The following is a 142,665-nucleotide window of genomic DNA, read 5'->3' on the forward strand; positions in this document are numbered from 1 at the left end:
CGGTCGAACAGCTGGGACCCAATGCAGTGCTAATTGCCTTTATGCTATATTTTGGTCAAATTTTCGCAGAGTCTCTATTTGGAAGACTACAGACCTAGATAAAATTTTGATTGAAGGAGACAGTCTATACAAACTACTTGATACTAGAAGCTATTTATCTGTTGACGAAATGCCACGATTCATTGAGACAAATGGTATTATAACTGAAATAAATTTTTTGAATAATGAAAATGGTGAAGCCAAATTAATTGATGATTACCCTTTTCTGCAAATTCCTCTGAGTACTTCTCAAAATCAAGAATTTGACGCCTTAATGATAATTAATGGTTTCACTATTGTTATAATGAAGAGGTTTCAAGGCTTTTATGTTTTTGACTCGCATAGCCGTAATAAACTTGGGTTGCTTGATCCTACTGGAATGTCATGTCTGTTAAAGTTTGAAAATATTTTTGAACTTGAGAAATATATCCAGCATTTTTATTTAGTAAAAATGGAAAAAGAGAACGCGCATTTTGAAATCCAATTTGTTGAAGTTCTTGAACTAAAAGATGAACTTAAAAAGGCACTCCAACAGGACTTTTCAGCATTTTTAAAACAATCAAAAAAGCGGAAAAATGATTGCAGTGATAGAAAAGATACTTCCAAGCGTAAAAAAAAACAGAAAGCAATATGAAATACTATGAACAAAACAAAGAAAAAATAAAGGAAAAAAGAAAAGAGTATCGCGCCCAAAACAAAGAAAAAATAATAATAAAAAAAAAAAACTTATCGCACCCAAAACAAAGAAAAAATAAATGAAAAAAATAAAACATATCGTACTGAAAATAAAGAAAAAAGGAATGAAAAGAGTCGAGACTATCATCAAAATAATAAAAATAAGTTATCAGAAAGAAAAAAGACTTATTATGAGAAAAATAAAACCCAAATTGACAATCTAATATCAAAGTTTAAAAAGCTTGTATATGAAGGTCCTTTTTATATCTGTGTTTGTTGCAACAGATGTCTCTACCGAAAAACTGTTATAAAATATTCAGCTGAAAGGTATAATATGCCTCAAGAAAATTTTTTTTTTCCTATTACTTCTTTTGACGGTCAATTATACATCTGCAAAACATGCCATAGCAAACTCCTAAAAGATGCTCTACCATGCCAATCTGTCAGAAACAAACTGAAGCTTGACGAACTACCAGCTGAATTTTGTAGTCTTCGCAGACTTGAAAAAATTTTGATTTCACGTAGAATTCTGTTTAAAAAGATAGCAATCATGCCAAAAGGCCAGTTTCCTAAAATTAAAGGTTCAATTTGTAATGTACCCATTGATGTTGAAGATATTGCAAATACCTTGCCTAGAAGAACAAGTGATAATGGTTTGGTCATTGTGAAACTAAAAAGAAAATTAGAATATAAAGGGCATGTTATTTTTGAGCCAATCAGACCTGATTTTATGCAACGTTTATTGAATTACTTCAAAGCTCAAAGCTAACAATCCTCTCTATGAGGACATAAGGATTGACGTGAATGATATTTCTAATGATGGGAATATGATAGAAAATGATACAACTATTGAAAGTTTCAATTCTGAAGAGACGATTGAACATGAAGAAGAGGAAAACTCTGATGCCAATGAAACACAAAGTAATGGTACAGTTTTAGAGGAACTTGAAACTTCAGCAAACCCTCTTGATGCATTTCGCTCAAGCGCAAATGAAACAACCCTCATGTCACACACCCCAACAGATGCTGAATTAGACAATGAAATTTTGACATTAGCACCTGGTCAAGGGAAAAAGCCTGTTTCAATCTTGCATGATGAAAATTGTGAAATGCTTGCCCATCCTCATTTATTTCCTAAAGGTCAATTTGGATACAAAGTCGAACGGGATGTTAAGCTAAGTCCTTCAAAGTATTTCAATCAACGCTTGTTAAACTATACTCAAAAATTTGCTTCAGACCCAGACTACATTTTTTTTGCTAATTCTGTCATTCAACAAGTTTCGTTAACTAATCAAATAAATGTTGCGATGAGAAAAGTCGCAGCCTCAAATTTGAATGCAGGTATGTTGAGTCAAAACTTTAAAGAAACAGTGAGGCAATTCATTGCAAATGATAAAGCTTTTGCGTTTATGAGTACTGTCAAAGGAACCCCGGCTTATTGGAAAAAATTTCAGCTTGAAGTTTTAGCAATGGTCAAGCAATTGGGACCACCAACTTTCTTTTTCACATTGAGTTGCGCGGATCTTCGTTGGAACGAAATGATTTCCATAATTTACAAACTCAAGGGTGAAGATGTTACCAATGAATTTATTGAAAATCTTTCATATCACGAAAGGTGTGATTTGCTAAACAGTAATCCAGTACTTGTTGCTCGTCATTTTCAATATAGAGTTGAAGTATTCTTTAAAACTATTGTCTTGGACGGTCCACTTGGTAAAACAACCTATTATGCTATTAGAGTTGAATTTCAAGTACGAGGAAGCCCTCATATCCATTCTTTTCTCTGGATTTTAAATGCACCAAAATTGACTCTAGAGACTAAAACTGAATACATTGAATTTATTGATAAAATTATCAAGGTTTATCTTCCTTCCAAGGAAGAAGACCCTGATTTATTCCACCTTGTTACAACATATCAGTTACATCGACATTCAAAGACATGTCGTAAATATAAAAATACACCTTGCAGATTCCATTTTGGAAAATTCTTTTGTGAGCAAACAATAGTTTCTGTGCCCTTACCTCAAGGATTATCTCAAGAAGAAAAGCAAGCTATTTTGACATTGCAAAAAGAAACACTAGCTAAAGTAAAGAGTTACATCAATGAAAACCTCAATCCAAGCAAGCGAAACTTTTTTGACACTGAAGCCGAAAACTATAGTCCAGTTCCATCTATCGACGAAGTTCTTCTTGCACTTAATATTTCAAAATATGATTATGAGTATGCTCTCTCAGTGTCTGAGGATGATGATTTTCATATACATCTGAAGCGTGATACAAATGCATGTTTTTGTGAATAATTATTTCACTGAAGGTTTAAAAGCTTGGGAAGCAAATTTAGATATTCAACCTGTGTTCAATTATTACAAGGCTGTCACTTACATGTGTGCATACCTGTCCAAAACAGAAGATGAAGTTTCACATGCTATGACCCAAGCTGTTCAAGATGCATTCGAAAATGGTGGTGACAAGTATGAACAAATGAAATCTGTTGCACATGCCTATGTTTCAAAGCGGGAAGTATCAGTCCAAGAAGCAGTCTATCTAAGCATGCCACAGTTATGGCTTAGAAAACTTTACCCAGGTGTAACCTTTGCAAACACCAATTTACCAGAAAAAAGGTTTAAAATGTGCCTGAGTGAAAATGAAATTAATGAGCTTCCTGAGGATAGTACTTCAATTTTCAAGAAAAATATGCTAGATAGGTATTGTGATAGGCCAATTGATGCAAATGGAATTTACAGTTCTGTATCGAAAATGTGTTATGCAGAATTCTTAAGGTTTTATAGTATTGTGTATGAAGAAACTGATGAAAATGATTGTCAACCGAATGAACTTGAAGATAATTTGATTGAATCAAATCATCAAACAACAAACAACTACCCAAAGACTGTTCCACTTCGGTCAATGAAAGGGAAATTAAAATGTCGGAAAGTTCCACTAGTTCTTCGACTTCATGAACCTAACCGTAATAAAAGGCCAGAAGATTATGCGCATCATCTTTTGATGCTGTATCTCCCATTCTATGATGAAAATGAATTACTATCCCAAGAGCACAACTCTTACACAGCCAAGCTATTAGAACCTGGTATTATTGAAACTGTTGAGACCAATAGAGCCTTGATTCAACCATATGCCGGTTTAGTAGATGATGCCTTACAAAGGTTTAGAACTGACATGGTACTCAATATGAATGACTATGAACAACAGGAAAATGATGAAACCAATGCTGAGGTAGAAAATGCTCCTTCCAACGATAATGAATCAGATGATGATACCAATGAAGGTACCCAACTCAGAGCAGCGATACCAATGGAATCAATTTTATTCCCTGACAATGAAATAAATGCTCGCATTAGATCTCTCAATCAGCAACAAAGAGAAGTCTTTAATGTAATTCACAAATGGGGAAGGGACTTTGTAAAAAACCTTTCTTCTAAGACACCTAAAAGTGTAGAACCATTTCACATTTTTTTAACTGGTGGCGGAGGCGTGGGAAAAAGCCATTTACTAACTACTATATATCACTCATTGTCAAAACTTTTGATGTACAGAGGTGGTGAACCTACAAAGGAAAGAATTCTTGTACTTGCACCAACAGCTGTTGCTGCAATCAACGTCTCGGGAACCACCATACACACTGGTCTGATCATCCCTACCAAAAAGCTATTTCCATTGAATGCATCTTCCAAAGATAAATTGCAAAAGAAACTAGCTTGTGTTGAAATAATTATGATTGATGAAATTTCTATGGTTTCTAGTCGTTTGTTCAGACGGGAGGTCGTCAGTAGTCCGACACTTTCTAGTCCGACAGTAAAAATATCCGACGTTGGATTTGACGAATGCGTCAGTATTCCGACAACAATTTTGTCCGACAACATAAAAAAAAAACATAAAAAACGAAATATGAATCGTGTAGAGGAGGCACATCTTTTATTTAAAAATCCAAAGTCCCGATTTTGAGGTTAGGCCCCTAAACCCGACTTTTCTTAAATTTTGGGAAGCTTGTTAGGATTAGGCTTTTAAGAGAAATTGGATTTGGCTGTTTTTACGACCCTTCTTTAGTGATTTACAACCCTGTTTGGTCCTTTATTTCTAATTATGTCAAAATGCCTCCAAAAAGAAATTTTATTAAAATATTTTCTCAGTGAAAAACTCTTATTCAACATTCGACACTCTAAAATCTTTCGTTTTCGGACAAAAGTGACGTCGGAAAAAAAGACTTCCAAATTGTAAATTTATTTTATAGATTCGAACTGTTTTACTGTCGGACTAGAAAGTGTCGGACTAGTGACATGCACCCGTATAAAATAGGGACTGTTTGGAGCTTTTTACAAAGTCTTATTTCATTTGGTTGGTCGTTAAGCTGTAATTAAAACAACTTTGCTCCTTTTTCTAAAGAACGTGTCAATAGACCTTTTCATAAATTACTTTACGAACGTCACTTGCCTCGTTTTGAAAATATTGCCATTGTGATTAAGTCCCAGCGGATTTTAATGAAACTACTTTCTATTTATAAGAAAATCATTTAATCTCTCAAGGGACATAATGACCATGATGATTGTTTGAATACGAGGCAAGTGATGTTCGTGACGTAATTTATGAAAAGGTCTATTTGTTATGTATCTTGTAAGAACCTCAGCTCATTAAATAAAATAATGGTANCTGGAAAGTCAGTCTTATTGTGTGGTGATTTATATCAACTTCCACCAATTTACAGGGACCCTGTATACAAAGCTGATTGTTCATCCATGCAAAATATTATTGCATTTGAATTATGGCGTACTTTCCAAATGGCAGAATTAACAACTGTCATGAGGCAGCGTGATGATATAGATTTCATTGATCTCTTAAACCAGATTCGTTTAGGTGAACTTGACAAAGAAAAAGAAGAGAGCTTTTGAAATCTAGATTTATTTCAACAGACAGTCCAGATTACCCTGCTAATACGACCCATATTTTCGCAGAAAATAAACCAGCAGACTTGTACAATTTACAAATGTTGGATAAGCTACCAACTGAAAAGTATTCCATCGTTGCACAAGATGAGGTGCCAAAACATTTGACAAATAATGATTTGAAATTCATTGAAAATGCTAGACCAGGGGAAACAGGTGGCCTTGCCCGCATAATTCATTTAAAAGTAGGTGCTCGTGTATTTATCACAAAAAACATTGACATTGCAGATAGATTGGTTAATGGCCAAGTTGGAACAGTTATGAGGTTCAAATTTAATAGCAACAACATAATATCAGGTATTTATGTCAAGCTTGATGATGCTGCTGCCGGTAAACAAGCATCCAATTTAGACCATGTGTGCAGAGAAAATAATTGGACTATAATTGAAAGAGCAGAATCTACTTTCGACACAAGAAAGAACAAAAGAAAACATGAAAATACTTTAATGGTACGAAGAACACAATTCCCTCTGACTTTATCATACGCATGCACTAGTCACAAAGTACAAGGATTGACTCTCACATCAGCAGTTGTTAGTTTTGAATTACTTAATCAAAGATATTTTAATGAAGGTCAAATGTATGTTAGTTTGTCTAGAGTTACTGACATTAATGGACTGTTCTTAATTGGCGAATACAATAAAAACGCGATTCGGGTAAACAATGAAGCTGGTCTTGAATATGAGCGATTAAGAAACGACTGTTCTTTGCAAAATAATCTTTCTTTCTCATCAGTTACAGAACTCTCTGCTAAATATTTGCATGTCTCCCTTCTTAACGTACGCTCTCTGAAAAAACATGCTGATGACATAAAAAAGACAAAAGATCTCATTAGCAGTGACTTGTTGTGCCTCACTGAAACCCAGCTTTCTTTGTCAAGTGATACAAGTGACATTGATCAAAAATTGGACACTTTCAATATTGAGTATAACAATATGTCAGTCAATCGCTTTCAAAACAGTGCATGCTGTTCAAATACATCGACTCAAGTTTTAGATTGTGATAAAGTAGCTGGCTATACAATGATTAAATTTCTGAAAAAAACATTTAGTAATAAGGCTATTAAGCTTTTGCTTTTGTACAAGCCACCTAATTACTCGACAGATGATTTTTGTGAAGAATTAAGACAAGTGACAGCTTATGATGACATTGATATAATAGTCGGAGATTTCAACATTGACGCTCTAGATCCAGCAAACAACTTCTTGAAAAATATTCTTTCTTCATATGAAATGGTAGTGAATGAACCAACTCATCTAGCAGGTGGTCTTCTTGACCATGTTTATTTAAAGAAAAGCTTTAAAGATAAAAAAGAAGTTAAATGTTTTGTAAAGGACGTGTATTTTTCTGATCACGATGGAGTTTGTTTTGCCATATCAAACAACAATTAGTTCTTCAAACCTGTTTAACCTACTTAGCCTACTTGATCCACTTGACCGACTTGACCGACTTGGTTGACTAGACTTTTATATGGGGAATAGGGGAGGGTGGGGTCGAAGGAGTTGCAAAACTCTAGAGCAGTTTAAAATGATTTTCGATGAACTGTAGCATTCAATGAAACATGCCCTTTGCTGCTGAGATTTGCAACTCCTTCTTACACAGCCATGTACATCTAAATCTTTCATTCGTTAAAATGTAGAGAAAGCTCCAAGGCAGCTCATTGATTTTCATTCAAACTTTAAATTTATATCAACGCTGAAATGCTACATGCACATGGTGGTATTGCTTTGGGATCTAATTTAATATGGCTAGTGGGAGAAGAATGTCACAAGTCTGTTATTGATTTTTTAGAAAGAACTTTTTCAGGTCACTCTATTTAAATAAACTGAGTTTAACCAGTCAAGTACCGTTATGCTAGCAATTTTATCTTCCTGTGATGCTTTGAGAGTGTTGATCTTGTCACAAAAAACTCTGAATGTCTGTGATCAAAATTACAAAGTAATACCTTAAAGGGAACTAATTTTTGCGGGTTTTGAGGATTTGGCCCAAACCGCAAAATTAAGTTAGCGCAGAATTTTTCAAATGTGAAAAACGTGGAGGTGGAGTAATTTACAGAACGGCTCAAATTTTCTTTGAAGTCAAAAATCTGCAAAATTAAGTTCCGCAAAAATTACATTAGTTCCCGCAAAAAATAGTTCCCTTAAGGTATCATTCAAAAAAGAGACTTTCCTCACTAACCATACCTTTTCTGATTATTTTACATAGAACTTTAAATTATTATATACTTTTTTGTACTTTACATTTGTTTTTTTTTTGTTTTACACAAAAAATTCAAATTACTTTTATACAAAAATTGGAATTGTTTTTTATACAGAATTTTGAATTATTTTTTGTAATTTTCATTTATAAAATCATCTTTTGCAATTATTTTTTCAGTAACATGTTTTTCTTATACATATCTTAATAGTTTAAATTTTCAATTTTTTGCATATAAACCTCTATTTTATAAATCAAAATTTTACAAAATTTACAAAAAATGAACATTCAAATCTATTATCTATTGACAAAAATAATGGACAAAATGTATATAATGAATGAGTTTTGGTGTTGAAATGAAAATGTTGGTAATTTATTGATTGTTTATTGTTGTTTTAGTATCTGGTGTTACATGTTTGTAGTGTCGAAAAACTCCATGGCTTTGCATCGTTTGAGCTTGACATAGCGTCACGTTCCTGTATTTGATGTTGTTTGGTACAATATACTCGATTATTTCACTCATCATGGCTTGGTACTTTTAAACCATCGGTTCGTTTCTGGACACCTGAATATTGTAAAGAGTTCATAAAAATGATAGGTAAGCTAAAGGTCTCTTTTTGATCAATTTACGATAGAAAAATGTTGACACTTGACGTTCATTTCTAGGTCTTTTTTACAAAGCAATCATTTTGCAATTGCAGTACGCGACCGTGAATAATCTAAGATTGAAAATGTGAAATGACTTTGTTCATATTATTTATTATTTACCTGTGTATTTGACTTTGATATCTTCATTGTTTGTTGTAGATATGCTGTCCAGAGATCAATCAGTAACCGTATATCATGATTCATTATCAGCGAAAATATTGCTTCCCTCTAACACCATCCAATAATTTGAATGCCGACACTACAAAAATCGAAATAAGGTACTATAAGTCTCCAAAATGACCTACATTAAGTGTTTGCATAGTGGCCAATTGGTCAATTGATATTTTGATGAATGAGTATTATGTCGAAAAAGTGCGAGTCTACTGAAATGATTACTTTATAGATTATACCTATCCATGAATTGACCTCTTTTTTTAATTTGGAGAAAATAACTTGTAATTTTTTTTTCTACAGAAATTCAATCATCCACAATCAATTTCCAAAGTTTCTTCGCCACTGTTATGCAGATATGATTGAAAATACACACATTAACGTATCCTATGCTTGACCGATGTATTTTTCAAAGCTTTTACGTCATTACAGTTCGTTTTTGGAGTATTATGCTGTAATGTCTTATGGTACTTATACCTATCCTGTTTCTAATTCAATTTGTCTCGTTATTCGAAATACTGCTGGGCCTGGAAATAATGAAATTGGAATTGAACAATAATGGTAGACTTAAATTCAACTGGACAGTATTTGTCAATTTTGCAAAGGATCTTGTACAATAGTAATTTTGTTTATATTTAAAAACAACTACATGATTATCTAAAACAACATTATTCATTTTATTTGTAAATTGAAAATTATAAAATTGAAGTTGTTTCAAAGTTCGTTAATCGACCCTATTGTGACAAAATTTGATTTTTGAACCCACTTTTCCTAAGCCAAGAGTAGTTGAAATCTTTATCCTGTGATCACATGCTTTTTGCTACTCTCGATAATCTTTTAATCTATCTTATCCTTTGATCTATCTCATCCTTTCGGGCTGACCTTCCAGCGCACGGTTAATTTATTCTTATTAATTTTTTTTTAATTTTTAAAATTCAATTGTGTTTTTGATAATTCTTTCTAGTTTTCTCAATTTTCAGTAAGTAAAAAAAAAAATTTTTGATTGTATCTTGATTTTGATAATTTGAGATTTAAATTGTATTTGTTCAGGGTAGTGTCCTCGCCTCGCTTAAATCTTCCAAATAGAGTTGGTCTGGTCAATAGTTTCAAAATCTTAACTAAAAAGCAGTTACTACAGATTGTAGTAACTGTAGAGAGGTGTTGGTATAAAATGGTTAGTTTCAAAAAGTTACTTGCTATTGATGGTGTCTTGTAGTAATGCATGACCCCCTGCCCCTCTTGATCAATTTTCTATCAAAGTTTCATCTAATTTTGTTTCCACTGCAGATTATTTTGTGACAGACTTTAGTTTGATTTTCAACCTTACCACAACAATGTATTTTCTCCTCGTAGATTACAACAAATCCAACAGTTGTTTTGTCCTGACAATAACAGAAATCTCACTGCACCTGATCCAGCTACATATTAACTTCTTTTTCACCAACGTGAGGTTTTTATTAAAATGATAAATCAGCACAATGGAGGTGTCACATCAATTCATTGTGAATAGTTGTGTTAAAGCATTCAATGTGAATTGCTATGAATTCTCTAAATTTATTTCAAATTAAGAGAAAAATATACTTTATCATTGTGATGAGTATTTACCCTTCGCTGCTGCTTTGTCATTTTGACTATTACAGTCAGCCCTTATCAATATTTTTTTTCTTTTTTAGGGCAGAATACGAAAAACTGAGGGGTAGATCACAAAAAACTATAAAATAACTTTTAAGGGAGCGGTCATAAAGTATCTACTAGAGTGGGGTGGAGAATTTTAGGGTGGTTTTTTTGCTGTTTGTTTACATTTTTTACTCTTTTTATCTTGGCGTTTACCATAGATTTTCGGTTGAATTTATAATATAAATAAATTGATAATTTGATAGCATTAGCAATTCTTCATTGCAATTTCTCGTGTATTGTGGGGTACCGTCAAAGAGGGTTGGTTCGAAAATTTTTTTGTGATTTTAGAAAAATCCTCCACCCCCCTCTAGTAGATACTTTATGGCCAATCCCTAAAATTACTCTCTTTTTTGAATAAACTTTTCAATTTTTCACAATTCTTGTGATCTACCCCTTCCTATGGCTTACCTTCACGTGGTGTACTCAGTTAAATACTTTCATCATAATCAGATTTTATCTACAAATGTTGCAAGTATGAACTAAAAGCCAAGGTTTACTCCCGGGTCTCTAATGTTTCCAAATCACAGAATTGCCTAGTCATTCATTTATAATTGGTTTATAATTTAGCTTGTTTGTTTTGTTTTTGACTTCTTGACCTGGTCAATTTATAAATGAAGACCAGACAGTTTTGTGATTTGGAGGTGATGAAAGTGACATACTATGCAAGTTAACCTTTTTCAAATTTGCATTGTTTTTTCTCTTCAGTAAAAAAAACAATTAAAAATAATAAAAAAAATGGCTGATCTAAGCGCTGCAGCTTTCTATTTATATAGAAAAAAGAACCCTGGCAGCAAGAGTGTAAAGGCGTTTGAAGTTTGGAAGGAAGAAGGTGGGAAAGATAAAGATGGGTATGTATTGGTGCCGAAGGATAAGAAGAAATAAGACAAAAAACAAGAACAAAAATAAAAAAAAAAAAACACAAAAAAAAACATTCAATTTATATTTCAGAAGGGCTCAAAACCCATTTTTAATTATAATTAATTTTAGTATTATTTAATTTGATTATTTTGTACATTTTTCTCCAAATAATTTATTTTCAAATAGCATCTCTCGTACAATTCAACTTGTGTTATTTTTGATTAATTCTTTCTAGTTTTTTCTCAATTCTTTTCAAGTATAAAGTAAAAAAACCCTTTTGTTAAACACTTTTTGATAATTGTATCTCTGATTTTGGATAATTTGAGATTTAAACTGGTATGTTGTTCAAGGGTAGTGTCCTCGCCTTCGCTTAAAATCTTCCAAATAGAGTTGTCTGATCAATAGTTCAAAATCTTAACTGAAAAGCAGTTACTACAGATTGTAGTAACTGTAGAAGAGGTGTTGGTATATAAAATGGTTGGTTTTTCAAAAAGTTACTTGCTATTGATGGTGTCTTGTAGTAATGCATGACCCCCTGCCCCTCTTGATCAATTTTCTATCAAAGTTCCATCTAATTTTGTTTCCACTGCAGATTATTTTGTGGCAGACTTTAGTTTGATTTTCAACCTTACCACAACAATGTATTTTCTCCTCGTAGATTACAACAAATCCAACAGTTGTTTTGTACTGACAATAACGAAAATCTCACTGCACCTGATCCAGCTACATATTAACTTCTTTTTCACAAACATGAGGTTTTTATTAAAATGATAAATCAGCACAACGGAGGTGTCACATCAATTCATTGTGAATAGTTGTGTTAAAGCATTCAATGTGAATTGCTATGAATTCTCTAAATTTATTTCAAATTAAGAGAAAAATATACTTTATCATTGTGATGAGTATTTACCCTTCGCTGCTGCTTTGTCATTTTGACTATTACAGTCAGCCCTTATCAATATTTTTTTTCTTTTTTAGGGCAGAATACGAAAAACTGAGGGGTAGATCACAAAAAACTATAAAATAACTTTTAAGGGAGCGGTCATAAAGTATCTACTAGAGTGGGGTGGAGAATTTTAGAGTGTTTTTTTTGCTGTTTGTTTACATTTTTTACTCTTTTTATCTTGGCGTTTACCATAAATTTTCGGTTGAATTTATTATATAAATAAATTGCTAATTTGATAGCATTAGCAATTCTTCATTGCAATTTCTCGTGTATTGTGGGGTACCGTCAAAGAGGGTTGGTTCGAAAATTTTTTTGTGATTTTAGAAAAATCCTCCACCCCCCTCTAGTAGATACTTTATGGCCAATCCCTAAAATTACTCTCTTTTTTGAATAAACTTTTCAAATTTTCACAATTCTTGTGATCTACCCCTTCCTATGGCTTACCTTCACGTGGTGTATTCAGTTAAATACTTTCATCATAATCAGATTTTATCTACAAATGTTGCAAGTATGAACTAAAAGCCAAGGTTTACTCCCGGGTCTCTAATGTTTCCAAATCACAGAAATGCCTAGTCATTCATTTATAATTGGTTTATAATTTAGCTTGTTTGTTTTGTTTTTGACTTCTTGACCTGGTCAATTTATAAATGAAGACCAGACAGTTTTGTGATTTGGAGGTGATGAAAGTGACATACTATGCAAGTTAACCTTTTTCAAATTTGCATTGTTTTTTCTCTTCAGTAAAAAAAACAATTAAAAATAATAAAAAAAATGGCTGATCTAAGCGCTGCAGCTTTCTATTTATATAGAAAAAAGAACCCTGGCAGCAAGAGTGCAAAGGCGTTTGAAGTTTGGAAGGAAGAAGGTGGGAAAGATTAAGATGGGTATGTATTGGTGCCGAAGGATAAGAAGACAAAAACAAGAACAAAAATATAAAAAAAACACAAAAAAACATTCAATTTATATTTCAGAAGGGCTCAAAACCCATTTTTAATTATAATTAATTTTACTATTATTTAATTTGATTAATTTTGTACATTTTCTCCAATAATTTATTTTCAAATAGCATCTCTCGTACAATTGAACTTGTGTTATTTTTGATTAATTCTTTCTAGTTTTTTCTCAATTCTTTTCAAGTATAAAGTAAAAAAAAACCCTTTTGTTAAACACTTTTTGATAATTGCATCTCTGATTTTGGATAATTTGAGATTTAAACTTGTATGTTGTTCAAGGGTAGTGTCCTCGCCTTCGCTTAAAATCTTCCAAGTAGAGTTGTCTGGTCAATAGTTCAAAGTCTTAACTGAAAAGCAGTTACTACAGATTGTAGTAACTGTAGAGAGGTGTTGGTATAAAATGGTTGGTTTCAAAAAGTTACTTGCTATTGATGGTGTCTTGTAGTAATGCATGACCCCCTGCCCCTCTTGATCAATTTTCTATCAAAGTTTCATCTAATTTTGTTTCCACTGCAGATTATTTTGTGACAGACTTTAGTTTGATTTTCAACCTTACCACAACAATGTATTTTCTCCTCGTAGATTACAACAAATCCAACAGTTGTTTTGTACTGACAATAACAAAAATCTCACTGCACCTGATCCAGCTACATATTAACTTCTTTTTCACGAACATGAGGTTTTTATTAAAATGATAAATCATCACAACGGAGGTGTCACATCAATTCATTGTGAATAGTTGTGTTAAAGCATTCAATGTGAATTGCTATGAATTCTCTAAATTTATTTCAAATTAAGAGAAAAATATACTTTATCATTGTGATGAGTATTTACCCTTCGCTGCTGCATTGTCATTTTGACTATTACAGTCAGCCCTAATCAATATTTTTTTTCTTTTTTAGGGCAGAGTACGAAAAACTGAGGGTTAGATCACAAAAAACTATAAAATAACTTAAGGGAGCGGTGATAAAGTATCTACTAGAGTGGGGTGGAGAATTTTAGGGTGGTTTTTTTGCTGTTTGTTTACATTTTACATTTTTTACTCTTTTTATCTTGGCGTTTACCATAAATTTTCGGTTGAATTTATAATATAAATAAAATTGCTAATTTTTGATAGCATTAGCAATTCTTCATTGCAATTTCTCGTGTATTGTGGGGTACCGTCAAAGAGGGTTGGTTCGAAAATTTTTTTGTGATTTTAGAAAAATCCTCCACCCCCCTCTAGTAGATACTTTATGGCCAATCCCTAAAATTACTCTCTTTTTTGAATAAACTTTTCAAATTTTCACAATTCTTGTGATCTACCCCTTCCTATGGCTTACCTTCACGTGGTGTACTCTGTTAGATACTTTCACCATTAATCAGATTTTATCTACAAATGTTGGAAGTATGAACTAAAAGCCAAGGTTTACTCCCGGGTCTCTAATGTTTCCAAATCACAGAAATGCCTAGTCATTCATTTATAATTGGTTTATAATTTAGCTTGTTTGTTTTGTTTTTGACTTCTTGACCTGGTCAATTTATAAATGAAGACCAGACAGTTTTGTGATTTGGAGGTGATGAAAGTGACATACTATGCAAGTTAACCTTTTTCAAATTTGCATTGTTTTTACTCTTCAGTAAAAAAAAATAGCTGATCTAAGCGCTGCAGCTTTCTATTTATATAGAAAAAAGAACCCTGGCAGCAAGAGTGCAAAGGCGTTTGAAGTTTGGAAGGAAGAAGGTGGGAAAGATAAAGATGGGTATGTATTGGTGCCGAAGGATAAGAAGAAATAAGACAAAAACAAGAACAAAAATAAAAAAAAAACACAAAAAAACATTCAATTTATATTTCAGAAGGGCTCAAAACCCATTTTTAATTATAATTAATTTTAGTATTATTTAATTTGATTAATTTTGTACATTTTCTCCAATAATTTATTTTCAAATAGCATCTCTCGTACAATTCAACTTGTGTTATTTTTGATTAATTCTTTCTAGTTTTTTCTCAATTCTTTTCAAGTATAAAGTAAAAAAAACCCTTTTGTTAAACACTTTTTGATAATTGTATCTCTGATTTTGGATAATTTGAGATTTAAACTTGTATGTTGTTCAAGGGTAGTGTCCTCGCCTTCGCTTAAAATCTTCCAAATAGAGTTGTCTGGTCAATAGTTCAAAATCTTAACTAAAAAGCAGTTACTACAGATTGTAGTAACTGTAGAGAGGTGTTGGTATAAAATGGTTAGTTTCAAAAAGTTACTTGCTATTGATGGTGTCTTGTAGTAATGCATGACCCCCTGCCCCTCTTGATCAATTTTCTATCAAAGTTTCATCTAATTTTGTTTCCACTGCAGATTATTTTGTGACAGACTTTAGTTTGATTTTCAACCTTACCACAACAATGTATTTTCTCCTCGTAGATTACAACAAATCCAACAGTTGTTTTGTACTGACTATAACAAAAATCTCACTGCACCTGATCCAGCTACATATTAACTTCTTTTTCACCAACGTGAGGTTTTTATTAAAATGATAAATCAGCACAATGGAGGTGTCACATCAATTCATTGTGAATAGTTGTGTTAAAGCATTCAATGTGAATTGCTATGAATTCTCTAAATTTATTTCAAATTAAGAGAAAAATATACTTTATCATTGTGATGAGTATTTACCCTTCGCTGCTGCTTTGTCATTTTGACTATTACAGTCAGCCCTTATCAATATTTTTTTTCTTTTTTAGGGCAGAAACACGAATACGAAAAACTGAGGGGTAGATCACAAAAAACTATAAAATAACTTTTAAGGGAGCGGTCATAAAGTATCTACTAGAATGGGGTGGAGAATTTTAGGGTGGTTTTTTTGCTGTTTGTTTACATTTTTTACTCTTTTTATCTTGGCGTTTACCATAGATTTTCGGTTGAATTTATAATATAAATAAATTGCTAATTTGATAGCATTAGCAATTCTTCATTGCAATTTCTCGTTGTATTGTGGGGTGGGTACCGTCAAAGAGGGTTGGTTTCGAAAATTTTTTGTGATTTTAGAAAAATCCTCCACCCCCTCTAGTAGATACTTTATGGCCAATCCCTAAAATTACTCTCTTTTTTGAATAAACTTTTCAAATTTTCACAATTCTTGTGATCTACCCCTTCCTATGGCTTACCTTCACGTGGTGTACTCAGTTAAATACTTTCATCATAATCAGATTTTATCTACAAATGTTGCAAGTATGAACTAAAAGCCAAGGTTTACTCCCGGGTCTCTAATGTTTCCAAATCACAGAAATGCCTAGTCATTCATTTATAATTGGTTTATAATTTAGCTTGTTTGTTTTGTTTTTGACTTCTTGACCTGGTCAATTTATAAATGAAGACCAGACAGTTTTGTGATTTGGAGGTGATGAAATTGACATACTATGCAAGTTAACCTTTCTCAAATTTGCATTGTTTTTTCTCTTCAGTAAAAAAAACAATTAAAAATAATAATAAAAAATGGCTGATCTAAGCGCTGCAGCTTTCTATTTATATAGAAAAAAGAACCCTGGCAGCAAGAGTGCAAAGGCGTTTGAAGTTTGGAAGGAAGAAGGTGGGAAAGATAAAGATGGGTATGTATTGGTGCCGAAGGATAAGAAGAAATAAGACAAAAACAAGAACAAAAATAAAAAAAAAAACACAAAAAAACATTCAATTTATATTTCAGAAGGGCTCAAAACCCATTTTTAATTATAATTAATTTTAGTATTATTTAATTTGATTAATTTTGTACATTTTCTCCAATAATATATTTTCAAATAGCATCTCTCGTACAATTCAACTTGTGTTATTTTTGATTAATTCTTTCTAGTTTTTTCTCAATTCTTTTCAAGTATAAAGTAAAAAAACCCTTTTGTTAAACACTTTTTGATAATTGTATCTCTGATTTTGGATAATTTGAGATTTAAACTTGTATGTTGTTCAAGGGTAGTGTCCTCGCCTTCGCTTAAAATCTTCCAAATAGAGTTGTCTGATCAATAGTTCAAAATCTTAACTGAAAAGCAGTTACTACAGATTGTAGTAACTGTAGAGAGGTGTTGGTATAAAATGGTTGGTTTCAAAAAGTTACTTGCTATTGATGGTGTCTTGTAGTAATGCATGACCCCCTGCCCCTCTTGATCAATTTTCTATCAAAGTTCCATCTAATTTTGTTTCCACTGCAGATTATTTTGTGGCAGACTTTAGTTTGATTTTCAACCTTACCACAACAATGTATTTTCTCCTCGTAGATTACAACAAATCCAACAGTTGTTTTGTACTGACTATAACAAAAATCTCACTGCACCTGATCCAGCTACATATTAACTTCTTTTTCACCAACGTGAGGTTTTTATCAAAATGATAAATCAGCACAATGGAGGTGTCACATCAAATCATTGTGAATAGTTGTGTTAAAGCATTCAATGTGAATTGCTATGAATTCTCTAAATTTATTTCAAATTAAGAGAAAAATATACTTTATCATTGTGATGAGTATTTACCCTTCGCTGCTGCTTTGTCATTTTGACTATTACAGTCAGCCCTTATCAATATTTTTTTTCTTTTTTAGGGCAGAATACGAAAAACTGAGGGGTAGATCACAAAAAACTATAAAATAACTTTTAAGGGAGCGGTCATAAAGTATCTACTAGAGTGGGGTGGAGAATTTTAGGGTGGTTTTTTTTGCTGTTTGTTTACATTTTTTACTCTTTTTATCTTGGCGTTTACCATAAATTTTCGGTTGAATTTATAATATAAATAAATTGCTAATTTGATAGCATTAGCAATTCTTCATTGCAATTTCTCGTGTATTGTGGGGTACCGTCAAAGAGGGTTGGTTCGAAAATTTTTTTGTGATTTTAGAAAAATCCTCCACCCCCCTCTAGTAGATACTTTATGGCCAATCCCTAAAATTACTCTCTTTTTTGAATAAACTTTTCAATATTTCACAATTCTTGTGATGTACCCCTTCCTATGGCTTACCTTCACGTGGTGTACTCAGTTAAATACTTTCATCATAATCAGATTTTATCTACAAATGTTGCAAGTATGAACTAAAAGCCGAGGTTTACTCCCGGGTCTCTAATGTTTCCAAATCACAGAAATGCCTAGTCATTCATTTATAATTGGTTTATAATTTAGCTTGTTTGTTTTGTTTTTGACTTCTTGACCTGGTCAATTTATAAATGAAGACCAGACAGTTTTGTGATTTGGAGGTGATGAAAGTGACATACTATGCAAGTTAACCTTTTTCAAATTTGCATTGTTTTTTCTCTTCAGTAAAAAAAAACAATTAAAAATAATAAAAAAAAATGGCTGATCTAAGCGCTGCAGCTTTCTATTTATATAGAAAAAAGAACCCTGGCAGCAAGAGTGCAAAGGCGTTTGAAGTTTGGAAGGAAGAAGGTAGGAAAGATAAAGATGGGTATGTATTGGTGCCGAAGGATAAGAAGAAATAAGACAAAAACAAGAACAAAAATAAAAAAAAAACACAAAAAAACATTCAATTTATATTTCAGAAGGGCTCAAAACCCATTTTTAATTATAATTAATTTTAGTATTATTTAATTTGATTAATTTTGTACATTTTCTCCAATAATTTATTTTCAAATAGCATCTCTCGTACAATTCAACTTGTGTTATTTTTGATTAATTCTTTCTAGTTTTTTCTCAATTCTTTTCAAGTATAAAGTAAAAAAACCCCTTTTGTTAAACACTTTTTGATAATTGTATCTCTGATTTTGGATAATTTGAGATTTAAACTTGTATGTTGTTAAAGGGTAGTGTCCTCGCCTTCGCTTAAAATCTTCCAAATAGAGTTGTCTGATCAATAGTTCAAAATCTTAACTGAAAAGCAGTTACTACAGATTGTAGTAACTGTAGAGAGGTGTTGGTATAAAATGGTTGGTTTCAAAAAGTTACTTGCTATTGATGGTGTCTTGTAGTAATGCATGACCCCCTGCCCCTCTTGATCAATTTTCTATCAAAGTTTCATCTAATTTTGTTTCCACTGCAGATTATTTTGTGGCAGACTTTAGTTTGATTTTCAACCTTACCACAACAATGTATTTTCTCCTCGTAGATTACAACAAATCCAATAGTTGTTTTGCAATAGACATCCCATTCATCAGCCTGATGAATATTAGAAAAGTTTAAATCAGTGGAGGCCAAGAAAACTTTTCTGAGTCAGCCCCAACATTTTTTTCTGTATAAGAAGATCCATTAACGACAAATTACTGATTTCCAAGTCTAGCGATTGTCAATTTTCAGATGCGGATTTAAAACTTGATTGCAGTAGATTGAATTCCGAGGTTTAGGAATGTAAGGCAATTAAGAAATGCAATTTACCTTCTTGAAAGCCAAATACCTAAGTGTTAGTTATAACTGATGCGTATAATGTGGAAATCTTTAATTTTGTAGCCAGTATATTTTAGGGTTGCATAGAAAAAGTAGAGAATTCCACACACTCTAGCCTTGGCCCGACCACATTTTTTCAAAGCAAAAAGGAACTTTACTAATTCAGCTAAATTCTACGTAAAAACCTTGAAAAATACCTGTTTTACGCAGTCTAGAAGGGCTAATTTTCAAAAGTTTCTCCCGTCGGCGCCTACCATGGTGGCATCTCCTTAGACACTAAACCACGGCCCTACTACTTTAAAAGTGAAGCTGCGGTCCCTGAGTGATCGAGTTTAATCTCTCTTAAAAGAAAGTTTTAACATTCAAAAAGCTTCAAAACTTTTTGGCTGGTTATTAAAGTTTTACCAAAACTTGGGTGTGCAGGCCATTTTCGGGTTTCAAAATCTTGATGAGCTTCTGGCCTCAACAATGAACTAAATTTCTTAAAGCCTCACCCGTCCAAACTTGACCTGAACAAAGTTCAGTAAATGTGTGTGTGTGAAATGAATGATGCTGCTGGAACCTTTAATCTTTTTATTGCCCAAAACATGATCAAAACACAAGTTTCCTTAAGATTCCAAAAATTCCATATACACTAAAGTGTGTTACTTTCTACGTAATTGATATCTACTTGAGTGTGACCGTTAAAACAATCATTTGAAACCCAAATAGTGGCGATTTTATTAAAATTTGTTGTTTGTTTTCATCATTGATTGTCCCCCGTGCCCATTGGGGTGGTTTTAAGGAAGGAGATTGAAATGAAAAGAATATCTATCCCCAGTGAAAATTCCAAGCACTTTTCTGTGGCCGTTATACGGCCAGAAAACTCAATTTTAAATTGAGTTTTGAAACTCAATATTTGAAGAAAAAAAAATTTTTGAGTCATAAAAAGTCGGAAAAATATAGACAGTAAACCTTAGTAAACAATAGTCAAAGTTATTTACTCTATAATCAAAGGTAAGCTCAATTTCCTTCATTCTTTATATCTTTCAACAATATAATATTTTTTCTTCTCTCTTTGTGTGTTTTTCTCTCTTGCCGTTCTTTTGACGAAATCAAAACATCAAAACATTCGAATCGAAGGCTCATTAGAAAAATATCAAAACATTTGTTTTTTTAGGGCCATTCTTTTTATTGTTACCTACAGTTTTATTTTTTTTTATTATATTGTAGAGTAGAATTATTAACCGTTTTATTGATTTACTAAGAAGGCCGCTAGAAATATGTCCCATTTTCTGATCAATTTTTCCTTTATATTCACTTTTAAAACTCCAGATTTGTTAGAATAATATCGAGTGGAAAGTACATTCCACAATGTTTGCTCCTTTTTTATTTTGAAATCTTACTTTAATAAATAAAGCTTTGTTTCTTTTGTTCTTGAAGCATTTCTTTTGTTCTTCAAGCATTTCTTTCCATCAGGGGCCGTAAACTTTAAAAAAGACCTTTTTTAACCAGTCTAGAAGGGCTAATTTTCAAAAATATTCTCCCGTCGGCGCCAACCATCGTGGCGCCTCCTTAGACACTAATTAAGGGACACTAAACTACGGCCCTGTCACCCTAATACCTACCACTTTCAAAGTGGAGCCGCGGCCCCTATCCATGCATGTTTAAAGTGTATTCTATTATAGTTACTAGTAAACGATAATTTTGTTTATGTTACAAATTTTTGTTGCATTTTAATTCTTGATATCATTAATAAACTCTTAACTAGGAGTCCGTTAGGGGGGGGGGTCTCAGATAATAGCAATGGCATAGTTTGGCAAAGTCTCCTTCTCCTTCTCCTTCTCCAAGTCTAACGCTCGGTTTTGGTCAATTTTGTGAGTTTGTACACGAGTCTCTTTTTAAATCAAGCTCTGGCGGTAAAAACAGTAGGATGTTCTTTTTTCGAGGCGGAAGACGTCATTTCTTCGAGAAACGTCTGTGGTAAATATCCGTACGGCGCTCTATTCTCCTTTTGTCGATCGGGCATAATGCATAACGTCGGCCGTTTCAGAAGCGTATTGTTGATCGGATCATACTGCTTGCTTTGGTTTTTACGCTTTGATGAGTCGAATTGGATCATGATTTTTGTATGATTGTCACAAGGAAACTCAATTTCTAGATAAAAAAACGGCCAGTGGGAAAAGTGCTTGGAATTTTGCCTGATTCCATCAAAGAATTGAGTAATCTGGATAAGAACATTGATTCAGGCTTACAAATAGTGATTTTTATAGATAAAGATTCAATTTTTGAGACGAAAAATTGTTTTTGTGAAAATCTGCTTGAACCATCTCTAACCCTACTTTCATGCAAAAGATCAGGAGAAATTTAATGATAAAAAATTTCAAATATCCAAAAAACACTTTTTTTAGCCGTTTTTTGGCTGAAATTTACCCAAAAATTTTTATGTTACGTTTTTGACCTCAGATCTGGTAAACATAATTAAGATGGGAAAAATAGAGCATAGTAAATCTGAAGTAGCAGTGTAGATAGAGAAGCAACATGTCTGAGCTTAAAATCTTGTCCTGAAAGGACCAGAATGGAGTGGTCTCTGTCAAAATGGCCCCACTAATCTTGGTATATGGGTACTGAAATACCACTTCTCTGGTGATATGCATAAGATTTTCGAAAACCCTCTAGTATATCATATACAGGGTGTCCAGAAAAAAATGTCAATCCACTTCTACAAGTAGCAAAGATTCTGTGTATTAGACAAATTTTCTTTTTTAAATGCAAACAGTAATTAAAACTTGATTATTTACAGATCACTCAAAAAATGTCGGAAAGTCATATGTTTAGGAGACTTTAATGCAACCACCTCTGCGGCATGGTTAAATTCCTCACTGAGAGAAAACGTAGTAATTGATAATCTCGAAGTTAACGACAACGGTCAAAGATTTCACACCTTCTTCATCGAAACAAATCAATCAGTACTTAATACATGGTTTACCCACAAGAAATGTAGAAGGGTAACCTGGCACTCACCAGACGGAAAAACTCAAATTCATGTGATCCAAATAAACTTCTTGAACATTTCAAATCTCATTTTAACCCCCCCCCCCCCGCAACGACCAGATGAAACAATGCCAAACGAATTGCGCGGCGATCATGATAATCTCCCTCGTTTTATTCAAGAACTTTGCCAAATATCATCAAACACAGATATTGAAGACAGCCCACCCACTATTGAAGAAATCCAAAAACAAATCGCCAGCTTAAAAAACAATAAGGCTAATAATGACGTAGATCCTGAACTATGTGATGATCCCGTCTTATCACAAATAATCCACCATATTACAACAAACCTATGGATGAATAATGATATCCCAGGAGCATGGAGCAACTCGCGCCTTAAAACTCTTTGGAAAAATAAAGGTTCCAAACAAGACCCCTCAAAATATAGAGGGATCAGCATAGGGTCAACAATATGCAAACTTGTGACTAACATTATCTTATCTAATCGCCTGCAACCATGGTATGAAGCTCAACTTGCGATGAGCAAAACGGTTTCAGGAAAAATAGAGGGACGACGGACGGCATTTTTGAACTGAAACGTGTACAGCAAATCACTAACCGAAAGAAGCAGCCCCTCTTCCTACTCTTTGTAGATTTATCTGCAGCATTTGATCACATTCCGAAACATTGGTTATTCGAATCAATCAAAATGCGATTTCCCGATAACAATCTACCACCACTGTTCACCATACTCAAACAACTCTACAAACAGACAACTCTCACTTTCCAGGAATCAAATACCTTTCAAACTACATCTGGAGTCCGCCAAGGAGGACCAGAGAGCCCGTTCCTCTTTAATCTCTACATCGATTTTGTCATGCGTATCTTTATGGGCGAAGCCAATGCAGAAAGTATCAACTTCTATAAACATTCATGCCGTTTGAATCCAAGAAGTATATCTAGAGCAAATAGAATATCTATGAGAGAGAACAATTTACACAATTGGGAGACATCGACATTACCGTGGTGCGGATATGCGGACGATCTCATCCTTTTTCTCATCAGTCGACTAGATTTGCAAAGTTCTATCAACCTTCTAGATCAAACGTTTACTCGATCTGGACTATCAATAAACGCTTTGAAAACCGAATCTATGATACTTAACTGTACCGAACAGGATTACCCAGAATCCATCATCAAATTGAGTAACATTGATATCAAAAACGTCAAAACGTTTAAATATCTCGGTGCTTTTATTCACTTTAAGGAACCGAATACCGGTGACATCGAGATTAATTACCGTATTCAACAGGCGACTAACAAATTTGAAAACTCGTATCATCTTCTTAAATAGTTGTGTACGTAGTCGCTTAATCTACTCATGCCAAAATTGGAATTTATATTCGAGCCAACTTGAGCGACTAAACGTCACATATTATAAAAATCAAGACCCTTTGTAATATGAAAAGCTGACACACTTTGTAACAAAGGGAAATTTCCATTCAAAACAAAACTTAGAGATTTTTCTAAGATTTCAAAACTGTTTAAACAGAAGTTTAATTAGAAAAGTTAGATGTTTAGTTAGAAAAATGTAGGCGAAGTTGTCTGACGTGCCTGGAAAATCAGTTAGGGAAGACGCTCAAATCTTTTTTTGGGGCAATGGGCTTTTAATTTTCCTTCTTATACAACCCCTCCTTACAAACCCAGCAGGATTTTTTCAGCCAGTAGGGGGGGGGGTAAAAATAATGGATTGAAACTCGATGGGGATTGTTATCACCATATTTTTTATGGATGGAGATTTAAAATCTATGGTTTTCAAGTCAGAAAATTCAGTGGATGTGGGAAAAATAAAGTAATATTTTGCGTTGAGGATTGGTTTGTAAAAACTCCAGCTTGTCCCATATCAACGCCGTATTCACCTAACAGTTCAAAAGCCCCCTAACAATTCAAAATCCTACAAATTTGAAAGCTGCTGCGGTAAAACGTTACAAATGTCATTTTCCCCTTTTTTCTGGCTTCTTTGTTTGATTTGAAATGCCTGAAAATGGTAACCTGAGATCAGATTGTGGTTGTTTTCTGCCCACCACGCTGAAGCTCTAAAGGGATGGGTTAAAACAGGACCGCGTTCGTCTAAAAGGATTGGGGATGACAACAAAGTTGCGTGATTGTGTTTATGAATAGGGCGCCGTATCAGTTTTTAAATTTCTGGCGCACAACAAGATTCTTGTTGTAAAATTTTTCGCGGGAGGACTATTTTCCTCAGATGTATAATTTTCAAGTGCCTTCAGAGGTTTAACGTGCATGTAAGAAAATTATGAACAGCTGTTATCAGGTTAGAAAATGGGGACTCCTTCTCTCAAATTGACATTTCAAGTACCAATATCCAAGCGTCATTAGGCATTTGGCAAATCCCGGGAAACCGAACAATAGAACAGAAGAATTTAACTCTAAGGGATGCTGCATTCAAGCGCTCCTGTTGTTCACCCTCTTTCCATCATTAAATAATTTTTCGTAGTATTTAAGGGTGGATTTACATATGTAGGGGAGAATCGATTGACAATCCCTTTGTCGATAACAATTCAGAAAAAAAACGAAACAAAAGCTCAAAATCACTTTTACGAATTCTTTTATAAACAATTTTTCCAATTCATTTTAAATGAGTAAAAAATTGGAAAATGATTTCGATGACGATGATGACAACTACGCAAATAACTTTTTTGATCAAGCCATAGTTGAATATAGAAAAAACATATTCGCATTCTTTAATAAAATTTGAACCCTACAGAAATTTTAGTGAAAATCCATTATGACTTACAAAGGAATCGTGATGGAATTAAAAGAAATCGTGCTAATGTCATTGTATTCCTTCATCGATTCTCCCCTAGAAAAATATCAAAGTAGTGCGGCGTGGGACTGTGGGAGTCGCATCATATATTCTGTAGGTGATAAACCTTAATTTCAGGAAAAGAAACAAAGTACAGAACAGCAAACAATATTGTGAAACGATTGATACTACTCCACTAGGGTATGTCATCTTCTTTACCAATCTGCTTCGATTCAAGAAAGTTGGAAACAAGAAGATACCTAAGAGCACTATATATATGAATGCCGTCAATATGATTTTAAAGGAGGGATAAAATTTATTTTTAGCCTTATTGTGGCTAATTTGACTAATTGGATCCTTTAATAAGTAAAAAGTTGAAATCTTCCTATTTTCCCAATCCTTGCAGAGACTTTCAGATACCAAAATGGCACCCTTAAGGGCGGTTCATACCCATACACTTGCCTAGCTATCTCCCGGGCTTTAAAAAGGGATTCAAGCATCACTGGTGGGCCTGGTGTGTTATGTTGTGGCTTTTAAAGATTTAAATTGTTAATAGTATTTAATATTTATTCTGAATATTTTACTTGCAAATAAAAATCATACAACGCTTTTTTAAATGAGAATAGTGTCAANTTTGAACCTCATCCAAGATCTTGGATGGTCGTCATGGTTACTTTTCTCTGCGTTGATTGCGCGCTGAATAGAGTCTGGATTGGTCGGAACAGCGTCGATATATGATTTCAACCTGTGCTTTTCACGGTAGCCAAATCACCTGTAAGCGTCAGAAATGTTCGGTAAAATGCACTGTAATAATGTAAGAGTACCTTTTCACTGTCGAAGGACTGCACTGTAGGTTATATTTTGAAAGTCATTTTTGGAGGGTGTGGCGACACATACCGTCGTTTAGAAATCGAGTTTATAAGAATCAAATCAATAACTCTTGATAGACGGTGATATACCTTTCGGTAATTAGTTCTTACAAAGTGAACAAGGGATGGGGCACAATTTGAACATATTTATTTTTCTTATAAGCATTTACTTTATAAGAATCAAATCAATAACTCTTGATAGACGGTGATCTACCTTCCGGTAATAAGTTCTTACAAAGTAAAAAAGGGTTGGTGTACAATATGAGCATTTTTATTTTTCTTATAAGCATATACCTTATAAGAATCAAATCAATAACGCTTGATATACGGTGACAGACCTTTCAGTAATTAGTTTTTACAAAGTAAACAAGGGACGGCGCACAATATGAGCATATTTATTTTTCTTATAAGCATTTACTTTATGAGAATCAAATCAATAACTCTTGATAGACGGTGATATACCTTTCGGTGATTAGTGGTGATATACCTTTCGGTAATTAGTTCTTACAAAGTAAACAAGGGATGGCGTGTAATAAGAGCATATCTATTTTTTACAAGCATATACTTTATGAGAGTTTTTAAAAATTAAACAACAATTGTTCTTTGTTAAATTGGTCTTATTTTTTAGCGATTTTAAGCCTCGTTGTTCTTGTTGTAAAATTGTTTCATCAAGGCTCGATGTGAAGTAGATTTCCGATTAGCTTCATCTACTTCTTGTTTTTCCCATATAGTTCAAATTCTAGGCGAAATTTTCGACTTCAAGTCGTCTTGTTAGTTTTACTATATGTTATCATTTACAATCAACGTCATAATATTTGAGAAAAAAGGGAAATTCCTAAGAAAAACGATTCCAAAACAAAGCTCAGTATATAGCCTGGAAGTCTATAAACCCCTCAAATTTGAAATATTTGATTACATTTAACAATAGTGACTTTCTCGCCCAAACTTCAAATTTCCAAAACTCTCAACATATTTTGACGTAGATTGTAGGGCGAAACTTCCTATGCATTTACGGCCCTGGTCGTATTTGGAACATTTCAAAACATTTCATTTGAAAAAGCAATGGAATCTTGCCAGGGCCAGGTTAAACTCACATTGAGTATTTCTTGCTATTCATTCAAAAGAAGATAACTCTTGTCTCACTTTCTGTATTCAAATGATTCGAACTTTCGAATTCTCATGGAATTTTCAAGCCGCAATATATTTATTATAGTGGCCCATTTTTTAAGCTAATTTTTGACTGGTTGACCCTGGGGTCATTGTTATGTTGAACACGTTTTTACTGTACAGTAATTAAGATTCAGCATTTACATTTTGAGCTCCAATTCGTTTGTTTTTCTTTCAGGAAAAATCACACTGGAAAAGAATGCACGAGGACGTTTACAAGGCTGATTGAGATTCTGGAGAAAAAATGAAACAATCCAGTTTGGTACTGTTTCTGTGTATTATACTGAATTTATTAAGTTTTTCAAATGGAAGACTGGGTCCAGAAAAGAGACAATTCATTACAAATGTGGAGATCAGTGATTCATATCTTCGAGATCATCGTATGCCAGTTATGCCTCTATTAGAAGAAGAATCTCAAAAACGAACAAGACTGAAAGAAAAGGAGCTGACTTTTTATGGACATTTAAAAAATGATGACAGCCTGTCGGAGAGTAGGTTTTCGAAGCACTCGAATGTGAAATCGAACGAAAAGAATGGCAAAAAGAAAGATGGTAGCACTAAACCAGAGTATGGAAGGTGATTATATCCTACTTTATCGGGGATAAAGTCAAAAAATAAGTTTCAGATGAATAGAGCATTTAACAGTTGGCACTGAAATATCACAACCCCCACTAACTCATTTGCGTTCATGAGAGTAACGTAAATAAATATGCAAGGGGACAAGGTCGCCATCATCTCTCACCACAGTAAGCCCTCGATTCTTAATATTTTATCGAACGTTGATTCTCTATACACTTTCTCAAAAGTTAATTTTTCTTTCTAGCGAGGAGAATCCAGCGAAAAGTTGCAAAGATATTTTCTCAAAGAATTCGGATGCAAAGTCGGGGAATTACACGATTCGTACAAGTGATGATGAAATATTAATGGTGAGTTTTCTCGATGTGTATTGTAAATTTGAAAGGTCAAACTATAGAACCAGTTGACGATGTTTTCACAAACGAGCATCTTCTCCTTAGAAGGACTCAGAATAAGTTTGTTTTATTCTCTAAAAGAATACCTTCAGACCACATGAGTGAATTATAAAAAGAAAAAAACAAGTATTACTTGTTTAGGCACATTTTATTTTTTTAATTTTTAGGTATTTTGCAACAAGTCCAATTTCAGTTCGAATAGTACGCATTCGAATGAGACCACTCATTCAGCAGGTAAGAAAGATCCTATTTGATAATTATTGTAACTTATTATGGAAGACTCATCAACAAATTATTTATCTATAAAAAGGTACATGATCAAACATATAATTCTACTAAGTCTTTCATGGGAGTATACGAACCCATACCCATCCATTCATTCATTTTCTCCATTTGTTTCATCAGAACCAGACGAGATCAAAGATTTGAGTACCAAAAACAAAACAAAGGAGGAACCTTCAGAAGAAGAAAAAGAAAAATTCAGTAAAGAAGTTTCCAAGGAAGAGCATGCCAAGGTTATCCCTGGTAATCCAGAGCCTCCAAATACAACACCAGGGCCTACATCTTCTGAACACCATACAACAGGACATTCAACACCAACAACTAAACCCTTACCAACTTCACCAACACCTAGCGCCACTACCAAACCACTTGGAGGTGGTAAGCCACAATCAATCGAGCCTTCGAAACAGCAACAGCCGGAACCAACTGTACCAACAAACTCTCAGCTACCGACAACTACAATAAACCCGAAACTCGCTGGAAGAGTAACAAAAGAACAATACAACAACTTTGAGCAAGAAAAACTTGACAATCCATATTTTCCAGACTTTCCAGCAGCAAACCCAAATTCACATCCACCTCCTCCTCATTACAGTGACCGACCACCTGCAGATCAAAAAGAAGGGCCACGCCCCTTGGAAAGACCACCCTACCCGCCTCAACCTCCAAGAAGGCCAACCCCTTACGACAATGATCAACGTCGACCTCCACCACCTGTCTTGGGATACGGATCAAGACCCCAACGCCCACCCTTTCCATCACAAAGCAGGGCGCCGTACGATCGGGAAAGATACCGCCCTCCAGAAGATGGATATAAAGATTCAAGCTATCGTCAACACCCTTCACCATCAGAGGGGCGTTATCCACGCCCGCCACCCTCTAGATACGATGATCGATATAGGGGACATTTGAATGAAGAGCATTTGGATTTCGATCACGATAAAGCTGAGGGTGGTCAGACATCAGCAGCCAATCAAAAAGGGAAAGCTGGCGATTTAGGTGACACTCCAGTAGACCAAGATAAAATGAAGACTAGTTCTAACGCAGTGCCTGACACACTGTACGGAAGACGCAACACACGACCAAAACTATCAACAAACAAAGTAGCCAATGATACTGTAGATAAACCAGTAGCTCGTAGTGTGACATGGGCCTTCCATGAAAAAGTGATGGAAGAGGAACATAAGTTTAAGCAACAGTATGACGATTTTGAAACCATGGATGAAGCAATCAACCTAAAACGTCGAAATAAGACTTTATTTCACGGGCCTAGTAAAGCGGTCCAGGTGAAAGCGAACGTACGAAGTTGGAGTAATAATCAGAAAGAAATCATGCAAAAAGTAGCTAAGGAGCAATATGAGGATTTTGAGAAAACTAACATGCAGATTGCGCAAGATATGGCCAGTAAGCAGTACCGTGAACAATATGATGGCTTTGAAGCTTTCAAAAATGCTACAACCCAACAAAATGAAACTGAATCAAACAATCAGACAGACTCCACCAACAACCCTGGTGAACAATTCACAAACGAACCTCAAAAAGTAGAAAATCCTACAAACCCCTTAGAAGCAACAAATACAAGACAACCTGAAAATAATCAGCAACCTGCATTGACTCCTACTACAACAAACGAACAACCATCTCTAGTAGCAACCCAACAACAAAACAATGCAGTAAATAATACGGTACCGAACCAAAATACAACTAAACCTACGGAAACCGACGAATACAAACAATATGTGATTGACAGCATGCCTGAAGATGCTTTTCCCGAATTCCCGAATGCAACTTCACAAAAATCGATTCTGGCGAATGATACAAATGCATTGATAAAGGAACCTATAGAACCATCGATAGTTTCAAACGCTTCATACGGCTTTAAATCAGAAAATTCTTCAACACTGAATTCTTCTATAACTGCCATACCAATACAGATCCTAAACAAAACGTTTCCGATAGTAAATAATATGACGCTCCCAAATGGCACTACACCTTTAGTAAACTCAGTGAGCAATCAAACAAATAATGTGACAACGACACGAAACGATCTTGCGAAGCCGGTTCCCACCCTTTCAATAGATACGATGGCGATGAAAAGAGGTGAAACAGTTTATCCTGAGGATGATTTGATATCAAAATTGTTGGCGATCAAAGATGAGCTGGTGAAAGAGAAGGAAGCAGGTCATCGAAGACACTCTCTAGGGTTACATCATCACGAAAGGAGTCATAAACTTCGTCAACTGTCAGGTCCTCCGAATTATGCTCTACAAAAAAGGATTTCATCGCTCCCGACTCAAGCAATGCAAAGGGCACTTGTTAGTTATCATCATTTGACCGGCGTCAAAAAACATTTGGAGTTGAAGAATTTGACAGGGAAAGTGGATTTGGAAGACGAAGGGTCACCACATTCGAAGATAGTGGACGAAGATGAGGCGCCACAAGAGGTGGGAGCTGAGGATCACGAAGATGGAAACAACGCAATTATTGAGATGGTCAAAAATGGTGCAATTTCACTGGAAGAAAAAGATTCCAAAGATTTTTTGGAGTATTTGACGAAAGCTTTGAAGAATAACAAAAAGAGTGAAGACTCCGGCATGACACGAACACAACGACATAAAACCATCGCTAATCCCTATAATTTTGTTGTTCCTGAAACCAAAAAATTCACGTTGGAAGGAGGGGAGTTAAATGAGGAACGCTTAATGGAAATTCTGGGGGAGAGAGCAATATCTGCCAAACATAAACAACGGGAGCTGGAACAACGTAAGCGAATCAGTCAAATCAAGAACCAAGCATTAAGTAAAAGGATCCCTCTCATTGGACACTTCTCTACTTCACAATTGAAAGAATTTTCTTTCAAAACTCAAGAAGACGAAGATGCAGAATCAGAGTTCTTAAAGAGTCTGGAACCCATTGCTAAGATGATCAGTAAAAATGGCACCTCTTTGTTTGAGAAGATGGAGCATGGTTTCTTGTCTAAGAAAGGCGAACGAGTGACTCAGTTGAGAGACGCATTGAGTAATTTCGTGAAAAAGAATCACATGTTGAATGAACGTGGACACAAAAGACAAAGTTTGAAACATATTAATCGCCCTTTGTTTACAGCTCAACAAAACATGGCTGATTTGATCAAGATTTGGCAGAACACAATGGATGATGTACCTGGTTTGACAGATGAGAATCGAAAAATTGACGAGAAATCTGGTACTGCTAATGAGACGATACAAAAGATTAAGGAAGAACAGAAAGGAGTGAAGGAGAAAGTCAAAGAGATTGTCGATAAGGAAGAAAAGGAGCAAAAACAAAAGACGAACCAAGTTGTCCAGGATAACCAACCAGGGCGAAGACGTGATAGCGTGGACGACGATCACGTACACCAAGTCTTTTCAACCGTCAAAACAGGGATCGATAAATTACGACATAAATTAAAGACGAAATTATGGAATAAATTATGGGACGAGAAACACATGCATGATGATGATTGGGACTTTAAAGGGAATATACCAAAATATCCGAAACAAGGGGTGGAGATCAAAGACATGTTGAATGAGGAGATGGAAAGTGTGGTGCAAGGTCAACAAAATATTTCCAAGAAGATGGACAGAGTTTGGGAGAACACAATCAGTCAATTCCCAAAGAATTCATCTGTTTTGGTCAAAGAGAACAAGGATTCAGATTCGGACAGTGAGAAAAAATCCTCAACTCCTGCTTTAGAAGAAGTTGGAGAATCATTTGTCTCTAGATTGGTGAGAGGTAAAGATGTCGATGACGAAGTCAGTGGAAGTGGATCTGGTGGTTCTGGATGGAAGAAAGACTTGGTATCAGATACCCAACAAAAGATTCTCAAAGAGCAAGAGAGAATCCAAAAGATGGCAGACCGAGTTGTTCACAAAGCACAGAAAGATCATAAGGATTATGTAGATCGTGTTTTGAAACAACCATCACCACAACCTCAACAATATGTGGAGCATTTAAATGCAGAATCTCTACCTGGCATGGATAAACGTTCCAACATTACTACACCTACACATAAACCATTCAAATTCCAACAGAAAATGAAGAAAACTTTACAAGCGCTCAAAACTAGCCTACGTTTGTTTGAGGAGGAGAGAAGAAGGCATCCAACCTATACAATGACTTTCCTGAAGGAGCGTATCAAAGAAGCATTGCGACGAAAAATTAAACACGACATTGTCAAATTCGCCAAAAGAGATGACGCTGGAGTGGGACTAACCGGTGAATTCCCTGAGAAGAAAAACGTTCTTCAGATAAAGCCACTGGGTAAGCCATACCCTATCGAAGGTACAACGCTTGGTTCTAGAGCGAGAGCTTTCCGAAAAGCCAGTCTGAGAAAAAGAGTATCGAGCCCAAGTCGAAGGATAAGCAAACGAGACCAACATAACTCATTGCGTGGATTGATTCCGTCTGCTATTGGAGACATGCAACCTTCAAATGAAAAATCCATCCTAAGTCCAACTAGTCCAGCTGTAGAGGTGCTTCGAGAGAAAGAGAAGATTTCTAATATTGGTCATAATAACAATAGTGCACCAAGTGGCAGCTCCAACGGCATTCTCAATGGACAAACTGAGAGCGTATTAGCTCGGCCATGGGATGAAAGTTCACTTCACGCTTTACAACAGTTACAGAACGATTACAACAATTTGAAAATGAAACTTCAGCAGCAACAAAAACAACAACAATCTCAAAAACCCGACATATCAGTCGGTGAAACAGGAACAAGTCCTGCAGATGAAGAAACACCACCTGTTGGTCCTGACGGCAAACCATATCCTAATTCAGGACCACAACAAGATGATAGGAAAGAAGAAGATAAAAAAGGTGAGAATTACACTGACTATTTTGTGAAGAGTTTCTAGAGTGTGCTCAAAAGAATCGAGATTGATAACGTATCGAAAAGCCAATACATATCAGCATATGTGTGTAAATTAGAAGTTTTCTGACCTCCTTTTCCAAAGGTTAAACAAAATTTCCTCATTAAATATCTTATTCTTTTAAAAGGTGACGAAGCAAAACAGCAAGAGAATTCACCGAACCATCCAGGAGAATCTGGTAAAGACGAGCTAGGATCACATCTCATCACCAAATTGCAAAAAGCAGGGACAGGAGGTCTACAAAAACCAACGACTGACAATACTTTTGAAGCTGGACTTTCTGATGGTATCGAGGAACAAGTTGAGAAACAAATCAATAAACAGCCAAATGACCAAGGGAAACAAGTCACTGGTACCACAGCTGACCAACAAGCCAAGAATGACAGCAATTCCCAACAGGTACAAGACCCACAACCCGCACAAAGACCCGAAGACCACAAACAAGAGGAATCACAACTACAAATGTTACCACAAGATAACGGTAACAATTTTACACAACCTGTCAACGTGACTGCATTGGAACTTGGAATTATCAAACTCCTCAATGACTCATCGCGTTCACCACATGCTAAAACAAAGCACGGTCAAAAAATGGAAGAATTAAACATGAAATATGAGGCTTTGAAATTGCCCATTGAAAATGGTGAGTTTTGGCCCATTCCCGAGAATCAATCAAAGGGGAAGAAGAAACTAAGAAATGATGCAAAGGATAGGGAAAAAGCAGGAAATAACGATGATACAACAGAGGAGGAAATGCCTCAAATTGTGGATGCCACACCCACCGAAGCGGCGCCACCAACCACAGGTGATTACCTGACACAGAGATTGAAACTGATGGAACTGTCTGCTCTCTTATCAGCTAACAATAAACCAAATACTACAACACCTGAGCAAGATCCAGCAGCGACGCCCGTAGATTTGAAATTGGACACACCAGAAAGTAACATGGATGGAAACGACATGACGACTAAAGCAAGTACTGATCCTTCAGATGAAATGACCATACAGCTCCAACCACCATCTTTACCGGCTACGTCGACCGAAGCCTTGGCAACTAATGACGCAAACAATACTACCAATATAGAGCAGCCACCAACTCCAGCTGAACTTGCCAAGAAGTTAGCTGATCATCTGAATCCAAACCAAGGGCAGATGAATAATATCCAACCAACTTCTCAACCAGTAACACCTCATCAGATACAACATACTTCCAAACCCGATAACGCACAACCAGTTATACCGATCCCGATGGATAGCCAACTCGGGAAATTATTATATCCGAAACCGGACGATCGGGTTAGCCATAATACGTCAACATCGATGGTTTTTGACGGTAGTCAGGAACGGATTAGTACAAGTGTTGACGGAACGAACTACAGTTCCATCCTCATTGACCAAACAAAACAATTATTAGACAAAAACAAAATTAAACGAAAAGACTTATTTGATTTGTTGCAGTCAAGTCACGTGTTAGATAATTTACAGGCAGTTTTTCCAAACGAGAATACGAACAATTTAATAGAATCTTTGAACGTGCAAGCGGGACTCAGATCTCAAGTCATCGGTAAGAAGAATACAGCTCCGATCAATGGCAACATTCATATAACTGTTCAGAAAAAAGGAGGAGAATTTTATTTGATTCCAAATTCAAACGAAGCTTATCAAAAACATTTGGTACCACAAGAAGTTGGTTTGAAGCCAGTACCTGCCAAAAAGAAAGTATAAAATAACACAATATATGGTCCAACAAATATAGTTAAAAGTAAATTTTACTTCATTTTAATGTACAGTATATCTTACTTTTTCTTGAGAGTCTCGAAAATTGGATATCAACATTAAAGAAGCCTTATAGGATGTGTCAAAGCAATATAATAATAAAAAACGGTGTGAGTCATGGAGATTCAAAATCATTTGATAAAAAAAATTATTGCTGAAAAAATTGAAGATGATGTACATAGGTAAATTTTATAAGAAATAATTAATAACAATATAATTCATAATTTATAGTTTTTTTAATCTCTACAATAACAAAAATGTGTGCTAAATTGGACAAAGCAATTAAAAAAAAATGAATCAGGGCTGAAACAGATTTAATCAACTCTGATTAATAGACTCGTGTCGCAGACCCTTTGTGACCCCTTCATTGGGAACGTATACTAGACTCTCGTAATTATTAAGAAATCTTTAAAAATTTGAGGTTGAATCTTTATCCCAAACCAATAAAGAAATATAAGAAATGTAAAAAATTCCATCTCTATTGGCATTCATGTGCTTAATTTAATTCCTAGTGTCCGACTGGCCAAAAAATATCGGGTATCGAAGCAGGAGGGTGTAATGTTATGTACAAAGCCAGAACAACGTTAGATTAAACAGAAGGTAATTTCATCGAAGTCGTCCATTTTCGTGGAAGTTTCGTCCTTTAAGATCACGACTGATTCTCATTTAGAAACTTTTGCATGTGCAATTTTAATGATAATAGTGTACAATTTCAATATCAATATATTCTCAAGAATCCCAAGCATAAAAAATTATCAAAACAAAATAAAAAGTAAGAACCTGTTAAAGTACTGAACTGAAAAACCAGAAAGTAATTATCAACCTTCTTAATTGATTTGGATGTAAAGAGGGTCTTTCGTACTTTCGTACATGCCGGTTGTTGGAAAATATAAAACGTTTTCGATGTTGAACAAAACAGACAACAGAACAATGTGATGTGATGTGATTACGAAGTGCTTTGTTTGAAATCTTCGAAAAGGTACGCAGGTACGTGAGTTTCGATCGCCTGAAAGAAGAAAATAAAGTTGTTTTGGTACCACGACGGCTTCCTATGTCGGGAAGATTAAGAAAACTTGATACTGAATCACAGTCTTTCAAGATTCGAAGAAAATGTTTAATAGATTGTCGAAGAAACAAAATAACATACGCTTGATTGTTTTTGGTTAAACTTGCAAATAATTCTTTCTTATCATATTTGAAAACTATACCTTTCTAGAGATTTCAGAGTAGAGGAGGAATTGTTCAAGGAAGCACAGGGTATTAACAACTTCTGGCGACAAGTCGTTCAACTTTGGACTGTGAAAAAAGAAATGTTGAGAAAGCTTAATACACTGTGCGTGAATACGAGTTCACGAGTTTAATATTTGGACCTCCAATGACATTGAGATATCCGACGATGATGAGCAGGGCTGCACGCATCCCTAAAATATTTTTCGTTAGTAAGAATGAGAATCAATCATCGTCAAAAATTACGTCCTGCTTACTTTAAGGGCAGAAATTTTCGCGATTTTTGCACTTTTTCGCGAAAGTATCTGCCAAGTAAGAAATTACACGAGAAATTCGCCAAAGTTTTTTCCACGAAAAGTTAATCATTTTGCTATTTTATAATCAGCTTTCAGTTTTTGTGCATTTGTATCACTTTTTGCATGCAAAATGAAATAACATTCTAAAATTTGCGAAAGTTATATCCGCTGAACTCGCGAAAGTTAAATTCGCGAAATTTCGCGATTTTGCAACCTCGCGAAAATTTCTGCCCGCGAAAGTTTCTGCTCTTAAAGTAGCAATTGTTTGCCGATTCGTATCCACTATAACAAAAAACACTCCAGGGATGCAGCTATGCGGATGATGGGTGAAATCTAAATGAGTGATAACCCATAAACGTAGTGAAAATTACCTAGTCATATTTGAGCCAGCGGTCGATCTGACATATTGACCAAGTAGTGCAAAAAATTGATCAGTGGCGTCTGAGTGATATTGTTTTAGTAGTGTAACAAGCCCCAATACGAAAGGTGTGTTGTCTAGCGGGTCATTGGATTTCTTTGGTATCATGCCCCCTGAAATTATGAAGTTCGATGTTTGAGGTGGTTAAAAATTAACTTTCTTAACTGCCTAGATGATCTATAATCTACAAGTAAAAAGTTACGAGGCATTTGTGGGTTTGCAATTGATAGATACAAAAAAGTAACTTCTCGTAGATAAAGATGAGGACAATCAGAGTAGTAAAATCATCGACAACAAACAGAATAAATTATTGAGGAAGATTCTTACCGATAGATTTTTGAAAAGTTAGTTTGGCGAGTTGACTGATGGTTAAAAGTGACGTAATGATACTAAAGTATGGATTCTTCTTTGTCGTGATGTAAATCTAAAAAAAGTAAAATGCATAAAAAAGATGTACGAGGAGAAAAATTGAAGTGCAATGAGTATCACTAAAAATGACAACCTAAGGCACACAACGCACATACGTTGATTCTACAAAAACATGAGCGAACTTTAGTTTGAATCTGAGTGTTGTGGATCTTAGTTACCTTGAGACAGGGGTTACTGATACCAGTCGATTCGAGATACGAAGTAGTTTCATAAAGGAGAGGGTTATCTTCTGATGGGTATGCAAGATCGGGATTCTTGTAATGTGCTTCGATGTCTCTCATCAAAGTGCTGAGATGTAAGAATGAAGAATATAAATTGAATGCAGCAGTAAAAACGTTTGTCACAGGAGGTTCAGACAACAGTACTTGCGAAGAGATTATAGATCACAGTCAGAACGGAATTGATAATTTTAATTAACTTACTCGTTTAGGGTTTTGATGACACTGCATAGTTCCTTGCTATCGAATTTACATGAGAACTTCAATTCGTTTGCAATCTTTCGCCTGATGATTTGCATTTGACCAACCTTGAAATAAAGAAAAACATTGAGTTGATATTTCGGATTTCTAGCCTAGAAAGAAAAACACAATTCCACAATTGTTGCTACTATTTTGATTAAAGCCACCATCTTAAAACTATCGGGGAGTTGTGTTCAGGAAGGAGTTCGAAATTTCAAATACCTATATTCAGGCACTAATTTTCACTTGGCAAATACCGGGATACATTTAAAAAACCGTTACATCTACTTAGTTTAAAAATCCGCATTAAGCCAAGCATCTTTTAGGCATCAATGAGTCGGCAAACACCTAACGTGTGAGTCACCTAGTGTATTAGTTACTTAAGTAAATTATCGCTTACTTTAACAATAAAATCTGTCAATGGTGTCCAAAACTTTTGTAATTTAGTGATGACTGTTGTGTAGAGTTTGTTTGGGTTAGCTGAAAGAAATCAATACAAAAAAATGTAAAAAGGCTTTCCAATAAACAATTTGCCTCTATACAAGGTATGATATGTCATGCCAATACGAGGAGAGAATTGAAATCAAAACATCACGGATTCCGTCACAGGGAGAGGGCAGGGTTCATAGTTTTCTTGTTTCAACCTTCAAGCCAGGCCAATAAGCACACATGCATCAGGAAAAGTGAGAACTACGATCAGTTGGAAAAAGAGAAAAAAAATCTTACCTATGACTCCTTTTACCGGAGAAACAGTTTTTCCAAAATCACCAAGAAGTTTGACGTTGTTCTGATCTTTCAGTAGGACCCTTTGTAAATACGTCACAATATTCTAAAGGAGAAATTCTAAATGACATGAGTGAAAAGTCAAGATAAGAAAATAGCCTTGAAGTTAATCTACACGACTTTTTATCTACGCAGTAACGTCTATTTCATTTTTCGACTTTTTCGAACGATTGAAGCTCAGGTTCTCTCCTCAACTTTTTGACGTCAAAAGTCGAGGGGAAAACCTTTTGAAGCTCTTGCAATAGGGAAAAAGGAAAGATAACAAACCGCTGACCACATATTTTCTATTCATTTACGATTGTTATTTTCAACAATAGCCGTAGAGAGCTTGTTTCTCGACCCAACCTTTTTTGCGCGCTTCTCGGCGAACGACAATTAAACGACAATTAGAAACAAAAAAGCCGACAATTTGTGCTACTCTGTTAAGGGATTTAGAGCTTAAGATATGCAAGAAATGACGATAAAAACAATTGAAATGAATTATAGAAGGCTTCATCTACACTATGGAAAAAATTTCACATTAAAATCATTTCTTGTTATGAAGATATATCACATTTTTTCGAAGTCAACATAGAAATCGGTTGTTTTGTATATGGTGGTTTTGATTCAAAATATCTCATTTTATACTAATAGTTAGAATATGGGTGTTTGCAGATAGAAATAGCAATGATTAGTGTACCTGTTATAAATAAATTCAGTTTACACCCCTGAGGCTAAATAGCAAAACTTTTGAGATATATTTTGTTGTTTTGAAAAAAAAATTCGGTGGCCGCCATTTTGTTTTTGGCTGGCGAAGAGAAAATTTCTACTTTTCTACTATTTTCGATAAGTCCGTGGCTGATCACTGTTTTTCATGATTTTAATTACAGTTGTAAAGTGAAATGTGAAATTTGATATTAGAAAAAGAAAACCTAAAATTGTTAGCTAAGCAGCTTGCTTTTTTTAATGAAATATGGATCACTTACAATGGCTGAAGAAGTATTGCAGGCTGTGCAAAACAAAGATAAAATTTGACAAAGCATACACACAGGCAAAAGAATGTAGAGGTTTTCAAGAGGTAAGATCTGAACTTATTATATTCCAGACCTTTTCCCACTCAATACAATTTATAATTTTTTTAAATCAATTTATCGATGATTTAACTTAATGATTGATTGATTATCAAATTGATATAGTCTATGATTGATTAAAAGTTTGTATATAGCAACAGAAACTTAACTTGCTACTTGACTTGATTGCAATTAGGAAAGAAATTATGAAAATATGATTCGTTATTAATTCAGTTTGTTTCTGTATTTTTTAGCATTATTGTGAAAAAAGTATAAACAGCTTCTTTATGAATTATTTTTTTTCCATTTTAGAGCATCGTTTCAGTGTATGGAATCACATGCCACAATGAAGATGAAAATGTTTACCCTAAATTGCTTTGTAAAAACTGTTGCAGAAACGTTGTAAGAGATGCTAATAATGGGAAGAAGAAAGAACCTGCTATTTTCTCTACACACAATGAACACTGTGAAATTTGTGCTGTTGAAAATAAGCTGTCTGCTCCAAAGAACACAACTCTCAATAAACATAATCTTGATAAACTTTTCCAATCAAATGGCTTTTTTGTTTGCTCTAAGTCCCCATCTCGTACATACAGTAAACTCAATGTTACAAATGGAAAAGTGATACCAGTTATAACAATTAATATAAACGAGGATTGTACATGGAGTGTTGTAGTCCTTGGCAAAAGTCTACCATGTGATGAAATATTTCCAGCATATCAGTTTCTGAATGACAATAATGCAGTAAGTCTCATCAGTGATTTGACAGAATGCAAAATTTGTTTTGGAAATAATAAGTATCCTGATGTTGTGCAGAGTCGTATTGTTGTTGATCAACCATTCCCATCAAACTCTGGTGGCATATCAGCAATAGTTGAATCCGATGAGTGTTGCATTGAGTTCCGAAAACACAATTTTAATTCTGTTAGACATCCAAACTGTTCACTCTTATACAATTCCGAAAAGGAGATGTGTGATAATTGTTGTTCATTAGACAAAACTTTTAAAGTTTTTCAAAAGCGAATTCAAGAGCCAATCGATTTTGAGAGAAGGACTTGTGACATTTCAACAACTAATTTACGGCATTTGTCCAAAGATGAGTTAATTGCTAGACTTCAGAACACACAAATTGCCAAACGAGAGGCTATTCGAAAAATAGTCAATTTGCAGTCGAAAATCAACCAGATGATTGAAGATGAAAGCGTTGAATTAAATGAAACAAATCATGAAATCGTCAAAGTAGTGCTGGATAAAGAAAAGCCAGAGTTTCCAGAAGGGACTCCTCAATGGCTTCTGTGGCAGGAGCAGCAGAAGATGTCCAAGTTGAAAAACAGTCGTTCGATGCGTTGGCACCCTTTGATTGTACGGTGGTGCTTGAGCATTTACCACAAATCACCTGCAGCATACAAGCAGATTGCTAACACAAAGAACAATTTTTTGAAATTACCACACGTTAATACCATAAAACGCTATACAAATTTTACAAAGCCAACATCTGGATTCAATCCAGATATTATCAAGCGTTTGGTAATAGATTCTAATCTGGAAAAACTTGATGACTTAAAGAGAAATGTTGTCATTCTATTCGACGAGATGAAAATCAAGGCTGACTTAATTTACAGTCGTTCAACAGGAAAATTGGTAGGATTTACTGACATGGGTAATGTGAATGAGGAGATCAGGAAACTGCAAGATAAGTGTAACGAAAAAGAACCCCACCAAAGAGAACTCACTCGATATGTAAATGTTTATATGGCTAGAGGAATCTTTACAAAGCTTAAATATCCCTTTGGATTTTTTGGCTCACAAGGATTTACAAGTGATCAGTTATACCCATGTACTCTGGAAGCGACTCGAGTTCTCGAAAGTATTGGTTTTAAAGTACGTGCCTGGATCTGTGATGGAGCATCACCAAACAGAAAATTCTTTACAATCAGCCAAAGCTTTTCAAAAGATGGTGATACCTTCTATTGGACAGAAAATCCTTTTGACCAGACAAGGAAACTTTACTTCTCTAGTGACTATCCACATCTTCTAAAAACAACAAGGAACTGCCTGGAGAATTCCCATGGCAACAGCAATACTAGAAATCTTCATGTAAGTTTTACTCAGTTTTTCATTTCAGTATAATATACTTTCAAACTTTTCTAAATTTTAAAATTCATGTAAAAAAATGATGAGTGTCCAATTTTTGACAGCTCTTGGATTGAAACATTGAAGTCGCTAGGTCTTTTCTATTTTTCCTATTAGTAAGTTCTAAATGTTGTGGTTCATTATGTTATTTCAGTACAATGGACAAGATATCGGCTGGAACCATATCGTACAAGTATATGAATGGGATCTCAACGAAAAGAGTCAATCATATGGTTTTCGAGTCCTTAACAAATTGACAGAGGATCATATCAAACTTACCCCACGACTAAGAATGAAAGTAAAGCTTGCAGCTCAGGTATTAAAAGATTTTTTCCATATCTGTTGGGGGAACCTCACAAGGGGGAGAGAGAAAATTTTCTGGGTGCACCAAACCTGGAGGAAATTTTAGAATGTTTCGTTATTTAAATTGAAATCATAAACACATTTTCAGGTCCTCAGTGCTCACATGGCAAATGCCCTCAAATTGCAAAATGAATTTTACACAGAAGGTACACGAAATTTCATCAAAATATTTGATCGACTCTTTGATTGTTTGAATGGTCAATCCTATGACGACTATGGCAAACCAGATAGAGCACCTTACAGAAAAGTGGATGATGCAAGATTTACGGTAAAAGTTGATTTATTCCGTTTTTGCTTTTGCCTTATAGAGATTTTTCCACCATTCCAGTCATTCTAGCCTAGTCATTCCAATAACTTGCTGCTGTGTACTAGAATAATTCTTAAGTTCTTTAAAATATTAATTATCATATTCTATTTCAGTTCCTAAACAAGGTTCTCACCTATTTGGATGACTGGGAGAAGGAAGCAAAATCACTGACACAATTGACAGTAGAAGAACAAGCGAAGCGATGTTTGAGCAAGCAGACTGTTTTTGGGTGGCGAATGACAAGTAAGTTTTTCATGTTTCTTTTAGTTGTTAATTTGCTCAATCGATTCACTTCTAAAGGTACTGAGTGAAGAGACATTTTCTTAAAAGCTGTATGGTAGATTAAACCCTTCATAAAAGCAAGATCATTGGAAAAAAATTCCTTAAATTAAGCTCGCGACCCAAAGCACAAATTCTCTCTGGATGAACCCATTCGAAGTGATTTACATGTTTTGTATATTTCTTGTTCAGTACATACGTTTATGGATTTGACGAAAGAGCTACTAAATGAAGGAGCACGTTTCGTACTCAGTGAAAAGTTTTCCCAAGACCCATTGGAAGAGCACTTCGGACGCCAGAGAGCTGCAGGAGGAGCAAACGAAAACCCAACATACCTTCAATTTGAGAAACAAGAAGTTTCATTGAACTTAATGAGCTCTGAACTGATAAACGAGTTACAAGGTAGTAACGTTTCCAGAAAAGACTCCACACCTCTCGATATTAATGACCAACGCACTCTTCCAAGAAAAGAGATTGTACGAAAAAAAGCTCAGAAAGACCCTAAATGAACTTTTAAATCGATTTTAGTTTTAGTATTTAATTTCTACATTTTTGTCTAGATATTTATAAAGAAACACGAGAATCAATTTTTTAACAGGGTATGTGAATAAAAGCTGGGAGCAGCATTCATTTTTCATAAATTTTTACTACCCTTTTATACGTACATCAATTTTTATTGCATCAATTATCTCAACTTTTTTAATATTTTTCAGCTTTTTATACATACATCAATTTTTATTGCACCAAGTATCTCAATATTTTTAACATTTTTCAGCTTTTTTAAATGAAGACAATTTCTAAATAGGTTCATTTTATTTGTAAATTTGACAAGTGCAGTAGCACGAAACTCGGAGTAGTGTACTTTTTTTATTTTGTGATCAAAGATAGATATATTTTAATATTTTATTTCATGTACACATAATTTTGTATTTCTTTATTCTGCATTTAAAACTGAACAATAAGACGACAGTTCAAAATTCCAATATTATAAATACGTTTGTTCATAGTGTCCTCCTGGGTTGGTTCCCCCTACAAAATCCCAAATCCTTCACGATTCCCCCTTTTTTTAACCCCATCATATTTCAGACCCGCTGGGCTGTGAGACGGGTGTAATTTCAGAATTTTGGGTTCACCCCTTTTCTTTAATTCCCTCCAGCAAAAAGTTGACGATTCTGCGGGTCCTCATTATAAATAGGGATATATCAAGTAGTCCCAAAATATCATTTTCACCAAAATGTAGATGGTCATTTTCAATAATAGCAAAAACTATAGACTATTCATTGTTGATTAAGCTATTTCCAACTGAAAATCTCGAAATTTTCGAAAAAAAATGTTGTCCAAAAGTGCATTTGTTAATTATTGCTATTATTTGTTTTAAGCTTAAAATCTACCTTAGGGTTTTAACAAATACAAAAAACAAAATCTGAATTGTGCTAAGGAAAGTAAGATTCTATAAATATAAATACACTCTACATACACTCAAATGATAAAAATATACAAATGTAAAAATCAAGATAATTTTTTTCGGAGTGCCACTTCTGTTGCTGCGGAAGGACCTCCATCATTGTTTTGAGATTCGTTTCTAAGTTTACGACGAATGCTTTGAATAAACGTTTTAACAAATGAGCGTGCTCGTATATCAACCCATTTGTCAATTATTTGTTTCTTGAGCATGTCCTTGACATGCTGATTTGGAATGGCACGTGATAAAGCATCCCAGGCTAGCGACACCGAACGATTTTTTGAAATTTCAGCATCCAATAAGTCTCTGATGTCTTCATTATCATAGCTCATAATAAAGTCTTTATTCAAAATTCTTTGAACTGCTCTCTCAACTCGACGGATAAAATAGAACATGTCATCTGAAGCGATTACCAAACCACCTCTGCTGGAGATTTCGGTCCATTCTTGAAAAGAGTTTGCAGAGCACGTAAAACTGTTTACCCTCAAAGACTTTAAAAACGTAAGGACGGTGGATGCAACCAAGCTGTTTTTCTTACGATTCAATCTGTTGTACTTTTTCTCCAGAGCAAAAATTAAATACCCTGCAATGAAATGTAGAACCTGCTGATCTTTTTCGGGTATGCTGACTTCAGATGTGTCAAGGGTTGCTTCATTGCCATCGATGGATTCATCAGAAATATTCAACTTTATCATACTTTCAACTGTACTGACAACAATAAATTGGTGTAAAGTTGAAACTACTGGATGCTTGTGATCGAATTCTGATTTGATCAAATCAAGTAGACCTGCGTAGTCATTTGTTTTCTGAGTTGTCTTGTGGACTGATCTCCAAAGCTTCTCTCGGTTAATTGGTTTTAAAAAGTCAGTTTGACTGACAAACTCAAAAATTTCTGTAAAATGCTTAACAGCAAAATTTTTGAATATTTGATTTTCCTTCACTGCGAGAATGGATTGGGCAAGGTCAGCAACAAGATTTCCCTTGGTTTTGGTGGAACCAACAGCTAGATTATTGATTGGGTCATCCCTTGATGATTCGAGTATGTTGCACAACATTTGTACCATGTTGGCTTCAACAACTTGGTCAATATCATAGCTGATGTAGGCTAAAAGAAAGCAAAACAATAAAAATATTAGAGTTGAGGCTTTAAACAGTAAGCATGAAAAATAATTTGACAATTTTCGAACAAAATTTGAAATCTCAGGTCTTGCAAATGCTTTATAAATTCAGCTCAATATACATATGTTGGACTGCGAAAAAGAATGCGGCTATTATATTTTGATTTTTCCCAGCTCAATATACATAGAATAGATTATGATGTAAGAAATTATTGAATTTAAAAAGAAGAAGTATACATACCTCCTGAAGGGTTCTTTTTCCTCTTTTTCTGGGGAGTTTCAAGCTTATTCTCACACTTGTGTTTGTCAAAATACCACTTTCGAACATACATTTTTCCACAAGCTGAACAAATATATTGCACCACTTCCTTTTGATTTTGCTTTGAAGATGCAGGTTGATCATCAGTTTGTGCATCTCTACTGTCATCAGCTTTCTGCTTCTCTTGTTCTTCATCACATACAACTGCTGGATGAGTGTTTGGTATCTTGATCTTGATATTGTCAAAGTCAATACTCTCTAAATCAGCTTCGAGAATATCGTTCGGAATCAAAACTTCATTACTTTCGTTTTGATTTCCTCCACAGTAAGCTTCTATCACAATTGGTATAGTTTCATCAATATCAAAATCATATAGAATATCACATAGTTCTTTTTCATCAGCCATCTTTTTTTTATATATTTCTACTCTCCACTTCACGTTTTTTTGTTACCCATCTTGTTTTCAATATCTCTACTCAAATTTGTTTTGAAAACCAAATTTGTCGTTTGGTCGTTCGACTCTCGGCTTCTTTTGAGATAATTATGCAGTTAAAACTACATATTATTCGCATAATAAAATATAATTATGCTTATTATGAAAATTATTCACTAAAAGATGTACGCGGAAACAACTCAAAGTATAAAAGTTTTAAGAAGAACAAAGAATAGCGCCTGTTGTTTTTAATAATTACTTTTAAGACAAGCGCGTGTCAATCAAATCGTTTTGAATTATGGTACCTGCTATTACAACAAGCCCTCTACGGCTCTAAATGAATAGAATAAAAGATTGTTGTTTTTCCTTAGGATTGCTTCATTTTTCAGGAAATAATCAAAGTGTAACTCATCAAGAAATGGAATGAAACATCACCGTTAAATTATGCTAAGGTACCTTAAAAGAGAAAACTTTAAATATCGAAGTTAAAGTTCTTCTCTGAAGACAGACGCACTTTCATTCCGCAGACTTTTTCATTCTCCAATGGTGTTTGGCGATCGGAAAAAATAATGAATAAAGAGATAATAATGCACTAGCTTCCTTTATATTCAATGCATTTGTGTTTATATTCAAAACATTTGATACCTGAAGTTCTTTGACGATCATAAAAGAAAGCAATTTGTCCAAACCGACAAGACCAGGAGTTCCGATGCTCTTTTGAACGAGACTGAAGATGCCAGAATTCATGACTTCTTCGCGAGTTCGGATATCATACCACGCGTTCATTTGCTCGATATAAATCGTTGTTCTAGAGAGAGAGGAGGGGAGGATATAATTTACCAACATAAAAAAGGTATAAAAGTATTGGGTTCAAGTCTAGCTGGGTCAAAAAACGTTATTGCGTCGATGCAATCACAACAGACACTTTTCAGATGCAACCCTACCATGGCGAGTTCGAATCTGATCTCCTTTCGTGAAGCTTTTGACGCGATACAATGGTACCCCATATAAAGCAAACAAAGATTCAAAATTGCTCTCAATTTATGTTCAACTTTTTTTAACACGAAAACAATGGTTGAAACTCTTTGGGTGGTATATCAAAGTAAAGAGAACCGATTCGAGAAATGTAAAAAGGAAAACATACTTGGGGTCAGTGATGCGTTGAATTTCACGAGCCAATCGACCAATAAAATTGACTGAACCATCGACTGATGCGTAACGGGGAATAGGAATGGTAGATGATTGATAAATAGACTGCCAATCCAAAATCTAAAAGGAGATAAGTAGTAATTGTCCCAAGAATAATCTTTGTGCAAGTTTTGTTTAGGGTGGTTTAAAACTAGAATTATTCGTTTAGATCGATTGCGTCAAATTTTGGAAATTTTAGAAAGCCTTTTTACAATGAAACAAACCTTTTCTCTTAGAAAACTATTACATTCTTGCTCGATGTTATAATTGATAATGCGCGACACTTCTTCCTGCCAAATCTTCAAGCCGTAAATATTGACGTAATCTTGAATGTATTCAAAAGAGCGGCAATACGCGTCCATTGTGGTTTCCAGACTTTTTAATTTTTGAACAAGTTCTCCTGGCTATCAAAAGATAGAAAATAAATATAGGGGTTTTCCTTAATGAGGCTTAACAGGTCCAAAAACAGAGTGGAGTCTCCATAACTCGAACACGCACGGGGAACACAACTTTGTTCGAGTTAAGGAAGTTTCGAGTTATGGAGTAAGGTTTATAAGGTATTATTAACTGAAGGACGAGAAAACTTGTTTGAATTAAAGAGACATTCAAGTTATAAAGGTTCCAGTTAAAGAGACTCCACCGTATCCTCCATGATAAATTTGAAGATCTTTCACTTATTTCATACTGAATATGTAATCAAAATGGTAGGCTTCTGCTCATCCTCTAGCGAAAAAAAGTTTCTTATAAGTACATATATAGAAGTCCGCGATTCAGACTATCAAAAAGTCTCAAAACGCAAGTGGCTGGGTATTGCATGAAGCTTACCTTGGGTTTTGGGGAGAAGATAATCCCTTTATGTAGAGCGCTCGCAACTTTCTTGACCAATTCTTTACGGATTCCATCCTCCAATAATTGTTTTGGATCGATCTAAACGATTTAAATACAGTTTCAGATTTTAAACTACTAATAAAGGATCCAAAAGACTTTTTCAGTTCCAAAGGTTCAGCTGAAGACGTCCTATTAAAAATGGTCTTGACGAATTAAGTTGCCAAATATGACGGAATTTATAAAAAATACGTCACCTTGATTACTCCCACCAGGGTTGTTTTCATTAAAAAGATTCCTTCAGTGAACACTGAAATTGCGTGTGTGTTCTTCGCTACCTGCCGAATAGAAAGAAGAAGGAGATGGAGTCACATACCATCTTTCGTCTTAACTTTTTTATGTCATCTATATACATGTTGAAGTCGACGTAGACGTAGACATAGACGTTTTTTTTAATAAGAGCATCCAAAATTTTTGAAGCCTTCGGTAGACTGGAGTCGTTTATAACGCGTGTAATACAGTTAATATAGGCGTTATATGATAATACGATTATTGTTACGGGATTTAGTTTGTAGAAACGACTGGAAGAAACTTGCGTAGCAAGAAAATAATTTATCAAGCAACAACAAACTAAATTGTTCCGTCCATTACTTTTTGCTTTATTTCTACTATGTCTGAATTAGTCGTCTAGCTTGCTAGACTAAGCCTTCGGATGTTCTTAACTTTTTCAGATTTAAGCCTAAAAATATTCTTAACATGTTCTTATTTTCGCCATTTTGTGGTTAATTTTGTGCGTTTTTCTAAGAAATCGGGTGTTTTAGAGTCCCCAAAGCCTTAAAATATTCTTAACATTTTGGCAATCGAAGCCTTATGTTCTTATATAGTTTGTTCTTATAAAAAAAACGTGTACACGAATTTACTTGGTGAGATTACAGTTTCTACAATTTGCCGGCCATTAATTTCAAAGCAGATTTTGGTTTCCCGATCGAGAAAAAGTTTCCGAATAGGGAAGTTTTTAATTGGGAATGTGGGAGTAGAATTAAGAAGCGATTATCCGGTGGATTTCTTAACTACCTGGTGAATATTATTTATTTTCACTCCTTTACAAGAGAGACAAGTTTTAAACTTTCCACAGGCATACCCGGAGTGCTCAGAGGCCATTTTCCCGATCGAGAAACTGGTGAACTTCCCGATTTGGAAAGTCTAGTCATTTCGGGAAGTTTTCCACCTTCCCGTTCGGGAAATATTTCCTGTTAAGATAATAGTTGCCTTTTCCATGTAGCGGTCCCGACTGTTTAACTTCTTCGAAGTAGGTAATGTTAAAATTTTTAAGATTTTGATTAGTTCAGTTTAAATTTTTTTTTACCATTAGATAGAAAATATTAATGGCTTTGAGAAAATACATACTTTTGGGGTACAAAAATTTGTTGTTCTAAAGATATGACCAATTAAAGAGATTGTGTCATAAAGGGTGTCCACATACTTTAATTGGTCATTTGTTCAATTTATCGGCGTTAAGAACACTATACTAATAGCAGTTTTTTTTAATATTCATGTTAGAATAATATTCTAGCGCCAACAGAATGATGACCTACTAACCCTACAGGACAAAAAAAACAAAAAGTCTCGTACGGTGCCGTTTATTTAGATCCAATGAAAATGCTCTTAACGATTCAACATGTTTTCATGAGCCATTCCCTGTACATAAAAGAATTTAAACTGTTTTTAGCTCATTCGAAAATTCTGAACTACTGTTTAAATTTACCGATTCCTTTTAGTGACGCTACAAAGAATTACAATAAAAAATATCATATCCCATTGCGAATAAATTAGAAAATTGTTTTCATTTTTGATAAATCTATCCGCAATAGTTTTCACTAAAATCAAATTTAATTAATTTTTATTTTTGTGAAGTGTGAAGTAAATTCCAGAGGCTATAAAAATGGATCTGATGGAAAATCTAGAACCGAGAATGATGAATTTGAAAAAGATGGAGACAGATGCAAGACTTTGCTCTTTAGAAGAAAAACTGTCTTCAATTCAAGAAGAAATGAAATCGTTAAAGGTAAAAGAGGATAAGATACAAGCTTTTGGCATCATCAACAAAAGTTTTGAGGACTCAAAAGAAGGAACTACCCAAGGAAGATATGAACAAAAGAAGAGTGAAGAAGAAAGAAGAAATAACGTCGAAAACAAAATAACCCAAAATCAAAGTTACGCAGAGGGCCTGACCATCCATGGCCTGAGTAGAATTGCCACAGGAGGTCCGGGAACCAGAGTTGTTTGGTCACTTTTGATCGTCACTTCGTTCATCATTGCCATTATTATTTCAAAAGAACATTGGGATGCTTTTCTCGACCATCATAGTCAAACGAGCACCAAAATTGTCACCCAAAAGGAAATGACTCTCCCAGCAATAACCATTTGCACTTATGAAGAGTTGCTCGTATATCGTCGTCGATTTAATAAAAGGGGACTAGTCGGAACACGTCCAAAAATGGTCAAGGTTGATGCGATAGGTTGTGCAAGAAATTTGACCAAATGTGGTTATAATGGAACAACGTTCGTTAAGGTGCAAAATGTATCGGCAGATTATGAACATAGATCGCTCCAGAATGATCTTGTGGTGTTTGACAATACTACAAATTGCTTTACCATCAGTGGCCAAATACAGAAAGCACCATCTGACGTTCTTACTGCTCGGATTATCGCTAAGAGAGTAACAGGCATCAATGAGTGGAGTGAAATATATGTAAACCCCTCTTTGGAAACCTTTCCTCAAGCATCTGCTGCTGTCTACTGGGCCACTGAAGGCTTCTATCATGCCACCGTTGAAAAGAAGATTATTAAGAGACTCGGATTACCGTACACTGATTGCGTTCGAGGCTTAGGAACTTATGAACAGAACAAATTCACTGGCAACTACACCGTTAACAAATGTTTGAAAGGATGCTTTTTTGAAGAGGTTCTCATACGTTGTGGTGCTATACCAGTCATGTATAAAAAGCACTTGCGTAAACCTGACAGGTTCGACAACAAAACGGAAATTAATGAAACCTTTGCTTCGTCCTGCTTTAATAAAGTCGAAGAGGATAACATCCTGGCCACGAAATGCAACTCAAGATGCCGCCTGGATCCTTGTTACGAAGAAGAATTTAAAATGATTCTTTCTCAAAATCCGATCAAAACAGAAAACTTTTTAACACTTGCATTCACTTATAAATCATTCTTACTGGAAATTATTGAAGAGATGCCATCGTATCGTTGGCAAGAATTATTTTCGAATTTTGGTGGATGTGTTGGTTTGATGACTGGTGCGTCGATTCTTTCGATCGTCGAATTATTTATGTTCGGTGGTTTAGTTGTCACGAACTTGTATTTCAAAATTAAGAACAAGGTTCAATCAAAAAAGTAGGAGTCTGCTAAATTGCGTGGGTTGCGTGGGTGCGTGGGTCAATATTTTTGCGTGGGTCAATATTCCTGCGTGGGTCATTTTTTTGCGTGGGTGCGTGGGTCAAAATATTTTTTGCGTGGGTCAAAAATTTTGCGTGGGTCAAATTTTTTGCGTTGGTCATATTTTTTGCGTGGGTCATATTTTTTGCGTGGGTCAAATTTTTTGTTTAGGTCATATTTTTTGCGTGGGTCAAAGTTTTTGCGTGGGTCACTATTTTTTGGTGATTTTTTAGCTAACTCGATTTTTTTACCAAATTAAAACTTTCAAGTTATCTTATACAAAAATGTGTTGTGTATCATCTACGAAAACTAAACAAAAGCACACTGTTTTAATGTAACGCGTTGTGGTTTATTTTGCATAGCTGCACTTATTTACTATAATATTATACAGAATCAACACACACCCGTCTAATTTTTGTAGATACACTTCAGGATCACACTTTTGAATTTTAGCATGCTATATTTCAGGATTCCAGTGTCATGGAAATAAACCCTATAACTCTAAGCAAAAAAATGAGATATAATAAAATAATAAAAAGTACAGCGTCTTTATTTCGTCCAATTTTTTAAAGGGGGGGGGTTTCAGGGGGTACCCGATTTCGCAATTCCGCCAATTTTTTCTCCAATTTCCGTCAAACCGTCTTAAATTGAACCAAAATTCCGTCACCGAAAATTCCTTTGAAATTCAATATTTTTGTCGAAAATTCCGCAAATTTGGAATATCTTTTACCAATTCCGAAATTCCGCAATTTTTTTTGCTAAATTCCGTTTTTCCGCACTAAAATTGTCTAATTTTCCGTCTCCGTCAGAGAACCCAATTTCCGTAATTCCGTCTAAATTTTCGCCAAATTCCGCCACTCCGTCCAAAAAAAAGGCCGATTCCGCTCCTCCGCCAATCGTGAACCCCCCCCCCTTTAAATTGGCCTTTAATGTACTTAAATCAAAGAAATTACAAGTGGGGTGGATGAAATAATTGACAACGATCAAATTGTTTAGTAATCGGTCGCCTAATGAATTATATTACTTTTGTAGACAAATTTTCAGATTTCGTCGCCATTTGCTTTGTTCTTTAACACTCAAAGGAAACCCAAAAGATTAAAGCGTGCTATAAGAAGCTATAAAAGCTGACATGTTCAGTCAGTGGAATTAAAAAATATAAAGCCGCTTGATTGAGTACATTTTTTTGGCCATTCTTAGGTATATACAAAACGTAACTACAGTATTAGTTTTGGACGAAATCTCCCAAAAGGGAAAATTCCACTTATAAAAAGACACTCCCCTGTTGGAAACATTCTTTCCGACCTCGTTTATTGGAACAAATTCACCATATTCAGAAAGTACGGAACTGTACAGCTATGCAAAATAAACAAAATAAAACCAAAACGTGTCATGTAAAACACATCCAACATTTTGGATGTTACCAGTTCGAATTTCAAGGGGATGGGAAGGCTGTTTTTCGAATTACAGATAGAATTTTGATCCATGCAAAAATTTTGAACCGTGCAAAAAATAATGACCCACGCAAAAAATAATGACCCACGCAAAAAATAATGACCCACGCAAAAAATAATGACCCACGCAAAAAATATGACCCACGCCAAAAATATGACCCACGCAAAAAATATGACCCACGCAAAAACTTTGGCCCACGCAAAAAATTTGACCCACGCAAAAAATCTGACCCACGCAAAATTTTTGACCCACGCAAAAAATATTTTGACCCACGCACCCACGCAAAAAAATGACCCACGCAAAAATATTGACCCACGCACCCATGCACCCACGCAACCCACGCAATTTAGCAGACTCAAAAAGTAGATGCTAGTTTGAAAGGTTTTTAGATTTTTTGGCGATTTGAGGATATTCTTTCTGCCATTTCTTAGAAAAATGCATGGCTGATCGTGGGAGAAAATGACGTCACGCGGAATCAGTCTATTGTGTGATTAATATACTGAACTGAACTGTAATTACATTGCTTCATATTTTAAAACAGTTTTCCAATAAACCTCGAGTCACTTTCAAAAAATTCTTGAATTAAAATCTACTTCTATGCAAGTTCATTCAGAACAGCCGTGCGACTTAAAATTCAACTTTGCGACCTTCAAGTGGTATTTGCTAATAATTATGAAATATTTATTCATTTGTTACTTTCCAGATTAATTTTACTGTAGCTATTTTCGAAATTCTTACCGATTTCATCTTGTAAAAAAATATCTAATTTTCACAAACAACCATTTTGAAGTTATTTCAAAATTAACCATTTTGAAGTTACTTCAAAATTCAAAAAATAGAAATATTACCCCCAAATTAGTGAACAGATAGCCTACCGAAGAAGGAAAAAAGGCTATAACTTTTTCATACAGTTCTTGAAATAATAGTTTATAATGTCTAATCCGCAGAGATGAGCTGGAGTTTTTACAAGATACTTCACTAATTGGCCATTTGAAGTGTTAGAGATGACGCGTTCTTTAGAAAAAGTAATAAGATTCTTTTATTACATCTTAACGACCAACCAAATCAAATAAGAGCTTGTAAAAACTCTAGCTTGTCCCAATCCGCAACACTGCACGATATCTTTTAAATCTGTTTTGATTTATTTAGGGGCTTTGTCTGATTGTAAGAATCACATCGAAAAACAAACACGCCAGGAACTTCCCTGAAGCTATTTTCCCGTAAACAGAATGTCACACAATTGTACTTGCTTATACTAAAGATTTTAAGTTCAGTCTTTTCTTGTTTCGAATTAAGCAGAAGATAATAAAAAGCTACCTCGTATCGTTCATCAAGCTGTGCGTAATCACGAAGTTTATCTTTGTCTAAACGAGTTGGTACCTAGAAAATTAAATTGAATAGAACTCACATTTCATAGCCGTTTCTTAAATTTAGTAAAATCATTTTAATTTTAAATAAGATTTTTCACTTCAAAAAGGATCTTGTATTATATCTGATTGTATCATAAAGCCATCTTGGTCAAACTAGTATGAGAATTAGCTCTTACTTCTTTCATTTTCCTGGACAAGATGTTGATGATGACAGCTAGAAGACCAAAGATTGATTCTGGGATGATTTGTAATACCTGTAGAGAGTGAACTATTGTGATGAGATTCTCAAAAGAAACTTTTCACTTATCTGAAGACTTACTGCGGCGATTAGAGATACTTTACTTCAAGCAAGCTTCCCCTTGTTATTTTCAAAAATTGAGGAATTTTGAATACCTTTCTCAAGTAGGCGACCAGTACACCGGAGTAATATTGAGATACACTGACCAAATCAGGACTTTTTGCTTCACTGATTCGAACCAGCGGTAGATCCAATGCAGAAGCCATCTAAAATGGGAAGTCGGTGTGGAGTTTGAGATCAAAGTTAATGGTTCTTGTGTGTTTCGTGGCATGGGATTTAATTGAAAACTCATCGAGCAGATGGTTACAAAATAAAGAATAGGAAAGTGAAAATTAATATAGAAATATTTTTTATTATGTTTTACTATATAAATCAGCCACGTGCTTTGTTAATTTCACCTTGAGAAAAGCTGCACGAAGTTTTATGACAAGGGTTGGTTGTCTTTTGATACCTTCTTGCATCAATGAAGTGTAACTAAATGAAAAAGAATGGAGATTTGAAAAAAGCAAAAAGATGACGGTAGGCCTCTCTGTTACAAGATTGTTACTTTACGATTGTTATTTTTTTGGCGAGTAAAACATCAGAATATTTCACATAATAAAATTAATATACCTGTCCATGATTTGCCACGCATAACTTGTATCCCCAACTAACTCAATGGTAATCAGCACCTAATAATAAAATAAAGTTCCATTTCTAGAAAATGACTCAGCTGGCAAACCTGATTTTTAAAGATTACGAAAATATGTTTAAAATCCTTTAAAATTACAGTAATTTCTGAAATCTGAGGCTTTGGATTGTTCTTAATTTGTCCCTAGGTTTTGGACAATTTTTCAGCCTCGTGCTCTTATAAAATTGTTCTTATAAAATAAAGTGTGTAGTGTCAGAGGGAAATATGCTTCGGAATCGAAGAATAAAAGTACCTCTTCCTTGATGTTGATAGTTCTGATCATTTGATGTAAAAATCGTCTGGTGTCTGACAGGAACTGTTTCACTTGAAGGTTCGTCTCCAGCTGATGGAATTCTTGCACCTGAAAATGTCGATAAGTTACTTCGTCATTATTACTATCTTCTTTCGTCATTATTTTAGAAATATATCGAAGCTAAGTTTGGTATACGTGAACAAGCAAGAAATTTCGGAAAGAACTCTTTTAAAGATAGCATAGTTCCTTTTGTTAGTACGTAATGATGTTACTAATAATTCAGAGTTTATCAAATTCAATAAGATTTTTATTGAAGATTCTTCCCGTATCTAGTACTCTCTCATTTATAACCTTGCATTTTAAAATCAGTTCTGTTTTTCAAATTGGTGGAAGATAATTAGTAGTTTAGGTATGAAGAAAGGGTAGCTACTTCTTCTAAAGCTTGAATGAGTTGAATCATTTTCCTGCCGGCAGACGTGGCATCTTCATAATCTAAAGAATCGATCTGCTTTGACATCTCTTTGAACCAAGCCATCAAATTCTCTACGAGAAAAAGGTGTCAAAATAGATTTTTGAAATAAACCGAAACTTCCTGGAACGAGCAAGTATGTTCATCCCATATTATTGAGATTCACGCAAATTCATTGGCCAAAAGACGTCACGAGGCGGTGGGAGATATTTACCATATGCCATTCGAATTCGTATTCGAAACGGCAAGCCTCGCCACAAATACGGTTTTTACTGACCCAATAATATGTGTGACTAATTTATCATGTTAACATCTTTCTTAATACGAGTTCGTATTCCAATACCATTGCGTTACTCGTGAAAGATTCAATTACGTTATAATGTTACAGAAAAAATGACTTTCTTAGAATTACCATTTTTCTCCACACGCGTTAGAGGTTTTGTTCCACTGAATACTTCACTCAGTTCATCCATTCGCTCAATACACTCTTTCTTGTACGAGTTCCAATTATCTTTCTTGCTTCCCAACATCTTCTTAAACATCTGAAAGCAAACAAGTTGCGACGAATTGAGCATCAAAACATCGTCAGCAAAGACACTCCGAAGAAGGCGACGCCCTTAAGCAACATCACGTATATAAGTAAAATGAGACATTAACAAAACCTAGCAAGAGGAAAGTAAATTCGAAGCTTTACATCGACAAAATGATGTCGAGCTAAAACGACGGTCGAGTTCCGGGGATCTCGGATTGAATTCCTGCTGAGCCGTTGACCCAGTGAAACAATTTAAAAAATCCAAATAAAAATCCAATCGTGAATTCCAACCAACCTCCTTGAGAAGAAATTCGAATTGTGCTGTGTTGAGGAGGAGTTGAAATAATTTGGAAGGATTGTGTCCGAACGTGTTGATGGCATCTTTGATTTGTCTGCACTTCTTGTTCGTCTCCGCAACTAAAACGTGGAAAAGTGATTCTTATTAGTTTCTATACGCCAACGGCCCTTGTTGTGCGCAGATTTGTAATACTTGCGCAGATTTGTAATACCTGCGCAGATTTGTAATACCTGCGCAGATTTGTAATACTTTCTGCGCAGATTTGTAATACCTGCGCAGATTTGTAATAAACTTTGCGCAAATTTGTAATACTTGAGCTGCGCAGAAATGTAATACTTCTCTGCGCAGATTTGTAATTTGGAATTGATATTTTCATTGGTAACCAAATTCTATTCTGCGAACAAGATACATTAAAAAAGACTTAGAAAATAATACCCAAATAAAGTTGTGATTATTGAGCACATCGAATAAATAATCAATTAATATTTCTTTTCTAAGCAGTGCTTTTATAAGAAATTTATCTGGTAATATATAAATTGTTTATGAGAATAGCGCGGACATAATTTTTTATAAGAACTGCTTTTATAAGAAACTAATCAATAACTCGTAAAATAAAAATTATTTCTTGCCGGTAACTGTTTATTTCAAAGTAAACAAGGTGCGAAGAATAACATGAACATGTACATTTTTTATAAGAACTGCTTTTATAAGAAACTAATCAATAACTCGTAAAATAAAAATTATTTCTTGTCGGCAATTGTTTATTTCGAAGTAAACAAGGTACGAAGAATAACATGAACATATTTATTTTTTATAAGCACTGCTTTTATAAGAAAGTAACCAATAACTCGTAAAATAAAAATTGTTTCTTGTCGGTAATTGTTTATTTCGAAGTGAACAAGGTGCGAAGAATAACACGAACTTATTGGCCCAGCGTTAGCGAACGGGCCTTTCAAAAGCAACTGTCTGTTTGTCCGTCCCACTTTGCTCCTTCTAAATTGTAGACTAGCAAGTGTCCGTATTGCGTATTGTATTCAGTGAAGGGAGTGACTCTGTTGCAAGCGCAGCTGCAGAGTGAAATACAACGACTAGTTACTAGTCTATCTAAGTTTTTGTTGTTGTAGATCTCGCGCTCTTTGCATTTTATAGCTCAAAATGGCGGATTAAGTGGAGACAAAGTTTCTTTCTCCTCCTGAAATATCAGACCAACTCTGACATTTTCAGACGCTGTTGTTTCATTGATTGTTGCTGTTTACAGATTTATTGATATACAATCGTTATTTTTCGTGATTTATTTATCCTTTTACTGTGTTGTTTGCTGCTTGCTCATTTGTAAAACAAGAGGTATGTATTTTTTTTGGAATAAAATTTTTCAGATCGAGTAGAATAGGCCACAAAACGTCTAATCCTGACGACCCCTTTCTAATCCCGACCTACCTCTAAAATAAACAATTTTTCCAACTTTAGATGGTATAGGGGACGACGCTTAATAGAGGGCGGTGCTTGATAGAGGGAATTCTGTGGTCGCGGCCTTGTCTGATCAAACGCAATTGAACATCATTACATTGTCCATGAATCGAACGAATCAAACGTAATTGACAGTCAATCAAACCAATCATTAACCAATCATTAACGCATGTCCCTGGCAACCCCCAGAAATTTCCAGGGCGATATGGGGGTAGACATGGGTAGACATGGGTAGACATTTTAATTGCCCGGTTTTCCTCTTGCCTTTTCTTCCAATATGCATGATACAGTAATTATGCACGTGGCTGTTTATCATTGTTTTACGTCCTCTTTGAAAAAAGGTCTATTCTCTTTTACATCTTTGGGGTCTTTGACGAAAGATTTTTGAATTTTTTATCGGCATTTGGCCGATTAGGGGGGGAGGAGTTCCAACTACATGCCGATAAAAAAGCAAGTATTGTGACGAAAATCTTTTTAGCCTATTTCTTTCTGATTTCGTCCACAAACTTCACTGAAAGCATACGATTTCACTTGCTTTCACCTTTGAGCACAAATTCGCAACTTTAAAAGTACAGTTTTGAATTAGCTTTGATAAAAAAACTCTTTTTTCATTGGCCAGCGCACTGCCTTTTCTTACAAAATGTTGGGAATTCATTGCGTCTTTTTTAAAACTTTTGGAACTAATTTTCACGGTTTTTCTCAAAAATTATTATTGTAATTTTTATGTTACACCAGGATCAACTGTGCAAATTTTAGAATTGAACTAACCGCAAAAATTAATTCCCGCAAAATGCAATTTTTCTGATTTTTTCACAGACCGTGAAAATTAGTTCCCTTTAAGGTACATAGAATAAATATAGCAGAAATATTATTAGAACAACCTTTCATCTGCTTCAAAATGGTTATAAAATTGGTAAATTTTCAAATTCTTTGATGTTAAATTAATATTTCTTCTTTCAGCTTGAAAACCAACTGCGTGGACAACTCCTGACCAGTTGTCATCTCTGTCTTACCCATCATTAATGACTGATTTATTCAGGTTGGTACTTACTGAGATAGAGGGGGAATCGAAAGCATAGGTCTAACTTGACATCATTTTTCATTGCTTGCAGCAGGAATATGTAATAGCAAAGCTGGATGATGAACAAGAACTCTTTAGGAAACTGCATCTTTGTCTTTTCTATTGTTAACTGTTCATAATAGAAACCATCTCTGTACCCTTTAAGTGTTCTATTTTTATAAGAAAAAAAGGCCAGGAAAACTTTTCATACAGTAATTCTGCTCAGATTTTAACTGTTTTCATGGAAAAAAGTTCCCAGTAAGTAAATAGTCAAGAGCTTTCTCGTAAATGAATTTATTTTTTATCAGCATGTGCCATGAATTTGACTGGCTTTTTGTGATTTTTCTTGAATAACTTTGCATGTAAATATTTTCTTTGACTAATTAATTTCCAATTGATATGATGATGAATAGTATACATCTTTCTAAATTCCTTTTTTATTTCTTTTTACAGATTTCAAGACCAAAGGATTACTAAACCCCTACTGAAGGGTTAAACCCTTCAACCAACCTATCTCAGATTACTTGGCATCACCAGATTACCTGGAACAACCGCAGATTACGCGGCATTACTAGATTACTCGGCATTACTAGATTACTCGGAATTACTAGATTGCATGGAATTACTAGATTACTCGGAATTACTAGATTACTCGGCTAATCAAAACTTGCGACATTATCAGATTACTCAGCTTACGAAATCGACTCAGCTTACTTAACTTACTCTTCATATTCAGCTCACTTTATATTTATCTACTAGTATCGAAATTTAAATAAAGAAATTTGAATTAAAAACCAAACTTTATTTTACATTGGAAAAACAAACTTTATTTTATATATAATAGGAAAAACTAAAATTTATTTTACATAGGAAAAACAAACTGTATTTGATCTGGGGTTATTAGAGACAATGGAGTGTTTGAAATTTTTTCTTTGTTTATGAAATGTTATTTCTTAATTACATGCATTTTCTGTTGAAAACAATTTTTAACTTGAGAATCAACTTTTAGACCTTTTATTGCATGTGTCATAAAAAGCTAAAATAGTTAATTTTTTTGTAAATTAATGTCCCAAGAGAATTTAATTGGCTTTCTTTTGCAGATGACAATAATAATTTTGCACTTCACTTAGAGGCTTTTTGAAAACACGCTTCACACAAAATCTCTCTAAACGTAACAAACACTACTATCGTCAGCTACATAAAGAAGTAGGGTTTGGTACAGGCTAAGGAAAAAACAAACTTTATTTTACATTGGAAAAACCATATACACAAAAAACCGTTATATTTAAAGGTTATGTACTATAGGTTATGTACTAACATAAGTATTCCCGTTTCATGTTGAGCACATATTTCGTAACAGACTAGATATCGCTTATTGTTCTTTTTTGCTGAGATAAACAAATATTTTGGATTTCTCTCTGTTTTCTATCAAAAATTGCTTCACATTTGTATCTATTCAATACGAAAGAGCTTGTAATTTAAAAAAGCTGAGTTAGCAAACGAAATCATTATACCTAACTTTATACTTTGCATAGGAAAAACTAAACTTTATTTTACAAAAACCAAACGTTATTTTATGAAAGAAAAACTATTGACCAAAAAAATATACTCTGTTGTTGCATTTGATATAGGTGATGCGCATCGTCTCGTTTATTGTTGCCCCAGCTAACCCCCGTCTTTATATTTTTCTTTTTTGATTATGCAACATTGTAGAGCATTGTACGATGACCCCTAACACGGTTTTACTACTTTTCGCTTTTGCTGGGCCTTCACGCCCAACGGGCTACTTGTTTATTTTTATAAGCACTTGGTTATGAAAAACAATTAATGATATAAAAATATTTTTGTCAACATTTTATCATTTCAAGAGGTAGTACCAAAATTGATGAACAATTTATAAGATGATATGATAAGAAAACATTGATTTGCTCTAAAACCACCTTCTACCTAGCTAGGAAACCTGTCCCCTCTGACTGAATTTCTTCTATAACCTTTCATAGCACCTGCATTACATTCCAGCATGATATCTCAAGTGAAATTGTTTTGAGTTAACTTTCTTTCAAAAAGAGTTTGATGGTTGAAGCTTCGGTATGTTTTTTGTTGTTGTTAGATAGAAAAAATACATAAAGATGAAAAAAAAATGATTGGAACAATTTCCATTAGATTAAAATATATTGATTCGTTCCTTATAAAGTTGATGCTTATAGGAAAAATCAAAATATTGAAATTGTATTCAAAATCCCATGTTTGTATTGAAAGAACCAACTGCCGAAAGCCAATTTCCATTAGATTGAAAGATATTGATTCGTTTCTTATAAAGTTGATGCTTATAAGAAAAATAAAAATGCTTAAAATTATTCCCAATCCATGTTTGTATTGAAAGAACCAACTGCCAAAAGCCAATTTTCATTAGATTAAAATATATTGATTCGTTTCTAATAAAGTTGATGCTTATAAGAAAAATGAAAATATTGAAATTACTCAAAATCCCATGTTTGTATTGAAAGAACCAACTCCCGAAAGCCAATTCCATTAGATTGAAAGATATTGATTCGTTTCTTATAAAGTTGACGCTTATAAGAAAAATGAAAATGCTTAAAATTATTCCAAATCCATGTTTGTATTGAAAGAACCAACTGCCAAAACCCAATTTTCATTAGATTAGAATATATTGATTCGTTTCTTATAAAGTTAATGTTCATACTAAAGATATACAACCTTTGTGTGATTTTCTGATTATTTTCTAAGTCTTTTTTTCGAAACTTTTCTTCGTGGGAAACAAATGACGAAGTAAAAATCTAAATTCCAAATTACAAATCTGCGCAGAGAAGTATTACATTTCTGCGCAGCTCAAGTATTACAAATTTGCGCAAAGTTTATTACAAATCTGCGCAGGTATTACAAATCTGCGCAGAAAGTATTACAAATCTGCGCAGGTATTACAAATCTGCGCAAGTATTACAAATCTGCGCACAACAGCCCTTTATTGGCGTATTATTTGCGTCACTGGCGACCGGTATAAGGGATATAAATTAAATTAAGGCCGGGTTAAAAATGGGAAAAAAATGAGCATTGGCGTAACAAGGGCCGGCGTAAAGAGGGGTACTTTCATTCTCAAACTCACCGAGTTAAAACCTTCAGGCTCATTACTTAACCTTTTTGATTACATATGATTATTCGATTATACAGATTAATTGTAGTCTCATGTCTTATATCTGATATATATTAAAGATGAAATTTAGACTTACTGCCATCAGCAGTATGCAACATCAGCCATCTATAAGTGACATTGCATTCACGTAGCAGATTCATTAGCTTCGGAATGTTGTCCAGTACAAATTCTTCAACTAGAACACCTTCTTTCAAATACGCTAAAACCTTGAGACAAGTAAAAAAGGATATTTATTAGTTGTAAGTGAACCCAGTAAACATCTATCATAACCCAATGTTAAATAATTTAGCTCAGTTAGGTTTTATGTGGCCATAACATCGAGGTTTAGATTTGTCATGCCTTTATTCAAACCTCGACTTAAATGCATAAAACAAGTGATAAACAGTACCTGACTGTTCAGACTTTTCACATTGTCGATATGTCTTGAAGCCTAAAAAGAAGATTTAATAAATCGTTTTTAATTTCTTTTTGGTGATGAAAATTAGAGTGTTTGATAAGCAATTACAAATTACAACGAAATATTAATATGGGATACAGAGAATTTGTTTTTCATACCACATTTTTGACGTTCTGCATGTCGACAGTGTTATTGAGAGCGTTTCGTGCGGCTTTATAAGGATCCCATGCGTCGATCAAGTTCACAATCGTCCCCATGTATATACTGATCACCTATTGAATAGAACAGCTTTCAATGATACAAAACACGTTTGAGTATGGTAGAAAATTAAGCCAGTATTTATTAAATAAAGGGGTTTTGTCTCAAGTTTTGGGGCTTTTGAAAAACTATTTAACATTTCATTTCAGTTTTTAAAATTGAATAGCAAAATATAAATATACTTTGTAATGCATTATATTTTAGAAAACCTAACGAATGGAACAATCTTGTGGTCAAGTATGACAAAGGAAGATTTGCATACCCAATTATCAGGGAAATGTTTATCGACCACTTCCCTCATGACGGCCTGTTGATTGTTTAAGATCTGTGGTGAGAAGTACAAGATGACGTAAAGCATGGCTGCATGGTTAGCAAGTGCTGTGCTCCTGTGTTCTGGTAAGGGGTACGATGCTACCTGGAAGCAAGGACGTAATTTATAAATAAAAGTTTCTCATAAGAAAAGAAGGAATTCAATGATCAAAATCAGTTGACCTGTTCAACCCATCAGCATTATTAATAAAAATATTTGATAAGGGGAAGTCCCTGCAAAATTTTAAACACCCCGAATGATTTTTCAGTGCTCTAAGTTACTTCTGGAAGGTAGAGTTTTAACTGATTGAAAAACTCGAATTTGCTCCAACAAGGGAATGTACCCTAGAAGCAACTGAACACCTCTAAAATCCAAATATTTGATAAAATAAAGTGTGAGTACTGAGATCGCAATTCTCGCCCAAACTTTCTGAAAAACGTGAAAGTACACAAAATCCCAATACATTTCGACCATGATTGTATTCCAATGTCAAATTTATATAACGGTACCATTTTCCTCAAAAAAGGGCTAAACATAATTATTATTATCCTTATTATTATTATCCTGAGAAAGGTTGGTAAATTATACCTGGTTGTAAATATCATCAGAACGAAGTCTTCCTATCACCATGGCGATAAATGTTTTTGAGATGGGAACTCTTTTGAAATATTCTTCCGGATATTTTGGGGGACGTTTACTACCGGCTTGATTTGAGTAGCCTGTGCTCCTTAACAACTTACAAACGTCATCCATGTACGAATCGATTGCTGCTGTTGATGCACTAAAAAATCAATGTGAATGTTTCTTTCAAAATGTGCTTCGTTTATTTGTTGATATCTAGACGGACGGACGGACGGACGAACACAAGTTGATTTATAGGACCTCCACCCCACCGGGGTAGGTCCAAAAATGTCTTGAAATAGTTCAGGTAGAAGAACGTTTCAATGAAGAAGGGAGGAAAGTGGTATTAATGAGGCTGAATTCAGGCTAGAACCGAGGGAGGTTTTTCCTATAATAAAGCGTGTATCGCAGCTGATGTATTAGTGTAACATAAGTGAAATCCAATAGAAAATTAGGTGTGAATACCAATATCGATTGTATGATACGAGCATGCGTTCACGGATGTCTCCTTCAAACTTCATATCCACAATCAACAACATAACACCATACAAATACAGAGCTTCACACATCAACTGTTTGCCATCGTTGTTCAGTAAAACACTTTCCAACGTTTGTTGAATGAAAATACCTTCATCAAGATCTTCCAGGTATCTAAAGTGAAAGAATGGAATATCTACAGTTACAGTTTTCTGTAAAGCCCGAAGAGCTAGATAGATGGAGTGATTTATACTTTTCCAAGCAAAAAAAGGAATATCGCAAAAAACATTGTTGCCATTGATTTACCTAGGTAGGATTTCCTACTAGCTAAATCTTTATGGGAAAATCACGATGATTGAAAACAGATTTGAATAAATTTTAAAGAGCAATGCAATACCTGTTTAAATCTGTGACATATTTGAAAATACTTTCGAAAGCAAAGTAAAATCTTTTCAATATTTCCAAGTGGCTTTCTCGAAACTCTTCATCCAAGTCTTGGAGTTCCTAACCATACAAAAATTGAAATAAATAAATTTCAAGTTCCAATTTTTTGAACAAAGATCAAGGAGTAAATTGCCACAAGATTGAAAGTATCAGATCAATCAGAAAAAAATTCTAATTATAACTTCACTGAAAGTTCGGCTTCCGTAGCGTAACTTTTGCACAATAAAACGTTGGCCAAGATTCACTTACTGGTTTTGAGTTTAGTTTATGCTCGAACAGATCAATGGATCTGAAGTAGGAAAAATCCAGCAAAATTTCTCCATATTTATCTTTGTCTTCTTTGCTTTCCAATTTGAAGACGGGAGGTATGAAGTCAGAAAGGCGTAACAATTCTGCAATGATAGCATTCCCTCTGCTGATCAATTTGAGTATAGTTTGTCCACATGCATTGTTGTCTGCCAAAAAATCTGCCATCAGTTATGGTCGTTGGATTTATTAATTTTTTATTTCACTGAAAAATATAAATAGACATGATCAAAAATACTTAGTAATCAACACAGGTTTTTTTCAGAAAGGGGAACTTTGAACTCTGCAGATTGGAAGTAGGCTGTTGCGAGAGAAAACAAAGAAAGTCATGATGTGTATGGAATTGATATTTCATAGTAGAATTGAATTGAATTGAATCTATCAAAATTTAAGAAAACATAAAAAATCTAGCTGGTAAAAAATGTTATAAAAGTTTTTCTAAAACTAAAATTTCCCTGACTATAGTTTTAGAATTGAAGATTTTACATTTTTCGAGTCGTTCACTAATACTACTGTAAATGATAATTCATTTTTCATCGTTTCAATATGGTCCCTAAATTCTCGAGTATTAAAATTAAGACTGTCCTTTATAAAAATGAATTTTAATTTCGAAAGTTTGATTTTAGTTAAGAAACTCGGTGTGAGCAGATTCATATTAATCAGCGTTAGCCTTGTCAAACTTTTGAAAGAGTTCAGTACTTCGAGAAGCATTTCATCCTTGAAGTCTTTATGCGACTGTATGGTCAGCTCCTTCAAATTATCTTTAACATTTGTTGATAATTTCATTAAATAATAGAACGGTAGATGACATCTCAACAATTTCAAAGTATGCAACTTCTTGCAGCTTTCCAATGGGTTGAAATAGAAGAAACAATTTTGAAGTTCTAAATATCGTAAATCACGAAAACTATTTTCTTTCCAAATTTTATCAACATACGGTACTAGAGATGCTAGTTTAAGTCTTTGTAACGAGCAATGTTGTTTATCAATTAACGAAAATATACACTTGGTGCACTCATAGTTTGTCACAGTCTCCGGTAGACGAACTCCTTTCTTCACCAGTCGAACATCGAAAAAACTCCAGGAGGTTATGGTGCGACAAGATGATAGAAAATCTTTAAATTCATCAAAATGTGCCGAGTTATTAACGATAAGGGATTCCAAGTGAATTTTTCGAACATTTTTCAGGGATTTGATTATAATTTGGATAAGGTTTGACTTATAAGACTGTCCTTGGCATTTTAATGATAAATCTTTGACACTGGACAGTTCTGAAAGCGGTTGAAAATATTTTGAATATTTAGATTCGGGTATTTTATCAAAGTACATTAGATCTTTATCGACCAAAACTAAAGCATGAAGATAATCAAGCTTTTGACTTTTGAAGCATTTTATATCTTTGATATTGATGATTAGATTATTAACATTTGGTGTAAGATTTAAAATATTTGCTATGGTGGCTCCAGTAGCTAAAAACAAATCTAGATGAATAAACCTTCCACCAGATAACGATTCCGTTAAAAACTTTTTAAAAGGCTTGTAACTTCGATTTCTTGCCTTTACTTTGATTTGTTTTAATACTTCTCTACATAACGTCACTTCATAAAATATTTTGCAGACCAGACGAAAATTCAAAACATCACTTGTAGGCAGCAAGGACGCAATCATGCACAAAATTGGTATCGGCAATTTCTGAAGTTTTATTTTATCCATCTTCCCCTGTAAACAAAGAAATCAACCTATGATTAAACTTCCAAGAAAATTGCAATGTCAATTTTGTCATAGAAGTATATGGATTTTAATCGAAGCTCTATTATTGGCATCGAGTACTTTCTGTGTTGATTCCTTCCCCAAACAAATAACGATATGAAATTTGAAATGAATAAAAGTACAGCCTAACTATCATGAATAGCAATTCTTCAACCTTGGGAAATTCAAAACATCTTTTGTTGGCAACAATAATGCAATCAGAAGGACAGAACTGGTATTGGCAATTGTTGTAATTTCATCTTTTTCATTTTTTGACACTGAAAAAAAAACAAGATGTAGTAAGTTATGAGAAGATATAACTTCATTATATTAAAATGTACTTAGTAGAGAAACTTCAGACCTACATGGTTTTGAAAAAACTTACAAAGTTATCAAAATCATATCTCTTAATGAATTACGAGCAAAGCATGAACCAGGAAAGAGAAGGAAATGGAAGAGCAAGGTTGAAACATATTTTAAACAATGTGAGTAGAAAATAATTTTTAGTTACAAAAATATAATAATTTACAAATTCCTAAACAGACAATAATTATATTGTGATCACAGAGGCAGGATGGATCTATTCATTTTTTTGAGTTCAATTTTTAGTCAAACAAAAATATTTCTTGAATGATTTGCAACCATTAACAAGTCGCACTTTAATTTTGATTCATTTTCACATTCGTTAAAGCTACTGGAGTCTTTTCAAATAATTTTTGCTAGCTGGCATTCGCTTATTAAAAGGTTCAAGTTCAAATGAAACTCCTGGGAGGCTTCAATGAAATTTTGAATCTAAAAACCATCCCCCTTAAGAAAAATACTTTACATGCGTACCACGACATCATAAGAAGGTTGCGATTCTAAAGTTTTCAACTTTTCATCAACATTAGACTTTGAAAGACTTTTACAACTTCTCAAAATCATCGTGTCCATATTTTCAAATTCGACTTCATCCATAAAATCAACAGTTACGTCATTGAGATGTTCAAGTACCAGTGTCTTCAAATTATGAACTTTAGATAGGAGGGCAACAAGTCTGTTATTGTTGAAGGTTTGTGGACAAGTGATGCCCTTTAACTTGATGGTATTTTGTTCATTGATGTAAAGTTCTGATATGGAACAAGCCACACCGTTGATATCTGTATCAAGAAAACCTGAAATAGTACAATATGGCATATTGAATAATTGGACACGAAAAAACTTGTAATCGACAGATTCCACCGATATAATACCTTGTTTGATCTTTGCGTACAATGTCCAAAACAAACTTTCAGGGTCATTTGGCAACACTTGGATGGCACCATTGTCAAGTTTGATTGCTTGTTTGGTGATAATGATCACTTTATCTAAGTTTTTATGAGATGCATCGATTGGCACAAAGTTTGTAAATTGGCAGTTCAAACTTTTCACTTTGGAAGGTATTTTAAATCTGGTCCATGAAGTGGTGACATGGTAAAATGACCAGAAACTAATATGATCACAAGCCAACATACAATTTGAAAACACATCTTGATTTCTAACAAGAAGATGCATGTGTTGAAATTTGATTGCTTTGATCTGTGGTGTATGTTCAATGATGGACAGAATAGCATCACTTGAGAAAATACTCTCTTCATTTCGTAAAAGACCTGGGTTGTTATCATTGTTGGACTTTCCACTCAAAACTATGGTACTTAAGTTTCCTAATTCTGATAAACAATTGAAATAAAAAGACAATTTTCTGCGACCGGCATGTTTAAAAGGTTCTGAAATATCTAGTTGTAGATATTCTAAATTGGGACAAACTTCCTCTAAGCCTTTGTATAAATGTTGTATCTTTATTCCTAATCCCGTAAGATTAGGGCCATACCGTAAAATCTTTTTCACATGATCAAGTTCAATATTGGTCAAATATAGGCAGACAAATTTACCACCCATATTATTTGTCAAAAATGTTAACAGTTGGTTTTGGAAAGCAGAAGGGATAACTTTCATACGCCCCATGACAGGCTTACACCCCATCAGTTGATAGAAATATTTGCAAGTGCATTTGAATTCTTTCACATCATCGAGGTTCAAATAGGCAGCAATAATCAAAACAATCTCTTGTGGAAGATTAAAAATGTTTGTTCTTGATTGTGTTGGCTTTTCTGGGGTTTTCAATTTTTCTGCTGTCCTTAACCTTTCAGATATTCTCAGCCTTTCTGACGTTCTTAACTTTCCGGATGTCATTGTTGGCATCTCTGTCGAAGTCTTCAATTTTTTTATATTCTGCCTTGTTATTCTCATATTTAGCCCTAAAAAAACAAAAACATATGACAAACAAACATAACAACGAATTAAAACGAATCATTTTCCGAACAGTACTTCATTATAACTGTACTTTAGTGGCAAAACAATTGCTCAACTATAAGTTTTAGTATAAATAATCAATCCTATATGAAAACCATCAAAGGGAGAGACATGAAAGTAAAGCCAAAAAGAAAAGCTCAAGATGTTTCATTGTTAAAAAGAGAAAAATTATTTAAAGAATTCTAATATAAAATTATTCATCATAACGAGATTTCTTTGTAGCAATTTCATAATCAGTTCCATAATCATAATATGATGATGCTAATTCTAAAAGCCATGATAATTTAATGACAGTAACATCTCTCATAAAATCTTTGGATGTGCATAAAACTTGATGGAAAATCAACAACTTTGGTGGTTTTCTTTCTGTGGAAAGAACTGATGTTGGATGTAAATGCAGTGATTGATTATTACGAATACTTCGATATTCACCAGAGGGATGATATTTGGCAACATTAGCAAAGAAACCAGAAACAACACATTTCTGAATTACTTCCTGATCATTTCCACAAGAGACAATCGGTATATCGTATCGTTTCAAAAACGATATCAATTGGTTTCGAATCTTCTCTACGCGTGATAAAGCCTTGAAATTCAAAAAATGTACATGGCACCATTGAGCATTCCTTTTATTTTCTACAAAAGCACGATACACATTGATAAGAGTCAAATGATCACCTTCCTTGACAGAAAATTTCAACTTTGTCATGACAGCTTCACGTTTTTTATTAGAGGTACTAAAGAACACATTTTCTACTTGTAGCATTGCTCCAAGAGTACAAGCCTCTTCAGAACATCCAAACTCTCCTGACGTTAAAAGCATCTTTGCAAGCATTGGTTCTACTGGGAACTCTGCCATTCGAATTCCAATAGGTTCAGTTAAATTGGCATTTTCATCAATTGCACCCAACGCATAAAGTAGCTCCACTCCCTGGACCATCAGTTGAGCTGGTGGGGAGCTGAGAAAACTGAATCTCAGAACATTACTTATTCCAAGGGATTTCAACAGAAGCACAACAGGAGCCATATTAGATCGCTGCATTTCAGGAACGGTAAACTGATCAAGCTTTTGAAATTCTTCTTCTGGGTACAAACGAAAAGCTTTACCAGATCTTACTCGGCCTGCTCTTCCAGCTCTCTGATCTGCAGATGCTTTTGAAGTTGGCGTGATGACTAAAGAATCCAAACCTGTAGATCCATTGTAAGCTCTCAATTTCACAAAACCACTATCAACCACATACACAATCCCATTGATGGTAACTGAAGCTTCAGCAACATTGGTGGACACAACTACTTTCCTTGTATTAGGGGGTGTCCTTTGAAAAACCTTCAACTGTTCTTGAATCGACAATCCTCCATAGAGCGGTAAAGTTAACAATCTATCTTTAGTTCCTTTTAAGTTTTGCATTTCTTGATTTATGGAATCTACAACATTTTCAACTTCATCTTGACCAGTTAAAAACACCAGGATATCTCCAGCAGGTTCGTTTTGATGAATATCTAATACTGTATTGACACAGCCTTTGACATAATTGGGGATCGCGCTTTGGGTATAAAATATTTCAACTGGGAATGTTCGTCCTTCAACGTTCAAAACAATAGATGAATCTTCTTTTTTATTCAAGTATGATTTCAGGTTGAAAAATTCTTTATATTTATTTGCATCTAGAGTAGCAGATGATATAACGAGCCTCAAATCTGGTCTTCGTTTCAAGACTTTCTTTAACAAGCCAATAACAATGTCGGTGAACAAAGTTCTTTCATGGACTTCATCTAACATTATCACACTATATTTGTTAAGCAAAGGGTCTGACATCATTTCTCGCACAAGATATCCATCAGTCATATATTTGATTTTTGTCAGTTCTTTATCTGTACAATCCTCAAACCGAATTGAGAAACCAACAGTTTGACCAATGAAAGTTCCCATCTCTTCAGCAACTCTATCTGCAATTGTGGTAACAGCTACTCTACGAGGTTGAGTTATGCCAATGATTTGGTTCTCATTACTCCAACCAGCTTCAAACAAATATTGAGGAACTTGAGTGGTCTTACCTGATCCTGTAGATCCAGAAATGACAACAGTTTGGTAATTCTCAACAGCATACAGAATATGGTTACGATATTTGAAAACAGGCAAGCGTTGTTTTTGCTGCTGCATTGACAAGGACACGTTGGAATTAAAAGAAATGAAAGTCCCTGAACCTTCACCATTTTCAGTCTTATCAATTTTGACATCTGATCCTGGTTTTTCTTGACCAGGTCTCCAAAACATTTTCTTGCTGTTCATTTTTATATAAAGCTAACGATAAAAAGAAATTAAAATGGATTATCATCAAAACAGCCTTAGAAATGGTGCCCTTCATTAGTGAGATCTAACCACTTATTTTAATAACAAAGAGGATTATAAAACCTTAGTCTGCAAAAGTGATAATTTTCATAAAATTGTCTTATTGCGAAATCTTGGCAAACGACAGACAATGAAAATTTTAGCGGGATTTAATTTACTGAAATACATCCTTGTGCAAAAATCAGAAAAAACTAATGATGAAATCTTGAGAAAATACCAAAAACCAGTTTATTACCAGTATCTTTACAAACTCTAGTATGAGGACGCAACCTAACCAATTTTCACCCAACGGAATAGACTCAAAGTTTGGTATGAACCACACAAATAGGGCTGGACTCACTTGTTGCCACTACTACATATTTCCGTAAAAAAACTATGCAACTTGGAGCCATCCAAGGTCTAAACTCACACATCAAATCTACGGCTTTCTCTGTCAAAAATACAATTTTCGAGGAGTTGTCAGAAAAAGTTGCAGATGCTTACGTTCTGCTGTTTAAATGCATCACTGAAACAATCATCAGTACCAAACGGAAGATAAAATCCTAAAAATCAAACCAAAAGATCCTAACTTAAATTTGGACTAACAAGTATTTTTTTGAATGGAATAGTTCATTGTAACTTGTGTCTTGTCTACCCTACATCTTCTAACGGGCCATTCCAGAAAATTTTTGTTACCCTGTACCCCCGTCAGACGACGTACATTTTTTAATTTTTTCTAGCTTGTTAGTCTCAGAAATATATATTATTTCTTCCAGTTGTGGTAGGAAATTCTGATGAAAATCTATGTATATACATTCGTAAAATGCGTTGGAAATTCCACTTTTGCCGTTTTGTTTTCAGGCCAGGCCCAATTCATTGTTTGGTTCGTGTCCTAGAAGCTTAGAAAAATGGGTTGGTCAGTCGGTAGGTAGCTAAAATTGGAACCTTTCTTTCATTTTCCCACCAAAACCTGAATTTTTGAAATTCCTCAAGCAATCGTGAATCCTAGAATCCAAACGCGAATGTAAAGAAATAACCTAAAGCCTGGATCCACAAAGGCACGCGCCACAATCGCAAGATAACTTTTAGTTGGAGATTAAGGCGTTCGCGGCAGAATGTGCTTAAAGGAATACAGCTGTGAGTCTCTCCTTTTAGGTGCTTATTATTTGTTCAAGTACGGGTTACACCTGGACATTTTCTGTGAGCGAAGTGGATGTTGTTTATAGAAGAATCAAAGCAGTCAGTTAAAAAAGAACCGCAGACATAGTAGTTATCATGTGAAAAGGAGGTAAAATATTTTTGATTTTTCCAACTCAAAGTGGAACACTTTTTCTAAAAAATTTAGATTCGGTCGGAGGACACGAACCAAACTATCAATTGGGCCTGGTCTCATTCAAAATGACTGGACACCGCCTATCCTGCTATCTCCCGATGGGATTAACAAATAAAGAGTATGTAATTTGCCGCGCGAGTGACGTCAAATGCTCCATCGTTTTGCCAAGGAATTATTATACACTGGATATACAAGTACCTGATTTTTGCTGATTTCTCATGTTCTAGCTATGTCCGCAGTAATGATATTATTGTTCACTCTCCTTCCCTGATTAAACGATTTTTTTCGAAACATTTAAATTGCGTTTTTTATCAAAAATCACTCATTCAATTCCCAAAAGAGAGTCAAAATTTTCCCGTGAGAGCCAGATTCTTTTATAAAATGCGTTGTGTAGGGTATAAGAAATTGAATGTTGACACCGGAAATTTTCAAACTTCAACTACAAAAAAACCACCTTGCCACCCCGTGCCTCCAAAAGATTTTCATACCACAGTGACACCAAGACACTTAAGTCTTATGTTTGTTACTTTTAGCTTTTGTGGTCACAATTTTGGAAAGATATTCCCAATTGAAAATTTTGTGTTACTACCTTATTGGAACTAATTTTTGCGGGTTTTAATTTTAGCGTTTTTGCGGTTTTTCGTCAAAATAGCGAAAAATTGATCCCGCGAAAAATTTTGAGAGTTGAAAACCGCGAAAATTAATTCCCGTGAAATACAATTTTTTCCAATTTTATCGAAATAGTTGAAAAATCCCTAGGAAAATGAAAGAAATTTGTCCAAAAAAGCTGAAAAAAGGGCAAAACCGCGAAAATTAAAACCTGCAAAAATTCCAGAATGCAAAAACCCGTGAAAATTAAAACCCGCGAAATGCAATTTTTCAGATATTTTTTTCCACCGCGACAATTAGTTCCCGCGAAAATTAGTTCCAATAAGGTATACGCATTTTGTTTGATTTATCTTGTCTAATGATGTTTTTCTCACATTACATCTCACAAATGTATCCGGCTTGGTATTCTAGGCTTACTTTCAAAGTTTCTTCCCTGCAAAGGTACGAAAAGAAAACGCTAGAGAACTTTTTTAAAATGAGATTAATAAACATTTTTAAAAATCAGAAACATTCGAGCCGCCATGACAGTCATTTACAACATATATATACAATTATTTTCTGAACCAAAGGAAATACAATGGTCGCTCTCCACTGTTTTATGAGCCATTTATCTAGTGTCTCTTATAATTCCTTGGTTTTGCTACTAATTTGGTCTTCTCATAGAGTGCAGAGGGGTTGAAGCCCCCCTGAAGGTCCAGCCACCCCCCCTGAGATTTAGCCTCCACCAATATTCGAAATAGACACCCCCTACCAAAATACAAAAAAAAAATTAATTTATGCTTAAAAATCTGAACTCTTCAGAATTTAAAAACTAGAACTATCAAAAAGCTTATTAAAAAGCTAGCAAAATAAACTAGAAAAATAAAAGTTAAAGAATAATAAAACTAACCTATCAGAACTTATAAAGAACAAAACTGTTATTTTGAAAAAAGTGAGTAGAAGACAATACTAACTTAAGAAAATTGTAAACACCACAATCACATGAAAATAGCTGCGTTCTTCATTTGTCATTCATTTCAACAAACAAACTTTATCACATATCACACATCCGCACGCGCACACCACAATACAAAAAAAAAATGTTAGAATGGAAAAAATTTCAAACAATGCAAGGTCTTTATTTTGCATGTCCACACAAGAGAAAGAAATACCAAATATATAACCTCTTCTTTTGAAATTCTAATCAACAAACGTCAATAGTACAACTTCATTATTACAAACAAAATACCAAAATGTAAAAAATTTCTTAGTTCTTGGAAAAAGTTGTTAGGTTAGCCCCCAGTCAACAGACCTAAACAAATAGCCCCCCCCTGAGTAAGTAGCCCCCCCCTGATCTTAGGGAAAAAGAACCCCCAGCCAGAACTTTAGGTTCTAGTCCCCCCCAAGCAGTGAGGATCTTATCGCGATTCTCAGATTTTGGAAAACACCAGCTTTTTGCTGATTTTTGCCTCGATTGCCCAAAACCCGTAAACCTTTATAACTTGAGGGAAGATAAAAATTAGAGTTTTTGGCTTTGCCAAAATAATGCCTTGTCAAAATTTTTTCATCTTCGCAGGATCCATTCCCAACCTCAAAATACATCTTTTTGTCTAGGGGTTTGTTTGGCAAATTCTTCCTTCGAAGAATATCGATCACTTTCGTTTTCCTCTGAAGACCGCGAGAGAAAAAATTTTAGGGCCCGCGCTCTAGGCGGGCGGCCTAGATTTGCTTTTGTTTGAATGATTTTATAATGACGTTTAACATAAGGTAGCGTAATTCATGCAAAAATAATATGATAATCTTTTTGTTTTTATTTTCAGGTATGCCGCCAAACATTAACGTCGTCGTGTATGGATTTAGCATAAACAATAGGACCAACACACCTGACAAAAGGAATAAACAATAAGACGACCCGAGAATCTCACGATGAGGGCGTTTTGTCTCCGCCTGATATCACACCCACAGAAGACGCTGATTAAGTAATAGCTTTTGTAAGTGTTTATTTTGCGAAATATATAACCATTTTCTAATATGGTCTACAAACTAGCATTTCTAGAATTTTGATAATGGAAACTTTTAAATATATAATGAAGAAAAAAACAAACCATTTCAATTTATTTATACGTTTAACCCCCAGAAAAATTATGCATTACCTATTACATAACTTTACATTTCCGGACTCGCTAACTCCCAGAGGAATTCCCATTGTAAACCCGATTGGTTAATCTCGGAACATCTTCATAATGGCAGATAATTTAGAAGTGTCTAGTGGAAAGGAAGGTTGTGTGAATTTTTTGATGTCAGTATTAATTTTGTTGGTTGATGGCTTGTTGAATCTGGCAAGAAAAAAGTAAACAGGTATAGCTTTTTCTAACCAAGGATCTGAGGGATTCGAGCAACACTGCTAAGAGCCAGGGGGTTGCATTCTATGCTTCTTCGTTCCAGTGTAAGCCAAATGGCCTGAAAGTCTTTTATGTTTGCCGCAAGAAGGGAGAAAAATTTAATTTGACCCCCGGTTTTCTCTCTTGTTTTTCCTCTTGTTTTTCCCGCGTGTTAGTGTAGACACAACTTTAATCCGGGGAAATGAAGCGTTTTCATTGACGTCTAAAATCACGGATGGTCACATGACCAGAATTTTTATCCAGGGAAATGCCGTGGCGGCAATGTTTTGCTTTAGTGAGATTGACCATTATTTCTTGAGCTGGTGTGGTGTAAGGAGGCGATTCTTTGAAAAGGTGATATTTTTTTTGTGTTTTGAAAATGGAATAACTCCGGGAATACTTCAGTCAGGCACATCCTGGCAAATGAACGGGGTATTTTTCACTTGCGACCATTGGCAAATGAACGGGGTCGAAAACGAAAGTGACGTAATAGCGCCGAATACCCAGTTTAATTGAACCGGGTTGGAAATATTTTGCTTCATTTCAAAGAACTGCATAGATGAAATTTTTTTTCCATGGGTCATTTTGTCTTCGAAGATTGAAGAAACTAAAGTTCCCAGTTTTCTTCCTTTTTTCCCTTTTTCAGTTTGAAGTTCATTTTTATTCATTTTCACGCTTTAACCTTTAGACGTCCTATCTCATTTACACTGGATGACGAATACCCCATGCAAATACTCACCCCGTTCATTTGCCAGGATGTGCCTGACTGTACTTAACCAATTCTAATAAATGACCCCTCATTTTTCTCACAAAGGTAAGGACTTTCAAATAAAATTAGTTTGGTTTCTAAAAATTGAGGGGAAAATTTTGGGCTGTCCACCCTAAACAGTCCATCACAAACAGCGATATTTCGATCGCACCGAAGTGCTTCAAAACACCAGCTTTTTTGGAGTTTTGTCTCGTTTACCCAAACGCTTCAATCTCGCGTAGGCTTATGGGTCAAGACTAGAACCCCCAATGCGAGACATTTGGCTGACCGAAAAAAAATCATCATCATCAATTTTCTTAATTGTCAAAATCGTTTACTCACTGGGAATACGCAACTTTCTGAAGTTTCGTTTTTTTTCGGTTGTGCTTCATTTTAAAAATAACGAAGATGAAAAGTTACCATCAATCCTGCGAGTAAAAGAAAGTATTCTGACTAGTCTACGAAAAGTGCGCTCGCACGGCGAATAGAATATCTCGCAAATTAATATATGCATAAAACTGACAAAATCCTTTCTTTTTTATGCTTAGGTGACGTCACCATCGATCCTGACTTGATAATGGAGAACCAAATTTGGAAATGCATAATTATTACGAGCGCCCGAAAAAGTTTGTGTGACGCAAAAATGGCGCGATCAACAAAGCACTAGAAAAATGCCCACTGAAAATTGAAACTTGGAATTTAGTAATTTCGCATAGCGAAAGTATTACGATAGGCTTTTGCGGCGGCGGCGGCGGTGCCTAAGAAAAATTAGAAAACGAAAGTAGCTGAAACTTCCAGAACATTCTCGAAAATTCTGAAATATGGACTCACTTGCTAAGATAAAATTTAATGATTCCAGTCTGCAAGTGTTAGGTAGGTGTAACCAAGCATTCGTAAACATTGCTTTACTTTTTTTTAATGGCGGATTTCAGCATGCTGTCAGACTTGCTCTGGTTTTTTGTATTTTTGTCACGTTTTTGGTGTTTTTAGAGTACTTAAAGAGGATTATATTTCTTTTAGCATAGTATTTTATGTTTGTGTAGTTAGTAAATGCACCAATAAAGTGATATGAATCTTACAATTAAAGAACTGTCCTTGGAAATCACTACACACAACAACACAGACAACAGACAGGTATGATCTTCATTTTTACAGGTAGAATTATTTGTTGATATTTGATTAATTGTGTTGTAAGACAGATTATCATTTACTAAGTATATATTTCACAGAAAAATTTATGGCAGGGCGGTATAAGTGATAAAAGTTTTATATATACCTTTTGTTTTGTTAGCTTAGCTACAGTACCGTGAGATTGGGTATTTACCTTGCATCAGTGGAGGCAAACATGCATAGCCCTCAAATGAATGACCCGTCTGGTCATTAAAATACAAAGTTAAATCAAAACAAAAATGATAGAGTATAGCTGTGTGCAGAGCTGCGTAGTTCATTTGTTTTGAAAATTTGTTGCTTTGATTGGTCAGTCATTTGATTGATGGCTATGCGCAAAGTCTCCCTCCACTGATGCAAGCTACCCGACTTCACGGTAGGTAGGTGAGATGTGTCAGTTTCCAGACTCTCCCACTCTAGATAACTATTTCCAATCTATGACTACTGTAACGTAAAGTAGTTGGTCTAATAACGACATCCCTCGTCTAAATTCCGACACCCTTCTTTAGAGAAGGGAATAATATGAAAGCTTGAATCAATGATTGAAAAAGGGTTATTCCTCTCTGACCACTTTATAAGCAAAGAAAAACAGTTTCAATCTTTCTATAAATCTCAGCTGATAAAAAGGTTGTCGGAATTAGAGGAGGACAGGAGGGGAGTCGACACATTAGACCAAGTTACAGTAATCGCTAACCAACCGATTGATGGGATACCAATTGATTTCAATAATCATTGAATTGATAGGTAATCGAGACTATTTTTAACTGATAATAGATCGGTTTTTCATCGATTGGCTGTCGATTGATTGTGTTTGTGAACAATATCGAACATCTTTAGAGTAAATCGATGGAAAATCCATCAATTGATAGCCAATCCAAAGCTTCCTGTTAAATCTTGATTATATAATTGCCTATCGATTATCTGGCATGTTGGATGGGCGCTTTGTGGAATAGTGGTCATTAACCTTGAATACTACACAGGCTTCAAAGGTTTCAATTCCTGCTGACAACGGTTCACTTTGAAAGTGAATGAGCCTTCACCCGGGTCAACCCAAAAATGGATGTGAGTGAGGGAAAAAAATCAATCAAAATCAATTTTCTACTGTAAAGTCAATCAAAAAATTCTCAAAAATGTGTAACTCCATGTCTCAATGATATGGATGCAATGCAAATAACAGCAGTAACAAAGTTTTAGCTTTTAAAGGTAAAAAAACTTTTGCAGAAAGAAAATTGGTTTAAAAATTTCACTATAATTTCCACCAAATTTAGAATATTTCATGTAATTTTCCAAATTTGTGCTTTTTCGAGCTTTCAAACAGTTATTTTTCTTATCTTATAGCAATATTTTGCCAAAGATAGCCCTCATGGTCTAATCAAACTCTTTTTATATATATTTATTTTTCAAGGCATCATCAAAATTAAATGCCTGCCACAGTTGATTGTGTTTGATTTTGTTTTATTGAGATAGCATATATTGTATATTGTATATTGTATCAAAGTCTGTCGTCCCAAAAGTATGTAGATTCTTTACATTTCAAACAAATTCACCAAGTTATGCTAAAGTAGAAAGTTATACAGGAAAGATTGAACGAGGGTGAACAATGTAGGGGGAATTTTGTTTGATTTTTTTAAATCGCTCGATTGTTTTGTAAGAAGCACTTGTTATACATTTTTGGAAACTTCAACCTTAGAGAAATCGAATTTACGATGTTTCCAATTTTTTTTTCGGACACTTTGGTGTGATTTTCGGACAAATATGACGGTCTCAGGCAAAAATCATAGGGTAAAAAATTAATGAAAATTTTAGCTTGAGAAAACAGAAATCACCTATACTTGCAAAAATATACAACAGGTCTCAGTTTTCTCAAGGTAAACTTTTCATTAATTTTTGACCCTATGATTTTTGCCTGAGACCGTCATATTTGTCCGAAAATCACACCAAAGTGTCCGAAAAAAATTTTGGAAACATCGTAATTTCGATTTCTCTAAGGTTGAAGTTTCCAAATGTATAACAAGTGCTTCTAACAAAACAATCGAGCGATTTTACAAAATGCCCTCTACTAAATCTAGTGTGACTAAAAGTTTTTGAAATATTGAGAAACTATGAAGAAAAAGGAAAGAAGATGAGTAAAGTGAGGATTGTTACTTTTTGCTTGTGATGACGTGAAACTATAGTACATTTCAACATTGAGGATTTCAAATCTCTGCACAAACTTCACGTACCTCTCTAAGATAAAAAGTTAGTGTACAGCCTTGTGGGCTAAAATATTAAAAATAGCAAACATGACCAAAATAGCAGAATATAGAGTTTGAGCTTTTTGATATGTTTTGGTTTAATTTGGTTTAAATTCGATTTATCTACAAGGTGTAAACTTTTTGTATTTTTGTAAATTTTTGTAAATATCTTTGTCAGATTGATATTTATTTATTTGTCAACACAGGTCAGGTTCTATATACAAAACTATATATACTTAAACTATATACGTAATTTCATATATATTGGCAGTAAAAACTGATGTGGACTGTATTCATGTAACTTGGCGACGCTGGGACAGTTCACATTTAGGTGGCAATAAATCTCTAGCTCTAGCCTCGTTCTATTTATTGCATTCTTCTAATGGTAAAGGGGGAGGGAGAACTTAGATATTAAAATAGGTGCCAGGTATGTGCTGATGCTAAGGTTTGGTTTTTGACCTTCCAAGTGTCTCTGAATTATTTAAGTTACGAAACTTGAACAGTCAAAAAAAGATCTCTAGAAGGTTAGAAATTCTTTTAAAAATTGTTCTTAGAGTCACTTTTTCGACTTGTCTCTGTAAGGATAACTTTATTCTCTGTTAGAGCCAGTTTTTCTCAGGTCTGACCTGACATTCTCTAACCCTAGTACTCCCCCAGTCCCGGTCGTTTAAAATGATTATTTCATCTATGAATAATCAAACACTGTGCGAAATTTTCAACTCTGAGTCGTCTTGTTGAATATTTCACTAATGAAGTATCAATTTTTTTGTTTTTGTTATTATTGTAAATTCATAATTTTTAGATACTATTTTTTGAAAGTCAAAGTACAATTAAAGTGAATTTAAGCTGATTGGGTGGATATTGGGCGGGGACGTGCGTTTTGCACATTCCGAGATCGGGAATTAAACGAGAGTAAAAGACGGGGACGTCTTAGTATCGTCGCATCAAAATAAGAAAGCCTTAAGTCCATTTTTTCAAAAATTGAGTTATGACCATACCGATGCTTTACACCCCATTTTTTATCGAATTTTTGGCTTAAATCCATCAAAAACCAACCTAAAGTGGCCTAATTTTAAGTTTTTTGAAAAATAAGAATTTTTATTTTTGAAATTTTCTCAAGTTAAGAAAGTCTTAAGTCCATTGTCATTTTAGTTGGACTTTAGGACCTTTTAGATTAAGGTTTTAGTTAAAGAGTTCAAAAAAGTTAAGAAAGTTTAAAGCAAGAAAGTCTTAAGTCCATTTTGGAGTTAAGACACTTTTTCACTGGAAATTTTTCAAATTTTCAGTTTTAATCAAGGAAATTTACATAGAAAAAAAGGTTTAAGTCCATTCTCGAAAAACATGCTATGAAATAGCATTCATATCTCCGCAATGGTATAAGTGACAATGTTGATACTTTAGAACTTGAAAGATCTTTCTTCATTTATATTCATATCAAAAAAGCAGCTAGCTAGCCCAACATGGTAAAAAATGGCAGCCATTTCAAACCTTTAAACTTGATTTTCTCAAAACTACAAAAATGGACTTAAGGCTTTCTTATTTTGATGCGACGGTATGTAATATTAATTCATTATTTTCTTATTTTTATTTTTCGCGAATGAAAAATGAATTTTTGATTTTTGAATTATGGAAATATAATATAATATATTATATTGGATCGTCAATGCCAAAAGATATTTCTTTACTTTACAAATAATCTGCTGTGTTCTTTCGCCACTTACCCCCGGATTGTTTTACTAGGCACTTCGGTCACGTAAATAAAAACACGTGTATATGTTGAAGCTGACTGTGGACTGACCGAAATTGCAATTATACATAAATTATTGTGGAAGTGCAGTTAGGAACATTTGGCGAGTTCCTGTACGCGACCGCGATCTAAAAAATCATAACAACACTCATTAAAAAATGATGTTCGTGTCTTTTTGCACTTTTTTTAGCCTAGACGATGTAGCAAACATAGTAAATATAAGCACACTGTGCTTTTAATTGGCTGAATTTTTTTTTTGCGTCGGAAAATTTTTTTCAAACTTTTAGAAATGATTGACCAAACTGTTACAATGAAAATTATCAAGCGCATTTTTTATCTTCTTATCTTCTTAATATTCAATGAAGCACTCAAAGTTTACTGAATTTAAGCACATAAGATATTCTTATAATTATTGATATTCACTTCGTTCGTTGTGCGCTGCGGTGGAGTGTATGACGTAACTCGCGCGGTAACTAACTCGCTTTTTGTTGGAAGATCATATTGGGCGTTTTGGCGTTACCACCCTCGAAGCTAGCGCGCGCCCCTGTCTTTCCGCAACTCTTTCCACCATTTTAGATGGCCATAACAATAGATCCAAAAGGGCACCATAATCTTGGAAGATAATTTGTTTTGGTCTCCAGCTTTGGGAAGTAGCAATGTTTTTGGTTGTTTTTGATGGAAAATGGTAAGAAACTTAAGTTTACAAATGGCATTCAGTTTTTGCTGGCTTATAGAATGGCAGGATCCTGGATGGTTTCCCTAACTGAAGTGAACGCTTTAAACGAATGTTTGGGAAATCAAAAAGACAACTTTCGTGAGAATGTGAGAGTTTTGTTTATATGGCAGTTTGTGATGGACTGCTAAAGTTAGAGCAGTGTTGACTTTTAGTTTTATGACTTGTTTTCACTTGTTTGGCTTCCGTAATAAAGATAAAGTTGTCATGAACTTTGAACATGCTTAAAATAGAGGTACTTTACATTAAAACTGACATTTTCTTCCATAGCTGTCAACTTCGCCTCACAAAAATGCGGGAGAGCTCCAAGTCGAAAAAATTTTCCCCGATAGGCTGATGAAATTTACATATGAGTTTACCGTTGTGAACTTACCCAAAAATAGATGCGGCATGATTTCATTATTCATTATTCATTATTTTCCCAACAGCACCTTATCCACCATTTCTGCCAATCATGCTCTCTCAAAATAAAAAATTTTGCTTCGCTTCAACCCTTCGCATCTTTTGCGAACGAAAAATAAAGATCGATTGCTACAGTGGCGCTAGATTTTGCAAAAAACTAAAATGGCGGCCAGGGCGGTTTGGCTGATATATGGGCGGGACGCCCACTGCAGTTGTAGGATTGAGGGCGGCAGCATTTTCTGTAATAAATCTTCTTTGTTTACCCGTGTAAACATGCGTAGAGACGATTTTAACAAAGATAGAGGTTGTAGTTGTAAAGAAATATGGAAATAATGAAAAATTTATGGGGTGCTTTTTAGAGATGCGGGCGGCCGACAGTAAACTCATATATAAATTTCATCGGGCAACCTAATCTGATTTTTTAAAATCGGAAAATCAGGAAATCGGGGAAATTTTCTGGTAAAATCCGATTTATTGGAATTTTTTTTCAGGAAATTGGGGAATTTTTCGTTCCGATCTTTCAAAATCCAGAAATTTCGCCGTTTGGTTTTTCCAAAATCGGAAAATTTTAGGAAATGCGGGGGAGATGTGGGAGAAAATCCCAAAAATGCGGGAGATTTGGCAGAATTTTCTTCACGCGGGAGAAATTGTTGACATGCGGGAGTCTCCTGCTCAATGCGGGAGAGTTGACAGCTGTGGATCTTCTCTCGCCCATGTATGGAAATTTATTTGAATTTTGGTGAAAGTTTTCTTTTGCCCTCGGAAACCCAATGTCGTCCACCCCCTGTTACAGACAAATTCTGGAATGGCTCATCACAGACGTCTGAATGCACTTACCATAATTCAAAGATCCATAGAGACAGTAGTGAGTAGAGAGAAACAGTAAAAATACATTGAAAAAGTAGAATTTTCAGCTTTGCGATGCAAAAAAGTTCTGTCAGGTGAGCAAAGGAAAGAGTTACATCGGATCACCCAAAGTACCTTCATGTTTTTATTTTATTTTCTTATCTCTGATCCTGTCTTTCTCTTTTCTGACTGTCTGAGTTTCTGAGTTTCTGAGACTTACTTTCTCATTTCTGACTGAGTTTTCATACCTGTCAATCATTTGTCCATCAATTTCGACCAACCTAATTTTCCCACCGAGTGGGATTCGAACCACCACCAAAGAAAGACCTTCAGTTTCGGAAGCCATCGCTCTATCCATTGAGCCATCACCGCACAGCAAAACCATGCAATTCATAACATATTATACCGAACTGGCAAAAGACGGGGGTAATGTTATTATAATATGGGTAAAAGTACCCCTTTTTTAAACCTGACTGAAATTCGAGCCGTTACTAGCAACCCTGCGGGGCCCAAGGCGCCGAGTATGCACCCGGCACAGTGACAAGCCGTTACTAGCAACCCTGACCCTACCTAACTGTTAGTTAATCAATTCCAAACAACAAAACCCCCGGAAAGGTGACTATCAGCGATCCGTGGATAAAAAAATAAAAAAATGAAAAATAAAAAAATGAAGGTAACTTTGGGTGATCCGATATAACTCTCTCCAACAAAGCTTTTGATGCTAGAAAATATGAATTTCAACAGGATAATGTTAAAGTCAGACCTGTAAAGCGTTGAAATTCCTTTTGTACATTAGTTTCGAGACCTTGCTTTTCCGATATTAAGTTGTCGGGTCATCAATTTGCACAAAAAACACTTTCATAGATTCGGTAACTAAAAATTCTGTCAATATGGAAGCATTTTAGCCTTATCTTACCTGGCGATAGAACATAAAACCCGAGACGACCGCGCGGGCATGAAATCTTGAAAAAAACAAGTAAGTAAAATGGTGGAGAACAGGAGGATCCCAGAAGGAGGGTGCTTCTTAAAATGTAAACACTGCGAGCCGATAGATTTTAAAAGGAAAATTCAGTTGATCAATCCAGCAGACTTTGCATCTCAAGTTACAAACACCACTACTTTGTCTATACATTCTTTATTTACACTATAAAAGGTGTTGGTTTTATAAGAAACAATACGTTTAATAAAGCCAAACCAAGTTGTATCGATGCGGAGTCTCATTTTTGGAAACTGCTTAAACCAGTTAAAACAGGAGCAGCTTCGCAGATGTATTTATGGGTGTGCTAAAGGTGTTTCGATTGCACGTGAAAGGAGAAACTTTTCAACTTCAACCAAGAAGCAACAAAAAATTCTTATAACAGGTTTGTTGATTTAAGATTTTTATTTCATTTGTAGGAATTTTTTAAAAGATAGAATAAACTTTTGCTGTGCTAAAACAAAAAACGATCATGATATGAAGCCGATTCATAGGAAAAATAAAAAAATAGGACTGTGTGGTGGAGAATCAATAACAATTCCTTTATAGCTTGTGTTGTATGTTAGCATTTTCTAACTTTTTTCTCTTATTTCTTTCTTTTAAATCTGACTTTAGGAAGCCTTGGACAACTAGGATTTGGAATTGCTAAAGAGCTTAGGTATCTATTTTACTGAAAATACACGCTTTTTTATATATAAGAATATACTTAAGAAAATATTTATGATGAAATTGGCCAAAAAATCAAGAATATGATAAGAATACCACCATCATGGAATGGAATTAAGCAACTGAACCTAAGAAAGCCATTTTTAAAGCCTTACCGTTTTCCCAGCAATGCCAAATGCTTAAAGGTTCAACAAAAACGCCAAATTTTTGCTTGAGGTATGTCCCGTAACTTTGTGTAATGCCGACATACCTTGTATAATTCCGTCATAGCATGTAACAGTCACCTCAAGGCAAGAACATGCTTTTTGGGGTTAAACTGTGTGGTGTAGCAAATAACAATCTCATGTATGATTCTAATCTCTTCTAATAATCTTTTACAACAGAAGAAAATATGGGGATGAAAATATTGTTATGTCAGATGTTGTGAAAGCACCAAGTGACATCTCAAATAGTGGTATGCATAGTTCTGTGATTTATTGTTAATCCATATATTAGTATTGATTAAATTTTCATACCTCCTCCATTTTAAGACTTTTCAATCATAATCATAATTCTTTTTTTTCAGGACCCTTTCTTTATGCTGATATCTTAGATTACAAAAACTTACAAAGTATTGTTGTTAACTACAACATAGACACTATTGTGCATCTCAGTGCCTTACTAAGTGCAATTGGAGAACATAACGTATCAGAAGCCTTGAAAATCAACATTTATGGGTTTCATAACATCATCGAGTTATGTAGAAGATATGGCTTAAAACTATTTTGTCCTAGTACTATTGGAGCTTTTGGACCTGACAGCCCAAGGAATCCAACTCCTGACCTTACAATACAACGCCCAAGGACAATCTATGGAGTTTCCAAAGTGCATATGGAATTAATGGGAGAGGTATTAATAAAATTTTTAAAAGATTCAAAAAAATCTAAATCCAATAAATTAAAAAGTAATTGATTGACCTTGATTAAAAAACATTTTGATTTTTATTATAATTTATAATTTTCTTTTATTTACAGTATTATCATCACCGATATGGATTGGATTTTCGGTCATTAAGATATCCAGGCGTTATTTCAGCATTCACTCAACCTGGAGGAGGAACGACAGGTGAATATTTTACACTTTTAGAATGTACATTCTCTTTTAACATTCAACACTTTGCTTTATACATTTCTAAGGATAAGCAGCTTTGAAATTGACATAAATTTATTTCGTATTTAGATTATGCTGTTGATATTTTTCACTGTGCATTAAAAACTGGCAAATTTGAGTGCAACTTGACAGAGAATACACGTTTGCCAATGATGTATATCGATGATGTCATCAAAGCTACTGCTAATATGATTGATACACCTGAAGAAGAACTTAAAATTAGGACTTACAATATTTGTGAGTATTTTTTATTTACTAAAAAAATCATTCTTGACCAAGAAATTTTGTTATTTTGATGCTTGCCTTGAAAAAAACGTTTGTGAGATATTTTAATTGATAAATTAAAGTTAACTTTGAATCTTTTGACTTGCTTTGAATAAATTTTGTTATTTTTCTGTTTAAGCTGCAATGAGTTTTACACCAAAAGAGATCAGTGAAGAAGTCAAAAAAATCATGCCTGAATTTGAAATTTCATATGATGTTGATTCAGTACGACAAAAAATTGGTAAGCCCTGTTTTAAGTTTAAAAATTCATTTATTTATCATTGATAAAAAAGCGATCAAAACAGTTGTAATAGTTAATCAATCAAAAAAGGTATTTCAATTATCCTAAATATTTCTCAATTGTTTAATACCATTTTGTTTTGTATTTAGCTGAAAGTTGGCCACAAGTTTTTGATGATCAAAATGCACGAAAAGATTGGGGTTGGCAACATGATTTCGATCTGACAAAAATGTGCAAAGAAATGTTCAGACTTCTTGGTCCTGGTTATGGTAAAGATATTTAATTCAATAAAAACGAAAATCATTATAATTTATATTTTCCAATTAAGTATTCATTATTCATTTATATTTTGAACTTTGTGTTCTAATTATGATAAATTATCTGTCGTCTTTCAAACCAACTAAAAAACAGGAACCTCTATGTATCCTAATTTACAAATACTCAAAAGTCATTAGTCTTTTTTTGACGGAAATATTTGGATAATACTTAAGGTGCAGCATACGTACAACATCAATTTCCTGCATATTTTTTTAATAGCCTTTGAATTGAGTAAATTTTAGAAATTTTATAGTATTTATTATGTATGGATAATATGTTAAATATTTAATTTTCTTGCCCCATTTTATTTTTAGTTATTCTAGTTGTGCACTTATTTTTCCTCAAGTTTTTTTATAATGTTCTTAGTATTTATTCCAATGAATATCAAAATAGATAATTTTTCACATTAAAGTTATTGGCATTCTTGCCAAACTATTTTCTCTATTAATACCTTTAGGTTAAATTACTAGTAAACACAGCTTGAGTGTTGTTCACGCGATTTCGGGCTCGCTTGTTGTCTTGATCTTTTTTTTCGTGTGGTTTTTCACAAAAGCAATTAAGTCTAATGAAAACAAACTATATATATCAAATTAGTCCGACTTATTCTCGTATTCCTTCAACAAATCGATTGGAGAGCTAGACTTCCTATTACAATAGGAAGGAGGTGAAAAATTATTTTTAATTGCTTCAATAATGATTCAACAATTTTAGAAAACATGTTTTTCTGGTTAGCTGTCTCTCCTGTGACGTTAAAATAAATTTATAGCTGTCATTTTGCTTTCTTTGTCCGAATATTTATGGATAATTCTTGCACTCGCTTTGTCATAATATCACCCTAAATTCAGCTCCTCGTTTAACGTCAATATATCGAGCTTTTTTATATCATGTGGCTTGGACAGAGGATTTCTTTACATTCTGGGTGAATAGTGGAAATATAAAAAACACAAGAAAATTGGGTCTTTTAAGCCATCGAACTAGTAATTAAAAGGTTTAATAACGAATTTATTATTCATGATGCCACAGCTAAATCCAACTTAAATGGTTTGTTGTCGATGGCACAAATACGCAATGATAATCTCATTTAAAATGTTGTGACGGCATTATGATTAGATTGTATATTAAACCAATCAACAGAAAATTGATAACACACCTAAAATACTCCTTTTTTTTGCAAAACTAACCACAGAAACTAGTGAGACATTAAAATTACATCGACTGATAATGATAAAACTACCAACAATAGTTTATATCATTATTAGATATAAACTTAGATTAGATTGCTTTAATTCGTATTGTTACAGTATATAGGCAGATACCTTTTTCTGTAGATAAAGATATGTTTTACATTACAACTAATCTCACTTCATTTCGAGGCTCAATCAAGTACGGCTGCCCAAGGAAATGGTTATCAAAAGGGTTCGAAACTTGTTGGGGCAATATATAGAAAGGCAATGTAAGCCAGTCATTAGTCTATTGATGTGTTTGAAAGTCATAAAATACTCAAGAATGTCACGTGACATTTATTTGTATATTTTTCTTTATTATGAAAAAAATCGATGGTTAAAAAAACTACACTGTAATCCGATTTTCTCGATATCTCTATTTTGCCACGTTTATAGCTCTTTAATGAGAGCAGAATATAGCATAGCAACGTGGTGAAGTGACTTGATCAAAAACACGAATAGCTGCAACGTCCGTAAATTCCTGAAAAAGGAAAATAATATTCACTCCTCTCTCTGAGTAGAAAAAAAGCTGGTGACGGCTAGTATAGGTTATCCTCTCTTGTGTTTTAAAACGGATAGAAGTCCGAAAATGAATTTTATAACTTTCTGATGTATTTTTGACCATATAGGAAAAACATATTTGTCCAAAATTTTTGGATTATAGCCTTTGGAGATCGAAACTCAATATATCAAAATTGTATCGGGGAAAGACTCGCCTTACCTTTTCTAATAGGAAGGCCACTCGATCAAGAATAATGATTCTTTCCAAGAACGGAGCAAGCTGCATTCGTATCTAGAAAAAGAAAAAAAGGAAGGATTAATTAGCTCTCAATGACCGAAACCCTGAAAAATATGAGAACCAAGAGAAAAAACCTGTGCATTTTGAAAAAAGATTTTCTCAAAATTCTGATTACCTCAGCAAAAAATAGGATTTTTTCATTTTCACTAATTTCTGCTGACGTCATCAAAACTTCAAAAAAATTTTTTTTCAAATGATCGACATTAGTGAGATACATCTTTGATGAAAGTTTGAAGACGATTCTTGGGAAATTCAATTTTTAGTTTTTATGACGTCATCGATTATGACGTCATAATCAGTTTTTGCGGTTTCTCGCGAAAATTAGCGAAACAAAAATTAGGTTCACATCAGGTTAGAAACTACATGATAGTACCCTTCATGTTCAGTCATTTGTTTGGTCATTTTCTGTCGACCAATATGCGATCTAAAAATTATGGTAATTTTCAGTTTTTGAGACATGCCATAACTTAACCGAGTGATCAATTCCAAAAGTTTTAGACTCATGGTGAGGCATTTTATGATGTCAATTTTCAGTACAAAACCCTAGCAAAAAAATCTGGCTCTGAATATTTTCTGCTATTCTATTGGTGAATGAGCCAAATTACACCCTCTTGACAACCCCTTTTCCAAACTCGAACTCAGTCCCTTACTCCCCTTTTTTATTCTTATGATTTTTCTCTGAAACATCCTTTGTCTTTCGATGTGACGAAAAGAGAATTCCCAACTACGGGTGTAAGAATTACTTTTTCCACTAAACCAACTAACATAATACTAGCACAGAAAACTGAATTGTTTTTAAAATTGTGTCAATTAAACCCCAAAAATGGTCAGAATTTGCGAAAAATCCGTCAATTTTCTTAGTGAAGTCATTAACTTTGCAGTAAGATTTACATTGTTAGAACAGGCTCAAAGGTAGGAATAAAATTTCGCGGGGATTAAATTTCACTAATTTCACGGATTTGTGTGTCATCAGTCCAAATGAATACATATTTGGAAAGAAATTTTCCGTAAAGTATTTTCAAACAAAACTCAAAAATGTCGAATAAACTACTTTTTAGATATTTACTGACATTCAAAGAAGCTCTAATAATTGTATTAAAAGGCACAAAAAAAATTGTTTATCCCAAAAGTGCCAAAATTTCAGTTACTTCGTTTTAAGTTACATCTTTTGAGCATGGATTGAGAATGTAAATCTCACTTGCTATTTGATGACGTCACCAGGAAATATGGAGGGTGAATTTTAGGCTATTTCGAAATATTTTAGGGAAACTTACTGACAAATTTCACCTTACTTCCTTAACAGTACTTGCGAAATTTGTAAACAAACTGTATGCAGCGGATACCAAATCAAAACAAATGTCACATGTCAAAATAAACAAGCAACATGCTGAATGGACCTACCTAATGATTAACATCAGATGAAAATAAGAAAAAAGTGACAATAATTGTACAAAAATTCAGAATGGAAAAATAAAGCTTGTGTGTTGAATAATGTAAAATGGTAAAAAGGAATTTCCCCAAATACGAAAATCACTTAAACCATCCAGGCCCAAAAAACCTTTTAAGCTGTTTTTGGCCCAAATTTGCCCAAAACAAGTTTCCCTAAAAATCTGGCTCCGTCACATCATTTTTAGGTAGTTTTTGGCCCAAATTTGCCCAAATAAATTTTTTCTCAAAAATCGGGCTCCGTCATGTTCTGGGCATTCCCCTTTTGCATCATTGTGCAAAAAATCAGAAAAAACTAATGAGCCAATCCTGAGAAAAGCTGGTAACAGACGGACGAACGGACATGGGTTAATTTATAGAACCTCTACCGGGGTACCCGGAGGTAGGTCCAAAAATCAAACCAAATATAGCTAATTTTGATTGTTCAATTGTTTTACAAGTTTGTTTTGGACACGTGATTTTAATTGTTCTCTTTAATGACACGTGGTTCGCGCTTACATTTTACTACTTTTATGTCCCTTTAATCATGATCTTTCACATAAAACAGTCGAAGAAATCTGTTTTGAACGGTTTTGTACTGAAAATTAACGCCATCATAAAATGCCCAAAAAAGGGTCCAAAACTTTTCGAACATTTAGTGCAAAATTTTTCAGTCACATTTTTCCAAGATATATAATTTACCAATCATCATACAAGAAAATAGTTACCCAGTGGAATTCTTTCATTTGCTCCCAGATTCCTTGATAAGTTTCGAAGTAGGTATTTTCATCCTCTATCGACAGCTGAAAATAGAGTGAAAGCATTTGACCTGATAAATTTCGTGAAAGTTAATTAAAGTAAAAAAAAATAAGCAATTCGGAAAATTCGTTGGCAAAAAATTTCTCCAATTTCCAAAAAATTCGTCACTTTTCACCAATGAATTTTTAATTAAAGTCAGAGCAACGGTTTCGGTTAAGGACGATGAATTGTTTTCGTAAGCTATCCCCCTTGATAAGGGCCGTATTGAAGATGATGCTCATACAAGCAAAATGATGGATTCAAAGTAAAGGTAAAAGAGCCCCCTCCCCCAGCGGACTCACGCATTCACGCATCTTCTTTTTCGAAATTCACACACTCATGCAAATTTTTCTCGACTTTCAAACAAACCCGAATTTTCAGAGAATCAGTAAATTTTTCAGTAAAAATCAGGGAAATTTGTACAAAAAATTTCACGTGGAAAATTCACGTGTACTCTGAGCTACAAAATAAACAGAAAAATGTAAAGTTATGTGCATTTAAAACACTATAGATTCCACACTCACAAAAGCAGTAATGATGGGACAGTGATAGAAGAAGAATTTTAGTTTAAAACCAAACGAAAAACTCATAAATGCCATATGGGAAGATTTTTCGATTTTTAAATGCTCGCGAAAAATTCTTGACAAAATAAAAAATCTGTAAAACTTCAAACTTTGAATAATATGTAACTTTTATGACAATTTTTAGCCTGCTAAAAGACTAATAAGTCCAAAGACAAATGTTTCAAGCCAATCCAAGAAGTATTTGTCCCTCTAAGCCATTTTTCATGGGAAAATTCTCAATTTTACGTCTTGATTCGTGAAAGTTTATGCTCGCGAATTTCGCAATTTTTCGTCCTCGCGAAAGTTTCTGATCGCGAAAGTTTGTACGCCTAAAGTAACTTGCCAGCTGGAAATATTTCGAATCCTAGAAGAGATCATAAAAATTAGTTTCCTTGAAATGATCTTTTCTTACATGCCAGCTAGAAATTTTTTAACACTGCAAAGACGCTTCATAGTTGGACATAAATTAGAAAAAAGAGTTTGCAAATACGGACAATTTATGACTTCTTTTACCAAGTATTGCTCCTTGTAACACTCTTTATGTATTCTTTATTGCAATTGTTTATTTGTTGTTTTTTTTTACTTCTGTTTTCCCCTCGGCATAAATAAGATGCTTCAACCCCCACAAAATTTTCAAATCTTTCCAAGAGTTTCCGAAAGTTTTTCTGTATGTGCATCATCCTCGAGAAAGGCGGAGAAGGTGAAAGCTTTGAGAAAAATGCCTTGTTTGAGCTGTGGCAGCTCATATCGATTCACATATGATGGAATGTTTTTACAGGGATGCCTAACCTTGTAAAGAAGTGCTTTTTACATAATGGAAATACATTTCCTGATGCATAAAATGGCTTTGTGTCTCTATTCATTACAACCAATTTAATAATCTAGTTTTCTCCTTATTTTTGACATTTTTAAAGATTGATATTTTTTTGAACATAACTTTTTAACCAATGAAGCAAAATTAAACAAGTGATACTTTTATGGACCTACCTGGTTATGCATTTAACACATTTATAATTTATATCTACGTGAGCGTGACCATTAAAAAATCAGTCAGAACACAAATAGTGACGATCTATCAAAATGAGTCGTTTGTTTCTTATAAAAAAACGTTTAGAAACCAAAATTTCATGCTCTTGAAATATTCTTTCATATTCAAGACTTCGTGAGCAAAAAAACATATCTCATCAAAAAATTCAGTAATTTTAAGATCATTGATGTATGCTTATTAATAGTGATTCTTATAGATAAAGATGCGTTTTTGAGCTGAAAAATTCATCTTTAACAAAAATCTGCTCGAGCCATGTTTTACCTACTTTCATGCAAAAAATCAGAAAAAAACAATGATCCAATATTTCACAAAGTCCAAAAAACCCTCTTTTTAGCTGAAATTTACCCCAAATTTGTTTTACAAAAATCGAGCTCCGTCACATTCGAGGGTTTATAGTTATGCATCTTTGTGCAATAAAGAGCCAATCTCGAGAAAAGCTAATACCTAAGTAATTGATAATGTGCTTATAAAAAAATATCGAGTTCGGCCAGTTTTTCTATAAAACACGCCAAGCAACCAAAATTTCATGTCTAAACACATATATTATTTAAAAGTAAGCCCTCCTGATAAAAAAAAACATCTATCTCATCATAATAATTGAGTAATTTGAGTAAGAACATTGATGTATGCTTATTAATAGTGATTCTTATAGATAAACATGCGTTTTTTGAGCCAACAAAATTTTTTCGCAAAAATCTGCTTGAGCCATCTTTTACCTATGACCTTACTTTCATCTAAAAATTTTTTTCGAAAATCGGGCTCCGTCACATTCGAGGGTTTATAGTTATGCATCTTTGTGCAAAAAATCATGAGCCAATATCGAGAAAAGCTAGTAACTAAGGAACGAACGGACGAACGAACGAACATACAACGGTTAATTTATAGGACCTCCACCGGGGTAGGTCCAAAAGTAATACACCAAATTTTAAGTTAGGCTTTCTTCTAAATTATTCCGAAACAATCTTTGAAAAATCTTTCTGCTACTGCCTTCAATATAAATTCAAAGAGGGTAACTTATTTGTGGCACACCCGGTATGGTCTCGCTGAAAAGTCCGTATTTGCAAACTCTTTTTTCTAATTTATGTCCAACAGGAAAAACGTAATCTGTTCTATGAAGCGTCTTTGCAGTGTTAAAAAAATTTCTAGCTGGCATGTAAGAAAAGATCATTTCAAGGAAACTAATTTTCATGATCTCTTCTAGGATTCGAAATATTTCCAGCTGGCAAGTTACTTTAGGCGTACAAACTTTCGCGAGCAGAAACTTTCGCGAGGACGAAAAATTGCGAAATTCGCGAGCATAAACTTTCACGAATCAAGACGTAAAATTGAGAATTTTCCCATAAAAAATGGCTTAGAGGGACAAATACTTCTTGGATTGGCTTGAAACATTTGTCTTTGGACTTATTAGTCTTTTAGCAGGCTAAAAATTGTCATAAAAGTTTGAAGTTTTACAGATTTTTTATTTTGTCAAGAATTTTTCGCGAGCATGAACTTTCGCAATTGGTCCTTCATGGAATTTTTAAAGACATTTAAAAAGGGACCTTGAAAAACGGATATGTGGGCAAGCAAAGAGGAGTCTAAAAAGATTTTGGAGACATGTTCGTAACTCCATGAAAACAAAATCTGGGATCTTGCCTCTACTGCGTAACCCAAAGGATAAATCTTCTCTTTGCTATACGGACGAAGACAAAGCTAATATATACAGGATCAGTTCTGTAGTGTATTCACCAAAGAGCCCGATGATAGTCTTCCGGAGTTTCAATCACGCACCGATTCTAAAGTAGAGCTTAATCTCACTTTGGAAATGGTCAAAAAAGAACTTAAAGATCTCAACCCAAATAAATCAATTGGTCCGGACGAAATTCATCCAATTATGTTGAAGGAGCTAGCGGATTACATAGCTGTCCCGTCCACACAATCATGACTAAATCATTTGATGAAAGTACTCTGCCAGACGGATGGAAGGTTGCACATGTGTCACCAATATATAAAAAAGGGAGCAAAAATCTAGCTGAAAATTACAGACCAGTCAGTCTTACATCCATCACAGACTGATGGAAAGAGCGCTAAGGGACCAAATCATGAAACATCTGGTAAATGAAAAACTATTTTCCAGTAAACAACATGGGTTCATGCCAAAGAGATCAACGGTAACACAATTACTTACATACCTTGATAAATGTGCGGATTCGATCTCAAACAATAAAGTAGTTGACGTGATTTATTTTGAATTTGACACCGTACCACACCGCAGACTGCTGAAAAAGCTGAATGCTTATGGGGTCAAAGGGTCGGAGCTCAACTGGATACAGTCCTTTCTCATTGACCGTTATCAATATGTAAAGGTAAACGGAACATTGTCGAGAAGATGTAAAGTTATGAGTGGAGTTCCACAAGGAAGTGTACTTGGTCCACTACTTTCCGTTTTGTACATCAATGATTTACCAGAGGCTACGAAAGTAGAAATGTTCCTGTTTGCTGACGATACAAAACTGGTCGAAGAAATAAAGAAGATGCGCTCAGGCTACAGGAAGACATTGATGCCATGGGAAATTGGTCAAAGGACTGGCTTTTAGAATTTCATCCGACCAAATGTCATGTTTTAACACTGGGTAAATTTTGGAACATCAAATATGCCCATCCCTATACCATAGCAGGATCTGTTCTAGAACATGTTGACCAAGAAAAAGATCTAGGATTGATAATCGATAGTGACCTGACCTTTGAAGCCCATATATTCAGTAAAATCCAGTCAAATCAAAGCTAACTCTATCGTTGGCTTGATTAGCAGGAGCTTCAAATTTCCCTCACCAGATATGTTTCGAACGCTTTCCATTGCATTTGTCAGACCCCATTTGGAATATGCACATGTAGTATGGTCTCCAAGGCTAATCAAACATATCAATGCAATCGAGGGCGTCCAACGAAGAGCTACAAGGCTAGTTAGTTGCTATAGAAACTACTCATACGAAGATCGGCTACGACTCATCAATCTACCCAGCCTAAAGACCAAGCGGCAAGTTGGTGATATGGTGGAAGTTTTCAAGAACCTCCACATTTATGACGAGTCTATAAGGTCAGAGAAATTTACTCCTCGGACACGACCACGACGTCAGCATGATTACGAGCTTCAAAGGATCTTTGCTAATGACGGTAAAGCAACTCTCTTTTTTAAAGGAGTGTGAAACCTTGGAATGATCTAGAAGAATATATAGTTGAAGCACCATCCTTACAAGTCTTCAAAGAGCGTTTGATAAAAGAATGGGAGGAAAAAGTTCTGTTTCATAGAGGTCAATGACGTCAATAGACCTGTGAAATATATTGCTATAAAATAAAAAAATAAAATAAAGTTTTTACTTTACGAGATAGTGAAAAAAATTGGCAAATTTGAGCCCGTAAGCCTTATCAAGCTTGGTTGATTATAAAAAATTACCTTAAATGTAGGTTAAATTTATGCTTGATACTGGATTGAAAATTGGGACTTCGAGAATTTCGAGCCTAAAATTATTAAGTTATAGCTTTATAGTATATCATGGGCGATCAAATATAGGTTTGTGGCCCCTGAAATTTAGACTCTGATTAAATCTAAGTTTGAACCAGAGTGTTATAAAAACGAAAAACTTGCCCATTTTCGATATCTGATAAATGCATACGCTAACTAACGTAAAATCTGCTGTTTTACACTGAGGAACATTGAATAATGGTGCTTCAAGTCAAAAGTTTACGACTAAAGCTTCACTCAATCAGAAGATATCCGACTATAAAGAAGTAATTTTTCACTTACTTTGTATACTTAAATAACTTTGCTTTAAAAATTTATACGCTGAAATACGAAATTTTGACGTTTTAGCCGATTCAGAAATAATTCATTGTAATTTTTGTAAAGTTTTATCGATGGAGACATATTTAGATGGTTTTCTTTTCATTTCCACTTTCAGAATTTCAAAAACTTATTTAAGAACCTTTCTCGATAATTAGGGAGCTATAATCAGTCAAATACGATTTTTGGCTAATCTAATTGCTCATTTTTGAAATGCTTATTAAGATTTCCAAATTCGGCAATTCGCCAAATCAAATCCCCGCCAAATTTTTCGAAATTTCTCTTTCGCCAAATTAAATCCTCGCCAAATTAAATCCTCGCCAAATTAAATCCCCGCCAAAATTAAAGGAAAATCATGTTTTTTATCGAGAAATTTCAGAAAACGATTTTTGCCTTTCTTAAGGGCTCTGGACATACCCAATTTTTCGATTTTACACCAACTTAAATGACAATTTCTTCATTTTAAAACGAATAATGTATAACTTTTTTTATATGTCCTTTTAAACCTACCTTTTTAGAATTTAAAAATCGAAAAATTGAGATGAAAAAATTAAATGAAGAAGAAAACGAAGAGTTTTTCGAAGAAGAGTATTTCACCTTTCAAAGCCCTAATCTCGGTAAACAATTTGGAATTTTTTTTGGTTCAGGTGATTTAGTAGCTAAAAACGTAATTTCGGAAAATTTTTGTGGAAGTATCTTTCCTTTAAAATCTCCAAAAAACCTCATTTTTGGCAATTTTCTCCACTAAATTCCCATACAAAAACAGCTATAACTTGGGATATAGCCAAATAGAAAATTTTTCCGAAAAAGTCTAAAAAAAGAAATTATTTGTCATTTACTTAAAAAAAGTTTGAAACAATAAAATGATCTCCCCAAGGAGATTAGGCTTTTTTTGTGAAAAGTATATGAATAGCGTCGTTTTGACGTTTTATTAAGGTCCATGCTACACTTATTCCTTAATTACTCATGATGTAATTACTTAAATTCATTTTTTCAAAAGCAGTTTGTTTTTAAACATGTCAAAGAAGCGAAAACATAAGGTTTTATCTTCAAATTCTGAAATTGATTTTTCACTATGACCAGAGCCCTTAAGCCTGCTTAAGCCGATCGTGTATTAACCGTATATATTTTAACAAACTATTTTTACCTTTATTACCGATCTTATGGTACACGTATTATTTTTTCTATTCTGAGCTTCAACAAAACACCTTAATAAAAAACTTGTTCTTTTTTGTCTTTCACCAAATTAAATCCACGCCAAAATTTATCCACTTAAGGTATGAAGTACTCGAGAAAATCCAACAATGTAGGATAGAATAAATTAGTTAAATACAAACCAACATTTTATACTGTATGTAGTTTAAACCAATGACCTCAATTCTAGGCCACCATTATGGTAAGTAGAATGTTCCAGTTTTGACACAACATTGCTTCGTTCTTTTTTTACCTGGCAGAAACAACAAAAATCTGGCGGACTGTTTTACGCCTAGGCAAAAGCATATTACCATATACTACCGGGCTACTTAATCGCGTCATCCAGTCTATAAAAAAGGCTTTAAGTGGACCCCGGGCTAACTTAAGGTATGAAGTACTCGAGAAAATCCAATAATGTAGGTCAGAATAAATTAGTTAAATACAAACCAACATTTTATACTGTATGTAGTTTAAACCAATGACCTCACTTCTAGGCCACCATTATGGTAAGTAGAATGTTCCAGTTTTGACATAACCGTCCCTTTCGAAAAAAAACCTATTACTCTTTAATTAAAGATATGACACGAAGGTCCAGGTAGGTCATAAAACTAATTCCTATTGAGATTACAGGCTTTTTGTAAAAAATGTGACAATTTATCAAAACATTATTTTTATGGCGAAAATAAAAAAAGGAGTGTTTCAGATTATGGTTTTTGATACATTGATACAAGTAGTTGATACATTAGTATTCAGGGCTTACTTCATACTGTTTGTACATAAAAGTTATCTTTAAAGTTCTATTTCAATGATTTTAAGTTATCAAAAATAGCAAAAAAAACTTTTTTCCGGCCAGTCGCATATGAGAGCTTTTTTCCTTCACCCGTATTCCGGAAACACTACATTTTTTTATTTTCGTCTTATGATAAAATTTTTGATAATTCATTAACGAATTATTTAAAAAGCAGCATATGAAGGCAGTATGTCAAATAGAACATGAATGTCAACAGAACATATCGTTGCGACCAGGTTACCAACCATAAAGCTAACGAAGTTTGATTTGAAAACGGAATTTTTTTATTTTTCAGAGAAAATACATCATCTTTAATTTGAGAATAAGGAAAAAGGTGAAAATAATTTCTGTTGAATCTTAGAAAAGTCATATTGTTTTATTGTTTCTTTTTCAAGTGCATAGTTTTATAACTACAATCAACCGCTGAAATATTAACAATTTGGGTATTCTAACGGTTCTTAGAATTTAAAGCTCGGGCAAAAATTGTGATTTCAGTACTTCCACTTTCTTTCATTGGATTTTTCTATTTGACAGAGGTTAAATGGTTTGAGACTATATTCTTAGCCTTATTGGAATATTTTTGAACTCAGAGTTAAACTCTTCTTTCCAACTGTATTTTAACCGTTCGTGCATCTTCCCTTTTTTTTTACTAGGGGAAGCATCTTGAGGGGGGGGGAGGAGCCTCGTGGTAGATTGATAATTGAAGATGATTTACAAAATTTGGATTCAGCCACCTGTTAGTATTTCACAGACCAAAATGTAAACTTGACCAAAATCATGCATTGTACTGATTGATTTGTTCGATTTGACTGAAATTTGTTTCTGAAGGCTGATTTTTCAAATAAAAGAGACTAGTAACAGTAAAAAATCGTTTCCATGAGTATTTGGTACATTGCTGACCTGTAAAAAAACGTTGACCACCTGCCGGAACTCAGGAACTACTGGACTTTTTGACTTGAAATTGTTAGTGATAGATATTGACCATTTGAGGCAGTATGCGAAATTTCAATCCAGTCACGTGAGCGGTTGGTTTTTTACAGACCGGTCCGTTTTTACCTAAAATGCTCACTTTCAGCATAACTACTCGTGCGATTATGCTGAAATTTTGGCAGCAAGTTTGTATTATCATAAACTAACACTTGTCAAAATTTCAAGTCAATGGCATTTTCCAATCACTAGATACAGTATCATAGGGCTGTTTAGGCAAAAAAGGGCTATTTTGTACCGGTCTGTAAAATACACGATACCAATAGGTGACAAAGAATTGACCCTCTGCCCCAAAATAAATGTCACGTTGCCAAAAAAAATGCCAATTCATATTTGGTGCACACTTGAAAATTTTTAAGTAAATTGGATAAATATTTCAAAAGTTGTATGTTAATTAGATCAGGATAAACAAAATCATCTTAACTGCATACGATGGGAACACTAAACAATGACCCCATACAAACATTGATGGAAAAGTTGAGGTCTCTGAAGGAAACTGGTGAAGTTCTGGCATGTTTATCAGAAAAGGAAAACCACCACACATTCCTTCAATGGCGATTAAAAGAACTGATGACCAAACAACCCGATGAAAAAGTTGTTGACTGCCAAACGTTTGACTGGATATTATCTGATGTTGAAATCCTCGAGTATCTTCTGTGCAGTGGCTACGTTCAAAATAATAGGTAAAGACCAATTTTAGCTAGTATTAGCTAGTAAGCCTATTAAATTCTGTTATCAAACAAAAAACTTACACCATCTCATTAACCTGTCGCCAGACTCGCCAAATTTACCCCCCCCCCCTTGAGTTAGTCAAATAAGATAAAATCTTCCTTGAACTTTCCAGGTGGGTCAGTGTCATCAACATTTTGACATCTCTGATCAACGTTGATACTTTAAACATCAAAACGAAGGCGTATAACAAGAGGCTTGCAGTTGCTGTTGCTCTTTCATTCGCTAATGAAATCAAAACTTTAGCAAGTAACGGGAAACTAGCAATCAACCATATCCATCGATATTCTACGTACAAACAGTGGGCGGATCAGAATGATTTATTTTCTGTTCATGCGCGTTTAAGTCCCTGGTTACTTAGATTTGTTGTGAGCAGTAATGCAGAAGCCAAAGAATTGAAATGGGTCAGAGAGAATGTGAATTCCAAAAGTCTGTCTCCAGATAACATCGGAGAAGCTGCTCAAACTATGGTCACATTAAAAAATAATGGTGTCAAAAGACCACTGACGTTGCCGTCCTTGAAAAGTCGTGGAGCTGCCGAAAACAAAGGGATATCGTATTTTTGTGTTGGAATGTGCCAAGGGTTCGGAATACCAGCATGTGTAATCGAACAGCCTGGACATTCTTCATTTGTTTGGTGGAGAAATGGTGAATGGGAATCGGGCAATGTGAAAGATGGTATAGGTAGGTTAAAATTAATGTTTCGTAAAATGTTTTATTGTTAATTGCATCAAACTCAATGAGAAAGTCCATATGCTAATTTCTCGATAGAAACACCGAGCATCATTCGGGATTCAAGATCGATATAAATCACTAACGTTTTTATTCAACAGATATGTGCGATAGTACTTTGGAAGGACAATGGAGTTGGAATGAACGCGCAGATTATCACTTTCTTTTTGATGAAGCAAATAAAGTATTTGACAAGTATGTCACGTCAGAGAAGATCAGATGGATTTGCGAGGAGCTGGAGAACGAGATCGTTCATACACAACTCCTTGATCACGCCACAATGATATGCCCAAAGAATTATTTATTATCGAAAAAGAATTAAACAACTAGTCCTAAAATTATATTTTATTTCAACCTTTTTAAGCTTTTAGTAAGAAGTTTCAACTCCCGTGTTCGACTAAAACTTTTAACGAATTCATGCTCCTTGATTTAGCTGACTCTTTTTAAAGGTCTGTGATTCAAACTAGACTTTAACCAGCAAATTTACAACAAGGAATGTTCGAATCCACTCAAGATCTCGAAACATCGGCAAAAGCGATCTTCTTCGAAAAAACGGCTCAAATATATGAGATCGATTCAAAACATAAAAAACTAAATTCGCATACCCTTTGGTCAAGTAGCGGACATCGTTTTCGGACAGTTTCCATGTATTTTCTGAATGAGATTTCTTTCTTGCCCAATTTCCGTAATTTGATTTGATTGATTTCATCGCTAAATAAGAAAAAATTAAAGAAACTCATTTCGTAAAAGAGTACATGAGGAGCGCATAAGATCTAAAATTAAGAGCTCTCGTACAGCTTCTCATACAGAATACTTATCATCAACAGTGTATAACATTTTTTTAAGAAGGCCGATTTAAAATGTAACAAGTGATACTTTTATGGACCTACCTGGTTATGCATTTAACACATATATAATTGATATCTAAGTGAGCGTGGCCATTCAACAATCATTCAGAACACAAATAGTGACGATCTATTAAAATTAGTCGTTTGTTTCTTATAAAAAAAACGTTTAGAAACCAAAATTTCATACTCTTGAAATATTCTTTCATATTCAAGACTTCGTGAGCAAAAAAAACATATCTCATCAAAAATTGAGTAATTTGGCTAAGAAAATTGATGTATGCTTATTAACAGTGATTCTTATAGATAAACGTGCGTTATTTGAGCTGAAAAATTCGTTTTTTACAAAAATCGGCTTGAGCCATCTTTTACCTACTTTCATACAAAAAATCAGAAAAAATTAATGATCCAATTTTTCACAAAGTCCAAAAAACCCTTTTTTAGCCGTTTTTTGGCCCAAATTTGCCAAAAAAATTCTTTTTTCAAAAATCAGGCTCCATCACATTCGAGGGTTTATAGTTATGCATCTTTGTGCAAAAAATCATAAAGAATGAAAGCGCCAACCTCGAGAAAAGCTAATACCTAAGTAATTTATAATGTGCTTATAAAAAAATATCGAATTTGGCCAGTTTTTCTATAAAAACACGCCAAGCAGCCAAAATTGCATGTCTAAACACACATATTCATCAAAAGTAAGCCCTCATGAGCAAAAAAAAAACATCTATCACATAAAGAAATGAGTAATTTGACTGAAAACATTGATGTATGCTTATTTATGGCGATTCTTATAGATAAAGATGCGTTTTTTGAGCCAAAAATTTTCTTTTGCAAAAATCTGCTTGAGTCATCTTTTACCTATGATGGTTCCCTACTTTCATACAAAAATCAGAAAAAGTTAATTATCCAATTTTTCACAAAGTCCAAAAAACCCGTTTTTTAGCCCAAATTTACCCAAATAATTTTTTTTTCAAAAATCGAGCTCCATCACATTCGAGGGTTTATAGTTATGCATCTTTGTGCAAAAAATCATAAAGAATGAAAGCGCCAACCTCGAGAAAAGCTAATACCTAAGTAATTGATAATGTGCTTATAAAAAAATATCGAATTTGGCCAGTTTTTCTATAAAAACACGCCAAGCAGCCAAAATTTCATGTCTAAACACACATATTCATCAAAAGTAAGCCCTCATGAGTAAAAAAAAAACATCTATCACATAAAAAATGAGTAATTTGACTAAGAACATTGATGTATGCTTATTATTAGTGATTCTTATAGATAAAAATGCGTTTTTTGAGCCAAAATTTTTTTTTTGCAAAAATCTGCTAGAGCCATCTTTTACCTATGATGGTACCCTACTTTCATACAAAAAATCAGAAAAAATTAATGATCAAATTTTTCACAAAGTCCAAAAAAGTCCCTTTTTTTAGCCGTTTTTTGGCCCAAATTTGCCCAAAAAATTATTTTTTCAAAAATCGGGCTCCATCACATTCGAGGGTTTATTGTTATGCATCTTTGTGCAAAAAATCAGAAAAAACTAATGAGCCAATCTCGAGAAATGCTGGTAACTAACGAACGAACGAACATACAACGGTTAATTTATAGGACCTCCACCGGAGTAGGTCCAAAAGTTAAATCATTTCGAACTTATGACGATTATCAAGGAGTAAGTGACGAGATCCACTGCATTTGAAATGCGTAGTTTAATTTGCTTCAAGCGCGAACTTACTCTGGGAACCCCAAATCTTTGAATATTTTCTAAAACGATAAAGACATTGTAAAATAACCACAATATCATTCAAAATATTGTAAAATATTAGGTTTAAACTTTGTAGGCTTCTTTCCTTAAGTGAGAATTGAAAATAGAATTAATGACGTTGTTGTCAATATCTTTTAATCAAAGTTGTTACTTGTAGGTTCTTGAGCCAAAGTACGACAAATTTAAAGCCAATCTTTAAATATATGGAGATGTGCGATGATCTTGCAAAAGCAATGCAAAGTATTTCTCCATCATAAATTTTCTTTCTTAACACTTTTATACATCAAAGCGATGATTTTGTAAGCTCATAATTTTAGCGATTCAGACCTAACTTTTTGGCTTTAAGACCAACTTAATACGAAATGACCATAAAGTTTCGATATTAAAATTACTAAATTACCTGTAAAATAGCTCTGTACAATAGCGATTTGTTCAGCGTCTAAAATACAAATAAACAAGCAACATGCTGAATGGACCTACCTGATGATGAGAATCAGATGAAAATAGGACAAATAGCAAGAGAGTAAAGAAAGTGTAGTGATTAGCTTGAATTGATTTCTGTGAGTATCACAGCTCAAATTAAAATCGACCTGTGACGTATAGTTAAAGTCTTAAAACCCATGTTTAGGCACTTTTTGTCCCAAATTTACCGACAAAAATTATTTTTGATAACGGGCTTCATCAGATATTAAATATTACCATTTTACATCAAAGTGCAAAAAAATAGAAAAAAATAGAAAAAAATAGCAATCCCGGTGAGAGATGCTCTTTTTCCCTAAAATTGACATAAGGGAATTTCCCCAAGAACGAACGAACGAACGAACGAACAAAATATAGAACTTTACTGAACTTTACTTAAAAAGATATTAAGTAAAAAAATCCCAGGTTTTATTTACGTTACTGATGGATGCCAGAGAATATGCAAATTACATATAACCTTTCACATTCGAAAAGCAGACGATGCCAAGGTATTATATCTGGCGCTATCATCAGTACTAGGCATAAAAAAAGCTGATAATACATATCACAGGGAACGAGGTAAAAACACATTTTTACTATGAACTGAACGGTCATCAAGATAATAGTGTTCGTGTACCTGCCCAGTGTTGAGCCATCTTGATGGACACTAAAGAAGAGAAACAATGAAATCACTAAAGTATTTCAAAATTGCAATCAATGTTGACATTTCTTTTTCGAGGTAGCCACCCCCTTACATTTAATGCTAATTCAGGTTTTTGCTACGAATGTACGCCATTACGAGGTCAGTTGGGAGAGATGGCAATTTCTTACCTGACAAGCAAGCATCTTTTCACTTTTACCAAAGTTCAAACCACACTTCTTGCCATATTCGCTAATTGGAAAGCCTAAAATAGGTGAAGAAGGATAAACAAACAAAATCGTCAATGACGAACTTAAAGCGGGCTAGATTCATCACAAAACAGAGATCTCGTGTGGATCTAATTCATTCCAGTTTGATAAGAAACTAGTATTTATTAATAATAAGGCAAGTGAGACGAACCTTTTTCACTGATGAGGTTGTAACAGCAACCAACAATGCAGATAGCACGAAAATCTTTCTCTTTAACAAACGTCTTGATGGCTGATGTGGTCAAGTCACCACAAGCATGCAATCCAGTCAAAATATAATCAACACGCTCCTGAAAGCAAGATAGGGTAAGAATTATTGCGGGGTAGGATGATCGCTGCTAGAATTCTTACATAAAACATTGACTATGACAAACTGAATTAATTTATAAATAGGAAATCAAACAAAGGTATTGATTGTCTGAAGGGAGTCTGAAATCTTGGCCCTTTTCAAATAACCTGTTTCAGAATTGTTTTGCCCTATTGAATCGACGCTGCTGAAGCCTATAGCATTAGATTAACAATAATATTTTCTTGGCAGAAATCCACTCGATGCCCTCATTAGGCGTGTGCACATATAAATCTGAGGTTTAATAATTTGTTTTGTGAAATTATTATCCACCTCTACAAGTTCTGATGAGTTAAGATTCTCTTTGATGAGTGTGACCAAGGATTCAGTATCATCACTTGCTGGATCAGAAGCTTGTACAGTATGAGTGATTGTCTTATAGCGATCATAGGTCACACTGCGGTGAGCTGTTTTCATCTTCTCTTTCATATTTTCAGCAGACGACGAACAACCGAATTTCATCTCGATACCAAGAACATCACAATTATTATGTGACGTCATATGTTGACCAAGATAGCCTTTGCCGGAACCGAAATCAACTATCTAGAGGAAAAAATTAATTTTTAGCTTCTTGATTCTTGAATGAGGTTATTTTTGATACATCAGAAGCTTATATCAGACTGTCTCATCACCTAGGTCAGCCTAGGCTGCTGGCACCCACTAGCGGATTGGTGCTCCTATACTACCTGCAGTTTTGCAGAAGTTGGCGATTCTATGTCCAACCGATTTCGGTTGTTTGGCTTATTACAGGGTGGCCACGCTTATTTTAGATGAAAAATCCAGCCTTTTTGGTCAAAAACATCCTTTTTACCAGGTAATTTGAGCTCCTTCCCCAAAAAATCTGTACTTTTTTCCAGCTATAAGCGAGTGCAAAATTATTACAATTGGATACCCCTTAAAACCTACAAAAAATAGAGACACCCTCTATCTGAAAATTTAGGTGGGATTTTAGGCTGAAACTTTTTGTGTTGAAAGTACGCTGTCTATGGTTCCTACAAAATGTTTTTTCTCCAATAACTTTTTATATAATAGTTCTTTTGGTCTCAAATTTTCAGCAGTGATTCATATTCACTGCAAAGTAACTACAGTATATTGCCCCAAAACGTAGGTCGTCATTAAAATGAGGATTCTGACCTGTAGATTTTTAGACGATTTTTATTTATTTTGAAAGAATGATGGTTATACTTAAAAATGAGTATGTTTTTGATGGTTTGAGACAGATTCAAAATAACATATTTGCGTCTGAAGGAAGTATTTCAACACAAAAATTAGATAATAATTGCCTATAACTCACTCTAGCTCCTTGGAGATTGAAAATAAGTTATGAAAATGGGGTATAGGAAACTTTCTACACCTAATACCTTTCAGAAAATGCAGATACATCGGTGACTTTAGAAGATGAGTAAAAGATATATCATCTTAAAGGTCAACCAGTTTTTTGAGGCCCTAGAATCAGCATTGATAAAACCGAAAATTCTAAATATGAGTAACATAAAAAAGTCTTGAAATTCCGTTCCTACCAACTTGACTTAATAGTTTATAACAAAAAACTAACACTAGCGAGGTTAAGCAAGAAGCTATCTATTACGTACGGAATCTATTACGTGAGTTTTTCGCGGGCTAGAGCCCGAATCTCAAGGCTAACTCTGTCCCGTGAAATTTGACCTGTACGTCATAGCTTGGGGAGTGGATCTATTGCGCGAAATTCTCCAATCTCACGTAATAGATATCGATTAGGATATAAGCATGATCCACGGGAAATTTAGCTTACGGAGATTGGGCTGAATCGTTTAGGATCAAAAATCACCCGAAAAAAATGTAAACAGAAAAAAAACTTTAGTAAATTTTTTTGATTTTTGATAAGTTTGAGCTGAGAAAGCTAACAGTAGAAATTTTTTGAATCTCATCTGTGGAAAATATGATGCATACAAACAAAGTGAAAGGATTTATTGCACAAAAGAAGGTCAAGATGTAAGTGCAATAAGATAATATTTGCTGACTTTTTTATCAAACGAAAGCAAAACAAACAGAAGTTTCTTTCTGGTTCTTTTGTTTTTCTTCTCTTTTTTATCTTGCTTTTTATATGCTCTCAAAGTCCAAATACATTCAAAGTAACCATTACAATAAACAGCATGTAACCATATTTCTTTTTCATGTTTTTCAGTGTTTCTTTGGTGCCACCATCAAGTGCGAAGAAGCCAAAATAATGTCACCCACCCAAAGCAACAAACACGAAAAAGACTGCTCTGCCAAGCTCAAATAAATTTACCCTTCCACCCGAAGCATACAGCAGAAGAAATCTTTATTTATTGTTCCAATTTCAACTGCTACAACTAAGCAACGAGATTCAATTTCTGCTCTCCATCATCAACTATATTGTACGTACAAATCAGCCTGAGTAAGAACCTGATGTCACACAACCGCTGAAGCTCAAACCGTTCTCGAAAATTATATAAAGCTCTATCTTCTGGACAACCGCTACTGCTTTAAGTTCTTAATCCTTTACTGAAAAATTTTTATTGACTGGTCATCCTTCAACTTCTTCAACATTATAATGTTATGACGTTCCAGAAAGTTTGGTTTGATTCTAGAGACATCTCCTTTCCTAAAAAGGTGATATTGATACCTTGGAATGCAAAGAAGCAGAAGAAGGAACACCTTCCAGATATGAAACTCAAGACCTGGTTTGCACACCTTTTTTTTAAGAGTGTTTTTATTGGTAATGCTAATGGTGAAGCATTCATATAGAAATGCAGCATAATAAAATAAGGATGACAGACTGTTCCACTATGCTCTTACAGAATAATTTTTTGTTTATAAATAAAGCAGTAATTTTTGATTGGTACCTATGTAAACTAGTGATGAAATTATGAAATTATATATTTTTATTGCAATGTTAAGAATTCATTGAAGTATAGACATATTTTTTGTTTATAAAAATGTTGAATAAAAATAGAAAAGTAATATAGAGAAAACTCTGACTATGCTTGTCTAGTTTTAACTTTTGTGAAAACATTTGTCTTGGGAAAAAACTAAGTAGATTAAGATTGAAAGTAAGGGGATTTTATAGACCAAACCACCAACAAGAAAGCTGGAAAAGAAAGAAAGAAAAATAAAATTTTATAAGTTGGGGCCGAAAGTGACATACGGAAAAATAAACATTACGTCATACGTCATAGATCGCCTTTTTGCTTAACCACTTTTTTTTCTATGCCGTGAAGCTTTAGGAATCAGGCTAAAACGCCTCGGATCCAGTCTAAAAACTCACGTAATAGATTCCGTACGTAATAGATAGCTTCTTGCTTAACCTCGCTACTATATATAAAATTTTTCGCTGAATCAGCAAAAACGCTTATTAACCCTTGAAAACCGTGTTTTTCAGCCAGAAACAGCTATTTTGTCCAGTTTTTGCGCTTTTTGAAGCTCAATATCTCGAGTTAGGTACTGAAATCACCTATACTTGCAATATATCTCTAATCCTAATTTTTTGAGAGCGTTCCAAAAATATACAACAGGTCTCCGTTTTCTCGAGCTAAAATTTTCATTAATTTTTAACCCTATGATTTTTGCCTGAGAACGTCATATTTGTCCGAAAATCACACCAAAGTGTCCGAAAAAAAATTGGAAACATAGTAATTTCGATTCCCCTACCCCTTAGCTTTCCAAAAATGTATAACATGTGCTTCTAATAAAACAGTCGAGCGATTTTACAAAATGCCCTCTACTAGTGTGAAATAAGTGAAATTCTCGAAATTAGGTTTTTTTATGATTATGAAAGTACATTTATAAGAGGTTGTAAAAAGGTGAACTGAACAATATTAAATTAAGTTTGGTGGCTAAGAGAGCCCGAAGTGCAACTTTGTAGGTTTTAAGGGGTATCCACTGGTACTTCTAGATTTTCAATAGTCATTTCTTTCAAATCGATTATACAGATCTAAGCCACAGGGTCCTCCAGGGTTCAGATACCCCCAAAAAGTTTAGGTACCCCCAATAATTTTGGTACCCCTAAATCTTTTAGAATTCTTAGAATTCTAAAGTAGTCCTCCAACTTTGAGTTACTCCCTTGGTCAGCGAAATATATATTCTTCTCCTGGCTTGTTCTCCTTCACTGTGATTTAAACTACAGTGTACAAGAAGCAACCTGTGTGAAAAGGGAAAGGCAGACAAAGTTATAAAGTCTTCTGAATGAAAAGATTCGATTCAAAATTGGGTTAGTCAAGAAAAACTATCGAAAACTATCAAAAAAACTTTTCCGGTTTTTCCAGCTTTCCTGTTTGGAAAATGTACCTATTTCCAGTTTTTCCAGGTTTTCCAGTTTTTCCATCATGCGTGGCCACCCTGTAAAAATATCACTATTCGCCGAATCAAAGAAATAGAAGTAGAGAGAAGGAAAAACAACAAACCGCTGACCACATTTTCTCTATTCACTTGCGATTGTTATTTTAAACAATAGCCGTTTAGAGCTTGTTATGATTTTCTCCTCTTTCTGTGCGATTGTCGGTAAAACGACAATTACCGACAATTTGAAGTAAAGAAACCGACGATTTCTTGTAATCTACACAGTGCTTTACAGCTTAATTATGCTAGATACTAGAAAGAAATCAACTAGAAAAGATTCTAGAAGGCCTCTTTTACACCATAGAAAAAAAATGGATTCAAAAGCTTTTTTTATTTTGAAAATATCACATTTTTCAAGTCGACAGTGAAAAAAGACTTGTTTTGTATGTGTAGTTTTGGATTTGAAATATTTCGTTTACTATTTAGAATTGGAAAATGGGTGTTTGGATATGAGTCAAGCAATAATCGATCTTTCCTTTGCAGTTTATATCAGTCACCACCCCTAAGGCTAAATAGAAAAACTTTTTGAAAATATTTCAGCAATGTTATAATTTTTTTCGTTCGCCGCCATTTTGTTTTTCAAATCATAGAAGCGATTTTTGTTAAATGTGTTTTTTTTTTGTTGGAATATGAAACAATTTTCTTTCCTTTTTTAGAAAATGTTGTTAGTTAGAAATAAAAATAAGTGCTTAAAAATTCTTTGTCGTGGGTTGTTCTAAAACCATGGGTCATTTGAAAGAGTTGGAAAAATATTGCAGGCTGTGTAAAATCAAAATCAAAAGAGATGCAGCATATACTAAATTCAAAGCATGTGAAAATTTTAAAGATGTAAGTTATTTTCATTACTTTAAGCAGAAAATAAATTTAAACACTATCAGACAGACTATCCTGGTACATCCCTCAACTTCCTTTTTGGACTGCAGGTATAGATTGCCACATTCAATCCTCGAAACCAGGCATATTCTTTTACTACCACTGTTTCGAAACATTTACTCGACTAGCCAAATATTGAAAAAAGATCTGTGATAAATAAATCATGCATTACCATATTTTTTTTGATTATCAAGATGAGTTTCAGGCCTTGATATAATGCATGACATTTTACCATTTTGACTATTTTGCTTTTACATTTCAGGAAATTTATCTGTGTATGGAATCGCGTGCTTCAACGAGGACCAAAACGTATATCCAGTTCAGACTTATTTTTCGGTTGTAAACATTTTGTAAAAACGTATTAAGAATTTGCACATTTGTCGTCTCTCTGCTTCTCTTTTTTCTTAATTATTCGAAAGAGAGTTCAAAATCGTTAACATAATATCAAAATCAACTTCAATTATGCTAATTATGAAAATTATTTATTAAAAGATATATATCGAAACAACTCACAAATAAAAAGTTTCAAAAAGAAGAAAGAGATCCGGCTGTTGTTTTAAACAATTACTTTTAAGACAAGCGCGTGTCAATCAAATCGTTTTGAATTATGGTACCTGCTGTTATAACAAGCCCTCTACGGCTCAAAATGAATAGGATAAAAGATCGTTGTTTTTCCTTCTCTCTACTTCTATTTCTTTGGCCGAATCAAGATACACGCTTTTTGCTCCGGCCTAGGAGCCTTTAATTCTCTCTTCCGACGGTCAAGACATTTTTTGTTTGTTTATCTAATCCGATAATCTATTCCGATTTAATAAAAACGGATTATCTGGATTTCGATAATATTGCGAAAGTATTTAGAAAAAGATGGCTGCCGAAAGTGGGCTTAGCTGCAAATCTCAGTGAAAGATAGTGATCATTTTCATCATTATTCATGATGTTTTGGACATGATTTATGAGAAGTTCGATGCATACTGGTCTATAACAATGTGGAAAGACTTTGGAGAAATTTTAGCCATGAATCGTCAGCTGCTCGAGTGCTAAAATCTTGCATATGGCTAACTTCTCTAGTTTTATGGACACACAAAACCATAAAACTCTGTAACTTGACAATGGAATGAAACTTTCAAACACACATCCATTGGAATTCGAAAGAGAATACTAAAATTACAACATTACAGTACAAATTTGAAAACGATCTGAGCAGTTTTTGTGGTGTTATGTGTATGGCTGAAAATGATCCTGTTTTGTATTCATCATTTTTTGACTGGGCTACCGTTCCTTTTGATTTTTCAAACCCGACTCAGATATTTTACAAACATATCACTATGAGAATTCAATAAAGGATACTAAAACACAATTCCTATGTAAATTTGAACAAGATTGGAGAAATATTCACAGTATTATGGCTGAAAATGATCGTTTTTGGACTTTGTCGTAATTTCATCGCGGCTGGCGACCGTTCCTTTTGATTTTTTAAACCCGGCACAGATTTTTCACAAACATATCACTATGAGAATTCAGTAAAGAATACTAAAACACAATTCCTGTGTAAATTTGAACAAGATCGGAGAAATTTTCACAGTATTATGGCTGAAAATGAACGTTTTTGAACTTTTTGTATCGTACCGTCAACTGCTCCAACTTGGGACGAGTGTACGCAACATGGGACTTGTTGATATCTGGTCTGTATTTTCACTTACTGTAAAATCAAAAGAGAAATCTTGTATTTTTTTAATACGCGGTTCATTAAACTCAAATCTAATGACTTTTGAGGTTTGGTGAAATGTTGGTGGAATAGGCCCTCCCATGTTGCGTAAGATAGTCCCAAGTTGGAGCAGTTGACGGTAATTTCATCGCGGCTGGCGACCGTTCCTTTTGATTTTTCAAACCCGACACAGATTTTTTACAAACATATCACTATGAGAATTCAATAAAGGATACTAAAACACAATTCCTGTGTAAATTTGAACAAGATTGGAGAAATTTTTACAGTGTTATGGCTGAAAATGATCGTTTTTGGACTTTGTCGTAATTTCATCGCGGCTGGCGACCGTTCCTTTGATTTTTCAAACCCGACACAGATTTTTTACAAACATATCACTATGAGAATTCAGTAAAGGATACCAAAACACAATTCGTGTGTAAATTTGAACAAGATCGGAGAAATTTTCACAGTGTTATAACTGAAAATGATATTTTTTGGACTTTGTCGTAATTTCATTGGCTGGGGCGACCGTTCCTTTTGAAGATTTTGCAAACCCGAAACAGGTTTTTTCCAAATATACCACTATTTATTACATACACACTATTGTACCATTTTATTTGGTTTATCCTATTCTCCCCCAAGTACCGTAAGTTGGTCTAATGTCGACATCCGTCTTCTAATTTCGACATCCTTCTTTATAGACAGGAATAATAAGAAGGTCGGAATCACTGATAGACTAAAGATTTTTCCTCTCATCGCGCTAATCAAAGTCAATCATCAATTCAGACCTTCCTCAGTTTCTATTGTTCCTATCTCTAAAGAAAGGTGTCGAAGTTAGAAGACGGATGTCGACATTAGACCAACTTACGGTATTATCCCAACAGAAAAAATAATGCTTAGCTAAAAGCCCGTGGCCTCTAATTTAGGCTATTTTTCTCCCCGAAATTTTATCTGGACAATCAAATCAAGAACTTGGAAATATTGACTTCTAAATGTTTATCTCATTTAGCTCCAATTTTGAACTTTTTAGTCGAGGATGAGTGGGCGGGGGGTGGGGTTGGTTCTTTAGGCAAGAAAGTGCATGTGTAATCACTTAGAAGAGCTAAACTTCCAGCTGGTTTATTTATTCGTTAAGCTTATTTCTCATACTCGCTCTCCAATAGAATTATTACTTTGCTTTCTGATCTGTTCTGATTAGCAGTTTGTGGGCAACGTTCTAACACAACTAACTCAACAAGCTCATCTTTCACATCTTTTAATCTCTTAAGCCGGAGCTTCCAGCGCAGCTGGTTTATTTTTATAAGAATGGTGTTTTTTCATTTCTTCATGGATATTCTTAACTTTTTGGCGAAAATCATCCAAAAATATTATTACGGTATTCTTAGGTTAAGTTCGAAACTGACAATCTACAGGTTAAAATGCATTAAAAATGGCATTCTTAGGTTCAGTTGCTAAATTCCATGATGGTGATATTCTTACCATATTCTTAATTTTTTGGCCATTTTCATCATGGACATTCTTATAAAATTCTTATAAAAAAAAGGGTGTACAATGTATACAAAAACGCAGCTGCTCGGTAAAAAAATCAACAAACCTTTCTACACAAACTTTCATCTGCAATATCATTTAGCAGTTTCGATAAACACGAGACCTCATGCTCTTTCTTGACCGTAAGAAAACTATTCAAGTTCTTTTCGTTAATGTTTGTCTGTGCAGCCGTATCTCTCTTCTTACAATGACGGTGACATTTTCTTTGGGCGTTAATTGGTAGGTGGGCGTCAAGCTTGGTGGGGTGGGAGGCGTGTAAGTCCATTTTTTTCTCAAAATGTTTGCCAGAACCATAATAATAACAACAAGGCATTGTATTGTCAAAGTTTTCATCATCAAATTGTTTTGAAAGCTCTTCACGTGCATCCTGAGTATTTGACCAGACTTCAGTAATGATGAAATCGTTTAGATGGCTTTGTATAATAGTTGAGAATTTGGTGATGGTCGTGACAAGCTGATCAAGATCTGATTGTAAAGTTTCCAAGGATACATTGTGGTGTTCCATTTCTGTTTTATTCTATTTGTTTTTACTCTAAATGAAAACAAACACGAGAAAAAGGTGTGAAGGAAATAAAGAGGTTCAAACCAAGCATTAGATGACTGAAGGGAGTCCATTCTGATTTTGTGTGATGTTTTAAAGGGTTTTAAAGCGAGATTTCATATCAATATGAATTAATATCAAAGTGAAAAAATGTAACAGAGGAAGAAGTTGGATGATGAAGCAAGTGAAAACAAAAAGAAAATAAAAAACATTTTACACGAGTTCCATGTTACTAGAAATCAATTCTTTGTTTAAAAATATTGTTTTTGAGTAGATATAAATAAACATTTGTTAATACAAATGAGTGAATTACTCCTTCTTCACTAAAAAATCCAAAATTTTAAAAAGCCAACTCCAAATATGTGGTATACATACAATACCTCTGCGGGGTAGCAAAATGCAACAAAACATTTATCATTCAAACTGAACAACTGATAATTTTTTCTATCCTTATTCTTAAAAAGAGTCGAAGGCAATTGGGCACTTCAAAAATATTTTTGTCTTAGACGGGACGGCACTAAAAATTTGTCAATACAAAAAGAGGGTTTCATTTTTGATTTCGTATAAGCGAATGAGTAATTAAAAAATAACTATCTACCACATTTCATAGTGAAAGGAAAATTTTAGTGAACTACTACTACATGATACTCAGGAGCTTTTTCAATTCGATGATCAACTGCCAATCAGATTTGACCATATCATCTCGAAAATATTGTTTCATTATATCAATCGATTCTCGGTTTATCTAAGAAGAAAACGAAGGATGAAATTTAAAAGTAAAGTAGTGATTGAAAAGAAAGGAAGCGTAAAAAGCCCTGGATTCCTTTTTCGAAATGATATCCCAACGGAAAGTTCTAGAAAAGTCTGTACACTCCAATGTCGAAAATCTTTTCAAATTCCAATTCATGTATCAAGATAAAGATCAATCCAGTAGGGACCTTTGTCTAAGACTCATTTCTGTTAGCAAGTTGATATTCAAGAGGTTTGTATCAAATAATAGAAAAAAAAACGGACGCCAAAAGTGACGAAGAAAGGCTTGGCGACGAAATTTTCTACTGATAAGGTATTCAAATTATCAGTAACACAAAATCAACATTTTCTTACTCTGCTGCACATGATATCTTCATCAGTAAAATGACGTCCAAAGAGTTTGGGAGCTTCACCGGGCACAGCGTCGATCTTCACGCAAACTTCCTGGCCTGTTTGTGCTTTCTCTAATTGTTTGTGGTTTGCTTCAATACCAGTCACAAAACCGATAAAGACGTTCTAAAAAAGAATGAATGAACGAATGAATGAATGAGTGTTTGGTTGTTCAGTCGAATTGCCACATGTTCTATATAGAGTTGCTCTCCAATGGCCACTGTCTCCCGAGAGTAGCAAATATTCGAGTTACATAGTCCTTCTAGCCACAATTTGACTTTTCACGAGATACTTTATAATCACCAAGTCGTGATAATGGAAACCTCTATGATTGGAATTTCTCTCAGCGTAGATAAGTTTGATTATTTTCAGCGGGCTAATCTTTTTTAACTATTGAACTTACACCTTTGGCCGGCACAATGATAGGAGTACCAATCCTTAACGTTCCCGCTTCCACGTTAACACCAAGAACAATAGGGTCACGTGTGTTGAAAATGTGTTCTGGCATAATTTTCAATTTGCAAGGATATACTGCTAAATGTTTATGTTTCTCGCGTTGCTTATCCTTGTATTCCTAAAAAAAGAAAGAAAGTTGTTTTCTTAGAGGTGGTATTAACTGATTGGAGAAGAAATCGGAAGAAATTATTCAAAATTTGTCATTGTTTTTCAAGAGAAAGAAAGATTGGGTGACCACCATAAAACATGTGACGTCTTGAGGCCGAACAAGTCTCCAAAAATTTTAAAATTTTATACTTAGAAAGTAGTCACCCGCCGGTAGGGAAGAGTTTCCAGGCTACAGAAATATCAAGTGGGTACCTCGCAATAAGCAGTAAATTTATCGAAGAGATGGTAAATAATTTCAGCAGTGAATATTTTGATTCCTTCTTTATCTGCATATTCTTGTGCATCTCTTTCCACTTTCACATCGAACGCAAGCACCACTGCATACCTGAAAATTAACAGAAATAGTCTAGAGATGGAGAAAGAATTATATGTTCACGTCATGTACAGTATATAACAATATACCCTTTAAATTAAACGATGCTATCGTCCGTTAGAGGGATAGTAAAGCGGGAAACGGTATTTGCTGGACAGATTAAAAGTTCTATAAATTCAACCAGCTAAAGTTAAGGAGGTGCAACAGTTTAAGTATGGAGGAAGCTTACATTGGTTCATGTTCCAACATGACAGAACATTTCATGATATCACGTTTGTGAACTGGCCCAATATTTACACCACAATACTGTAAGAAAGAAAACACAGTAATAATTACTCATCAGTTTCTCTTCAATTTTGATGGTGTCGCAAAAATAGCAATCACCAAATACACAACATCGGATATTTACATAAACTTCTGTAAAAATTGATTACCGGAATTTTAGATGTTTTTAAGAACTCCAGCAAGGCTTCCAGAGATCCAAGAGTGGATGCTTGAACGTAAACACCTCGCTCTGCCACTTTAATTGCTTTAAGACTTGAGGAGACGAACTCTTCGACTTCCTCCCTGAGGACTTCCACTTCATCAGGATTTTGTGCAACGAAGACAGGTGATCCAGCAAGTACTTTGTCCAAATCTTTACCGATCAGCTTTACTCCTTGAGCTGCACGTAAACATTTGTGATGGATGTATTGAGCCTAGTTTCAAGAAAGAATATCATGTAGGGTGTTAGTTTCCCAAGCAAAGAAAATACTAATATAGATACCAAGCCAAGTGAAAGACAGATTCTCAGAGAACTTCGTCAAGTACTTTGTATAAAAAATACCGTATTACTTCGAATAAACGCCCCCTTCTTTTAAAGGCCCCTCTAAAAAAACGCCCCTCCTTTAAGGAAAAGTTTTCAATGAACGCCCCCTCAAATGAACGCTCCCCCCTAGGAGGGGCGTTTATTTGAAACAGGTAGCAATAAGAGACTGTTCATCTAACGTTTCCAGATCATCTAAAAAGAACGACAAATAACTATTAAAAAGCGACAAAAAGAACGACAAATTTTTAAAGAACGACAAATTTCATATTTTGCCATCCACAACCCCGACCGAAAGTGACTGTTCCACCCCTAGAGATTCATTCCTCTTTGATTGTCACGGGAATTAACTGCTTGTGGTTGAAAAGAACGGCAAATTACGCATGCGTATTAGTGTCTATTTGGGTGAGCTGGAAACATTACATGAACTAACTCATAAGGAAGTATATTATGAAGGAAAACAATACAATACATCCCTACATTGACATATTCATACACAAATAATAATGAAAAGACAAAATAAGGTTCTAATTCACGTTACCAAAATGACCTTGTTTATAATTTTTTTAGTAAACGTCCTCTTCTTTTAAACTCAAATAAACGCCCCCTCCTAAAATTCAAAAAATTTAATAAAGGCCCGGGCGTATATTCGAAGTAATACGGTATGGTAATTTTAAGGAAATTAATTTTGGCTTGGTAAATGTTCTTTTTTGCCCCAAAATGAGTATATTCTGTAGGTTGTTGATTTTGGCGAATTTTAGAAATAATTTTTCAAACAAGTCATACTTTGACTCTCAATTCTCTCATAGGTTGGGGCGTGAGTACAGAACGAATTTGAGTGATGATGGCGCCATCAATACCACCTGTCACGATTGTGTCTCCTTCTTTTAATTGTCCGTTCACCAAAATGACGTCAATCGTCATTCCAAGACCTGGAATTGCTTTCACCTATACAGAATGGAAATTCAAATTTTAACTCTTAACTAATTTACAAAAACAGTGATAACAACAACAACAACAACAACAACATTAGTAACTTGTGGTGACAAAGTGCTCTATACCAAGGTAGAGCTAAATTCTAAATTCTCTGAAAAACAGTGATAAGAATACTCGATGAAAACATGGCTAAAGTAGGGGCTAAAACATTTAATTTGAATCCTTCGCTAAAAAAACTAATGTATTTATGAAAATGATGCATGATACCTCCATAACGGTGCTTTCCAGTTCTTCACTGAAAGCCAATTTCTTTGCTAGCCTCGTTTGGGTAAGACGACAGATGATGGCCATTAAGTCACCCATGCCGTCACCACTGTGGGCTGAGGTTGGAACTAATGAGATGTACGATTTTTCATCGATATTCTTGAAATGTAATGCAGCATTCAATCCCTGAAATGATATCAGAAGGAAAAGGTGTTTGAGGATAACATTGTGTTTGTTCCCTAAACAAACGTAACCAAATGCAATTAAACAAGAAAAAAGGCAAATGATTTCAAGAAACAATTTTCCTGATAAAGAACATCTTAGTAGAAGAGAGAAAGAATCTAATAGAAATCTAATCTCCAAACAGCTCTTGATGCTCCACGCATTCCAAGATCTGCGAAGGTTCTCAGGTTTTCTTTGATGGCCGACACTCTGAAATTTCAGAGTACTTTTCACGATTCAATCGCGGCATTCGCATAAAATTGAATCGATTTGCTCGGGCCGTCTTAGGATGCGTGGGGTAAAGAAAATCTATTCTACTGCGGCCTTTGCTTTTTTCCTCCGAACCAAATCCAAGATGGCGCCTGAAATTCACGTTTTGACTGTTAGTCAATGTTATAATTTTTTAATGGATTTTTAGACTTAAAGGAAAGTTTCAATTTTATTCTCTTATGTAATGATTACTTCTCTCTTGCTATCTCCTTAATGATTAACAGAAATCAAGCATTTTATCAGAATAACATAACTTAACAGAATAATTATAACTTAACGTGTGCGAAATGTGTTTCAGGCGTTTAATCGACAAACAAATTCATTCAAACACCAAGAGGTTGACAAGTTAAGTTTGTATTGTTGGATATTTGGATACTCTTTTTTGATAAAATTATGGTGAAATTTTATATTTGTTGGGCTTTATATTTCATAGATTAGTACATCAACACTTTGGTGGCTTTTACACTATCAATCACGTGATCCATATCAATTGTTTCACTACATTCTCTTCCCAGACCCAAACGCGGTTTTGTAAAATTCCGCTGAATAAACTTTTCAGATCATCATATGCCTTTGCAATGGTGATCGGTTATGAGATTAGGAGAAATCGTGCTAAATTTCATGAAATGTTTTGATTTTATTCAATGCAAAATTCTGGTAAAAACAACTAAAAAGTTATGGCATGCAAATGAAACAAAGCTGAAAATTGATTTAAAGATCTGATATATATTTCTACTCCAGCCTGATTGATTTTCTGTGAATGTTCATTCTAGATTTTTGTTGTATTTGTATTGTCTTTTTGTTTTGTGGGTTTTTGTCTTTATTGTTTCCATTTTGAGTAGTTGAAGGTTTTATACTTCTAGACTATATATATATAAGTTATCGTAAAATCTCTTTAAAGCGTTCTACGTTTGGCAATAAGTAAAAAACATGTCAGAATTTTTGTGGTAAGGAATTGTTGAGAAAGACGAGAAGAGAGTTGAGCAAAACCATTGGGCTGTTCCATAAAATTTCCATACAGGGGGGTGGACGAACCTTTTCAAGTGAAAACTAATTTCTTGGAAAAGTGTAGATACCCCCTGGAAAATGGTAAAATTTGCAAAAGAACCCTTGGAAAAAATTCTTTTCATGTCTGAAAGTGAGGGTGGACGAACTAAAATCAGTTGTTCACTCCCTGGAAATTCAAGAATAACTTTTTACCCCCTGGAAAAAACACTTCTTTAAAACACTTCTTTAGACCCCCTGGAAATTCTTCTCGGCTTGCCCCCTGGAAATGTTCGTCCACCCCCCTATATGGTCGTAAAATGTAATGACACATTTTGATTGATGTGCAGCTACTTGACGGTAGTTGGAATGTTTAGATCATGGTTAAGATTATAGGATTCAGTGGTCGAAATAAGGTTTTTTATTCTGGTAGGTTATTTAGTGAATAAGTCATGCTCAGAGTCAACCGAATGCCGACCATGGTTTGGCCTGAGCGGTAGAAATTTAGAGGCATTAGTACCTTTTGATGGCTTTAAAAGCTTTATTTTCCAGCATCTTTATATCAATTTGTTTTAAACGAGCTTGAAACAAAGAATGGAAAAAAGTTTTAAAGTTTCAAAGTTTTAAAGCTATCAAAACGAAATCTCTCAACTTTAAAAAAAGGAAAAAATAAGACAAACTGTCATCATTAATAAATAAATGCTAAGTTAAGTTCAAGTAACGAAGAAATCAGAGAAGAAAATTACGGAGGAATAAAGTTCGAAGTAACGAAGAAATTAGAGAAGAAAGTTACGGAGGAATAAAGTTCGAAGTAACGAAGAAATTAGAGAAGAAAGTTACGGAGGAATAAAGTTCGAAGTAACGAAGAAATTAGAGAAGAAAATTACGGAGGAATAAAGCTCGAAGTAACGAAGAAATCAGAGAAGAAAGTTACGGAGGAATAAAGTTCGAAGTAACGAAGAAATCAGAGAAGAAAGTTACGGAGGAATAAAGTTCGAAGTAACGAAGAAATTAGAGAAGAAAGTTACGGAGGAATAAAGTTCGAAGTAACGAAGAAATTAGAGAAGAAAATTACGGAGGAATAAAGCTCGAAGTAACGAAGAAATCAGAGAAGAAAATTACGGAGGAATAAAGCTCGAAGTAACGAAGAAATCAGAGAAGAAAGTTACGGAGGAATAAAGTTCGAAGTAACGAAGAAATTAGAGAAGAAAGTTACGGAGGAATAAAGTTCGAAGTAACGAAGAAATCAGAGAAGAAAGTTACGGAGGAATAAAGTTCGAAGTAACGAAGAAATCAGAGAAGAAAACTATGGAGGAATAAACTTCGAAGTAACGAAGAAATCAGAGAAGAAAGTTAAGGAGGAATAAAGTTCGAAGTAACGAAGAAATTAGAGAAGAAAGTTACGGAGGAATAAAGTTCGAAGTAACGAAGAAATCAGAGAAGAAAGTTACGGAGGAATAAAGTTCGAAGTAACGAAGAAATTAGAGAAGAAAATTACGGAGGAATAAAGTTCGAAGTAACGAAGAAATTAGAGAAGAAAGTTACGGAGGAATAAAGTTCGAAGTAACGAAGAAATTAGAGAAGAAAATTACGGAGGAATAAAGTTCGAAGTAACGAAGAAATCAGAGAAGAAAGTTACGGAGGAATAAAGTTCGAAGTAACGAAGAAATCAGAGAAGAAAGTTAAGGAGGAATAAAGTTCGAAGTAACGAAGAAATTAGAGAAGAAATTACGGAGGAATAAAGTTCGAAGTAACGAAGAAATTAGAGAAGAAAGTTACGGAGGAATAAAGTTCGAAGTAACGAAGAAATCAGAGAAGAAAACTATAGAGGAATAAACTTCGAAGTAACGAAGAAATCAGAGAAGAAAGTTAAGGAGGAATAAAGTTCGAAGTAACGAAGAAATCAGAGAAGAAAGTTAAGGAGGAATAAAGTTCGAAGTAACGAAGAAATTAGAGAAGAAAATTACGGAGGAATAAAGTTCGAAGTAACGAAGAAATTAGAGAAGAAAGTTACGGAGGAATAAAGTTCGAAGTAACGAAGAAATTAGAGAAGAAAATTACGGAGGAATAAAGTTCGAAGTAACGAAGAAATCAGAGAAGAAAGTTACGGAGGAATAAAGTTCGAAGTAACGAAGAAATCAGAGAAGAAAGTTAAGGAGGAATAAAGTTCGAAGTAACGAAGAAATTAGAGAAGAAAATTACGGAGGAATAAAGTTCGAAGTAACGAAGAAATTAGAGAAGAAAATTACGGAGGAATAAAGTTCGAAGTAACGAAGAAATCAGAGAAGAAAGTTACGGAGGAATAAAGTTCGAAGTAACGAAGAAATCAGAGAAGAAAGTTAAGGAGGAATAAAGTTCGAAGTAACGAAGAAATCAGAGAAGAAAGTTACGGAGGAATAAAGTTCGAAGTAACGAAGAAATCAGAGAAGAAAGTTACGGAGGAATAAAGTTCGAAGTAACGAAGAAATCAGAGAAGAAAGTTACGGAGGAATAAAGTTCGAAGTAACGAAGAAATCAGAGAGAAAATTACGGAGGAATAAAGTTCGAAGTAACGAAGAAATTAGAGAAGAAAATTACGGAGGAATAAAGTTCGAAGTAACGAAGAAATCAGAGAAGAAAGTTACGGAGGAATAAAGTTCGAAGTAACGAAGAAATCAGAGAAGAAAGTTACGGAGGAATAAAGTTCGAAGTAACGAAGAAATCAGAGATGAAAGTTAGGGAGGAATAAAGTTCGAAGTAACGAAGAAATTAGAGAAGAAAATTACGGAGGAATAAAGTTCGAAGTAACGAAGAAATTAGAGAAGAAAGTTACGGAGGAATAAAGTTCGAAGTAACGAAGAAATCAGAGAAGAAAGTTACGGAGGAATAAAGTTCGAAGTAACGAAGAAATTAGAGAAGAAAATTACGGAGGAATAAAGTTCGAAGTAACGAAGAAATTAGAGAAGAAAATTACGGAGGAATAAAGTTCGAAGTAACGAAGAAATCAGAGAAGAAAGTTACGGAGGAATTAAGTTCGAAGTAACGAAGAAATCAGAGAAGAAAGTTACGGAGGAATAAAGTTCGAAGTAACGAAGAAATTAGAGAAGAAAATTACGGAGGAATAAAGTTCGAAGTAACGAAGAAATTAGAGAAGAAAGTTACGGAGGAATAAAGTTCGAAGTAACGAAGAAATCAGAGAAGAAAGTTAAGGAGGAATAAAGTTCGAAGTAACGAAGAAATCAGAGAAGAAAGTTACGGAGGAATAAAGTTCGAAGTAACGAAGAAATCAGAGAAGAAAGTTACGGAGGAATAAAGTTCGAAGTAACGAAGAAATCAGAGAAGAAAGTTACGGAGGAATAAAGTTCGAAGTAACGAAGAAATCAGAGAAGAAAATTACGGAGGAATAAAGTTCGAAGTAACGAAGAAATTAGAGAAGAAAATTACGGAGGAATAAAGTTCGAAGTAACGAAGAAATCAGAGAAGAAAGTTACGGAGGAATAAAGTTCGAAGTAACGAAGAAATCAGAGAAGAAAGTTACGGAGGAATAAAGTTCGAAGTAACGAAGAAATCAGAGATGAAAGTTAGGGAGGAATACGAAGTAACGAAGAAATTAGAGAAGAAAATTACGGAGGAATAAAGTTCGAAGTAACGAAGAAATTAGAGAAGAAAGTTACGGAGGAATAAAGTTCGAAGTAACGAAGAAATCAGAGAAGAAAGTTACGGAGGAATAAAGTTCGAAGTAACGAAGAAATTAGAGAAGAAAATTACGGAGGAATAAAGTTCGAAGTAACGAAGAAATTAGAGAAGAAAATTACGGAGGAATAAAGTTCGAAGTAACGAAGAAATCAGAGAAGAAAGTTACGGAGGAATAAAGTTCGAAGTAACGAAGAAATCAGAGAAGAAAGTTACGGAGGAATAAAGTTCGAAGTAACGAAGAAATTAGAGAAGAAAAATTACGGAGGAATAAAGTTCGAAGTAACGAAGAAATTAGAGAAGAAAGTTACGGAGGAATAAAGTTCGAAGTAACGAAGAAATCAGAGAAGAAAGTTACGGAGGAATAAAGTTCGAAGTAACGAAGAAATCAGAGAAGAAAGTTAAGGAGGAATAAAGTTCGAAGTAACGAAAAAAATTAGAGAAGAAAATTATGGAGGAATAAACTTCGAAGTAACGAAGAAATTAGAGAAGAAAGTTACGGAGGAATAAAGTTCGAAGTAACGAAGAAATTAGAGAAGAAAGTTACGGAGGAATAAAGTTCGAAGTAACGAAGAAATCAGAGAAGAAAGTTACGGAGGAATAAAGTTCGAAGTAACGAAGAAATCAGAGAAGAAAGTTAAGGAGGAATAAACTTCGAAGTAACGAAGAAATCAGAGAAGAAAGTTACGGAGGAATAAAGTTCGAAGTAACGAAGAAATCAGAGATGAAAGTTAGGGAGGAATAAAGTTCGAAGTAACGAAGAAATTAGAGAAGAAAATTACGGAGGAATAAAGTTCGAAGAAGTAACGAAGAAATCAGAGAAGAAAGTTACGGAGGAATAAAGTTCGAAGTAACGAAGAAATCAGAGAAGAAAGTTACGGAGGAATAAAGTTCGAAGTAACGAAGAAATTAGAGAAGAAAATTACGGAGGAATAAAGTTCGAAGTAACGAAGAAATTAGAGAAGAAAATTACGGAGGAATAAAGTTCGAAGTAACGAAGAAATCAGAGAAGAAAGTTACGGAGGAATAAAGTTCGAAGTAACGAAGAAATCAGAGAAGAAAGTTACGGAGGAATAAAGTTCGAAGTAACGAAGAAATCAGAGAAGAAAGTTACGGAGGAATAAAGTTCGAAGTAACGAAGAAATCAGAGAAGAAAGTTACGGAGGAATAAACTTCAAGTAACGAAGAAATCAGAAGAAAGTTACGGAGGAATAAAGTTCGAAGTAACGAAGAAATCAGAGAAGAAAGTTAAGGAGGAATAAACTTCGAAGTAACGAAGAAATCAGAGAAGAAAGTTACGGAGGAATAAAGTTCGAAGTAACGAAGAAATCAGAGAAGAAAGTTACGGAGGAATAAAGTTCGAAGTAACGAAGAAATCAGAGAAGAAAGTTACGGAGGAATAAAGTTCGAAGTAACGAAGAAATCAGAGAAGAAAATTACGGAGGAATAAAGTTCGAAGTAACGAAGAAATTAGAGAAGAAAATTACGGAGGAATAAAGTTCGAAGTAACGAAGAAATCAGAGAAGAAAGTTACGGAGGAATAAAGTTCGAAGTAACGAAGAAATCAGAGAAGAAAGTTACGGAGGAATAAAGTTCGAAGTAACGAAGAAATCAGAGAAGAAAATTACGGAGGAATAAAGTTCGAAGTAACGAGAATAAGAAGAAAATTACGGAGGAATAAAAAGTTCGAAGTAACGAAGAAATTATAGAAGAAAATTACGGAGGAATAAAGTTCGAAGTAACGAAGAAATCAGAGAAGAAAGTTACGGAGGAATAAAGTTCGAAGTAACGAAGAAATCAGAGAAGAAAGTAAGGAGGAATAAGTTCGAAGTAACGAAAAAAATTAGAGAAGAAAATTATGGAGGAATAAACTTCGAAGTAACGAAGAAATTAGAGAAGAAAGTTACGGAGGAATAAAGTTCGAAGTAACGAAGAAATTAGAGAAGAAAGTTACGGAGGATAAAACGTTCGAAGTAACGAAGAAATCAGAGAAGAAAGTTACGGAGGAATAAAGTTCGAAGTAACGAAGAAATCAGAGAAGAAAGTTAAGGAGGAATAAACTTCGAAGTAACGAAGAAATCAGAGAAGAAAGTTACGGAGGAATAAAGTTCGAAGTAACGAAGAAATCAGAGAAGAAAGTTACGGAGGAATAAAGTTCGAAGTAACGAAGAAATCAGAGAAGAAAGTTAAGGAGGAATAAAGTTCGAAGTAACGAAGAAATCAGAGAAGAAAGTTACGGAGGAATAAAGTTCGAAGTAACGAAGAAATTAGAGAAGAAAGTTACGGAGGAATAAAGTTCGAAGTAACGAAGAAATCAGAGAAGAAAGTTAAGGAGGAATAAAGTTCGAAGTAACGAAGAAATTAGAGAAGAAAATTACGGAGGAATAAAGTTCGAAGTAACGAAGAAATTAGAGAAGAAAGTTACGGAGGATAAAGTTCGAAGTAACGAAGAAATCAGAGAAAAAGTTAAGGAGGAATAAAGTTCGAAGTACGAAGAAATCAGAGAAGAAAGTTACGGAGGAATAAAGTTCGAAGTAACGAAGAAATCAGAGAAGAAAGTTACGGAGGAATAAAGTTCGAAGTAAACGAAGAAATCAGAGAAGAAAGTTAGGAGGAATAAAGTTCGAAGTAACGAAGAAATTAGAGAAGAAAATTACGGAGGAATAAAGTTCGAAGTAACGAAGAAATTAGAGAAGAAAGTTACGGAGGAATAAAGTTCGAAGTATAGAAGAAATTAGAGAAGAAAGTTACGGAGGAATAAAGTTCGAAGTAACGAAGAAATCAGAGAAGAAAGTTAAGGAGGAATAAAGTTCGAAGTAACGAAGAAATTAGAGAAGAAAATTACGGAGGAATAAAGTTCGAAGTAACGAAGAAATTAGAGAAGAAAGTTACGGAGGAATAAAGTTCGAAGTAAAGAAGAAATTAGAGAAGAAAGTTACGGAGGAATAAAGTTCGAAGTAACGAAGAAATTAGAGAAGAAAATTACGGAGGAATAAAGTTCGAAGTAACGAAGAAAATTAGAAGAAGAAAGTTACGGAGGAATAAAGTTCGAAGTAACGAAGAAATTAGAGAAGAAAATTACGGAGGAATAAAGTTCGAAGTAACGAAGAAATTAGAGAAGAAAATTACGGAGGAATAAAGTTCAAGTAAAGAAGAAATTAGAGAAGAAAATTACTACTAAGGAACTAGTAATAAAGTAGATAGTCCATGAATAACCAAACATCATAATTAGTTAGTTTTAACCAATAACCGATCGCTATTTCGATCACTGACTGATCTCTGTCGGTTATTTCTTTCTTTTGGAATTGATTGTCTAAAGCAGTGTTTTTAGGATACCCTTTGAAGTCGGAAGTTTGCTGATGTCACCGTGCGGGGAGGGCACGTAGATATTAGTGGAAAATTTTGAGCCATTCAAAGAATTCAAAAGCATCCCAACTTCCATTGAGCCAATATTTCAGCATTTCTAATTAAATTTTAAGTAGATTTCATATTTGAAAAATCATCCGTTTTTAATTTGTTCACGCTCATTGAGCCAAAGTAATTTTTCAAAATTGCGCTGGGAATTGAGTCATGTATATTTCTATTATTATAAATCACAAAATCACAAAATCACTGCCATTCTGATTTGAGCTTTCAAACAGATGATAACAAGAGAAAAACAGGAAGAATGAGAACACAGACAGCCTTGTTACTGATCGCTGTTATCACGCTTGCAGTTTTTGGTGAGTGCTCTTTTTGAACATTATGTACACTACAGACTGATTCTTCTTCCTGATACTAAGCTGTCTTAAAAGTAGAGCAATTATTTGGAGCTGAAAAAATTCGATTGTACGTAGATCTGACCAAAGCCTAAAATATTTTAGCGTTTAGGTTTTGTAGAGATTAAACTCGAGTTCCGATTTTTTTCAGCAGGGAAAAGCGAGCACGAGAACGGAGACCAACCAGAGCGACCTCTTTCAGACGAGAAATATCAGCGCGTGTATAATGGTATTGCTGAGCAAATTTTCGATGGTATGAATTTTGATATCTTTAATTTACTCAAGTGAGAAGGCAGACATCAGCCCTAATAAAATACGCATTGGTTCAAAATGTTATCACGGCTGTTGCAATTAAAGTTCTTTAGTTTTTTAGACTGGAAAAGTTTTATCAAGGCATTGTTTTACTGAGATCCGAACAGAGCCGTGTTAACAAGCTTTTACTGACAAAGCAGAATTTGTTTTCTTACTTTTAAATGGCTTAATAAGCTAATTATGGAACATACAGGATAATATGTCGAATGGCGAATTCTTTTCGCGGTTGAAACAAAAAATTTAAGGACTGAGTTTGGATCTGTATTTTCTTTTAGAAATGACAAATGGAGAAGTCAATGAAGATTTAAGTGAAGAATATTTGAATAATTTTGAGATAGAAGGACTTAAGAATGATGGTAGTGCCAGTAGCCGACGAAGACGAAGACGACGAAGACGAAGGAGACGACTTTAATTCAACAATTTACGATATTTGTAGTTTAAAATACTTTAGTTTGTGACTTTCTTTTTTCTGTAATCTCTACACCAATATAATTTTCTACTTTTTTCACCATAAACTTGATTTTAACCGGAAGAGAAAAATTTATTGCTGAAAAGAAAAAATACACCTGAAAACACCATTAATTAATTTCACTTTTCTCTCCTAGCATCAACACCTTCTATGGTTTTCGATTTCTGAACTTTTGATTATCTAGTACTTTTAATTAAGGTTATTCTTTTAATTATTTATTTCATACAAACTTAAAATTTTTTACTTCGCTCTGACTTCTTCCTTGGTTTGTGGAAATGAACTTTCTGGATAAAAAAATTAATTTATTTTTTATTCTTTTAATTTCTATTAATTTGTTTTTATCCTTTAATTTGTAGACAGAAGAACCCTATTTTATTTTAGGGATCTTGTAGGATGAAAAAGAATAAAAAAATAATTAATCCTCTAAACTGTCAATATTGTCCAAGTGATTAGCGTTTCATTAAACCTTTCGATATTCCACCTGTTCGAGATTCCAGCAATAATCTTATTGCTGACGTTCCAACGAAAACAAATATATTCAATCAATTCTTTACTAATCACTGCTCTCTCAAAGACACTGATAAAGTGTTTTACCGCAACAAAACTATGTAACTAATCTTAGAATAAACAAGCTAGATGCTGAATGGACCTACCTGATGATGAAAGTTGGATAGCAATGCGAGGAGAAAAGAATCAGTCAGAAAATGTAGCGTTTAGCGAAAATGCATAACGCAATAAATTCATCATTGATTGTTGATGGGGGAGAGGGAAGGGTTGTAGGGGAAAAATAAATAGAAAGTTTTGGTCGTAAAAATGATTTTTATTGACAATTGAATCAAGCTTGATGGTGAGCATTGTTATCAATAATGTTTTTGTGTGAAAAACAGAAATACAAGGAAAAAATCTAATGAAAATCTGCAAAAACAGCGATTTCCGGTATTTTCAACCGGGAAAAAAAATTTCTCATAAATCAAACTCAGCCATGTTTTGAGCATTGCGAATACGCATCTTTCTGCAAAAAATCAGAAAAAGACTAAAGATGAAAATTCGAGGAAATGTAAAAAAAACGGTTTTTCCGGCATATTTCTGGCATTTTCGGCCGGAAAAATATGTTTTTCAAAAATCGGACTCAGTCACATTTTAGGTATTGTCTTATATTATCAGTGTGCAAAATTTCATAAAAAACTATAAAGTAAAGCTCGAAAAATTCAAGAAATACTGTCTTTCCGGCAAAAAATAGGTTGCTCCGGCGATTTTTAAATAGTTCCGGCTTCAAAAATCAATTTAATTGAAAATTGAAACATGCTTGATGGTGGGCATTGCTATTAATTATGTTTTTGAATGAAAAAACAACCAATTGTAAGGAAAAAGACCAATGAAAATCCAGAAAAACGGCGATTTCCGGCATTTCCAGGCGGAAAATTTTTTTTCTCAGAATTCGGACTTGGCTATGTTTTGGGCATTGCTAAGACACATCTTTATGTAAAAAATCAGGAAAAACTAACAATGAAATCTCGAGAAAATGCCAAAAAAACCGGTTTTTCCGGCATATTTCCGGCATTTTCGGCTGGGAAAAAATGGTTTTCGAAAATCGGGCTGTGTCACATTTTAGGTATTGCCATTTTGCATCAGTGTGCAAAATTTTATGAAAAAATATAAAGTACAGCTGGAGAAATTCAAGAAATACCAATTTCCGGCGAAAATCGGCTGTTCCGGCGCTTTTTAGAAAGTTCCGGCTTCAAAAATCAGTTTTATTGACAATTGAACCATGCTTGATGGTGGACATTGCTATTAATAATGTTTTTGAGTGAAAAAACAACGCAATATAAGGGAAAAGTCCGATGAAAATCTGCAAAAACGGCGATTTCCGGCATATTTCCGGCATTTTCGGCCGGAAGAGAATTTTTCTCAAAAATCGGACTCGACCGTGTTTTGGGCATTGCTATTACGCGTCTTTGTGCAAAAAATCAGAAAAAACTAATGATGAAATCTTGAGAAAATGCCAAAAACCGGTTTTTCCGGCATATTTCCGGCATTTTCGGCCGGAAATGAATTTTTTTCGAAAATCGGGCTCCGTCACATTTTGGGCATTACCATTTTGCATCATTGTGCCAAAAATCAAGAAAAACCAATGAGCCAATCTCGAGAAAAGTTAGTAACGAACTAACGGACGAACAGAGGTTAATTTATAGGACCTCCACCGGGGTAGGTCCAACAATATCGCTCTTGATGAAGCCAAAATCTTAGCCCTCATTCGCGGACTTAAAACTAACAAAGCGCATGGTTGGGATGACACCTCTATACAGATGATTAAAATCTATGATGAGTCCTTGGTTAAACCTCTTAAGAAGATCTATCAATACTCTTTAGATTCATGCATTTTTCCATCAAACTGGAAAAAAGCAAATGTTGTTCCTGTATACAAAAACGAAGGGGACAAGAGCGTGGTGAAAAATTATAGACCAGTGTCTCTTCTGCCTATTTTTGGAAAAAAAATTGAAAAATGCATCTTTGACTCCGTCTACACCTATTTCGAAAACAACAATCTTTTCACTAATTCCCAGTCTGGTTTCCGCAAGGGTGACTCACGACATCCTGAATGGTTTTGATGTTGATCCACCCCTAGATACTCGTGGAGTATTCCTTGATATTTCCAAAGCTTTTGACAGAGTTTGGCACGATGGTTTGATTTTCAAACTTAAGTCATATGGTGTTTCTTACTCCCTTCTTCTATTAATCCAGAATTTTCTTCACGGGAGACGACAGCGGGTTGTTCGTTGTTCTTGATGGTCAAGCCTCTGATTGGACGGAAGTCTATTCTCGGACCCCTCTTTTTTTTATTTACATTAATGACCTCCCTGAAGGAACCATCTCTATGATCAAAATTTTTGCTGATGACTCGTCCTTGTTTTATCTTATCCTAGACCATATTCGCTGTTCTCAAGAACTGAACAGTGACATGCAGAAGATAAGTGAGTGGGCTCATCAGTGGAAAATGTCCTTAAACCCTGATCCTTCTAAACAGGCAGTTGAAGTGTACTTTACCCGGAGGTTAAATCCACCTGACCCCCCAGAAATTACTTTCAATAATGCATCCATCGCAGTTCAGGATCATCAGAAACATCTTGGTCTCATACTTGATCAAAAGCTGGCCTTTGACCGTCACCTTGATGAAAAAATAAAAAAAGCTAATCAAGGTATAGGTCTTATTCGCAGACTTCGCAAGTTTCTACCCAGGGATTCTCTTGTCACTATATACAAAACCTATGTTAGACCACACCTTGATTATGGATATATCGTATATATACGTCGTATGATCGTCCTGGTAATTCTATATTCTCTGAAAAACTCGAGTCTGTTCAATATGATGCTTGTCTTGCAATTACTGGATGCTTCAGAGAAACATCCAGAGAAAAGATTTACCTTGAGTTGGGCTTTGAAAACCTAGCAGACAGGCGGTTAATTAGAAGACTTATATTTTTTTTATAAAACAATAAAAGGCTTTGCTCCTGCTTATCTTACGAATATTCTTCCTCCCCAGAGAGGAGAGGAAGAACGCAATGCAGGGCGAAGGATAAAACCACCACTCGAGGCACCTTTCTGTAGAACCGAGCGTTATCGTGCCTCTTCCTTTCCTTTTTGCATAAATGAATGGAATAACATCGGAGATCATATACGAAATCTTCCCACTATAAGTCTTTTAAGCAAGCAATTCTCCGATTTCTCAGACCCAGTGCTAACTCAGTTTTCAGAGCTAGTGACAACGATGGCGTTGTTTTCCGTAACCGATTAAGGGTTGGTTTCAGTCATTTTCGTGAGCATAAGTTTAGGCATAATTTTGCAGACACAGTTGACCCTTTCTGCAACTGTCGACAAAATTCAGTAGAAACAACACAGCATCTTTTGATGCATTGCTCTGATTATTCTAAAGACAGACTTGTGATGTTTGACAGCCTTCTTCAACTTGACATAACCTTGTTTGCATTTAATCCCAAAACATTGTGTAGAATAACTTTACGGCGACCCAAAGTTTAGCATTGTCCAAAATCATGATATATTGAGCATAACGATAAAATTCATCTGTGATACTAGCCGTTTTGGGGGACCGTTATTCTAGTCTTTTACTCTAACTGCTCTCCTAGCTCTTTTTGTTTTTCATTTTTGTTAGTAATTATCCTCTGTAGTTAGTTTTTTTCTCCATTCATTAATCATTATTGCTCATTTTATTAGCTTATTTTGAGTTCCTTCCTCCTGGCGGTATGATCTGGTGGTACTTTTGCGGGAGGTTAGGAACCTTTAGTTTTGTACTATTTGTTCGTGTTACCAACACTATAGATTAAAAAAAAAAAAAAAAAACCTTTCAACTGATTTAAGAAACGCCGCTAACTTGAGCAATGGTTTGAAGCTTTTATCACTAACGATGTCGTTATTGAGGTCTATCAGCATGCTGGACAAGTTTTAATTTCAATGGTATTGTTTTACTCAGATGCTTGATTAGAACAGCAAATCGAACCCTTTTTTAACTACCCCCTCCCCCTTAAACTTGGGAAAATACCCTAAATCTATCCAAACACTGTTCTCGACAGTTCTCGATATCTGAATATATGATATCGAACTGATATATAGTAAAACAAGTTTTAAGGTTAATCGAGTGAAAGAACAAAATTACCTGTTCAGCAAATTGGTTGATCACCAAGTTGGTTCGTTCTTCAAATTCCTGCTTTGCAATCTTCTTTAAATTTTTGACAGTATCTTCCACTTGCATGTTAGGAGCTTTCTTCCATTCGTAAAGGCGATCAATCTGAATGGAAACATTTTTAGTTAATGAGTTTGAAAATGGAAAATCAAAATGCTGAAATCAAAACAAAAACGTTTCAAAATCAATGAGCCTGACTGATCGAGAACATAGCCTTGCCGTCCCAAACGTATCTAACTGTGTGATCTTTAGGCAAATGATGCAGACTGTAACACGCTGAGAAATCATCTATATGCTTTATCCCAAGGTCTTCCCCACCTTAATCTCTATTTTTAGCGGCTAAAGGACTAATATCTCCTTTCGGGAACAAGAAAGCCAGCCTTGGAGTGAAATACATTGAGATGAAAAAATATTATTCATATAACATACCTTATTAAGAGCGACAACGAAAGGAGTTTGTTTCTTTTTCAACAAGTTGATAGATTCGATGGTTTGAGGTTCCAAACCGTGCATAATATCCACCACCAAAATCGCCATGTCACAAAGATTCGATCCTCGAGAACGTAAATTACTGCACAAAAGAAAAAAAGTAGAATCAGTAGACGACGGATAATCAGATGTTTTGAGATATTTCGCATGTGGATTCATTCTATTGTCCTGAGCAATACCTCAAAATATTTATGCATCTCTAATTACCGGGCATCGACGGTCAAACTGGTCAGAGATTTAAAAAAATTAGACAGGATTGATTTATCCAAACTATTTATTCCCTAAACACCTCAAAGTTTTATTGAACAAATTGCTTATAACAGACGTTTGTAGCGCTCCCTTTTTCCAGTCGTGGAGACTAGAGGAGGAGACTTCTAATGAGCGGACACTAACCTATTTTCCGATGGTGTCCGCTAATTGGAGGTTTCACTGTATTTAGAAATTTCGAATTCGAAAAAAATAAGAAAATACTTTCTACAGGCTAAATATCTAAAACAATCTGAATATCCCTCAATAACAACGCCCAGGAGAGTATCTCCCAATTTAACTCCCAATAACTCCCATTTCCAAAAACATACCTGAAAGATTCGTGACCCGGAGTATCAATGATTAACAGACCAGGTAGTTTCAAGTCAAACTTCTGAAACTAAAAAAAAAAGAAACATAATAGAAGTAAAGATAGATTTCAACTATGTTAACTTTTAAGGAGCTTCTTTGTTTGTCTTTCCATCTTTTTCGTAGACATTTTGAACCATCCTCAGTCCAGCAAAAAATGCTTTCAAATTGAGATGAATTCAGAACAACATGAAGATTCTGTTACCAACAAAATTTGACTTGTTCAACTTTTAAGGAACAATATAACTTCAGCTAAGCAATCAACGTGCTTTTGACAAAAAGTTCTTTTCTGAGGTTTTTCTTATGTCTCATTTTACAGTCGAGAATCTAGATCCAGGAATTATATATTTAGAGTTCGCAAGGGTTGTGAATCCATGAAAGGAGGCTTTACTTACTTCTTTGACCATTTTAGTTTGTTCTTTGATCTTCTCAACTGGGATATTGGTTGCACCGATCTGTTGTGTGATACCACCAGCTTCTCCGTCCTGAACGTTCGTTCGTCGAATCTAGAAGAAAATAATCCTAATTGTTTCAAAAAAAGATGAGATCAGAACAACTTTGTGAATCTCGACGGCACGTGGAAATGTACAATATAAATATGGCTCTTCATATGGCTTGGATGGCGATATTTACATTTGGTTTCATTCCCCATATCATTGGGAGAAACCTGAAGTTACATCAACTAATAACTTACTTTATCCAGGATTTTGGTTTTTCCAGTATCGACATGACCAAGAACACAGACAACAGGTGCTCTCAATACATCTGTCGTTCGATTGTTTTCATTTGCCAATTTTCTCCTCTAATGAAAAAGAAGAATGAGGATAAGTTATTCCTTAGTTCTAGATTCACCAATTTAATCGCACAAAGATAATTTGGGCTCCATTTAGATAGAAAAAAAAACACAAGGCTAGAAACTTTTTCGTTTCATATTTTTTAATTCACAGAGGATATATTTCAACAAACCTCGATACGATCTCTAGCTCTTTCTTTGATGCGTTCAGGAGTGAGTCGTGTATCTTCTTCCTCACTTTCACTTTCGCTTTCACTCTCTGATTCGTCTTCAGAATCACTCTCTTCATCACTGCTCTCCTCTTCATCGCTTTCATCCTCTTCTTCAGATGAACTCTCTCCTTCTGCTTCCTCCTTCGATTTGGTGGACACTTGTGTCTCCAATTTTTTTCCTTTCTCTTTCGTTTCCGCTTGTGCTTTTTCTTTTTCTTAATAAAGAAAATAAAAGGTGCTTTTAGGAGAGGGAAGCGAATGCAGAACAATTAATTTGAAATAACGATTTTCTGGAGTGTTGCTATTAGAAAAAGGTAGTTAACTTTAACTGAAAAAAATGGTTGAACGGTTAGCTACCAATTTGAACTTTTGCTATAAGATAGAAGCGAAATTGGGATATTCATTTAACCAAGGAAAGAAAACCTTTATCTTCTTTATCTTCTTCAGCATCCCAACTATCAGCAATACCATCATCTGCGTCATTCGCATCCCATGAATCTGTCACATCCTCTTTCTTCTCCTCCTCCTTCTTTTTCTCTTGTGGCTCTGATAAACAAGAAAATATAATAGCTATTACCACTAAAATATTTGAATCAAACCCATAGTTGAGTAGGTAAAAATCCCTCAATGAACAGGATAGTTCAAACCATGAACCAAACACTGGAGGCGATTGTTTACTTCAGGGGGGGGGGTGATGAATTTAAAAAAAAAATTTGTTTTCAACTTCAAGTATCAATCAATTAATAGCCCCCAAAACAGCAAACTATTTTGGAGCTAAGTAAATATTCTAATTTTTATTACCCTCTTTAGTAGGTTCAGGAGATTTAGGAGGTTCTTCTGTTTTGGTTTCTTCAGTAACTTCTTCTTTCTGTTTCTGTTGTTGGTTGTTTTTACCAGGCTTCTTTTTACGTCCGTACTGCGGTCGTTTGGGTTTTTCAGCTGCGGTTGTATCATCTTTTGATGGGACATGAATACCTAGGAACAAAAAATTAAAAATACCAAAGACTGACTTAACCAAATTGAAACACCTGTGAAAATATTTACACTTTTCTATATGTAAAACTTATCTAATCAGATCTAATCGATTTGAATTGACTTTCCTTCTTCAATCCAGAGATTTAAGGGAGGACCTGAGGTAAAAGCTTTCTTTAAAAATATAGGAAGATGCACAAAAGGGAAAAATATTGTGAATCATTGAATCGATAATAACCAATACCTTGTTCTCTCATTGCAGCCAACATTGCTTCTGCTTTACGTTTTTGTTCTTTCTGAGCAGGCGTCAAAAATTTGCCTTCTTTCTTTAGCCTAGCTATCCTTTCCTAAAAACATGTAAATAGCCAAAAAGTTGATGATTCTGATATCTTGACAAATAAGGATATGCTCCTCTGTTCTCAGAAGTTCTTAAGAGCTAATTGCTGTATTTGGTAGAAAGAAAAAAACAGAAATAACGTGATATGAAAAGGTCTGTGTAGTGACGTGCATACTCTTTTTTGAGTAATATTCAAAAGTATGCTTCATAGAGAAAGGGTTGGACAAAGAACAAGTCATTGTTTTAGAACCTGCAAAATGAAAAATTTCACTTTCCTAACATAAATGAAGTTTTTGTCTATCAAATTTAAAAGGTCAACATGCAGAGACCGTACAAAGCAGAACATCATACCAGAACTTACCTTTTCTTTTTGCTTCTTCTTTTCTTTCTTTTCTTTCTCAAGGCGTAGCTAGAATAGAAAATTTAATTCAAATACAAAATGGTAGCAATAAGGTTAAATGAATAAAAGAGTGTTTGATCTTGATTTGCATATTACATCAACATGTTTCCTGAAATCTGTTCATTTTTTTACACTACAGACTTAAAAAAAGAAAACTGACCTTTTCCAATCTAGCTTCTTCAGCTTCTTCTTCAGCCTTTGCTTTAGCTTCAGCCTCCAATCGCAAACGTTCTTCTTCTCGCTTCACCTCTTCCAATGCTTCTTGCATGCGAGCAATAGCTGCTTTGTTTGGCTTCTTGGTTTTCTTTTTATCTTCTTTTTCTTCTTCACCACCTTTCTTCTTCTTCTTTTTCTTCTTCTTCTTATCCTTTCCCTCACCTTCATCTCCGCTCTCTCCTTCCTTCTCAACTTCTTCACCTCCCTCTGCTTTGACTGTACCTTCATTATCTAAACATGTACAGTATAATAACTTGTACAAGGATATCATTATACACAAATCTAAAAAGCTTGCAAAATATATCAATTATAATCAAGTGATTTGTTTTCAATGCCTAAAAATAAACATTGACTTCCACTTTTACTTTTTTTGTTTTGATGTAGAATAAGATACCTTCGACTTTCGGTTGATCTTCTTGAGCAGTATCCTCTGGTTTATCTTCAACTTTTGCAGATTCTTCATTGCCTTCTTCTGCAGCTGCCCCAGCAGCCCCAGCCGCAGCTTCCTTCTTCTTCTTTTTAGCTTTCTTTTTATCTTCTTGTTTCTTTTTCTTTTCACGTTCTTTCTTTTCCGCTCGCTTCTGTGCGGCAGTTTTCATTCCTGAACCATCTTCGGTGTCCTCTTTATTATCATTGTCTTTGTTTTCATTTGCATTGTCTTTGTTTTCATTTTCAACATCCTCAGCTTTTTCAGTTTGTTCAGGTTCAGTTTTATTAGTTTCTTGTTCTTGATTTTCATTGTCCTCAATATTATGCACATCCTCTAGATCTTGGTCTTTTTTCTTCTTCTTTTTACTTTTCTTACTACTTTTATCTTCTTTTTTATCAGTGAGTTCAAGGTCATTCAAAATATCAGCTATATCATCATTTTCATCATTTTTGTTTTTCTTTTTCTTGTCCTTTTTCTTTTTACTTTTGCTTTGGGTTTGTGTCACAATTTCTTCTGGTGATTCTTGATCTGATGGCTCATCATTATCATCCTCATCATCTTCCAGCATCAAACTGCTGAATGATGGCTTTGGTTTGTTTGCCTGGAGTATAAATATAGTTAGTAATTTTGAAAATTGGGTCTCGTTTGGTGTCACAAGTAGTAATGTTTATAAGAATCTTTATGAAATGACATTTTTGATTTGGACTGGTTTCACACTAACAATATTCTCTTGTAAAAACACATTTTTTAATTTACCTTCTTTGAAGGAGCTCCAGTAACCTCGTTTTCTTCTTTATCCTCTTCTCTAAATATCAAAAGCATAAAAGATATGTAAAGTAATACTGAAAAGAAAATAACATAAAGAAACTAAATGATAAATTCTAAGAGGTATTTAATACATTTATTATTTCATCCAAAGTCAGTTCTCCCAGGGTATGGGAGATCTCATTATGTGGTCAATTTCTGTCCGGGGTAACCTGATGAGAAAAATTATTGTAAAAAATGTAAAAAAATCATGTAAACAAATGAAATCCAAGCAAATGAATTCTTCTTCGGAATCTTACAATTCTTCATTTTTTTCTTCCACTTTTCCTTTTTTCTTCTTCTTTTCTTTCTTTGAGGGTTGTGGAATATCAGGAACTTCTTCAGATTGATTTGAAAGATCTATTCCAGCTTCTTTTGCGATCTCATCCAGATCATTTTCCCTGAAATAATATTTGCAAACATAAATTGCAAGGCAAGAGAAAAGCCAAAAATTAAATTGGCTGTAAACGTAGAGTGATCCACGAAAATCAGCTCCTATCTTAAAATCAGAATTCTGAAAATCATTTTTAAAATGAGGTATTAAATTACAGTTGGTAAAGTTTACGTAATTTTTCAACTCCCTACTGAATCCAACTGGAATCTTTCTATGCCTAACAATGTACTTTATATAAAATCTATTTGCTTTTTCAAAAGATTTAACAGAGTTTGAGAATACATCTGTGTTGAACAAAGGCAAAAAAAGACAAAAAGTAATTAGAGATTTTGAAAGTTTGAAATTTAAATCTATATATAAGAAAACTTACCAATCATCGTCATTTCTCTTCTTTTTTCCCTTACCCATATTAATAAATTATTTTGTCTTTGTTTTCAATACTTTTCTCTTCCAAAGCTTTTTTTTAAGCCGTATCATAGCAAGAAATAATTTTCAATTTTTATCTTCTCCTTGGAAGAAAATTTATATTTTTTATTCTGCACCTGGAATAAAAACAATACAATTGATTAAGATGTACAGCGAAAAAACCTGGGGAAACTGTTTTCATAACATTGAGAATAAACATCCAGGGCTTCCAAATGCAGACACATTAATAAAATTTGTCAATAAAAAAGCTTTAAAGGAATCCCACAAGACCCCTTCCAAACAGCTTATTTTTGTTGTTGTTTTCACTAGTTTTAACATTCTTAACAACTTTTTCTAACTTTGTAATTATTACAAATACAACAAACTTTGTAAAAGAAAAATCCTCATCAGTTTTATGATTTTTTTTGGCTAGAGACAAAATGCTGAATGACGGAATGCCGGAACCGGAATAGCTATTCCACGGAATATGATTTTTTAAAATATTTTTTAATTTTTTTTAGCTATTCTGTGGAATATGATTTTTTATTATGATAATAATCTTTCTCTTTTATCACCCCTGAGGGTATATCTATGTACATAATCATCCATAATCACCCATTACCACCCATAATCACCTATAATCAGCAATCGGCTACCTCGTAATTGACTGTTTCTTCGTATATAAAGGAATGCACTCGCTTGTGAAGTTATTCTAATACACCTTTCCCGGGGTGTTGTTTGGGATTTTATGTTTGAGTGTTTCCCTTAGATATAACTAAGATAGAACTATATTAATTATACCTCACGGAAAATTTGACCGGCTAAAAAACGCTTTATGACCTGGCAATCGTCCGTACGGGGACGTCCTTCAGCGTACCTTGCGCAGCCCGTAGCCCAGCGACCGGTAACGGTAGAGTGATGAAATTTGGCATGCTTCCCCCTTCGATATGCTTGATGTCTCCAGAAAGTTTCAAGTCATGAGACCTACCCAGTCAGCTAGGGGGGGTCATTTATGGTCCCATACGAGTCCTTTACGGTCTCGTAGAGCCCTTCTGTCAACTTTTCAGGACTTCGGACCTATTTTTTTGGAATCTACCTTAAAGCCTTAAAAAGTTTGGATATCACCTAAGCATCACTGATGATTTCACCATCAATGAAAGAAGAAAAATCAAAGAGATGTGCGAAAAAGCTAAAAAATGGAACTCCGAATGTGATGGTGATTTCATTTGGCGTACGAGAGGAAGTCCCAGAACAGATAAGCTTCACTTGATAAAAACAAACAAAAACTTTGCCAACCAAAAGCTGTCAATATCTAGCCTCAGTAGCAGCGACGATGAGCTGCCAACAAAACATTAGTCTTTTTTAATTGTAAAGTAGCGTTGACTTTTATTAGCCTTTGTTGCTACCTTTTCGTCAACATGAAATAAACTATTACTTACTTACTTACTTACACCCAAAAAAACATGAAACATCAAAACCTGGATAAAGATTTTAAAGGTGACCCGCTTTGATCAGGGGGTCCCTAGTGCCTGGACTCATCGCCTTAAACCACTGGGCCAATTACAAGCCATGCAGTATTGAAATTTCTCAGCAATCTGATACCTCGCTAGCTTGACTTGGCCCAGAGCTCAATAGGGACCCCTCAGAGTATTTTTTTAGACTTGGCTGAAGGTGTACGTCAGTGCCAAGTGGTTCACGAGTTGTAGATACGTCCCACTGCTTTCCATCCCACCGGGGACTCCAAGCTGGTCTGGTACGATGAGTTCTGACCCCCCTCTAGAGCCTTGCCATGAACTTTTCAGGACTTCAGACCACTTTTTTTGGAATTTACACCCAAAAAAACATAGAATACAAAATCTGGTCAAAAATTGGGACTTTGACCCGAACCGTGGATGTGGAGCATGTGGTGGAGGCCATGGAGTGCTTTTTTGGGGACTTTTTTCTGGCTATTTATACCTTGCTCAAGGCCCGACTAAGCAGTCAGGCAAAGTTCCCTGGTGGGACTAATTGAGGCCTCTACAGCCCTGCCCTCTACACAGCCAGGCCTTGTTTTCTTGTAATTCTATTTCTAGTTCTATCTTAGTTGTATGTAAGGGCTAAGGGAAACACTCAAACATAAAATCCCAAACAACACCCCGGGAAAGGTGTATTAGAATGATTTTACAAGCGAGTGCATTCCTTTATATACGAAAAAACAGCCAATGAGGTGGCCGATTGCTGATTATAGAAAAAAATCATAATCTGCGGCATAAAAAAATCATATTCTGCGGCATGCCGGAACAGCTTTTCCGGTTCCGGCTTTCCGTCATTCAGCGTTTTGTTTCTAGCCGTTTTTTTAAATATGTCTGGGAAGGAGCTTTTTAATAATAGTCTGAGGGAGATCCATATGATTTATTTGTATATAAAATGATGAATCAAGAAAGCCAACTCAATTGTTGCTCTGATCAGCAGAAGTTTTGACTTTCTTTCACACCAGAAAATTAATGCTCCACACTCTTTTTAGAGTGTTTCTTTGACCTCATATTAGTCAGGTAAAATTGCATAACTACCCAGACAAAAATGGTGGCGAGATAAAATTTTACACAGAGGTCCAGGAACATGTCAAGAATCACCAAAAAAAAAGCCCCACCCCCAGGAAGATGGAAACACCCTCAAATCAATAAGGGCGGACATGGTACTTTTTTCTACAATTATATTAATCAAGGGGGCCCTTGATAATTGATTTTAAATGGTTTTCAAATGTCAAAAATAACTGAACAGCCCAGACACAGGCAGTCTAAACTTAAACTATATCAGGATTAGAAACTAGGCTTGTCTTACCTCTTTTATTTTTCCCTTTACAACGATACAATGCTGACAATGTTGACACAACACATTGACAATTAATCCCTGAGAGAATTTTATATTGAAATTTGCAACACAAACGAAAGTGGTCTCTTCTACTGAC

At 34.5% G+C, this 142,665-nt stretch overlaps 11 protein-coding genes and 2 long non-coding RNA genes across 15 annotated transcripts; 7 read left to right on the forward strand and 6 right to left on the reverse strand.

The window, feature by feature from the left end:
• The first annotated feature begins 1,541 nt into the window (after positions 1–1,541).
• LOC136816341 (uncharacterized) lies at positions 1,542–3,014 on the forward strand. Its single transcript, XM_067072663.1, has one exon. It carries the CDS (start codon positions 1,542–1,544, stop codon positions 3,012–3,014), a length of 1,473 nt encoding a protein of 490 aa, XP_066928764.1.
• Positions 3,015–8,380: 5,366 nt separating this feature from the next.
• Positions 8,381–9,419, forward strand: LOC136816328 (uncharacterized). The gene is made up of 3 exons (XR_010847909.1): positions 8,381–8,466; positions 8,676–8,794; positions 8,991–9,419. It is a non-coding gene; the product is annotated as an uncharacterized lncRNA (long non-coding RNA).
• A 17,873-nt stretch (positions 9,420–27,292) lies between these two features.
• LOC136816329 (interaptin-like) lies at positions 27,293–35,452 on the forward strand. The gene is made up of 5 exons (XM_067072652.1): positions 27,293–27,877; positions 28,125–28,227; positions 28,440–28,506; positions 28,678–33,393; positions 33,574–35,452. The coding sequence occupies exons 1-5, from the start codon at positions 27,546–27,548 to the stop codon at positions 35,169–35,171; spliced, it is 6,816 nt and encodes a 2,271-aa protein (XP_066928753.1). The 5' UTR covers positions 27,293–27,545; the 3' UTR covers positions 35,172–35,452.
• Positions 35,338–65,761, reverse strand: LOC136816330 (WASH complex subunit 5-like). Its single transcript, XM_067072653.1, has 30 exons — positions 65,500–65,761; positions 65,204–65,310; positions 64,795–64,980; positions 64,297–64,489; positions 63,661–63,813; positions 63,299–63,412; positions 63,132–63,173; positions 62,820–62,949; positions 57,042–57,163; positions 56,627–56,756; positions 56,176–56,288; positions 55,746–55,853; positions 55,435–55,493; positions 55,221–55,296; positions 54,918–55,028; positions 54,701–54,778; positions 54,472–54,534; positions 48,507–48,587; positions 48,250–48,351; positions 47,649–47,828; positions 47,381–47,505; positions 46,882–47,044; positions 38,777–38,879; positions 38,451–38,530; positions 38,015–38,118; positions 37,751–37,880; positions 37,491–37,587; positions 37,117–37,276; positions 36,431–36,518; positions 35,338–36,228 (listed from the first exon to the last, which is right to left on the reverse strand). The coding sequence occupies exons 1-30, from the start codon at positions 65,722–65,724 to the stop codon at positions 36,169–36,171; spliced, it is 3,483 nt and encodes a 1,160-aa protein (XP_066928754.1). The 5' UTR covers positions 65,725–65,761; the 3' UTR covers positions 35,338–36,168.
• Positions 39,707–43,947, forward strand: LOC136816331 (uncharacterized). Its single transcript, XM_067072654.1, has 6 exons — positions 39,707–39,890; positions 40,195–41,979; positions 42,170–42,331; positions 42,467–42,646; positions 42,799–42,928; positions 43,157–43,947. Exons 1-6 carry the CDS (start codon positions 39,786–39,788, stop codon positions 43,471–43,473), a joined length of 2,679 nt encoding a protein of 892 aa, XP_066928755.1. The 5' UTR covers positions 39,707–39,785; the 3' UTR covers positions 43,474–43,947.
• LOC136816333 (uncharacterized) lies at positions 44,399–46,265 on the reverse strand. The gene is made up of 2 exons (XM_067072655.1): positions 45,786–46,265; positions 44,399–45,531 (listed from the first exon to the last, which is right to left on the reverse strand). Exons 1-2 carry the CDS (start codon positions 46,207–46,209, stop codon positions 44,474–44,476), a joined length of 1,482 nt encoding a protein of 493 aa, XP_066928756.1. The 5' UTR covers positions 46,210–46,265; the 3' UTR covers positions 44,399–44,473.
• On the forward strand, positions 58,342–59,620 carry LOC136816334 (uncharacterized). Its single transcript, XR_010847910.1, has 2 exons — positions 58,342–58,388; positions 59,472–59,620. It is a non-coding gene; the product is annotated as an uncharacterized lncRNA (long non-coding RNA).
• Positions 65,762–67,758: 1,997 nt separating the features above from the next.
• On the reverse strand, positions 67,759–69,665 carry LOC136816336 (uncharacterized). Its single transcript, XM_067072657.1, has one exon. It carries the CDS (start codon positions 69,571–69,573, stop codon positions 68,128–68,130), a length of 1,446 nt encoding a protein of 481 aa, XP_066928758.1. The 5' UTR covers positions 69,574–69,665; the 3' UTR covers positions 67,759–68,127.
• Positions 69,666–69,754: 89 nt separating this feature from the next.
• LOC136816335 (probable ATP-dependent RNA helicase DHX35) lies at positions 69,755–72,813 on the reverse strand. The gene has a single exon (XM_067072656.1). The coding sequence runs from the start codon at positions 71,924–71,926 to the stop codon at positions 69,830–69,832; it is 2,097 nt and encodes a 698-aa protein (XP_066928757.1). The 5' UTR covers positions 71,927–72,813; the 3' UTR covers positions 69,755–69,829.
• Positions 72,814–85,180: 12,367 nt separating this feature from the next.
• On the forward strand, positions 85,181–88,173 carry LOC136816337 (L-threonine 3-dehydrogenase, mitochondrial-like). The gene is made up of 8 exons (XM_067072658.1): positions 85,181–85,505; positions 85,736–85,778; positions 86,170–86,240; positions 86,352–86,674; positions 86,800–86,890; positions 87,005–87,172; positions 87,339–87,440; positions 87,590–88,173. The coding sequence occupies exons 1-8, from the start codon at positions 85,352–85,354 to the stop codon at positions 87,721–87,723; spliced, it is 1,086 nt and encodes a 361-aa protein (XP_066928759.1). The 5' UTR covers positions 85,181–85,351; the 3' UTR covers positions 87,724–88,173.
• Positions 88,174–89,271: 1,098 nt separating this feature from the next.
• LOC136816338 (probable methyltransferase-like protein 25) lies at positions 89,272–115,176 on the reverse strand. Of its 2 annotated transcripts, XM_067072659.1 has the most exons (11): positions 114,692–115,176; positions 106,455–106,724; positions 105,987–106,125; positions 105,758–105,831; positions 105,564–105,593; positions 104,868–104,906; positions 104,438–104,466; positions 102,472–102,577; positions 91,934–92,008; positions 89,703–89,774; positions 89,272–89,462 (listed from the first exon to the last, which is right to left on the reverse strand). In XM_067072659.1, the coding sequence occupies exons 1-11, from the start codon at positions 115,148–115,150 to the stop codon at positions 89,382–89,384; spliced, it is 1,374 nt and encodes a 457-aa protein (XP_066928760.1). In that variant the 5' UTR covers positions 115,151–115,176; the 3' UTR covers positions 89,272–89,381. The 2 variants fall into 2 exon arrangements, with proteins under 2 accessions (XP_066928760.1, XP_066928761.1); XM_067072660.1 differs by lacking the exons at positions 89,272–89,462; positions 89,703–89,774 and adding an exon at positions 97,048–97,112 and having other exon boundaries at positions 91,945–92,008.
• Positions 100,772–102,195, forward strand: LOC136816327 (uncharacterized). The gene is made up of 3 exons (XM_067072651.1): positions 100,772–101,088; positions 101,250–101,818; positions 101,968–102,195. Exons 1-3 carry the CDS (start codon positions 100,838–100,840, stop codon positions 102,186–102,188), a joined length of 1,041 nt encoding a protein of 346 aa, XP_066928752.1. The 5' UTR covers positions 100,772–100,837; the 3' UTR covers positions 102,189–102,195.
• Positions 115,177–115,388: 212 nt separating the features above from the next.
• LOC136816340 (eukaryotic translation initiation factor 5B-like) lies at positions 115,389–139,857 on the reverse strand. 2 transcript variants are annotated; one of them, XM_067072662.1, is made up of 23 exons: positions 139,684–139,857; positions 139,180–139,320; positions 138,872–138,920; positions 138,080–138,716; positions 137,630–137,916; positions 137,431–137,478; positions 136,977–137,079; positions 136,562–136,735; positions 136,184–136,306; positions 135,722–135,969; positions 135,450–135,557; positions 135,151–135,261; positions 134,719–134,786; positions 134,081–134,222; positions 133,625–133,756; positions 119,272–119,454; positions 118,855–119,016; positions 117,698–117,961; positions 117,493–117,569; positions 117,143–117,275; positions 116,730–116,900; positions 116,291–116,452; positions 115,389–115,931 (listed from the first exon to the last, which is right to left on the reverse strand). In XM_067072662.1, exons 1-23 carry the CDS (start codon positions 139,719–139,721, stop codon positions 115,824–115,826), a joined length of 3,669 nt encoding a protein of 1,222 aa, XP_066928763.1. In that variant the 5' UTR covers positions 139,722–139,857; the 3' UTR covers positions 115,389–115,823. The 2 variants fall into 2 exon arrangements, with proteins under 2 accessions (XP_066928763.1, XP_066928762.1); XM_067072661.1 differs by having other exon boundaries at positions 135,722–135,975.
• Positions 139,858–142,665: the final 2,808 nt, after the last annotated feature.

Source organism: Clytia hemisphaerica, unplaced genomic scaffold (genome assembly GCF_902728285.1).
Source record: "Clytia hemisphaerica strain Z4C2 unplaced genomic scaffold, Clytia hemisphaerica genome assembly, whole genome shotgun sequence".
Taxonomy (NCBI): Eukaryota; Metazoa; Cnidaria; class Hydrozoa; order Leptothecata; family Clytiidae; genus Clytia; species Clytia hemisphaerica.

Excerpts from the sequence above, each read along its gene's own strand:
- LOC136816337 (XM_067072658.1), top strand. The coding sequence starts at position 85,352 with ATGCGGAGTCTCATTTTTGGAAACTGCTTAAACCAGTTAAAACAGGAG. Across the intron at positions 86,241-86,351 it reads AAGTGACATCTCAAATAGTG|GACCCTTTCTTTATGCTGAT; the intron begins GTATGCATAGTT and ends CTTTTTTTTCAG. Across the intron at positions 87,173-87,338 it reads AATTAGGACTTACAATATTT|CTGCAATGAGTTTTACACCA; the intron begins GTGAGTATTTTT and ends TTTCTGTTTAAG.
- LOC136816335 (XM_067072656.1), bottom strand. The coding sequence starts at position 71,926 with ATGAACAGCAAGAAAATGTTTTGGAGACCTGGTCAAGAAAAACCAGGA.
- LOC136816338 (XM_067072659.1), bottom strand. The coding sequence starts at position 115,150 with ATGGAACACCACAATGTATCCTTGGAAACTTTACAATCAGATCTTGAT. Across the intron at positions 104,907-105,563 it reads GATGGCTCAACACTGGGCAG|ACGCTGAACAAATCGCTATT; the intron begins GTACACGAACAC and ends TTTGTATTTTAG. Across the intron at positions 89,463-89,702 it reads TGGCCTTCCTATTAGAAAAG|GAATTTACGGACGTTGCAGC; the intron begins GTAAGGCGAGTC and ends TTCCTTTTTCAG.
- LOC136816327 (XM_067072651.1), top strand. The coding sequence starts at position 100,838 with ATGGGAACACTAAACAATGACCCCATACAAACATTGATGGAAAAGTTG. Across the intron at positions 101,089-101,249 it reads GGCTACGTTCAAAATAATAG|GTGGGTCAGTGTCATCAACA; the intron begins GTAAAGACCAAT and ends TGAACTTTCCAG. Across the intron at positions 101,819-101,967 it reads CAATGTGAAAGATGGTATAG|ATATGTGCGATAGTACTTTG; the intron begins GTAGGTTAAAAT and ends TTTATTCAACAG.
- LOC136816341 (XM_067072663.1), top strand. The coding sequence starts at position 1,542 with ATGATAGAAAATGATACAACTATTGAAAGTTTCAATTCTGAAGAGACG.
- LOC136816340 (XM_067072661.1), bottom strand. The coding sequence starts at position 139,721 with ATGGGTAAGGGAAAAAAGAAGAGAAATGACGATGATTG. Across the intron at positions 135,558-135,721 it reads GAGCTAGAGATCGTATCGAG|AGGAGAAAATTGGCAAATGA; the intron begins GTTTGTTGAAAT and ends CTTTTTCATTAG. Across the intron at positions 115,932-116,290 it reads AAGATATCATGTGCAGCAGA|ATAAACCGAGAATCGATTGA; the intron begins GTAAGAAAATGT and ends TTTTCTTCTTAG.
- LOC136816336 (XM_067072657.1), bottom strand. The coding sequence starts at position 69,573 with ATGAGAATAACAAGGCAGAATATAAAAAAATTGAAGACTTCGACAGAG.
- LOC136816331 (XM_067072654.1), top strand. The coding sequence starts at position 39,786 with ATGGATCACTTACAATGGCTGAAGAAGTATTGCAGGCTGTGCAAAACA. Across the intron at positions 39,891-40,194 it reads AATGTAGAGGTTTTCAAGAG|AGCATCGTTTCAGTGTATGG; the intron begins GTAAGATCTGAA and ends TTTCCATTTTAG. Across the intron at positions 42,332-42,466 it reads AAGTAAAGCTTGCAGCTCAG|GTCCTCAGTGCTCACATGGC; the intron begins GTATTAAAAGAT and ends ACACATTTTCAG.
- LOC136816330 (XM_067072653.1), bottom strand. The coding sequence starts at position 65,724 with ATGGCAGATTTTTTGGCAGACAACAATGCATGTGGACAAACTATACTC. Across the intron at positions 55,494-55,745 it reads CTATCAACATCAAGGAAGAG|GTGCTGATTACCATTGAGTT; the intron begins GTACTTTTATTC and ends TTTTATTATTAG. Across the intron at positions 36,229-36,430 it reads ACTCTGAAATCTCTAGAAAG|GCGATCGAAACTCACGTACC; the intron begins GTATAGTTTTCA and ends TTCTTCTTTCAG.
- LOC136816333 (XM_067072655.1), bottom strand. The coding sequence starts at position 46,209 with ATGGCTGATGAAAAAGAACTATGTGATATTCTATATGATTTTGATATT. Across the intron at positions 45,532-45,785 it reads GAAAAAGAACCCTTCAGGAG|CCTACATCAGCTATGATATT; the intron begins GTATGTATACTT and ends GCTTTCTTTTAG.
- LOC136816329 (XM_067072652.1), top strand. The coding sequence starts at position 27,546 with ATGAAACAATCCAGTTTGGTACTGTTTCTGTGTATTATACTGAATTTA. Across the intron at positions 27,878-28,124 it reads ACTAAACCAGAGTATGGAAG|CGAGGAGAATCCAGCGAAAA; the intron begins GTGATTATATCC and ends TTTTCTTTCTAG. Across the intron at positions 28,507-28,677 it reads TGAGACCACTCATTCAGCAG|AACCAGACGAGATCAAAGAT; the intron begins GTAAGAAAGATC and ends TTGTTTCATCAG.